This window comes from Phyllobates terribilis, unplaced genomic scaffold (assembly GCF_046119375.1).
Source record: "Phyllobates terribilis strain yellow unplaced genomic scaffold, ASM4611937v1 Scaffold_5__5_contigs__length_657084704, whole genome shotgun sequence".
NCBI lineage: Eukaryota > Metazoa > Chordata > Amphibia > Anura > Dendrobatidae > Phyllobates > Phyllobates terribilis.
The window spans coordinates 523,738,466-523,882,644 of NW_027362765.1; the positions used below are offsets into that span (position 1 = coordinate 523,738,466).

The following is a 144,179-nucleotide window of genomic DNA, read 5'->3' on the forward strand; positions in this document are numbered from 1 at the left end:
CCAAATCTTGAACAGAAACCATACTGATCCCCGGATTTCTTTTCTTAAAGTTTTAGTTTTCGCTGGACTTACTGTTATGGTCTGCAACATAGGCTAAGGAAAGATGGGGAGAGCTGTCCCTACAGTAAGACTAAGCTGAGCCCCTACGTTGTAGCAGGCTACCTGTTCCTTCTGAATCGACCCGCCTTCGTCCTCGGCTAGTCTGAACGGAGACCTATAGAGAAAGGGAGGGGTCCCTAAAAGAACTAAGGACTGGGACAAAAATGGGACACCTCCTAACAGAAGTTGTTTCAGAGCAAAAGATAAACTGACAAAAGTACTAGAGGTCCCAGAGGACCAAGCAAACTAGAGATAGATAGGCACAAAAGCACCTGGCTAGAGAGACAGTCAAAACAACACTGAAGTCCAGCAAAGCCAGAAGGGTGGAGCTGGAATATATAGGAAGATGGTCACGTGACCGCAAAACACAAGATAGAAACAAAAACAAACAGGAGGGTTCTAACAATACCAGACTTGTTAAAATAGATATATTTGTGTCTGAACAGTCAGTGACACACTCAAGCTGTTTTTTTTTATGGAAAAAAGGCAAGCAGGTTGATAACACCCAGATTTGAACCGTGGAAGAGGAAAACCACAGTTCTATTTCTCTGGCCTACACCAGAATCTTTTAAACAGATATATTGGTGTCTGAACAGTCAGCGAGACACTCAATTTTTTTTTTTTGGGGGGGGGAATACCAAAAGGTTAATAAGACAGGTATTTGTACAGTCTGACTGAGGAAAAAACAAAACAGTATTTAGATTAAAAAAAGGATTTTTCCTGGCTCCTGAGACCTGGGGATAAATCTAGCAATTTGACCAGCAGGAGCACACAGGACTGTAATGCAGTGTTTGTTAGTATAACCACTGCGTCTCCTATACAGCCTGCCTGCCTGCCTGATACCTGGGATGGATATTAGTCCTGAGAAGGACTGTTTGTTTGATTTTGCAGGCTTTACAGACCCTACACTAACTATTTCGCAGTATAAATCTCTCCCTAGCTCTGCAGCACTGACCCTACACTGTCTGATCCGGAGCGACTGTGTCCAAGATGGCGGCGCCCGGTTTTAAATACTCGAGGTGACGCTGTGCGGCCAGCCAATCACTGTAATGCCCACAACCACATGGCTGCGGCATTACAGTGACTGGCTGGCAATCCCTGCATGTTCATTGGCTCTGTAAAGAGCGCCAAACATGCAGGGCGGAGACCTGAGCTCTCGCCCGAGTACCCCGGAAATGCTCGGTGCTCGCCGAACATCCCGAGTAGTGAGATGCTCGGGCGAGTACCGAGCAGTGTCGAGCATGCTCGCTCAACACTAATGTTAACGCATTGTATTCCACCATAGATGATGATTTAAGGATAAATGCGGTAGATTATCTCACAGAGATTGGGCTTGCAACTAAACAAAATAATTTTCTGTTGAACGGTTTGGTATTTATTTTAAGACATAAGACATTTAAGACATTTTGGATTTTAGAAGTGGCCATTACAAAAAATGGAAAGAAAACATTCTGTACAGTCAGTTTTTTCGCATCAGGAAAAACTGTACTGAAGAGAAAGACTATGAAACCCAGGCTGACATCTTAAAGAAAAGATTTGAGGAAAAGAAATATCCTAAAAAATTGGTTCATGCCACATATGAAAAAAAAATAGGGCAAGAAAGCAGGAGGATTGTTTGAGTAAAAAAGAAGTGGAAGAAAATGAGGTGATTTTTAAAGAAACAAAGGATAGAGAAGTAGGCAGGTGGAAATTTAATTTTATCATGACTTTTAATAGGGGAAAGAAAATGATACGCATGATTCTGAAATATTACTGGTATATTTTAAAACGGGATTCGATTTTGGGGAAATGTCTGCCTGAGGAACCAGGTATAACTTTTAGGAGGGGGAAAAAGATAAAAAGTCCAATAGCCTCAAGTAGGTTAAGCGATAAAAAAAAAATCTGCAAAAAATGGAAAAAGTAAAGATAATGAGATTGGAGTTTTTAGATGCAGTTCCAGGAAATGTCATACTTGTGGAATCCTGAACCATGGTGCGAAACTGATTGCAAGCAAAAGTACAGGTGAATTGATTAGAATAAAACAGAATCTGACTTGCGATAGCGATTATATTGTTTACGTTATTAACTGTAGCTGTGGGCTACAGTACGTGGGGCGCACAACGCAGACTTTACGTGCTCGTATGAACGGGCACAGAAATAGAGCAAAAAATGAGTTTTTAAAACATAGCTTGTGGAGACATTTATTACTTAAACATGATAAGAATTTTAATATAATGGTGACACCTCTAGAACAAATACCTGTGGAAACTATTAATAGAAATTCTCTGCTTAATCGCAAAGAGACATATTGGATTTATCGCCTTCATACATTGCATCCCAATGGCCTCAATGATATAGTGGAAAGAATTTTATATATATATATATATATATATATATATATATATATATATATATATATATCCCTTTAAAAAAAATAAAAAAAAACCTTTAAAAAAAACATTAAAAAAATTTTAAGAAAAAAATATTTATTTATATATAAAAAACTTTTTTCACTTTTTTTGTAAATCAAGTGAATTTTTCGTGGGTAGTAATATTATTGATACATGTCTTTAGTGGTTTTTAGTTTAGTGATTTACTGTATAGGGATGTTTGTTTTCACCATTTAATGAAGCTGATAGTGAGACTGATTAGACAGGTGTGATGATTTCCACACCCTGATTTGAATACCTAATAAGGTGTAATTATCTTTTTCCTATAAAGCAAAGAGTCATATGTATTTTTATTCAGATACCTGAGGAAGGCGATTGTTTCCCCCGAAACGCGTTGTATGCTTGAGCAATAAATTTTATATGTGGACAAGAAGTTTTTAAAATCATTACCACTGGGAGTGCGGCCACTATAGAATTGGATTATTTTCCATTGAACCTTTATGCCTGTGGGAATCTGTGGCAGGATACAACGCAAAATCAATTCGAGGTGAGCAGCAGACCTGGACTAAACCCGAAGCGTGAGGAGGAACCATATGCTTGAACTTTTTGTGGCAAGAGGTGAGTGCATAAAACTTCATCAAGAGGGCACCAGAGAGTTACATTGGTAACTCTCTGAGATTGGCGCTGCATGATTGTTTTTCATACATACCCTACAGGGAATCACCTTACTTCAACCGTTAGCCCATGACACTATCCCTCCTGAAAAACTTTTTGTTTCCCTACCCCAGTTTAGTCTGTCTCTTCTCCAGGAATTCCATGATTCTGTACATTAAGGTCACCCTGAGATTGACAATTCTATCTGACTGGTAACCACAAATTTTTGGTGGTAAACCATTGTTCGGGATTGAAAGAAAAATGTTATGACATTTGATATCTGCTCCCAAGCCCAAACTCCCTAAATCTGTCCTGCTAGACTTCTAGATACCATAGCTACTCCTAAAGGTCCTTGAACCCATCCCTCGATGGACCTCACTACTGACCTGCCATTTTTCGAAATAAGGACTTTTATTTGAATAATGGTGGACAGATTTAGTAAACAGTGTCATTTTGTGCCTTTGTCTGAGTTGCCTAACTCCCAAATCTTAAGTTGTTAATTAATAACATTGTGCGTCTACATGGGATTCCGGAAACTATTATTTTTGAATTAGGGGCTCAGTTTGTTTCCAAATTCTGGAGGACATTCTGTCTTTTTCATCTGTTTACTATCCAGACACCAATGGTCAGACTGAACATGCAAGCCACGCTCGAGCAATATCTTCAATATTATCTATCTATCTATCTATCTATCTATCTATCTATCTATCTATCTATCTATCTATCTATCTATCTATCTATCTATCTATCCCAGTCAGCTCTTCAGTTTGACTGGGTGGAATATCTGCCTTTAGCTGAAATTGCCAAAAATAATCAGTATCCCAAGTCTATTAAGACCACTATTCTTCTGTAATGTTAGGTAACTTCTTTGTTTTTTTTTTTCTTTTTCGGCCTCCGAATTGGATACTTTAGAGCAGGGGTCTCAAACTCAGCTGGGCATATGGGCCGCACACAGAAAAACATTTAATTTGGGGGGCCGCATTATTTGTATGACAAAGTGACATTTTTAGTGATACCATTTTATTTTCTATACACCTTTTGAACTGGTCCTCCTCTTGCAGACATGGTCTCCCCTCCAGGTCCCCCATACTGCAGACATGGTCTCCCATCCAGGTCCCCCGTACTGCAGACATGGTCTCCCATCCAGGTCCCCCATACTGCAGACAAGGTCTCCCATCCAGTTCCCCCATACTGCAGACATGGTCTCCCATCCAGGTCCCCCATACTGCAGACATGGTCTCCCATCCAGGTCCCCCATACTGCAGACATGGTCTCCCATCCAGGTCCCCCATATTGCAGACATGGTCTCCCATCCAGGAGCCCCATACTGCAGACATGGTCTCCCATCCAGTTCCCCCATACTGCAGACATGTTCTCCCATTCAGGTCCCCCATACTGTAGACATGGTCTCCCATTCAGGTCCCCCATACTGTAGACATGGTCTCCCATTCAGGTCCCCCATACTGTAGACATGGTCTCCCATCCAGGTCCCCCATACTGCAGACATGGTCTCCCATCCAGTTCCCCCATACTGCAGACATGGTCTCCCATTCAGGTCCCCCGTACTGTAGACATGGTCTCCCATCCAGGTCCCCCATCCTGCAGACATGGTCTCCCATCCTGCAGACATGGTCCCCCATATTGCAGACATGGTCTCCCATCCAGGTCCCCCATACTGCAGACATGGTCTCCCATCCAGGTCCCCCATACTGCAGACATGGTCTCCCATCCAGTTCCCCCATATTGCAGACATGGTCTCCCATCCAGTTCCCCCATACTGCAGACATGGTCTCCCATTCAGGTCCCCCATACTGTAGACATGGTCTCCCATCCAGTTCCCCCATACTGCAGACATGGTCTCCCATTCAGGTCCCCCATACTGTAGACATGGTCTCCCATTCAGGTCCCCCATACTGTAGACATGGTCTCCCATCCAGGTCCCCCATACTGCAGACATGGTCTCCCATCCTGCAGACATGGTCCTCCATACTGCAGACATGGTCTCCCCTCCAGGTCCCCCATATTGCAGACATGGTCTCCCATCCAGTTCCCCCATATTGCAGACATGGTCTCCCATCCAGGTCCCCCATATTGCAGACATGGTCTCCCATCCAGGTCCCCCATATTGCAGACATGGTCTCCCATCCAGGTCCCCCATATTGCAGACATGGTCTCCCATCCATGTCCCCCATATTGCAGACATGGTCTCCCATCCAGGTTCCCCATAATGCAGACATGGTCTCCCATCCAGGTCCCCCATATTGCAGACATGGTCTCCCATCCAGGTCCCCCATATTGCAGACATGGTCTCCCATCCTGGTCCCCCATATTGCAGACATGGTCTCCCATCCAGGTCCCCCATATTGCAGACATGGTCTCCCATCATCCCGGTTCCCCATAATGCAGACATGGTCTCCCATCCAGGTTCCCCATAATGCAGACATGGTCCCCCATCCAGGTCCCCCATATTGCAGACATGGTCCCCCATCCAGGTCCCCCATATTGCAGACATGGTCCCCCATCCAGGTCCCCCATATTACAAACATGGTCCCCCATACTGTAGACATGGTCCCCCATCCAGGTCCCCCATATTGCAAACATGGTCCCCCATATTGCAGACATGGTCCCCCATATTGCAGACATGGTCCCCCATCTAGGTCCCCCATATTGCAGACATGGTCCCCCATCCAGGTCCCCCATATTGCAGACATGGTCCCCCATCCAGGTCCCCCATATTGCAGACATGGTCCCCCATATTGCAGACATGGTCCCCCATCCAGGTCCCCCATATTGCAGACATGGTCTCCCATCCAGGTTCCCCATAATGCAGACATGGTCCCCCATCCAGGTCCCCCATATTGCAGACATGGTCCCCCCTCCAGGACCCTAATATTGCAGACATGGTCCCCCATCCAGGTCCCCCATATTACAAACATGGTCCCCCATACTGTAGACATGGTCCCCCATCCAGGTCCCCCATATTGCAAACATGGTCCCCCATATTGCAGACATGGTCCCCCATATTGCAGACATGGTCCCCCATCCAGGTCCCCCATATTGCAGACATGGTCCCCCATCCAGGTCCCCCATATTGCAGACATGGTCCCCCATATTGCAGACATGGTCCACCATCCAGGTCCCCCATATTACAGACATGGTCCTCCATCCAAGTCCCCCATATTACAGACATGGTCCCCCATCCAGGTCCCCCATATTACAGACACGGTCCCCCATCCAGGTTCCCCCATACTGCGGTCAGGGTCCCCGTCCCCCCATACTGCGGTCAGTGCCCCCCTGTGCTGTATTTCACATGACAGAGGGAAAAAAAAAAGAAGAGATTCTCACCTGTCCTCCGTTCCCTCGGCGTCCTTTCTGCACCTGTGGCCCGCAGGCACAGACCCCGTAACGATCGCGGCTCTCTCCAGCAGCCGCCGACATCAGCGCTGTAGTCCAGTGTATTGCCGCGCAGAGACCGGCTCTCTGCACAGCAATACCAGTGTCAGCCGCCGGCCTATCAGAGGCCAGCAGCTGACATCTGCGCATGGCAGTGACGTCATACGCCGCTGCGCTGGGACGCAGACGTCAGCTGCTGGCCTCTGATAGGCCGGCGGCTGACACTGGTATTGCTGTGCAGAGAGCCGGTCTCTGCGCGGCTATACACTGGACTACAGCGCTGATGTCGGCGGCGGCTGGAGAGAGCCGCGATCGTTACGGGGTCTGTGCCTGTGGGCTGCAAGAAGCATCCGGAGGGGCCGCATGCGGCCCGCGGGTCGCGTGTTTGAGGCCCCTGCTTTAGAGGCTGGTAAATCTGCACACAAGTTGAAGCTTATTTGGTCCAAAGTGTCAGAAAATCTGAGAAGGGCAAAGGGCAGACAGACTTTTTCTGCCAATAAGGGATGCAAAGATGGGTCAAGCTTAAGGTAATTAGTTCAGTAGCCTTTCATCTGAATCCTGCTCCCCTTCCTTCCAAATACCCAATGTGTTCTATAAATCCCTGCTTACAATATACAACCCCTGGCAAAAATTATGGAATCACCGGGCTCGGAGGATGTTCATTCAGTTGTATAATGTTGCTGAAAAAAAGCAGATCACAGACATGGCAAAAAACTAAAGTCATTTCAAAAGGCAACTTTAGGGCTTTAAGAAACACTAAAAGAAATCAAGATAAAAAATGTGGTACTCAGTAAGGGTAATTTTTTTCAGACCAAGCAGAGGGAAAAATTATGGAATCATGAAAAACTAACATACAAAAGAACACTCTAATACATCACTAGTATTTTGTTGCACCACCTCTGGCTTTAATAACAGCTTGCAGTCTCTGAGGCATGGACTTAATGAGTGACAAACAGTACTCTTCATCAACAGGTCAGCTTTGCAGGTTGGAGCCTTGTCATGGACCATTTTCTTCAACTTTCACCAAAGATTTTCAATTTGGATTGAGATCCGGACTATTTGCAGGCCATGACATTGAACTTATGTGTCTTCTTTCAAGGAATGTTTCACAGTTTTTGCTCTATGGCAGGATGTATTATCATCTTGAAAAATGATGTCATCATCCCCAAACATCCTTTCAATTGATAGGATAATTGAAAAATATCAATGTAAACTTGGGCATTTATTGAAGATGTAATGACAGCCATCTCCCCAGTGCCTTTACCTGACATGCAGCGCCATATCATCAATGACTATGGAAATTTGCATGTTCTCTTCATGCAGTAACCTTTATAAATCTCATTGGAACGGCACCAAACAAAAGTTCCAGCATCATCACCTTGCCCAATGCAGATTCGCGATTCATCACTGAATATGACTTTCATCCAGTCATCCATAGTCCACGATTGCTTTTCCTTAGCTCATTGTAACCTTGTTTTTTTCTGTTTAGGTGTTAATGATGGCTTATGTTTAGCTTTTCTGTATGTAAATCCCATTTCCTTTAGGCGGTTTCTTACAGTTCGGTCACAGACATTGACTCCAGTTTCCTCCCATTCGTTCCTCATTTGTTTTGTTGTGCATTTCCTGTTTTGGATACATATTTGTAGTGTCGGCGTCCCTGCCTCCTGCTAGGCAGGGATGCTGTTCCCCTCACCTCTCCGCTCCGTGCCCGGCGTCCTCCCTCCGCTCTGCTGGCAGCGCGCGCTGCTTCCCGGCCACTGTGCTTAGGGCGCACGAGCGCTCCCCCTCTCTTAAAGGGGCCGCGCGCGCCGTCCTAAGGAGTCCCCGGCCAATGGCCGGAGGACCTCACCATATATAAGGCACCTCCTCCAAAATGGAGATGCCCGAGCAATGTTGTTGCAAAGCCTTCACTCTGCTTCAGCCCTCAGGTCCCGTTACCAGTTACCTGCCAGTCACCTGCCAGATTCCTGCTTGTTACCTGCCAGTCACCTGCCAGATTCCTGCCTGTTACCTGCCAGTCACCTGCCAGATTCCTGCTTGATACCTGCCTGATATCCGCTTACCTGCTTGCAAGCCTGCGGTCCGACGGTCTGCCTTCCGACACCTGTCAGTCTGTCTATGGACCAGCTTGCCCGCTCACCTGGGAGCGCTCACCTGCTACCTGCCTGCTAGCCTACCTGGAGGCTCTGCCGTCACTTGCCGTGACCACCTGCCAGTCCAGAGACTCTTGCCCGCTCACCTGGGAGCGCTCACCTGCTATCTGCCTGCTAGCCTACCTGGAGGCTCTGCCGTCACTTGCCGTGACCACCTGCCTGTCCAGAGACTCTTGCCCGCTCACCTGGGAGCGCTCACCTGCTACCTGCCTGCTAGCCTACCTGGAGGCTCTGCCGTCACTTGCTGTGACCACCTGCCCGTCCAGAGACTCTTGCTCGCTCACCTGGGAGCGTCCACCTGCTACCTGTCTGCTAGTCTACCCAGAGACTGTCCCTGTCACTTGCCGTGACTACCTGCCCTTCTACCCAGAGACTGTCCCTGTCACTTGCCGTGACTACCTGCCCGTCTTCCCTGGGAGCCACCCGCTTCCTTACAAGGACCGCCCCCTTGTATAGTTGCTCAGAGGTTCCGCCTCCCAGACCCGTTACAATATTGCTTTACGTTTCCGGTCTTGATGCTTTGATGTCTTCCTTGGTCTACCAGTATGTTTGCCTTTAACAACCTTCTCATGTTGTTTGTATTTGGTCCTGATTTTAGACACAGCTGACTGTGAACAACTAACATCTTTTGCAACATTGCGTGATGATTTACCTTCTTTTAAGAGTTTGATAATCCTCTCCTTTGTTTCAATTGATATCTCTCGTGTTGGAGCCATGATTCATGTCAGTCCACTTGGTGCAACAGCTCTCCAAGGTGTGATCACTCCTTTTTAGATGCAGACTAACGAGCAGATCGAATTTAATGCAGGTGTTAGTTTTGGAAATGATATTTTTTTCCTCAGAATTGAGTGATTCCCTAATTTTTTCCCTCTGCTTGGTCTGAAAAAAATTACCCTTCCTGAGTACCACATTTTTTATCTTGATTTCTTTTAGTGTTTCTTAATGCCCTAAAGTTGCCATTTGAAGTGACTTCAGTTTTGTGCCATGTCTGTGATCTGCTTTTTTTCAACAACAATAAACAACTGAATGAACATCCTCCGAGCCCGGTGATTCCATACTTTTTGCCAGGGGTTGTACTATTCGTCAGGGCACATTGTGTAATTCTCTTTCTCCTGTGTTGGTTAAAGGCAGTTTGGAGTATGAAGCGCAAAAGATCCATGATTTTCGAGTGGTGAGAAAATCCTTACAATATCTGGTACACTGGAAAAGTGCCAGCAATGGCCGGATGTGCTTAGTTGCAGAGTGGAACACTACAGCTCCGTCAACTGTATAGTTGCCGCAGTGGGGTACTGCAGATCCACCCCTATTTCTTTGATTAGGTGCAGATGTGCAGTAACTGGGTAAGGCCACTAGGCAGTTGATGCAGCTCTGCTGGGAAGCTCCACAACTAAGCACATATGGCTATCGGGAATAGCTGTTCGGTAGAGGGTGCAAGGTGTTGCACCCCCACCGAACAGGTATTGATGACGTATCCTAAGAATAGGCCATCAATATTAAAGAACCGAACAACCTGTTGATTTCGCCCGCACACAGTCTGTGCGGGCGCTATCGCTGCTGGGTGTCAGCTGATTGTCACAGATGACACCCGGGGCTATGTGCTGGGAGCGGTCCCGCACCGCTCCTGGCACATTAACTCCCACAATGCTGCAATCGAAGTCGAACACAGCATTGCGGGGGCAAGGGGAGGTGATCGCAATACTTACCTCTCCTGCCGGCGTCCAACGCTATCTCCGCGGCTTCCCAGATGTTGCCATGACAACCCGATGTCGTCATGACAACATCCAGGTCACCAGACAGCAGGAAGATACTTTGGTCATGTGCAGTGCATGACCAAATTATCTTCTGCATCTGAAGCGCTGACAGCCTGTATAGCACAGGGATGGTGCTCCAGCCCTGTGCTATACAGGCGATCAGAGTAAAAAACGTGAAAGTCCCAGAGTGGGACAAGTATTAAAGTAAAAATAGTGCTACAAAATGAAAAAAAAAGAAATTGTAAAAATCTAAAAAAAAAAAAAAAAAATCCATCAAAAATAAAAATATAATGTACCCATCAATAAATATTATTATGAAAAAAAAACAATGAAAGTACACATATTTGGTATCACCATGTCCAGAACGACCTGATCTATGAAACTGTTTTACTAGTTAACCCCTTTAGTGAACACGGTAAAAAAAGAAATAAAAAATGAAGCACAAAAACAATGCTTTATCATCATACCGTCAAACAAAAAACACGCTATCAAAAAGACGAATATAAATAAAAATGATACTGCTGAAAACGTCAGCCGAGAAATAAAAAGTTATAGCTCTCAGAATAAAGCGATGCAAAAAAAAATTTTTTTTATATAAAATAGCTTTTATTGTGTAAGAGCGCCAAAACATAGACAAACAATATAAATGTGGTACTGACCCAAAGAATAAAGCTACCTTATCAATTTTACCACATGCGGAACAGCATAAATTGAAAAAAAAAAAAAAACAATTCCTGAATTGTTGTTTTTTGTTTATTCTGCCTCCCAAAAATCGAAATAGAAAGCGATCAAAAATGTCACGTGCCTGAAAATGGTACCAATAAAAACGTCAACTCATCCCGCAAAAAATAAGCCCTCACATGGATCTGTTGGCCAAAAAATGGAAAAATTATAGCTCTCAAAATATGGCGATGCAAAAACTAAATTTTGCAAAAAACTGCGTCTTTTAGTGTGTGACAGCTGTCAATCATAAAAACCCGATATGATTCTGGTATTGCTGTAATCGCACCGACCTGAAGAATAAAGTCGTCTAATCACTTATACCGCACGAGGAACGGCGTAAAAAATAAACTTTAGGGTTAGGGTTGGGCTAGGGTTAGGGTTGGGCTAGGGTTAGGGTTGTGCTAGAGTTAGAGTTGTGCTAGGGTTAGGGTTGGGTTGGGCTAGGGTTAGGGTTGGACTAGGTTTAGGGTTGGACTAGGGTTAGGGTTAGCATTGGGCTAGGGTTAGGGTTGGGGTTGGGCTAGGGTTGGGCTTGGAGTTAGGGTTGGGCAAAAGTAAAAAAAAAGATGACGATATGGCAACTAGTGTTGAGCGCAAGTGCTCGCTTCTTGAATTTGCATCGGGTGCTCGGGTATGCACTGAGTATCGCGGGTGCTCGAGTCTCTGCTACATATGCTTTGCGGCCAAAAAAAACTCACGGGGATTGCCTGCCATGCACGAGCGATCCCCGCATGTTTTTTTTTTATAAAATCCTTGAGGGGTGTAGTTTCCAAAATGGGGTCACTTGTGGGGGGTTTCCACTCTTTAGGCACATCAGGGGCTCTCCAAATGCGACATGGCGTTCGCTCTCGATTCCAGCCAATTTTGCGTTCAAAAAGTCACACAGTGCTCCTTCCCTTCTGAATTCTGCCGCACGCCCAAACACTGTATTTTCCCCATATATGGGGTATTGGCGTACTCAGGAGAAATTGCACAAAAGTTTTTGGGGTCCATTTTCTCCTCTTACCCATGTGAAAATGAAAAAATGGGGCTAAAACATTATTTTTGTGTAAAAAGTTAGATTTTTTTATTTTCACGGCTCAATGTTATAAACTTCTGTAAAGCACTTGGGGGTTCAAGGTGCTCACCACACATCTAGATAAGTTCCCTGAGGGGTCTAGTTTCCAAAATGGTGTCACATGTGGGGGGTTTCCACTGTTTAGGCACATCAGGGGCTCCCCAAACGCAACATGGTGTCCGCTAATTATTCAAGAAAATTTTACAATCAAAAAGTCAAATGGCGCTCCTTCCCTTCCGAACCCTGCCGTGCGCCCAAACAGTGGTTTTCCCCCACATATGGGGTATCGGCTTACTCAGGAGAATTTGCACAACAAACTGCATGGTGCAATTTCTCCTGTTACCCTTATTAAAATGCAAAAGTGGGGGCTGAAAAACATTTTTGTGGGAAAAATGTGAAAATTTTATTTTTACGGCTCAATGTTATAAGCTTCTGTGAAGCACCTGGGGGTTCAAGGTGCTCACCACACATCTAGATAAGTTCCCTGAGGGGGTCTAGTTTCCAAAATGGTGTCACTTGTTCGGGGTTTCCACTGTTTAGGCACATCAGTGGCTCCCCAAACACAACATGGCGTCCGCTAATTATTCAAGAAATTTTACATTCAAAAAGTCAAATGGCGCTCGTTCCCTTCCGAACCCTGCCGTGCGCCCAAACAGTGGTTTTTCCCCACATATGGGGTATCTGTGTGCTCATGGGAAATTGCACAACAAATTTTGGGGTCCGCTTTTTCCTGTTACCCCTGCGAAAATAAAAATAATTGGGTCTAAAGTAACATTTTTGTGAAAAAGTTAAATGTTAATTTTTTCTTCCACATTCCAAAAATTCCTGTGAAGCATCTGAAGGGTTAATAAAGTTCTTGAATGTGTTTTTGACCACCTTGAGGAGTGCCGTTTTTAGAATGGTGTCACTTTTGGATATTTTCTGTCATAAAGACCACTCAAAGTGACTTCAAATGTGATGTGGACCCTAAAAAAAATGGTTTTGTAAAAATGAGAAATAGCTGGTCAACTTTTAACCCTTATAGCTCCCTAATAAATAAAAAAAAATCCAAAATTGTGCTGATGTAAAGTAGAAATGTGGGAAATGTTATTTATTAACTATTTTGTGTGACATATCTCTCTGATTTAAGGGCATAAAAATTTAAATTTTGAAAAGTGAAAAATTTTCACAATTTTTGCCAAATTTCCATTTTTTTCACAAATAAACACAAGTGATATAGAAGAAATGCTATCACAATCATAAAGTACAATATGTCACGAAAAAACATTCTCAGAATCATGGGGATCCGTTGAAGCGCTCCAGAATAATTACCTCATAAAGTGACAGTGGTCAGAATAGTAAAAATTGGCCTGGTCATTAACGTGCAAACCACCTTGGGGGGTAAAGGGGTTAAGTCAAATGGAACCGAAATGGAAAGGAAAAAAAAGTTTATAAGGCTAAAAATATATATTAACAGTTGAATTTTCATTTAAAAATATAGAAAATTGCAAAATAAAAAAATATATATTTGATGACACTATTTCTGTAATGCACAATAAAAATGCCAGAATTGCCATTTTTTTCGGTTGCACTTTTTTTTGTCACCACTCAGAAAAACTAAACATGTATCACTGTTGGAGAATCATGCTGCCAGGTCATTTTTACAGCACAATGAACAACATAAAAACAAAACTCAAGAAACAATGGTGGAATTCCATATACTTTTTTTACCATTTCTTTCCACTTTGCATTGCATAGAAAAATAAATGATGTAATTAAAAACTACAACTCGGTGCATAAATCACAAGCCTTGTTACGCTTACATCTATGGAAGAATAAAAAAGGTTATTCCAAAAAAAAATACAACAATATTCACTGTAGTCGGTAGAGGTTAAAAAAGTAATAGATACAGGAAATGCACAAAAAATTTACAAATATGTGCCAGCAATTCCTCCTTTAATCTTCTTCTCTTTGATCCTAGTTTGTTTCATATTAAAAATATAACTGAGAATATGAATAAATCTTTTCTGTGTGTCTCAGGATCTTAGCTATGTCCCCCCCTCTCCTTCTCACTGACCTACAGCATGTGTGGCTGCAAGACTGTTGTTAAATCCCTACCTGGACATGCTGCAGTTTACTTCTGTCATTGAGCGCCACTATATTCACTCAGTGGCTGATGCTGGTGATGGAGGAGATGCTGTGGCCAATACTACTAGATGGGGCAGGCACTGTCCATATAGGGATACTGGTGTGGCTGAGACTTGTTGTGCCACCCAGACAGACAGAATGGGTGTGTGTGCTGTCCAGCAGTTCAGGAGAAATAATCAGATCCCTCTTGTAGCTAATGGTGCACTACCAGACCCTACTTAAAATTGCCAGGTATTGTATTTAGTTTACTTCCTGTATTCTGGTGCCATTGTTCTGTTTTCATTCTGTCCTTGGCTCCATCCCTTCTGTTACTGACCCACTTAATTTTATTATCTGGGCTCAGGTTCACCCCCCCCCCCCAGCAAGCAGCTACTCCATGGACACAACCCAAGAGCACCCCATTGTAAGTCCATATTCCTGTGAAGACTGGGATTACTTTGGCACCTGCTAGAAAAACCTAAAGAGATGAACTGGGATATAAGTTGGTATGCATTCAGCGTGTAGGCGCATGTTCACACTGGCCACTAAGCAGACAAAACCTAAGGTAAAAACAAAGTGAGCTAATACCCTGCAGTAAATAAATAAATTAACATAACTTTGATCATAAAATGCAAAAGCCATCCCACCACGCCATGGTGACCTTAATCAGGACAATCTTAACCTTTAATACTAAAACCTTACTATTTGTCAAGTGACACGCATGTGGATAAGGGCTGAGAAGGACTGAACCCGGCTAGTAGACACACAGACATGGGGAACCACATGAATATAGTGTCCAGCTAAAAGAAAAGACAGGTCACACCTTTATATGCACTGAGTGCAAGCAAACTGAAAAAAAAACGAAATAGATGAACTCGGATATAAGTAGCAAGTGCCAAGTCTTCCCTCGGTAGCCTTTTTTGAGCGGACAGCCTCAGATTTTACAACTACTGTCTGCAGCAGAAGCCTCCCCGCTGTGCCTTACTTGCAGTAGAACAAAACATTCACTAAGCTCCAACCCATGTTTAACAGCGGTGATGCTTCAGTCTGCCACCAGAAGATGAAACTAATCAGCAGAAGATTAAAGGGAATCTGTCAGCAGGGTTTCACTCTCTATTTATTTATTAATTATTTATTTTATTTTACTCACAGCGCTTTACAGACATCATCATCACAGTCCCCATTGGGGCTCACAATATAGATTCCCTATCAGTATGTCTTTGGAGTGTGGGAGGAAACCGGAGAACCCGGAAGAAACCCACGCAAAACACAAGGAGAACATCCAAACTCCTTGCAGATGTTATCCTTGGTAATTGGTGGGATTTGAACCCAGGACCCCAGCTCTGATAGTCTGCAGTGCTAACCACTGAGCCACCGTGCTGCCCAGGCTGAGCCACTGTGCTGCCCAATGCACATAAATTTTGAGGTGTGAAATAATCTTGACAGTTTCCCTTTACAGTGTTTTTTTCTTTAGTTTAAAATTTTATTAGCCGAAAATTTTGATCTCTTGGAAAAAAAGAAAATCATCATTACTTACTCTGTGTTGCTACAACTCACTGCCACACACTGTAATGCTGCAGTCAGGTTGATTGAGGCATTACAGTGATTGGCTAGTTGCATAGCGTCATCGGGTCTATATCAGACCCGGTGACCCTATGCTCGTCACAGTCTATCCTTCAGACAGGCAGAGTAGGGAGAGGTGCAGCTCAGCTAGGGAGAGAATTGACGGTTTATTAGTGAGGTATTAGGTATTCACAGCTATATATACATCTGAACTAACAGTCCTTCTAAGGATTAATCCAGCTGCATATATTATTACTGGTGAATCTGGTGATAGCAGAAGTTAGGCAGGCAGAGGTTGTGGACAGTGTATAGAGCAGAATAGGGTCCATTGCACGTTCTGTCTGCTGCTGTTACAGATATCCATAGCCCTACATATCAGGGCTAATTTTTTTTTGCTCACAATTAGTGATGAGCGAGCACCGTAATATTCATAATCGCTATACTCGTAACAAGTACTTTGTAATAATTACGTGTTCTTTCCAAATAGCGAGTACAATGTAAGTCAATGGGAAATGCGAGTAATTTTGTGCTGGACCCTACAAAAGGGTCTGGGGGCCTGAGGAAAAGGCTGAAATGGATGGGAAAGTGAAACAGAATGGGAAGAGCCTGGAGAATGTGCCTGCATGCATTTCTGACTCACATATCGTTTCTGGGAATAAGTTTGTCACAGTATTACACCACTTTTACAGACACAAAAGAACAACTACCAAACCTAACCTAAATTGCATTTAACAGGCCAAAAAGGTTAAGAAACAGTTTCTCCTGCATAATCACTTGTATATAAGGCTAAATAAACCAGAGAAACCAAAAAAATACCCCTTTTAGCCTTTGTTCACACATACTGTTGTGGCTTTTTTACAATCGCCTTTTACAGTTGGGAGGGCCCTGACTTATACATTTTGTAGGTCCCTCTGTCATACATCATTTTTAGTTCGCTATCCCCCAGCACTTTACAAGCACAGCTAGAACGCACCAGTAGGTATGTTGATCTTTGATCTGAGAGGCCTCAGGTGGCTCTGTACCATGCTTTTTGGTGGGACAGCTGTTACTTAGACAATTGGCGGTCCATCCATCATTGACACTCAGATAGTGGAATACATATTCCATAGCAGTTTACAATGTGCCCATTGTATCGTTGAGCAGAGGGCCTGCAGTAGGCAGGAAAGTTGAGTTTTATGAGAGAGAAAATTACTCCTGGGGCTGGGGGCTGTGTCATAGGTGCAGGAAGATTCCATGACAAGGACCTTCCTTGACAAACATTATCTACGATAGAGTACTGTAGTAGTTGTGGCCCTCAATTTAAGTTTTCAGAGGGCCATCAGTCGATCATCAACAGTCAGTGTAAATTTCTATTGAATATGTATCCCCAATCTCAGTCACAATGTGTCACAACCTGTGACAAGGGCCTCCAATGACAAATATTAGTTTGGTATGACTACTGTACATTCCAGATTTGTCCACTGCACAATGTGCATAGGGTTTGTGAAAATTAGCCCTATGGGCTGAGTCATGGTTTACGCAGGAAGCCACCATCCCAAGGGCCTCCAATCATAAATAGTAGTTAGGCTGGAGTAGGAATACTGTCCTGGTTTGTCCACTGCACAATGTGCATAGGATTTGTAAAAATTAGCCCTATGGGCTGTGTCATGGTTGACTCACTATTTTGGCTGTGCCTGTGACAGCTAGCTTGGCTTGTGCCATCAACATCTGAAAATCTGTCAACAAAACCAAAAATGCCCAAAAAAACTGTTGTTAAGGGACGTGGACGTGGTGTTGTCAGTGGTGCGCGAGAAGGCACTCAGTCTTTGTCAGGTCAGAAGAAGCTTGATGCATCCACTATGTTCCTGGAAAAAGTTCCCGGTCTGGAACGTAAACGTGTGTAGAAGCCAGAAGAGTGAGAGCAGATTCTGTCTTGGATAGCAGACAAGGCCTCTACGCATTTGTCAATGAGCAATCTTCCACGACCACACAGTTTACTGTGGATACACAGAAGGCTGGCGCTTCCAATCTTGAAGATGGTTCTTCTTCCTCCCGCCATTATCAGTCACAGTAGACATATGACCCCAAGCTTGGCCACTCCGAGGATCTGTTTGGTAAGTATCCTTTGGTTGGCTCTGGCCTATCACCGTGCAGCATTGAAGAGGGACCAGAGGAGGTAGTGTGCGTTGATGCTCAAGTATTTGAGGAACTATGGCCAGAAGAAAGCCACTTGGAGGAACGTCATTTACTGTCTCCAAAGGTGGAGGCTGATGATGATGAGACACAGTTGACATCAGGTCAGCCTACAATGTCAACTGAGAAGGAGGATGAGATAGAAGACGAGGTGGTCGATGATGAGTCCACTGATCTGACCTGGACCGTGGCACGCATAGCCATGACAGCAACACAGAGAAAGATGGATATGTAGCACGAACACAGGCACCAAGGGGTCGAGGTTTGCCCAGAGTGAGAACTGGGTCAACTGTTCCCAAGAGCACCCATGCTGTGCACCAAGTCAAGGCTAGGGGGCGTTCAGCTGCTGTGTGGAATTTTTTTTTCTGAAAGTCCTTCAGAGAAAAACATTGTTGTCTGTAGCATCTTTCATACCAAGTTGAGCAGAGGCCAGGGCAAAGGCAACCTGAGCACCACCAATATGAGAAACCACATGGCAGCCAAGCACTCCAGTAGGTGGGCGGAACACCAGGGTACCAAATCTGCGTCTGCAGGTCAAACTAATAATAATAATAATAATAATAATAATAATACTCTTTATTTATATGGCGCCAACCTATTCCGCAGCGCTTTATAACTCAGAGGTTCATATTCAACAGTCATAAGTAACATAGCTAAAGATAATACAATAATTAAAGCAAAAACAACAACGACCCTGCTCCTAAGAGCTTATGATCTACAATGAGGTGGGGGTGACACAAAGGACAGGGGCTTATTTACAATGATGGTCCAGCCATCTTGAGGGGATGAGGGATAGATAAAGGCTGCATGAGCTCATCACCAGCCAGTATCTGTAGTGCTTTTGAGTTTGGTGGAGACTTATGCCATGTCGCCTGGGCTATGTCCTTTAGAATCTGTTGTTCAAGAAGCAGGCGCTCATACTGATGCGCCCATGGGATGGGAATGACTCGGCGCCCGGGCCTTGTTGTTGGTTTTGGGGATGCCACGGTGGCCGGCTCCCGGGCCCGTACCCTGGGGTCACTCTTAAAAAGGAAGGGGGAAATTATATACGTTAGGGAAAGTTCGTGACGCCACCTGTGGTGTCTGGTGAGGATCACCAGCGCTGCGACAGTCCAATGAGGCCGGTGTTCAGGCAGCTTAGTTGGTGCGGCTCCCCACAGGTGGAGCGGGGCCTCAGGGCAGCGTAAGTGAAGGGATGCAGGACAGAGGAGACCCAGCCGGGTCAGAGGAAGGGTAGAAGAATAGGCACAAACACCGGAGTTCACTTCAGTACCTTTACTGGTGGTGTTTCAGGCACGATCCAGGGCACTGTAGGGTGAAGGGTGCATATCAGGACTCTCCCCAGTGAGCGGGTGTGGAGCCTCTTGTTTCTTGCCTTTTCCTGATAAGTTTATGACCTGCCTGGAGCTAGGCCTAACTTGGTCTCTGTCTTGCACCTGCTGACCTGGTGGTAGGGCCTTCTGTTGGAGATCACACTCCCCGGTCTCTTGGACCTCCGTGACTCCTGACCCTGGTATAACAGTCAGCTTTTGGTGTTCCTGGGACATATAGTTAGCCAGGGGTTCCGGTTGTTTCTGCTGGGCGTAGAGATCAATGCAGACGCGGACCCGGTGTCCGGTAAATGGTCTTGGGGTGATTTGGCTAAGCTCCTCCTCCCCCTATGTAGCTTAATTACTCCACTTGCCTTCGGCCACGCTTGGGGCCCTCGCTAGGCTTCACACGGGCAGTAGGCCTCCCTACTCTCACCGCTCTTTCGGCGTCGGCACGCCTTAGGCTCACTAACTGAGCTCACGGAGTCTGTACTGACCTGACAACCTCTCTGGTTGCAGCAGACTGACTGACTGTCTAGCTCCACCTTCCCTTTTTATATCCCTAACGGGCTCCCTCTGGTGGTCTGAGGTGGAAGGTGGAGGTGTGTGAATGCTACGAGGGCCTCTTGTGGAGGAATCCGTCCATGCACCCCTCTGGGATCTGTGACACCAATGCGCAGCAGGGCGCCACATTCCCCCCTAGCAAAGCTCAGTACTCCCGGACTGAATTAATTTTTATAACAACAATAACTCTTCCCTTTATGGGAAGCACTTTGCTTGAACGTTACATATTAAACATTATAAATAATAAATAGATATGTACAATTAAATAAGCAACCCCAGAATTCAAGTCTCTTCCTGTGAGGTTCCCCGGCAGGATGTCCATCTCACAGGTTAGAGTACTTGGTAGCTTGAGGGACCTGTTCAAAGCAAACCCTCCACGTAGGCCCTGGGGTGGCTGCAGGGCATGGTGATCCTGAGTTGGACCTCCACTTGTGCCACACCAGACAGGTTTTTGTTCTGAGATCACCTAAAGGAGCACTCCAGGGAGTGCAATTATTTACAGCAAATAGTTTTTGGGCTGCACATTGTCCTCAGCCACAAAGTTCTTTATGTACCCTTACGGGTAACTAGAGATAACAAGGGAAGTGTCCATATCACTTAGATTGTCCATGGCAAGCATAACACAAAGTAATAAATACATACACAGGAAAATACACAATATAATACCCCAGGGGCAACTATTTACACTGTCAGAGTTTCCTTCTTTACTCTCTGTATCGGACAGGGGTCTGACCTCGTGTGCTACGTGTCGACCTACTTGGTACTGGGATGCGTGAGGCACTAGCATTTCCACTACCTCCCATTGTGTCAATTCTAAGTGTTGCGGAACTGCAGGGTTGCCTTAACCTCTCTACAGGACTGGCAAGTATACCATTGGCTGGGCCTTCTTGCTCTGCTCCAACCGGGGATCCTTCTTCCGGGGATTCTTCTTGAGCAGGCTCTTCTGAAGCTCTTACAGGTTCTACTTGCTGTGGAGGATCTTCTGGCTGTTGAAAGAGGTGGATCACAGGTATTATTACTGCTCCTCCTAGTTGAGGCCAATCTGCCGGGAAATCTCCTAAGTCAGTATGGAATACTGCTTCTTTAGGCTCCTCCGGTACGGTGAGAGGCACATCTTCTTGGGGCTTTAGCAGGTCTGGACACAACTTCAGATGGTCTCTAGATACCGTTGCAGTCGTTCTTCCTCCGTCTTTGCTAATCAAACAGGTCTTCTTGTTATCAAATCTTGAATTTAACACAGTGTAGGGTTCTCTCTCCCACTGGTCATCAAGTTTCTCCTTTTCCTCTTTAACACCACTTCTCCTGGTGTGAAGGGTTCTGCGGGCGCATTTTTATTGTAGTGGGCTTCCTGCTTGTCCCTTACCCGAGTGAGACTGTCTTCGACACAGGCCTGTACTCTTCTGTACTGCTCCTGTCTGGTCGTGTCCCAGTCCTCAGTGGACATATCTGCTTCTGGTTCTACTACACCAAGCTCCAGGTCCATAATCAACTTCCCGGGTCTAGCTCGCATGAGATATGCTGGAGTACAATTGGTGGAACTCACAGGTATGTGGTTGTACAGATCTACCAGGTCAGGTAGTAGGTCTGGCCACTGATTTCTCTCCTCTAGTGGTAAGGTCTTCAGCAGGTCGATGACGATGTTATTCATCTTTTCACAGAGACCGTTGGTTTGGGGGTGGTATGGTGTAGTCCTGATCTTTTTACACCCATACAGATGGCAGAACTCCTTGAACAATTTGGCTTCAAAGGCTGGGCCTTGATCCGTCAACACCTGCTCCAGGTATCCATGGGGCCTGCAGAAGTACGCCTGAAACGTCTTCGCCGCAGTTTCTGCCGTCAGATCCTTGACGGGGAATATCCTGACCTGCTGGGTGACAGCTTGACATGATCCAGGGCCACGATCTCCAAGAGACGAGTCGTCTTGATGGGTTGCAGGGGTGCCTTCTGGCTGCTGTAGTCTTTTCTTCTGAGGCTACAGGGTCCACAATTCCGGCACCACCTCTCAATGGAACTGCGCATTCCTACCCAATAAAACCGACACTTCAGCAGGGTTTCTAGCTTCTTCCAGCCAAAGTGCCCCGCCTGATCGTGGTAGGCTTCCAACACCATTTGGATGTCTGTCTTGGGCACCACTATCTCCCATACCATCTCATGGGTTTTGGGGTTGACGTACCTCCGGCACAGTTTCGCTCTATAGATGAACAGCCGGCTCTTCTCACTCCACAGCTGCTTGGCTTGTAGAGACGCTTCCTTCTCCAGGGAGGAACCTTCCTGGGTTATCAGCTCTTTGATAGTGCTGACAACCGGGTCGCTGTCCTGGGTCTCCTTCCAGCTGTGGTGAGGCACAGGGTTTAACGTTTTACCGTGATGCCTCCGGAAGGCTCGTTGCTCGTGGACCACTCCATTACGGTGGAAGGCAGGTAGCTCAATCTCCTCCAAGTCATCCACTTCTTCTTCATTGTCCGACTGGTGAGGCATCCTGGACAGGGCATCGGCGTTGGCGTTCTTGCCCGGTACTTAATAGTGAATTGGTAGTTTGACAGCCGAGCCATCCATCGTTGTTCCATGGCTCCTAGCTTGGCTGTTTCCAGATGAGTCAAGGGGTTATTATCAGTGAAGGCAGTGAACTTACTGGAGGCTAGGTAGTGCTTGAACCGCTTGTTGATGGCCCAGACCAGGGCCAGGAACTCCAACTTGAAGCTGCTATAGTTCTCTGGGTTCCTCTCGGTCGGGCGGAGCTTCCTGCTTGTGTGACGCTCACAGCCCACCCTGAGAGATGGGGGTACTCGGAGCCGGGTCAGATGTTTGGGGGGGTTGCAGTCGTGGCCTGGACCCGTTCCATGCCCAGGGCCGTCACATGAAAGATTTAATGGGCTATCAGGGTTTGGTGTTAATCGAGTGGATTTGATGATTACGCCACCTGTGGTGCCTGGTGATTCACCACCAGCGCTGCGGCAGTCCTCTGAGGTGGGATGTAGTGGCAGCAGAAGATAGTACTACTCCCCACAAGCGGAGCAGGGCCTCAGGGCAGAGAAGACGGATCAGGGGAGTAGTAGTAGGAGATGTGGTGCGGTGTAGTGCGGTGCCGCGTTGCAATAAGGAACCAGAGGCAATAGATGCAGTCTTCCAAGCTTTACTCACGTTGTTAGGTGTCAGCTGCAAGGCTTCTCCTTGCTCCTCACGGCACGCTGCGGCCACCAGGAAGGGGTTCAGCACACTCCGGGTAGTTCAGGTGCATCAATCAGGACCCCCTGCACCAGAGTGTTCCTAGACTTTCCCACTAGGTCCTCTCCTGTCTGTAAGTGGTGCGTGTTACAAGGCTGGGTCTCCCTCTGGACTATGCACAGAACAAGGGTACGAGTGGCGACTCCGCTCCGTCCGTTACCCGGTGGGATCCACTGAGCCTCCGGGCTTCTCTGACTAGGACATGAAGTGATATAGTCAGATATCGGGGGCTGGTACCCCTTTTGCAGCAGGAATCCCTCTGACTAGGCCAGAATAGTGAGGACAGGTGGCGTATACCGCTCCGTCTGCATCCTCCTGGGATCCTTTTGCCCATGGAGCTTGTCTCCTCTGCTCCCCTCCAGGCCTTCTTAGGTAGGGACCTTGACCAGGTAGAGACAACCGTTAACTCTAGCCCACCCCTTGCCTCAAGGCCAGAGCACGAGGACCGTGTATCCTCAATCAGCTGCAGGTTCACACAGAAAGCCAGGTTCAGTGATGAAGATCGCAATCAAAGACCATAAGCCCAAGATGGCTGTTTATTAAATATGAATTTTGTGGTGTAACCTAAAGTGCGTCCTCTACCCTCACCCACTACATGGTTCCCCCTAACTTTTTGTTCCCCCCATCTTCTCTTATCCCGAGTGGGGCAGCACTATGGTGCCTGAAAAGCCCCCCTCAGGTGGGAGAGGTGTAGTGTTGAATGGATGGCTGAGTCCTGAGAAGTGCTCCTTCCTTACCTTGGAGAGGAGATACCACACCTCGGTCCGAGGTGCAGTACCCCTGTGGCGACTGAACCCTCAGGGGCGCCACACTTGCATAGGCGATCACCTTCTCTCAGCCATCCTGCTTCTGACTCAGTACAGCTCCTAATCCTTCGTTGCTGGCATCAGTGTACAGCAGGAACAGTTGGCTGTAGTCAGGGTAGGCTAGGATCTCTTCACTGGTCAGGATCCCCTTCATCTCCTTGAAGGATTCAGCTTGCTCCTTACCCCACTGGAACGGGGGGTTTCTGCCTCTCCCGGACTGTCCTACCAGGGGATCTTGCAAAGGCGCCGCTTTCTTGGTATAGTCCTTCACAAACCTCCGGTAATACCCGACTAGTCCCAGGAACTGACGTACCTCCTTGAGGCTCTTGGGCTCCGGCCATTTCTGGATGGCAGTGACCTTCTCCGGGTCTGGTGCTACTCCCTCTGGACTAACGATGTGCCCCAGGTACTGTACCTTTCGCTTGAGCAGGTGGCACTTTGAGGGCTTCAGCTTCATCCCATACCGGGACAGCGACTCAAATACCTCCGCCAGGTGCTTCAAGTGGTCCTCATACGTTTTGGAGTACACTATCATGTCGTCCAGGTATAGTAGTACAGTCTCGAAGTTATGGTGTCCCAGGCAGCACTCCATCAATCTCTGGAACGTTCCGGGGGCGTTGCAGAATCCAAACGGCATACTATTGAACTCGCAGAGTCCCATCGGGGTGGTGAAGGCCGTCTTCTCCCGATCCTCCTCAGCAACAGCTACTTGCCAGTACCCACTAGTGAGGTTGTAATGCACACGCCCGGACTGACTGGCGTGTGCGTGTTTATGTAGTGATTCCACTGTGCAATGAACCGGAGAGTGCCTGGAGGGGCGTAACTAAGTATCTGCCCGATCCGACCAAGGTCGCACGACGGCATACGACGCCAGTGCACCAGGGAGGAACCGAGCAGAGGAACCAGGGTCTACTCCAAGTCAGACTCCGGACACGGCTGTTGACCCACACCGGGGAATACAGGAACAGGCAGACTAGAGCGCAGGCTGGGTAGGGTCCAGTACAGACTGGGAGACAAAATTCGAAACCGCAGACGCGGCGGACAGGGCAGAGCAAAGCGAAAACCGCAGACGCGGCGGACAGAGCTGAGCAAAGCGAAAACCGCAGACGCGGCGGACAGAGCTGAGCAAAGCGAAAACCGCAGACGCGGCGGACAGAGCTGAGCAAAGCGAAAACCGCAGACGCGGCGGACAGAGCTGAGCAAAGCGAAAACCGCAGACGCGGCGGACAGAGCTGAGCAAAGCGAAAACCGCAGACGCGGCGGACAGAGCTGAGCAAAGCAAAAACCGCAGACGCGGCGGACAGAGCTGAGCAAAGCGAAAACCGCAGACGCGGCGGACAGGGCTGAGCAAAGCGAAAACTGCAGATGCGGCGGACAGAGCTGAGCAAAGCGAAAACCGCAGACGCGGCGGACAGAGCTGAGCAAAGCGAAAACCGCAGACGCGGTGGACAGAGCTGAGCAAAGCGAAAACCACAGACGCGGTGGACAGAGCTGAGCAAAGCGAAAACCGCAGACGCGGTGGGGACAGGGCTCTGTACACACGGAACAGACTAGAAGGGAAAGGCAGAACCAGATACCCACAGGGTACTTGCAGAGAAGTAGCGAGTGGACCACAAACTCACAAACGGAAGTACAGTGACAACGAGCAGGAGTTAGGTACGAGTTCAGACTCTGCAGAAAAAGGGAAAGTACGGACATAGAGAAAAACAAAACAGGCTAGGAGAGTATTCAGACAAGAACAGACACAGCAGCAAGATACTGGAGTGGGTTAACACAGGCCTGGAAATACAGCCTCCAGGATAGGCAGAAGACAACAGGCTAGAAGATAATACAGACAGGACACAGTTCAGACACGGGAACTGATACCGAAGGCAGGAAACATAAACGGGACCTGGCATATCAGTGACCAAAGGCCAACTGACAGAACACAATGCTCAGGCAGGGATTCATTGGAGCAGCTGGGTTAAATACCAGATGGCAGACAGCAATAGGCTGAGGACGCACAAGGGGTGTGCCTGCAGCAGGTACAAAAAGCAGGAAGTGATCGGGCGCCGCCCTTAAGCAGCAGACACAGAGGCAAACAGACAGCATGGAGGGAAGCCAGGCTAGCAAACTGGACTGGAGATCAAGTGCGCGCTCTTGCACAGTGGGAGATGGACCACTATGCAAGGACGCCGCCAGGTATGTTACAGAGGTCAAGGGTGGAGAAGTAATTTGCAGACTTTAAGGCAGCCAGGGATTCCTCTATACGTGGTAAAGGGTATGCATCTTTATGTGTAATGCGATTTACTTGTCTGTAATCTACACACATTCTCATGCTTCCGTCCTTTTTCCTGACTAGAACTAGGGGAACTGCCCAGGGACTACAACTATCCCTTACTACCCCTGCCTTCTTCATGTCGTGCAACATCTCCTTCTCCTTCTGGTAGTGTGCTGGTGGTATAGGCCTGTAACGTTCTTTGATGGGTGGATGGTCACCTGTGGGGATATGGTGTTGAACCCCCTTAATCCTCCCAAAGTCAAGTGGGTGCTTACTGAATACCTGCGCGTATTCCTGAACCACCCGGTGTACACCCTGCTTCTGTTGGGCTGGAGTGGTGTCTGTCCCAACATGGAGCTGTTGACACCAATCCTCCACCTGGGTTGCCGGGTCATTATCCTCCACTTCGTCTGGTGAGGTTAAGGACTCAGCCGTGTGTATGGAGTTGTTATTTACTGTGTACAGTTTGGCAACAGTGGCGTAGCGTGGTAATCTAACCTCGTCCTCCCCATAGTTTAGGAGGCGTACGAGCACCCTCCCATTGCGTACATCCACTACCCCTCTGGCAGTCAAGAGTATAGGTATATGTTCCGAGCTAAGGGGCTCTACTACAGCCTGGTAGCTCCGTCCTTTGAGACCTATTGCTGCTCTACACCAAATCAGCATTTCACTCATCTGGGGAATCACAATGGGTACCGGGTCTGTCACCCGTACATTACCAATTTCACTGCCTGTTAGCTTTACCTGTTGCTGGTACATAAGGGCTCGGATCTCTTTTTGGAGCGCCCTTCTCTGCCCTGGTCTGGCAGTGTCAGCTATCTGTTGGAGCAAGAACAACACTTCTCCCAAACAGTTACTAACAATATTAGTGCCAAGTACCATATACTAGTCTGTATCATCAGGATTAGTCTCTACTACAATTAGTCCCTGGTCCTTCAGTTCCACTCTTCCCACCTTTACTGCCACATCCTTAACCCCGACTAGGTTAAGGGGGAGGCCGTTTGAAGCATACACGGAAAGATTTGGATCTGGTGGGTGAAGTTCGTCTATGGACCAGAACCTTTTGTAGAGGACATCAGGCATGATGGTTACCTGAGATCCTGCAGAGCGGGTGTCGCGATGCCGTCCAGCACGATGGACAGGAAAGGTTTTCCTCCCATGAACCTGCGGTACCAGTTTGATGGGCCTGAGGGGTCTACTCCTTGGTGTCAGCCCTCGGCCCCAGGGTTTGCTTGTTTAAAGGACAGCTCCGGACGGCGTGGCCTGTCTTGTGGCAGCGGTGGCAGACAGGGTCCTTTGGCGGACGGCGTTGGTCGCTGGTCCTCCCAGGGGGTGGCGTTGTCCTCCTCCTCCTTCTCATCCAGGGGACATCCTCAGGGCTGTCGGCTAGCAGGATCCTTCCTTCCTCCTCGGGCTCCGTCCACAGCTGCAGGGCACTCAGTACAGTGGTCAGGGTTTTGCTCAACTGACGCACTTCAGAGCGCAGGCTATCCAGCTCACTAGGGGACGTTGCTGGAACCTTGGCTTCAGCAGCCACCGGGGAAAAGGTGGACGCTGCAGGCACTGGGGTGGCCCCACCCTGGTAACATCAGATAGCAGTTGTTTCCAGGGGCTGCAGTCCTTTTATAGCCATGTCCTTAAGGGTATCAAAGGTGGCATCTGGATGATCCAGGGACCACCAACGCACAGCCCTGCTCTCCTCTTGAGACCTCAGTCATTGGATAAACTGTTCCTTCAGCATTTTATTTTCATTATCGATGCTTGTTGGACTAACCTGTTTCAGAGCTCGCAGGGCCCCTTGTAAACGCCAGGTATAGTCCCGAACACTGTCCTCCGGTTGCTGAGAGCAGTTGTAGAACCTCATCCGGAGGTCTGTCTCAGTACGATTCTCAACGACAGTCTGTAACTTTTTAAAGATTGCCGACACTGACTCCTGGTCTGCGGCCGACCAGGTTTCTACTTCTCGCTCCGCAGCACCAGTCAATTGTCCCAATACAACAGCGGCTCTTTGCTTGCCTGTCATAGAGTACATGTCCAGTATACCGCATATTTTCCTTTTGAATCCAGACAGGGTATCTGGTTTGCCGCTGTACTGGGGGAGCCACTTTTCTCCAGGGATGTATGGTAGGGCCATGGGTATGACAGGGGTTACAAGCCCTGCTGGTGGAGTGGCTGCTTCGGCCTGCTCGGCGCCGAGCGCGGGTTGAACATCAGGGCGGTTAACCGGTACTCCGGCGTTGTGCTGTTCTTCGGACATTCTGGCGCCCCCCTAGCGAACCGTGGCCTACCTTCTTTTCTTTTCTTCCGGTAAGCCGCAGCTCCGCAGGTGACGGTCTTCTTCATGACCTTGCGTCGCTTGCTTCCTATGTCAGAGCGCTCACCGGGGCTCCTTCCAGGACCTGACGCTTCCTGGTTTGACGTCGAGGTGTGGGGCATGTCCGGGGCTTCGCACGCTTCAGCAGGTACGCCTCTCAGTTTCCCGCCCTTCTTCCCGCTCGGCGGCACAACAATGGCGGCGATCTTCGCCACAGTTAAATACACAGTTCTGATAAAAGGCACACAGTACCCGGTGGCAACGGGCACAACACTCCGTTGTTGCAGCGGGCACTGGATCCTGTTCATGACGCCAGGAAGAGATGACGCGCTCAGGGGATGGGGACGACTCGGTGCCCGGGCCTTGTTGTTGGTTTTGGGGATGCCGCGGTGGCTGGCTCCCGGGCCCGTACCCTGGGGTTACTCTTAAAAAGGAAGGGGGAAATTATATAGGATAGGGAAAGTTCGTGACGCCACCTGTGGTGTCTGGTGAGGATCACCAGCGCTGCGACAGTCCTCTGAGGCCGGTGTTCAGGCAGCTTAGTTGGTGTGGCTCCCCACAGGTGGAGCGGGGCCTCAGGGCAGCGTAAGTGAAGGGATGCAGGACAGAGGGGACCCAGCCGGGTCAGAGGAAGGGTAGAAGAATAGGCACGCACACCGGAGTTCACTTCAGTACCTTTACTGGTGGTGTTTCAGGCACGATCCAGGGCACTGTAGGGTGAAGGGTGCATATCAAGACTCTCCCCAGTGAGCGGGTGTGGGGCCTCCTGTTTCTTGCCTTTTCCTGATAAGTTTATGACCTGCCTGGAGCTAGGCCTAACTTGGTCTCTGTCTTGCACCTGCTGACCTGGTGGTAGGGCCTTCTGTTGGAGATCACACTCCCCGGTTTCTTGGGCCTCCATGACTCCTGACCCTGGTATAGCAGTCAGCTTTTGGTGTTCCTGGGATATATAGTTCGCCAGGGGTTCCGGTTGTTTCTGCTGGGCGTAGAGAACCCTGTGTCCGGTAAATGGTCTTGGGGTGAGCTGGCTAAGCTCCTCCTCCCCCTATGTAGCTTGCTTACTCCACTTGCCTTCGGCCACGCTTGGGGCCCTCGCTAGGCTTCACATGGGCAGTAGGCCTCGCTACTCTTCACCGCTCTTTCGGCGTCGGCACGCCCTAGGCTCACTAACTGAGCTCACTGAGTCTTTACTGACCTGACAACCTCTCTGGCTGCAGCAGACTGACTGACTGCCTAGCTCCACCTTCCCTTTTTATATCCCTAACGGGCTCCCTCTGTTGGTCTGAGGTGGAAGGTGGAGGTGTGTGAATGCTACGAGGGCCTCTTGTGGAGGAATCCGTCCATGCACCCCTCTGGGATCTGTGGCACCAATGCGCAGCAGGGCGCCACAATACCTCCTGTCCACAAGCTGCGGTTGCTCACACACAACAAACATCAACCACATCCACTTCCTTGTGCCAGCAAAGTATCCAATTGTCCGTGTCTGAGAGCTTAGAAAGATAGCGTAAATACCCAGCCACGCAACCACAGGCACAAATACTAAACTCGCACATTGTTGTCTGTCACTCAGGCTGAAGGGTGCCAGCCTTCCCCTTTGCATCAGACTGAGGGGAGAGATTGTTGCCACCCCTTGCAGAGGGCTGTGTGATCCCATCCATCCATCCAGCTGTTGCAGCCCTGTGCTGTGTGATCCATCCACCCATCTGACGATCCCAGCTGCTGCAGCCCTGTGAATGCAACACAAGTGTGAGAAGCTGTGCAGCCAGAGTGCAGCTGTACAGTGTCCGGCTGTGCAAGGAGCGACAACATAAGCATCCGGAGCGATGAGTCCTACCCTGGCAAGGGTGAAAAAGGGGGGAAAGAAAGATGCCCAACTTAGGCGAAGCTCCAACAGCGGGTGCTGCCGCAGCCCCCATAATGCCACTGTCTATGCCATACATCCCAGGAGCGGCCTGGTCACCACAATACTCAGGGGAGTCGCATACCCATAGCGATTTCAAAGAGAGACTGCGTAGCCTGTTTGACGTTTACCCCTTGGCCGAAGGGCAGAAGGTCAGCATTCTAATCGGTCAGCTAACTGGTGCCGCGCAGAGGGAAGTCAAGTCCTGGCCGGACACTGATAAACGGACAGTGAAGCACATCTTAACAAAGCTACAAGACATTTTTGATACTCACACCGTGGCAGAAATAAAAATGCGGTTCTTTGGCTGCAAACAAAGGGTGCAGGACAGTGTGAGAGACTATGCCCTCAACCTCCAGGAAGCGCTGCGACCCATTAAGCAGATTGATCCTGACAGCGTGCAGGAGGAGGGCAGGCTATTAACAGAGCAATTTATAGAAGGACTGCTGTCTACCATGCATAAGACGCGTATAACGTCCTTACAAAACCCTGACATGAAATTTGCTCAATTTAAGGACAGGGCAATCCGTGTGCTATGAGAGACGACCCCTAGTGATACCGCGCCCACTAAAAGCCCAGCAATACTCTACCACCAGGAGGCAGTGTCTTTGCCCCAGGAACCTGTTGAAGCTGATGCCCTGACACTGAGTAACGAACCCTCTGCAGACTTACGCCTACAGGTACAAGAACTAACCAGAAATGTGGGTGTGTTGGCAAAAGCAGTGCAGTCTCTGCAAGTGTCTTCCCCTACAGAGAAGATCCAGCTGGCCTCAAGTTCGGATGACCTGCCGTGGCGACGACAGAAGAGGATCCCATCCACCCGCACCAAAGGAAGAGGCACTGACTACTACGACCAGACTGGGTGGCCCATCTGCCGATGCTGCGACAAGGTGGGTCACATCGCAAGGTGGTGTCCGTTAAACGAACGACCCCTGGGGGTATAAAGAGGTGATCATTAAGGTGGGGAGAGTGGAACTTGAATTGCAGGGTTTGATAATTGTGGATATTGATAAACGTAAATGCCATCCCATGATCACCCTAGGTACAAATATTATTGAAAACTGTCTTGATTAGATAATTGTGTTGTTACAGCAGGTAGCTGAAACCACCAACTCCGGTCAACAACGAATCCTGCACAAAGAGATTAGAGCACTCATGCAAAGACAACAGGTAGAGTTGTCTGGTGGAGAGATTGGCAGCGTAAGGGTGAGTGACCCGTACCCCATTGTGCTACCCTCCCAAGAGTGAAGTGATGATATGGTGTAGGGCAGCCATGGGCATCAGAGGCCAAGATTACCAGGCCTTGGTAGAGCCCGTTTACTCTGACAGCAGATCCACTATCCTGACAGCCGAGAGGTGGTGGATGTCAGAAAGAGGAGGGTACCTATACAAGTATTAAATAGTGGGGAAAAAGAGGCCAACTTACCCAGGTACGCTACAGTAGCCAAGCTCTTTACTGTTAGTAATAACACAATCCAGACAGAAGAACTCTTGGACCCGTCTGAAACAACGGAGGACAATGGCTCCTCGGGACGGTTGGAGGACTGGTGTCAGAAACTGCACATTGGTACTGATTCTACCCCTTCACATGAGAAAAATGGGGTCTACTGGATAGTCCAGGAATATAAAAGGGTATTCAGTAAGAACCCCCTAGATTTTGGGCAAGTAAAAGGTATCCAACACTATATTCCTACGGGAGACCACCCCCATATTAAAGCGAGATACCGTCCTGTCCCTCCGGCTCACTACCAGTGTGCCAAAAAGCACGTTGCGAGAAATGAAAGCGGCAGGAGTAATAAGGGATAGTTGTAGTCCCTGGGCAGCCCCCTTGGTACTAGTCAAAAAGAAGGATGGTACCATGCGTATGTGCGTCGACTATAGGCAGATCAATCGCATCACCCATAAAGATGCCTATCCCTTGCCGCGTATCGAGGAGTCGCTAGCTGCCCTGAAATCAGCCTAGATCTCACCAGTGGGTACTAGCAGGTTCCTGTTGCAGAGGCAGACAAGAAGAAGACCACATTCACTACACCAATGGGCTTATGTGAGTTCAACTGTATGCCATTTGGGCTGTGCAATGCCCCTGGAATGTTCCAGAGGTTAATGGAGTGTTGCCTTGGGCATAAGAACTTCGAAAAGGTACTGTTATACCTGGTGGATGTCATTGTCTATTCCAGAACCTATGAAGACCATTTGAAACACCTGGCTGAGGTATTCAAAGCCCTATCCAACTTTGGTCTCAAGGTAAAGCCATCCAAATGTCATCTCCTGAAACCCAAGGTACAATACCTAGGCCATGTTGTGAGCGCAGAAGGCATGGAACGAGACCTGGATAAGGTCACCGTCATCAAGGACTGGCAGAAGCCAACTACCATTTGTGAGGTACGGCAATTTCTAGGGTTGGTTGGCTATTACAGACGATTCATCAAGGGCTTTACCAAGATAGCTGCTCCCCTTCAGGACCTTTTGGTGGGCCACTCCAAAAAGGCGAAGATCAAGAGCTCTCCGATTGAGTGGGATGACAAGGTGGAAGAATCCTTCAACCGCTTGAAGCTAGCTCTCATGGGAGATGAAATCCTGTCTTACCCCGACTACGGTCAGCCGTTTATGCTGTACACAGATGGCAGCAACGTTGGGTTGGGAGCCATGTTGTCCCAAATTCAGAAAGGCAAAAAGTGGGTCATCGCCTATGCCACTAGGAAGCTTCGCCCTACCGAATGAACCCCACCAATTACAGTTCCTTCAAGCTGGAGTTCCTAGCCATAGTCTGGGCAGTGACTGAGAGGTTCAAACACTACCTCGCCTCCTCCAGATTTACATTGTTCACGGATAACAATCCGCTGACGCACCTGGAGACTGCGAAGCTTGGTGCCCTAGAACAACGATGGATGTCTCGGCTGTCGATGCTTCGTCCCTCATGCCGAGCTTACCAGACTCGGGAGAAGGTTTGGAAGACCTCAAAGAAATTTAGATGCCGGCCTTCCACCGCCAGGGTGCTTCCCAATGCTCACATTGTGTGAAAAACAAGCAGTCGGCCGTTCAAGAAGTCTCTTTCAACCCATTGCCCCACCATGGATGGGCAGAAGCGCAGGACAGTGACCCAGCCATCCGCATTGTGAAAGAACTGCTGAGCCAAGCCAATTCGTCCCCAGGCCCGGATGCACCACCAGTAGCCTTGCAGCTGTGGAAGGAGAGAGTCAAGTTGTTCTTTTATTAAGGTAAATTGTGCAGAAGAACCATCAAATCCCACACACAGGAGCTGGTATGGTAGATAGTGGTTCCAAAGAAGGATGCGCCAATGGTCCTGGAAACTTACCACGACGTGGCAGAACACTTCATTTGAAAGAAGTTGGAGGTCCTGATCCGTGAGCGTTTCTTCTGAATGGGCATGAGAAGGTCCATCGAAAGGTGGTGTCGAGAGTATGGCCCATGTAATCTAAGACGAAGAGATCGTGGTAGCCAGAGAGCCAGCCCCCTTACAACCCATCATCACAAGACAACCGCTTGAAATCGTGGCCCTGGACCATGTGAAGCTGTCTCCGAGTCGGTCGGGATACACCTACGCCTTAACGATTGTGGACCACTACTCCTGTTTCCTAGTGGTCGTACCAGTCAAGGACCAGATGGCGAGGGCCGCTGCTAAAGCCTTTCAAGAGCACTTCTGTCGACCTCATGGCTATCCTGATCAAGTCCTAACAGACCAAGGACCAGCTTTTGAAGCGGAGATATTTCAATAATTCTGCAACCTGTACGGCTGTAAAAAAATTTGGACAACACCTTATCACCGGCAAGCCAACGGTCTGTGCAAAAAGATGAACCAGGTGGTGATTGACTTTTTGAAAACCATACCTCTGGAAGAGCGCAACCAGTGGCCCGAGAAGTTACCAGACTTGGGGGACCTGTACAATCACATTCTGGTGAATTCAACCAACTGTACCCCAGCCTACCTGATGCGGGCAAAACCGGGTAAACTTCCCATCGACCTGGACATGGGTGTCCTAACACCAGCAGCAGTACAGCCAGACACTGACTGGGACACTGAAAGACAGCTACAGTACCGTAAAGTCCAACAGTGCATGGAAGAGAGTCTATTGCGAACCAGACAGAAACAAGAGAAAGATTACAATCAGCAAGCCATTGCTGCTCCCTTGTCACCAGGAGAACAGGTGCTGAAAAGAATGCAGAGAACTCATAAGCTGGATGACCAGTGGGAGGCTGAGCCGTATACCATCTTGCCCTCTCACTTTGACAAAAGTAAGGTTTGCCTCATTACTAAATATGGAGGAAGAACTTCTGTGACTGTATCTAGAGACCACCTGAAGGTGTGCCCAGATCAACTGCGTGAAAGAGGTAGAGGTCAAGACACTCCTCAACAGATAGAAGAGGTTGAAGGGAAGGTCCGCACCGTATTAGGAGAATTTCTTCAGTCTTGGACTCAGGTAAACCAGGCAGTGATGGTACCAGTCTTGACATTTCCACCGATGACTACACGAGAAACAGCAGAGACTTTGGGTCCTCGGGAAGACCATTCGGCCCCAGAAACAGATGCCTCATCATCAGTGGATCAGGAGAATCTACCCGCTGCTAGCGGTGAATCTGTCGTGCCAATGGTGAGTCAAAGAGGTCGTAGAAGACTACTAAGCCTACTTGTGCTACGTCAGACTAACCGTATTGTAGTCCACAGTGAGCCTACCACACCTGCAGTAAACACCTCAGATCAAGAAAGGTCAACAGAACCACCAGTGTTACATAGATTGCAGCGTAGTACACTAGGTCAGACCCCAGTTCGTTACAAGCATGGTTTATAGAGTATTATAAGAGTTATCAAATGTACATATGACCAGGTTAAAATGTTGAAAAAGCTTGTGCCCACCCAGACTAAGTTATGTGAGACCCAGTAATCACTACGCGTAAACTACCTACAGAGACTACTGTGTAAACTTCTAAGCTAAATTGAATAAGTGTACATACTAACCTTTTAATGGACAATTGGGCCATAGGACTAGGTGTGGCCAGGACAATGAAAAAAAAAGGGGGTTCGCATCCAACCCTGACCTCAAAAAAACGTTCTTTGGCCGGAGAGCCAGGTCAAACCATGGTCTTTGTGCCCTGTAGCCACGCTCAGGAACGAAGTTTGAGGTGGTTTGGGGCGTTTCCACTGAGCTCCACTACAAACCTGTGAGGTGATGCCCTGGATAGGCGTTATCACAGACACCTTGTTGAATGGTTTATATTTTGCATTTTTCTGATTTTTTTTTTGTACTTTTTGCATTTTTGATAATAATGCATTGTTTAAGAAATGCGCCTCCCCAAAAGGGAAGAAATTGTTCATTGTTAACTTGTACCCTTATGTCTTTACAGTTTGGGACGTACTGTGCTTCACTAGGTGGGAATGTGGTGCCCCATGGGCCGGTTGCCACAGTAGTGTTGCCTCCTTCACTGGAGGTGATATTACGTTTGGAAGCAGGAGGAGCTCCCCATGTCAGGTAAACCCCACATGCACACACAGGTTCTGATCCCTGACCTGAAGGGGGAGCTCTACACCCTATTTTGGGGAGCTGCCTTTTCCGGCTGGGGGGAGGAGTTAGTCAGTGAGTGTGAGAGGGAAGGGAGAAGGGGAGAAAGCAGCAGAGGGAGAAGGAGAAAGTTATGGGGAGCAGAGCAAGTGAAGAGCTCACCCCTGGCAGCGGAGCAGAGGACGCCAGAGTCCTGGGTTGTACGGGCATTGCACGTCCCGGCAACCGAATCTTGGGGACAGGAGATTGCAAGTTTCCTGGCCACAAGCAGAGGCCCGGCAGCACAGTGGTATAACTAGAGCCCGGAGCTGCACCCAAGACACCAGTACCCATTATAGGTTCGCACCACCTGCTAGCACGGAGCTTAGGGCAGGAGTGAAGAAAAGGGACCGCATGATAGCTCACAGGCAGTGGGGTCCGCACCGGAGAAGCACAGCAGGCAGGCCTCCAAACCCACGTGATGGGGTGGACTCCGATTGCTTCCAGGCTGACCGATCCCTCTTGGACCTAGTGACCAGTGCACCGAAATCAACAGCTTTCTCTGCAGTAAAGGTAACCGGACTGCATTCCTCGCATCTGTCTTCTTCTTCTGCGCCTCCCCACAGCTGTGCCACCACTGTGACTATCATCACTGCTGCCGTCCTGCTGTCTGCACCCTGTTTTCCTCACAGCCATCCTTCATATAAGCTTTCTCAATCCCTGGGGGCCCGCTTCACCCTTGGGAAGTGTTTCATCCCAGCTGCTATACCATCTATCCCCCAGGGTCCACACAGCAGCGCTGGTTATCCCTGACCAGGCACCACAGGTAGCGTCACATAAAGACTACGAATCCCCTGTAAATGCTCCCTTCATCTACTCGGCCAGGGCCACGGGGCTGGGCCACTGCCACCGTGACCTCCCTGGAAGACTGCCGGCCCGGCTACCGAGTACCCTAGGCCCTTACAGCTGCTGCAGGAGCTCAGTCTTCCGTGATCTCTTGGCTGTGGCTGCCCCACGATACAGTGTTCCCAGCCGCCACTATTTTGCCTGGTGTGCCGTCCCTGTGTTACACAAGCACGTGTTAAACAATCTGAACCGTGCTCTCACCAACGCCATAACCCAGAAGGTCCACCTAACAACAGACGCCTGGACAAATTGTTGTGTACAGGGACAATACATTTCTGTCATGGAACACTGGGGGAACCTGGTGGGGGGTGGGACAAAGGCGCAAACTGGATCATCACACATCCCACCCACGCTAAGAATAGCGGGCCCAACTTCTGTCAGGTTTCCACCTCTTCATATTCCACTTCCTCTCTCCCCTTCTTCTCATCCTCTGCTTAATTACCCTCCCCATCACTGCCAAGCTGGGACCTGTGCAGCAGCGGATCGGTAAAGTGGCAAGACGCTCTGCTGAAGCTGATCTGTTTAGGTCAGAAAGCCCAAACAACAACAGAGCTGTGGCAAGCTTTAAAACAACAGACCAATCAGTGGCTCTCCCCGCTGCACCTCCAACCCGGACTGGTCGTCTGTGATAATGGGTGTAACCTGGTGGCGACTTTAAATATTGGCAAGCTAGTATACGTGCCATGCATGGCTCTAATGCTGAACCTAGTTGGTTAGAAATTTCTGAAAACTTTCTGTGACTTGCCTTACCTACTTGAGAAGGTGCGCCGTATTAGCGCCCATTTCCACCATTCATCGACTGCTTTTACAGCGCTGCAAAAGCGTTTGAATTTGCCAAGTTACCGACTCATTTGCGACCTGCCTATGCGGTGGAACTCTACCTATCATATGTTGGCGAGGATTAGTGAACAGCAGAGGTCAGTAGCTGAATACCAGCTTCAGCATGCCGGTCTGACTGAGAGTCAGCCACCACATATAACAACTGTCGAGTGGATGTGGATCGCTGACGTTTGCGAGGTTCTTGAGAACTTTGAGTATTGCACCAACCTTGTGAGCGGTGATCAGGCTATTATCAGCGAAACCATCTCGCTGCTGTGTCTCTTGAAACAATCACTGCATAATCTCAAAGAGGAAGCTTTGAGTGCCTAGAATGCCCAGATTTCTCAATGGTGATACTACCCAGCCTAGCCAATATTCTGAGGCAACATTGGGTGATGAGGAGGAAGATGAGGAGGGAGAGAACTTGTTTTTCTGTGCTACCGAGGGGACTCGTAATGCTACAGAGGGGACACCCAACCCAAACTTCATGTCTGTCCAGCCTGGATGGGTTGGAGAGGAGGAGGCGGAGGAGGAAGAGGAGGCGAGTCAGCATGAGGAGAGGATGGGTACTGTTTCTACTGTTGGGGACACAGAACATTTGCCTTTTTGCAGCTTGGTCCACATGGCACCGTTCATGTTTAAGTGTCTGTGGCAAGACCCTCACATGATACACATTTTATCCAACAGTAATAATAATAATAATTTTTATTTATATAGTGCCAACATATTCCGCAGCACTTTACAATTAAGCGGAGACATGTACATACAATAAATTCAGTTTAAACAGTTACATTAGGAGTGAGGTCCCTGCTTGCAAGCTTACATTCAACAAGGCAATGGGTGGACACAATAGGTGAAAAGTGCTTTTTATTTCAGGTCAGGCAATTATAATAAGTAGGGATTTTCATATAAGACTGCATGATCCGGTCATCAGCCAGTAAGTTTAAGTGCAATAATCAAGTATCGAGTGTAGCAATTGTGTGCATGGAGGGTGTGGAGACAGATGAATAGTAGGGTGCAGGTTCAGAATAATATTTAGAAGGAGGGAACAGGGGAAAGTTAGTTTACTGAGTAGTTGAGGTGGTAGGCTTGTTTAAAGAGATGGGTTTTTAAAGTTTTTGAAGATGTGGTGGCTAGGCATCAGTCGGATCGTCTGGGGTAGAGCATTGCAGAGAACTGGTGCAGCACAAGAGAAGTCTTGGAGACGGAGGTGCGAGGTTCGGATTATGGGGGATGTTAGTCTTAGGTCATTTGTAGAACGGAGGGCACATGTGGGGCTATAGACAGAGATGAGAGAGGAGATATAAGGCGGTGCAGAACTGTGGAGAGCTTTGTGGGTGAGAGTGATGAGTTTATATTGGACCCTGTAGTAAATGGGCAACCAGTGTAATGACTGGCCCTGATGGAGGCATAGGTGAAGTTACTGGACAGAAATACAACCCTGGCTGCCGCATTCAGGACGGATTGAAGTGAAGAAAGTTTGGTAAGAGGGAGACCGATCAGAAGAGGGTTGCAATAGTCCAGACGAGAGTGAATAAGACCGACAGTAAGAGGTTTAGCAGTTTCAAAGGTGAGTAAAGGTTGAATTCTGGGGATGTTTTTAAGGTGCAGGTGACAACCTATACTGGTTGGCCACCTTTCTCGATCTACGGTACAAAGAGAAATTTCCTTCTCTCCTTTTGAAGTCAACAAAGAGTTTTACAATTGAATTGTTCAAGAGGGCCGTTGTAGATCAGTTGCTGAAAACATCACCCTCAGACAATGCTGGTGGCAGAGGTACCAGCTCTTTTCAACACCAAGGGATAATGGGGAGAGACAAGAACACCAGCTCCAACAGAGGTGGGGGGAAAATGTACACAAATTGGGCAATTTTCAATAGACCAGCTCAACAGTAAAGGCTATCTGTGCCTGTACCAATGCCAAGGAGGGATAAGTTGCAGAACATGGTCAAGGGGTACTTAAGCTACCATACGTGCGTCCTTCCAGACGTTTCAGTTCCCTTTAATTATTGGGTGTCTAAGCTGAACACTTGGCCTGACCTCTCCTTATATGCCTTGGAGGTGCTGGCCTGACAGGCTGCTAGTGTGGTGTGTGAGCGTGTTTTCAGTTCCGCTGGGGCAATCATCACTGATAGGCGCACATGCCTCTCCACGGAAAATGCAGACAGACTTACTCTGATTAAATTCAACAAGGACTGGATATCTCCACAGTTTGTAATCCCTCCAGACGAGAGCAAGCCAACCTAAATTCACCAAAAATGCAGATTCATTTTACTGCTGTTAACGTCACCCCCTTCCCATAAGAACCCGTTTCCTTCCTGCGTCAACCATGACTCAGCCCATAGGGCTAATTTTTAGAAACCCTATGTGACGCGCCCCCTGGGCCATGTTCAAGGGGATACCCGGAGCCGGATCTGACAGGGGTAGTAGTCCTTGTGGCGGTGACCCGGTCCGTGCCCGGGGTGTCAAACTAAGTGGCAGTCTATGGCAGTAGATGTTGTTAAGTGTCGACTACGCCACCCGTTGAGTGCGGCTTTGAAGCCGCCGCTGCAGAGCAGTCCGCTGAGGCCGGTGGTATATGTGCAGCAGTGATGGTATAACCCCCAACGGGAGGGGTATGGCCTCAGGGCAGCAGGTGTGGATGATGGGGGTTGTGATGGTGCAGTAAGAAGACTCAGAGTCGGGAGATGCAGTTCAGGGTTTTTACTTACTGGTGTCCTTTTAGTCACTCTGGCCTTGAGTGACCACCCGAGCCGTGCTGCGTCCACCAGGTCCTGGACTCGGCCAACCCCCAGGCAATTCCGGAGCGTGGTCCTGAGCTCCTTTCTGACTCTCCCTTCTTCTGGCCGTTCCCACCAGGGATCCACTTTTGGCCGGCTCCCTCGGGTCTCTTGGTGGTCAAGCCTCCTCTGGGCTCCCTGACCCTATACTTGGTATGCCTTTCTAGTGGATTTGGTGAGGGTCGTGGCAGATCCTGACCACGACCTCCGGTTCCTGGCTAAGGTTTGTTTTGGCCTCTGCCAGCTTGGGATCCGGTACCCTTGTCCGCCAACCCTTCACCCTTCTGTCCTTATTCTGGGATCTTGGGGTTCTCTTCTTGTTTCCTCTCTGGGTCCTTCTTACTCATCTCTCTCTCTCTCTCAGCAGGCTCTGTTCTGGAGCTGGGCCCAGCCGGAGCCACAGCTCCCTGTCAGCCCTCCTGGCTGAGCTCCTCTGCTCTGCTTCTCAGGCTCTCTGACTCCCTCACCTAAGATGGTGCCCACCTTATATACTCCCTCTATGTGTGAGCCCAGGTGACCAGCACCCAATGAGCTCCTAGCTTTACCCAGACTGCTCCCCCTATCTGCCCCTACACTACTGGGATGTTCCACCCCCCTCCCACTCCAGCCAGGGACAGACGCTGTCGTACCTGCACATATACTGGTGGGAGTACCGTAGTTCTGTCCCCCGGAAATGGGATGTATGTAGTGCATGCAGCCTTCTGAGCTCAGTCCCACACTCCATCCTTACCCGGGAGTGGAATACCACACCTCTGGGTTGAGGTGCAATACCCCTGTAGCAGCCGAATCCTCAGGGTGCTACATTCCCCCCTGGTAAATCACAGCACGTCCTCGGGCTGTAAAAGAATAAAAACATCCACAAACATACAAATTTTCTTTCAAAAACATCATAAACATATAAAACACTATATATATCATCAGCATAAAACTTTTCATATAAAACTTTTCATAGTAAACATTCTTGTTCCTCCGGCCACGGTGCAAATTGTGACCAGGTAAGTGCCACAGTCTCTGGTAGAAAAAAACAACAGTTTCCTATAAAACCAGTAGGGGGCGCCTTAAAAAGCGCAACTATATACAAGGGGAGGTATGGCCGCTCTCAGTCCTCGACCAGTGGGATTAAGGAAAGAATGACCGCTCTCAGTCCTCGGTCAGTGGGAAGAAGGAACATACGGGTAACTATGCACAGTTCTTTTTACCGTACTCTAGTAGCGGCGTCCTATACTTCCTCCGTGTACCCTTCAGACCCGTCCGGGTCCTCTTGCTCCTCCTGACACCTCAGCTCTTTCTCTGTCAGGCGATGTACATGAAGGGCATAGGGTCCTTTGGCACATTGGTGCCGGGTAAAGGTGACCTCATCACCCAGGTAAAGGTCACGACCTCTGTGTCCCTCCGGTAGGTGGGACTCGACATCTCTTCTGGTCACGAAGACGTCGCCGGGGGTGTGATGGTCTCTGATGAAGCCCCAACCGTGCTGCAACTGGAATTTAATTACAGTCCCGGTGGCACGGGGACCGTGGGCTGCACGGGGGTTCCTTCGGGTCCGGCTCTTTTGATCTTCACTTTTTATTTGCAGCCGCTGCTCGCGTACCCGCCTCTCTCTTCGTTCTCGGTCAAAGACGTCCAACTGCTGGCGGCAGCACTCCGCACGCTCAGCTGCGGCCGCCCGGGTCTCCTGAGTGAACCCGATGAGGTCTCCTCCTGCGGGGTCCCACTCGAACTGCGCCTCCTCCAACGAGAGTGGGGTGATCTTGGCGGGCGCCGGAGCCGGGATCAGGGGTTCGCACAGGGGTATTTCTTTCCGGAGTCGGGGATGGTGGTACTCCGGTGGCCACACAAAGGGCTGCCCATCCGGGCAAGTGTGCTGGGCAAATAGGTCTTCACCCAGGTGTGGCGCTGTGGACGTTGAGGGCGCGGTGGTGGTAGCGGCGCCCAGGTTTACCAGGCCTTGCGACCAGGCTTGGGGTACCCTGAACGTGAAGGGCACCGTGAAGACGGCGGCGCCCGGGTGTTCCTGACTTTGCGACCAGGCCGGTGGCTCGGCAGAGGTAGAGGGCGCTGTTGGTACTGCGGCGCCCGGGGGCACTCGGCCTTGCGACCAGGCCGGTGGCGTCTCCTGCTTGGCCGCGCTCAGGATTGAGGCGCGTGACGTCACAAGAGGCGTGGCCGCGGCTCCTGCTTGAGGCCTAGTCTGGAGCGGTAGCGGAGCGGCAACGGGCACGATCGGTGGGATTTCGGGCTCTGCGACGGGGAGCGGGGGTAGGCTTACGGTGGCCGGGCTTGGGGTAGTGACGTCCCCTTTACTTGCCTCCGTTACTTCAGCTCCCTCCACGGCGCCGTCTCCGGCCTTCGTCCCTCCTGCTCTTCCTTCAGGGGCAGGCGTGCTCCTCGCTGCTGGCGGTGTCTTTTGCTGGCGGTTTCCAGCCTGCTGGGCCATCTCCTTGCTCCACGCGGCCAGTACGTCTCGCTGCACCCGGGCCGTCCTCTGAGCCAAGCCCTCCAGTGCGGTCCGTGCATGCTCCCGATCTCGGGGGAGCTGTGCCAGGATCTCCACCAGTTCTTGTGGAGTGGCAGCTTGCAACAGGCTCCTGACCACTGGGTCGGTGCTGCCTGCCTCTCCCTCCATCTCCGGGTACGGCTTCTCCAGACTCCTCCAAGCTGCACCCATCTTCTCTCTTTTGTTCTTGGTCCGCCCACACTGAGGGTGGTCCCGGGGCAACTTGGTGATTGTCAGTCCCAGGGGCAGTCCCCTCACGCTGATGGACATCTCAAGCATCACTGTCTCTGCTGGTGGGGGCGGTCTTCGTTTTTGGCGCCATTCTTGGTCCTGGCCCACGATGGGAGGTGGCCTCTTGCCACCCTCTGGCACGCCCATAATGGCGTCCGCTCTGCCAGGGCGGGAAATCTTTTCTGATGGCGGGAATCGTCTCCCAATGGCGGGAAACTCTGCAGATGGCGGGAAAAGGCTGCAGATGACGGGCAAATGGCGGGAACCGATCTGAGATGGCGTCCGATGGCGGGGACCCTCCGGAATCGGCGGGAGACTTCTTTTTGAGGTAAATGCGAACTTTTCTTCAGGCACGCAGTACCCGGTGGTTGCGGGCACGTGATCCTGCCGACTACGCCAAAAGTTGACGCGCCCCCTGGGCCATGTTCAAGGGGATACCCGGAGCCGGATCTGACAGGGGTAGTAGTCCTTGTGGCGGTGACCCGGTCCGTGCCCAGGGTGTCAAACTAAGTGGCAGTCTATGGCAGTAGATGTTGTTAAGTGTCGACTACGCCACCCGTTGAGTGCGGCTTTGAAGCCGCCGCTGCAGAGCAGTCCGCTGAGGCCGGTGGTATATGTGCAGCAGTGATGGTATAACCCCCAACGGGAGGGGTATGGCCTCAGGGCAGCAGGTGTGGATGATGGGGGTTGTGATGGTGCAGTAAGAAGACTCAGAGTCGGGAGATGCAGTTCAGGGTTTTTACTTACTGGTGTCCTTTTAGTCACTCTGGCCTTGAGTGACCACCCGAGCCGTGCTGCGTCCACCAGGTCCTGGACTCGGCCAACCCCCAGGCAATTCCGGAGCGTGGTCCTGAGCTCCTTTCTGACTCTCCCTTCTTCTGGCCGTTCCCACCAGGGATCCACTTTTGGCCGGCTCCCTCGGGTCTCTTGGTGGTCAAGCCTCCTCTGTGCTCCCTGACCCTATACTTGGTATGCCTTTCTAGTGGATTTGGTGAGGGTCGTGGCAGATCCTGACCACGACCTCCGGTTCCTGGCTAAGGTTTGTTTTGGCCTCTGCCAGCTTGGGATCCGGTACCCTTGTCCGCCAACCCTTCACCCTTCTGTCCTTATTCTGGGATCTTGGGGTTCTCTTCTTGTTTCCTCTCTGGGTCCTTCTTACTCCTCTCTCTCTCTCTCTCTCTCAGCAGGCTCTGTTCTGGAGCTGGGCCCAGCCGGAGTCACAGCTCCCTGTCAGCCCTCCTGGCTGAGCTCCTCTGCTCTGCTTCTCAGGCTCTCTGACTCCCTCACCTAAGATGGTGCCCACCTTATATACTCCCTCTATGTGTGAGCCCAGGTGACCAGAACCCAATGAGCTCCTAGCTTTACCCAGACTGCTCCCCCTATCTGCCCCTACACTACTGGGATGTTCCACCCCCCTCCCACTCCAGCCAGGGACAGACGCTGTCGTACCTGCACATATACTGGTGGGAGTACCGTAGTTCTGTCCCCCGGAAATGGGATGTATGTAGTGCATGCAGCCTTCTGAGCTCAGTCCCACACTCCATCCTTACCCGGGAGTGGAATACCACACCTCTGGGTTGAGGTGCAATACCCCTGTAGCAGCCGAATCCTCAGGGTGCTACATTATGCACATTGTGCAGTGGACAAACCAGGACAGTATTCACTCCAGCCTAACTACTATTTGTGATTGGAGGCCCCTTGGATGGTAGCTTCCTGCGTCAACCATGACTCAGCCCATAGGGCTCATTTTTACAAACCCTACGCAGATTGTGCAGTGGACAAACCAGGACAGTATTCCTACTCCAGTCTAACTACTATTTGTGATTGGTGGCCCTTGGGATGGTGGCTTCCAAAATAGTGGTTAAAATGGCCTGGTGGTTGCTTTGTAGCTGGCAGTAGGAAATGTTTGGACTACTTCTTTGTGCAGGGCAATCAAAGATTTTTTACGTAGACTAATAAGGACAGAAGGCAGGCTGACACCCCAAAATAGTGGTTAAAATGGCCTGGTGCTTGTTTGTACCAGGCAGTAGGAAATGTTAGGACTACTGCTTTGTGCAGGGCAATCAAAGATTTTTTACGTAGACTAATACGGACAGAAGGCAGGCTGACACCCCAAAATAGTGGTTAAAATGGCCTGGTGCTTGTTTGTAGCAGGCAGTAGGAAATGTTTGGACTACTACAATGCAATCAAAGATTTTTTACTTACACTAATATGGACAGAAGGCAGGCTCTGACCCCTAAAACAGCAGGGAAAATAGACCGGTGCTTAAAAAAAAAAAAAAAACAGCACACAATGCTAATTCTGTGTGTGCAGGAAAAATATTGCTTTGCCTCTGACAAGAGCTGTTCTAAGATGGACACTGGAAGAATACTTGAATACTTTATCCTCTCCCTAGCTAATACACAAGCTCTCCCCTGTACTCTGACTTTGTTGTGTGTCTTCAGTAGAGATGAGCGTTGTTCTACTCGAACTGTTCGCCAATCTCAAATTCGAGCTGTTTTGGGCGGTGTTCGAGCCGTTCGGCGAACACGAACGATTTGAGAAAAATTCGGCTGTTTGAGGTTATGTTCGATAACTGTTCGTGCACCAAAATCATAACTGGATTTTTTCTCAGTAATGATGAAAATTAATGTTAATACGCAGTTTGAGTGTACAGCGGGGTGGGGGGAGGGGCAGGGGATGGATCTCTGCAGGAATAATGAAGAACTCCATTTTTTTTTCTCTTTCCCGCATTTACAGTGGGGAGGTGCAATCTGTCAGCCTATCAGCAGCGCACACACGGAGCGAAGTGCTTTTTTTCACACAAGCAAGGGCATGTGTCATTGGCAGTGTATGTCACATGTCCTTGCCCTATAAGACCCAGCCATTTTCCCTGTCGCCACCATTTTCTCACTGCTGCAGCTGCGTGTTAGACGGCACCGCTGTTGCTGTGTGTGACGCGCCCCTGGGCCTGCGGTGTCGCGCAGCGTCTCGCGCACGGGGGCTTACCCGGAACCGGATCAGATGAGGGTTGTAGTCTCTGAGTGGCGGGGACCCGGTCCGTGCCCAGGGAGTCAGACTCAGTGTGTGGCAGTCTTGATAGATGTTATTTGAGTGTCGACTACGCCACCCGTTGATTTGCAGCTATGGAGCTGCCGGTGCAGGGCAGACCGCTGAGGCCGGTGTAGAATTGTGCAGCGTGATAGTATAACCCCCAACGGGAGGGGTATGGCCTCAGGGCAGCTGACGTGGAAGATGGGGGTAGCAGGAACCACTCAGAGACGGTGCGGTGTAATTCAGGGTCTTTACTGGTAACAACGATAGACCCTCCCGGAGTACTTGCTAGCGAACGGGGCCTGGTCAGTCCTTGAGCAGATGGGATCTCCCCTGGCCAGGCGGAGTTGTAGGCCTCCCAAACTGACTGTACTCTTCTGGCTACCTTGCTAGAAGCGGATATAAGTAGCCCACGTCCCTGAGTGTACCGTGTGGTGCTCACCCGTATGGCCGGTGACTCGGGGCCTTCTATTGGCTTCCGCTCCACGATGGCGGTGCTGGTCCCACACGTGACCGTGCCTTCGGGTTTCTGGGCCTGAGGACCTGAAATCCCCTGCCGGTCGGCTTCTGCTGCTGGGTAAGAGTTAGTCCCCACAGCCTCGGACGCCGGGTCCGGTAAGAAAGCTTCTCAGTCAGGGCGAGCTCTGCAGCTGCCAGCCCCTGACTCGTAGTAGTATTGCTCCCACTGAGCTCCTGCTGTTGCTTCCTATGACTGTTTCTTGTCTCTACTCTCCTTGACTCCTTACCCTGCTTCAGCCCCGGGTTTATATAGGGGAAGTTCTTCCCCTCCCAAGACTGGGCAGGAGGTGTGGCATGCACAGGATCCCTGACCAAAGGACCTCCCACCTGCTCTCAGACGTAATATCTCTATCACTGTGGCAACCAGACCCCTGGGGTGTCACATTCCCCCCTAGTGAAATTTAGTACTCCGGGACTAAACATATTTTTAGAAAAACATAACAAGGTATAACAATAACAATACAATAAGAAAAACACATAAGATGGTTACGGCGTGTCCGCAACCGGGTGCAGTCTTTGAAGAAAAGCAAGGTGTCCATTTCACCAAAACAGGGAGACGTAACCAGGTAGGGGGTCTGTCCTACCCCGAGTCCTTAACAGTCTTTAGTCCGTCCTGGGTTACGCTCCAACTATGTACACAGGATTCCCGGTAAATCCACCAAGGACTCCTACAAATAACTAGAAACACAAAATTATACACAAGCAACAATACACAGGTAAACATAAATAAAACAATTTATACACTTCAAATCCTCCACCGTGCGGGTAACTGGCCTCTAGTGGCCCTAGTGGACCTACGGAGCTGACTGCCTAGCCCTGAACTACAGGGTGTAGGAGCTGTCAAGGTAAACTGGGCAGCTGTCTACCGGCTCTTTGGCTCACTAGGGATATGGCAGGCTCACTGCAAGCAGAGGGTTGATCCTCCTGGTCTGCGGGTGTGGGGTCTTCTGCCTCCTGGACCGGCTGTTCTTCCAGCTCTACCTGTTGCTCCGTAGGTGCTTGGGATGCTGGTTGGAGGAAGGTGAGTACGGGTACCACAACTGCACCATTGACTTGAGTCCAAGACCGAGGGAAGTCCCCGAGCACAGTACTAACCATATCTTCATTTTCCTCTACGGGTCGATGGTCTTCTTGTTCCTCTTTAGGGTTCCTCAGTTGTTCGGGACACTTCTTCAGGTGGTCCCGGGATACAATAGCTGTGGTTTCCCCTCCGTCTTTACTGATGGTAACAAACCTTCGGGTTCTCGTGGCTTGAGGGCAGTATGGTGTACGGGTCCTTTTCCCACTGGTCGTCTAACTTGTGGAGCCGTCTCTTCCTCTTCAAGACCTGCTCTCCGGGTACCAGGGGAACAGCGGGAGCATACTGGTTGTAAGTTTTCTCTTGTCTTTCCCTAGCCTGACAGAGACATCGCTCCACGCTCTCCTGTATTCTCCGGTACTGCTGCTGCCTCTCTGTGTCCCAGTCTGTTTCTGGTGAAGTGTCCTCGGGTGTCAGGACTCCCATTTCCAGGTCAACAGGTAACTTACCAGGTCTTGCCCTCATTAGGTAAGCCGGGGTACAGTTGGTGGAACCTACCGGGATGTCGTTGTATAGGTCCACCAGATCGGGCAACTTCTCAGGCCACAGACTGCGTTCTTCCAGGGGCAACGTTTTTAAAAGATCCATTACCACCTGGTTCATTTTCTCACAAAGTCCATTAGTTTGCGGATGGTAGGGTGTCGTCCTTATCTTCCGGCAGCCATACAGATTGCAGAATTCCTGGAAGACCTCCGCTTCAAAGGCAGGTCCCTGGTCCGTCAGCACTTGGTCCGGGTACCCGTGTGGACGGCAAAAGTGCTGCTGGAAGGCTCTAGCTGCTGTTTGAGCCGTTAAGTCCTTACGGGGATGACAACCAAGAACCGGGAGTAATGATCCACGATGGTTAACGCGTAGACGTAGCCACTTCTGCTTGGGGTCAGTTTTACATGATCCAAGGCTACCAGTTCCAACGGTTGCCGGGTGACGATGGACTGCAGGGGAGTCTTCTGGCTGGCACGGTCCTTCCTTCTCAGGTTGCACGGGCCACAGTCTCTGCACCACTTCTCAATGGTTCCCCTCATGCCTACCCAGTGGAATCGCTCGCGCAGCAGGAACTCCAGCTTCTTCCACCCGAAGTGTCCAGCTCCGTCGTGGTATGCCTCCATCACCATGGCTGCGTCTCTTCGTGGCACCACTACTTGCCAGAGTAGTTCATGCGTCCGGGAGTTAACCATTCTGCGGCACAACTTCCCCTTGTAAAGGAACAGTCGACTCTTCTCTGCCCATAGTTGTTTGGCTTCCTCCGGAGCGTCTGGTTCAAGGCAAGCCTCCGGGCGAGTCAGCATCTCCTTCACCAGTCGGACGGCAGGGTCGCTGTCTTGCGTTTCCGCCCAGTTGTAGTGAGGTAAGGGGTTCAACGTAGCAGCCTGCTTACTCCTTACCCGGTGGGAATACTGGATAGTCCCATGACGGTGGAACGCAGGGAGTTCAACTTCTTCCAGTCCCTCCGGATCTTCTCCTTCGTCCGGCAGGTTGGGCATCCTGGACAGGGCATCCGCATTGGTATTGGAGCGTCCGGCCCGGTATTTGATTGTGAACTCGTAGTTGGACAGACGGGCCATCCACCTCTACTCCAGGGCACCGAGTCTTGCCGTGTTCAGGTGTGTCAACGGGTTGTTATCCGTGTACACGGTGAACCGGGAAGAAGCGAGGTAATGCTTAAAGCGCTCGGTGACTGCCCATACTACGGCCAGGAACTCTAGCTTAAATGAGCTGTAATTCTCGGGGTTCCTTTCGGTGGGTCGCAGTTTTCGGCTGGCGTAGGCGATTACTCGTTCCTTCCCCTGCTGGATCTGGGACAGTACGGCTCCTAGTCCGATGTTACTGGCGTCGGTGTAGAGGATAAAGGGCTGGCTATAATCCGGGTACGCCAGGATTTCGTCCCCCGTGAGGGCCATCTTCAGCTGGCGGAAGGACTCTTCTTCAAGCTCCTCCCATTTGAAGGGCGGCTTCTGGTTCTTGGCCTTCCGGGACTGGCCTATCAGGAGGTCCTGCATAGGTGCTGCCTTTTTGGTGAAACCGGGAATAAACCTTCGGTAGTAGCCTACCAACCCGAGGAACTGCCGCACTTCTTTTACGCTGGAGGGGCTTGGCCATTCCTTAATTGCGGTGATCTTATCAGGGTCGGGAGCCACTCCGTCAGCGCTCACCACGTGTCCCAGGTACTGCACCTTTGGTTTCAGGAGGTGACACTTGGAGGGTTTCACCTTTAGGCCGTAACTCGCCAGAGCTTCGAACACTTCCGCCAGGTGTTTCAGGTGGTCCTCATACGTCTTGGAATATACGATGACATCGTCCAGGTACAACAAGACCGTCTCGAAGTTTCTGTGGCCCAGACAACACTCCATTAGTCGTTGGAAGGTTCCTGGTGCGTTGCAGAGTCCGAACGGCATGCAGGTGAACTCGCTAAGTCCCATCGGGGTGGTGAATGCGGTCTTCTCCCGGTCCGCCTCTGCTACAGGAACCTGCCAGTACCCGTTAATGAGATCCAAGGTAGAGAAGAAGTTAGCAGATCTTAAAGCAGCCAATGACTCCTCTATCCTTGGTAAGGGGTACGCATCCTTGTGTGTGATACGGTTGATTTTCCGGTAATCTACACACATCCTCATGGTGTTGTCTTTTTTTCTGACTAAGACTAGTGGAGCTGCCCAGGGGCTACAGCTATCCCTGATCACCCCAGCCTCCTTCATGTCTCTAAGCATCCCCTTGGCGTGTTGGTAGTGGGCAGGGGGTACGGGTCGATACCTCTCTTTTATAGGAGGATGGTCTCCCGTGGGGATGTGGTGTTCTACCCCCTTGACTCGTCCGAAGTCTAACGGGTGTTTACTGAACACTCTCTCGTACTCCTGAACCACCCGATAGACTCCTTGTTTCTGGTGTGAGGGAGTGGAGTCAGTACCCAGATGTAGTTGCTGACACCAGTCCTCCATGTTTTTCTTAGAGCCGTTACCTTCCTCCGGGTGAGATGGAGGCAAGGGTTCCACAGATTGTATAGAATTTTGGTTAATGGTATATAATTTGGCTAGCGTGGCATACCGGGGCAGGTACACTTCCCTCTCCCCGATATTTATTATGCGAACGGGCACCCTCCCATGGCGTACATCAACCACCCCCCGTGCTGTCAAAATGGTGGGCCTACTGTCTGAGTAAACTGGTTCTACCATTGCCTGGTAATCCCTACCTCTCAGACCAATAGCTGCCCGGCACCAAATCATCATTTCACTTTTTGGGGGCATGGCAATAGGAAAAGGGTCACACATTCTTACGCTACCAATCTCACCGCCGGAGAGTTCCACCTGTTGCCGTCGCATCAGTGCCCGGATCTCTTTCTGGAGCACCCGCTGCTCGCCGGAGCTGGCGTTCTTGGCAACCTGCTGTAAAAGGAAAATCACCTCTGCAAGACAATTTTCAATTACATTAGTTCCTAGAGTTATTTTTGGGTGACTCTCATGTTTGTCAATATCTACAATGATCAGTCCCTGTGCTGCCAGTTCGACTCTACCGATTTTGATGGTCACCTCTTTAAATCCGATCTGTGGCACGGGCTGGCCATTGCTGGCGATGATACTCAAGTCGTCGTCAGGGTAGCGGGTAATATCCGAGTCATTCCAGTACTGCTTGAAGAGCACGTACGGGATGGTGGTGACCTGCGACCCGGTGTCCAGTAGGGCACTCATGGGAATGCCATCCAGTACCACCGGCAAGACTGGACGTCCTCCCACATATCTGTCGCGCCAGTTCGATGGGCCTGGTGATCTTTTTCCTGGGGGTTGGCCCTCTACCCCAGGTTGTGCCCGTTTAAAGAACAGTACCTTGCCATATGTCCGGGTTGATTGCAGCGGCGGCAGATGGGTCGTCCGTCCTCGCTGTATCGGTCACTGGGTCTTCCTCTGGCCGGTGGGGTCCTCCTTGGTCGACGCCACGGGATGTCCTCCGGTCCGGATGCCAGCTGGATCTTCCCTGGGGTGGAAACCTGTAAAGACTGCACAGTTCGGGTTAGCGCAGCAACGCTCTTAGCTAGCTCTTGGACCTGATGGTGTAGGTCTGGAGCCGGGTCATTGTCCAAAGCCTGCGCATCAGCTCCCACAGGCCCTGCCGACAAGGGCGCCGCCTCCTGGTGGTAAGTAATAGCTGGGCGCCTGTGGGTCATAACGCCACCCGGTGCCGGTTCTCGGAGCACCCGGATGGCTCTGTCCTTGAACTGTGCAAAGCCCAGATGGGGATCCTGTAAGGCCATCGCCCGCAACTGGGTTCGGTGGGCATTACAATACAGTCCCTCTATAAATTGTTCAGTCAACAGCCTGTCCTCGTTTCCCACTCCATCAGGGTCGGTCTGCTTAATGGCCCTCAGGGCCTCTTGTAGGTTTAGTGCATAGTCCCTTATACTCTCATGCGCTCGCTGCTTGCACCCGTAGAATCTAAGCTTAATCTCGGCTGAGGTGCGGGTATCAAAGGTATCCTTCAGCCGGGTTAGTATTCCTGCGACAGTCTTCCTCCCAGGTGGCCAGGATTTCACTTCCCTTTTAGCTGCCCCGGTTAGTTGGGCCACCAGGATGCTCACTTTTTGCTCTTCTGTGAGGGGGTACACCTGGAAGAGGCTATCCAGCTTTTCTCTAAAGTCATGCAGGGTATGTGACTCCCCTGAGTACTGGGGTAGCCAAGCTGCTCCCGGGATATAGGGCATGGTGAAGGGCATAACTGCAGCAGCGGTGGCGCTGGCGGGGGTTGAGGCAGTGAAGCTCTCCTCCGTATCCGACATCTTCCTCCCCCCTAGTGGACCGTGGCCTACCTTGCGATGATCCTGTTCCGTAGGCCGCGGCTCCACAGTAGATCGTCAGGGTTGAGGACCTTCCGTCGCACTCCGGTGACGTCGGCGTCTGCTGGGCTCCTTCCAGGACCTTAAGCAACGTCCGGACGTGAGGCGGGGCTTCAGTTCTCGCACGCTTTCGAAGTTCACGCCCCTCTTCTTCCCGCGCGGCGTCCTCAAGATGGCGTCCAATGGCGGGAAAACTCCACGGATGGCGGGAAGAAGGCCGAAGATGGCGCCGGATGGCGGGAAAACTTCGCGGATGGCGGGAAGAAGGCAGAAGATGGCGCCGGATGGCGGGAAACCTCACCACTGGTAAGTTTGAACAGTCTTTGCTTTTCAGGCACGCAGTACCCGGTGGTTGCGGGCACGAAATCCTGCCGACTACGCCAAAGTTGACGCGCCCCTGGGCCTGCGGTGTCGCGCAGCGTCTCGCGCACGGGGGCTTACCCGGAACCGGATCAGATGAGGGTTGTAGTCTCCGAGTGGCGGGGACCCGGTCCATGCCCAGGGAGTCAGACTCAGTGTGTGGCAGTCTTGATAGATGTTATTTGAGTGTCGACTACGCCACCCGTTGATTTGCAGCTATGGAGCTGCCGCTGCAGGGCAGACCGCTGAGGCCGGTGTAGAATTGTGCAGCGTGATAGTATAACCCCCAACGGGAGGGGTATGGCCTCAGGGCAGCCGACGTGGAAGATGGGGGTAGCAGGAACCACTCAGAGACGGTGCGGTGTAATTCAGGGTCTTTACTGGTAACAACGATAGACCCTCCCGGAGTACTTGCTAGCGAACGGGGCCTGGTCAGTCCTTGAGCAGATGGGATCTCCCCTGGCCAGGCGGAGTTGTAGGCCTCCCAAACTGACTGTACTCTTCTGGCTACCTTGCTAGAAGCGGATATAAGTAGCCCACGTCCCTGAGTGTACCGTGTGGTGCTCACCCGTATGGCCGGTGACTCGGGGCCTTCTATTGGCTTCCGCTCCACGATGGCGGTGCTGGTCCCACACGTGTGACCGTGCCTTCGGGTTTCTGGGCCTGAGGACCTGAAATCCCCTGCCGGTCGGCTTCTGCTGCTGGGTAAGAGTTAGTCCCCACAGCCTCGGACGCCGGGTCCGGTAAGAAAGCTTCTCAGTCAGGGCGAGCTCTGCAGCTGCCAGCCCCTGACTCGTAGTAGTATTGCTCCCACTGAGCTCCTGCTGTTGCTTCCTATGACTGTTTCTTGTCTCTACTCTCCTTGACTCCTTACCCTGCTTCAGCCCCGGGTTTATATAGGGGAAGTTCTTCCCCTCCCAAGACTGGGCAGGAGGTGTGGCATGCACAGGATCCCTGACCAAAGGACCTCCCACCTGCTCTCAGACGTAATATCTCTATCACTGTGGCAACCAGACCCCTGGGGTGTCACATGTGCGCTATACCTTGTTAATTTCAAGCCAATTTTCGCACAAATCTACAGATAGCTTGGGAGTAGGGAATAGTTGTGATTGCAGTCCTTTTAAGGACTAGGTTACAGCATTTCCTATGACTTTTATCAGGCAGGTCTGTGCTCTTAAATAGATAGATTGTGGGAGTAAAGACTAATTGTAATTGCAGTCCTTTTCAGGACTAGGTTACATCAGTTCCTATCAGTTTTTGCCAGGCAGGTCTGTGCCAGTGCTGTGCAAGTTTTTTTCACAGCATTTGGCTGAATCTAGCAAAGCTAATCCTTTTTGGCCTATTGCAGAGTGTGTTAGTCAGTGGAGTAGCCTATCTGTGTTGCAAGACATACCACCTGTGTATAGAATACCAATTTTTTTACTGCACCTAGTGAAGTAAAATCTTTTGGGCATAGCATCATTCTATTAGTCCATCTATACTGACCTCCATCAGGTTGCAAATTGAATATAATTTTTTTCTGCATCTAGCTCTGAAAAAATATTTGGGCTTCTAGCAGTGTGTGGGACTTGTTCTATTAGTCCATCTATACTGACCTCCATCAGGTTGCAAACTGAATATAATTTTTTTCTGCATCTAGCTCTGAAAAAATATTTGGCCTTCTAGCAGTGTGTGGGACTTGTTCTATTAGTCCATATATACTGACCTCCATCACGTTGCAAATTCAAAATAATTTTTTGTCTGCATCTAGCTCTGAAAAAATATTTGGCCTTCTAGCAGTGTGTGGGACTTTCTCTATTAGTCCATCTATACTGACCTCCATCAGGCTGCAAATTAAAAATAATTTTTATCTGCATCTACCTCTGAAAAAATATTTGGCTTTCTAGCTGTGTGTGGGACTTGTTCTATTAGTCCATCTATACTGACCTCCATCAGGTTGCAAACTGAATATAATTTTTTTCTGCATCTAGCTCTGAAAAAAATATTTGGCCTTCTAGCAGTGTGTGGGACTTTCTCTATTAGTCCATCTATACTGACCTCCATCAGGTTGCAAATTAAAAATAATTTATATCTGCATCTAGCTCTGAAAAAATATTTGGCCTTCTAGCAGTGTGTGGGACTTTCTCTATTAGTCCATCTATACTGACCTCCATCAGGCTGCAAATTAAAAATAATTTTTATCTGCATCTACCTCTGAAAAAATATTTGGCCTTCTAGCAGTGTGCGGGACTTGTTCTATTAGTCCATCTATACTGACCTCCATCAGGTTGCAAATTGAATATCATTTTTTTCTACATCTACTTCTGAAAAAATGTTTGGGCTTCTAGCAGTGTGTGGGACTTGGTCTATTAGTCCATCTATACTGATCTCCATCAGGTTGCAAATTAAAAATAATTTTTATCTGCATCTAGCTCTGAAAAAATATTTGGGCTTCTAGCTGTGTGTGGGACTTGTTCTATTAGTCCATCTATACTGACCTCCATCAGGTTGCAAACTGAATATAATTTTTTTCTGCATCTAGCTCTGAAAAAATATTTGGCCTTCTAGCAGTGTGTGGGACTTTCTCTATTAGTCCATCTATACTGACCTCCATCAGATTGCAAATTAAAAATAATTTATATCTGCATCTAGCTCTGAAAAAATATTTGGCCTTCTAGCAGTGTGTGGGACTTTCTCTATTAGTCCATCTATACTGACCTCCATCAGATTGCAAATTAAAAATAATTTATATCTGCATCTAGCTCTGAAAAAATATTTGGCCTTCTAGCAGTGTGTGGGACTTTCTCTATTAGTCCATCTATACTGACCTCCATCAGGTTGCAAATTAAAAATAATTTTTTGTCTGCATCTAGCTCTGAAAAAGTATTTGGGCTTCTAGCAGTGTGTGGGACTTGGTCTATTAGTCCATCTATACTGACCTCCATCAGGTTGCAAATTGAATATCATTTTTTTCTGCATCTAGCTCTGAAAAAATATTTGGGCTTCTAGCAGTGAGTGGGACTTGTTCTATTAGTCCATCTATACTGACCTCCATCAGGCTGCAAATTGAATATAATTTTTTTCTGCATCTAGCTCTGAAAAAATATTTGGGCTTCTAGCAGTGTGTGGGACTGGGTCTATTAGTTCATCTATACTGACCTCCATCAGGTTGCAAATTAAAAATAATTTTTATCTGCATCTAGCTCTGAAAAAATATTTGGGCTTCTAGCAGTGTGTGGGACTCATTGTATTAGGCCATCTATACCAAGCTCCACCAGCTTTGAAATTAATAATAATTTTTAGCTGCATCTAGCCCTGAAAATAATTTTTCCCAATAGTTGTAGCAATAGAAATATGGGGCGCGCGCCTGGCTAACAAAAATATACGCTTCATAACACAAAACACCAGCCTAGCGCACTGCATTAATAAGATGGCATCATCGTCTCTCCCAGTGCTAGGCCTACTACGCAGGCTAGCATTCCTGTGCCTAAAACACAATGTATGGGTCCGCGCTAGCCACTATGCTGAGGGGTATAAAGCTGCTGCTAATGCTTTATAACAATTCAATTGGCAGATTTTCACAGAGCTCTTCCACAACGCCCACCCATCGGGCAACAGTTGCCCACCCTCCCTATGGGATCTAGTGGCGAATAGTTGATGCCATTAATCAGAGCGTCAGTTGCCCCGTCAACGTGGCAAGCATACGGTAAGGCATGGGAAGAGTGGACACGACTAGTAGCAGGCAGACGGGTTGACCAATGTGAACAAGCCAGATCACAAGTCACCATAGAATTTCTCCACCAGCTAATGATGAGGGGCATATCAGGAGCGTCAGCGCAGCGGTGTCTGACCGGAGTAGCATTTCACTTCCAACTACTGAATTGGGGAGATGTGACAAAGATTCATCATCAGACAATCCATAAAAGGGTGGAAAAGGGGTCAGCCAAGTCAGGAATGTAGACGTCCCGTCCCGTGTCACTAAAACTGATTTCTCACATCATATCCCTAACACCATTAACATGACACTCACAATTTGAAGCAACACTAATGTCTACTGCATTTGTGATCGCCTTCTTCGGGGCGCTATGTATAAGCGAATTAGTCCCTCAATCCAAAATTACCACCAGTGGAGGCTTATTACACCAGAACGTAGTCATAGCCAATAATGCAATACGTCTACGCATACACCAATCGAAAACGATTCCAGCGGGCAGGGGTACTTGGGTACTTCTACAACCCACAAACGGTACACTGAGTCGGGTAACAATAGTAAAAACATATCTAACCATCAGATCACAAAGTAATTTCTTCCTATCACACATTGATGGAACGCCATTATCAAGATACCTGTTCCAAGCTATATTTAATAAATGCATAACATCGGCAGGGAACCACCCCAAAGATTACGGGACACATTCATTCCGCATAGGTGCGGCCATGGAAGCAGCAAGAGCAGGACTGTCAGAAACGGAAGTTCAGAGGATAGGGAGATGGCGATCCACGTGTTTGGCGAGATACATAAGACCGGACTTGTTATCCTAACGTGGTTTGTTTCTTTTACAGGTGACGCTAAGCCAACAGTGTGAGTGATAAGCCACTCGTATATATATTGGGCACAAAAAAGGGCGAAAGTCCGCCCAGGCGGGAGGAAATTAGAGTTTCATAACACATATTTCAACTGGAGAGGTATTAGAGGCCTGCTATGGCCACAGGTACTAATGGAGGTAATCAAGGTAGGGAGAGAGGCAAGAGGTCCGGTCATCTTAGTTATACAGGCCGGGGGAAACAACCTAGGTCATCACAAGAGCGCATAACTAATGGCAATAATGAAACTAGACACTGAGCGCTTCAGAGAATTTTTCACAAAATTAGCTATAGTATGGTCAGAGATTGTGCCGATAGCGGTATGGCAAGGTGCGCGAGACATCACGGCCATCGAATGGACAAGGCGGGTAATAAATATTCGGATGGCAAAATTTAGAAGAGACAGAGGCGGTGTAGTGATACGACACCGACAACTGGAAGGAGATAAAGCAGGCCTCATACGGCCCGACGGTGTTCACTTAATAGATATTGGACTGGACATATTCCTGTCAGGACTCCAGGACGGAGTGGAACAAGCGTTAAGAGTGATGGGTGGGGGTCAGAGTCCTGCATACGAGTACGCTGGATCCTCCGTGGCCTGGAAATAGAAAGGACATGTTGGAGAGTTACACTTGTTGGCCAACTTGCCGGAGTGGGGACCCAGGGCATGCTGCAACAAGCTGAATTATTTTAGAAATAAAATGCCTTTCTAATGGAATGAGTATAAAGAGTTAATAAAGCTGTGACCGATCCTCACCCATCCAGTTGTAAGAGTTACATTATTGTATTGTCCATGAAAGGGGGGCGGTAGTGGGGCTGAGCGTCTGGGTTTGGCTGGGGGTCCCCACAGTCTGCCTAGGCTAGATTCATTTAAAAATTCTTATTAGATACACAGGCGGTGCAGCTTGCTTCGCAGCTGGGCTACTACGCCCAAAGTATTGCCTAGGCTAGATGCAGTTAAAAATTCTACGCTGACTAGCAGACACTGAAGATTTGGAGCAGACCTCTGAGTAAACAGCTCTTCAGACTCAACCATCTGTGTTACCCCAAGCCATAGTGTATGTAGTTTCTTACAGTTAAAGGGGGGGGGGGTGCGACCCAACCCACCTGGAATTGACGATGCCAACCTCACGTAAGACACAGCAAGGGGACTCCCAAAATTGTGGCACAGACACCACTTAACCCTAGAACGCATACCTGTGGCCTTGCAGGCCCGCCCAGTTAATTGTTTTCTATTTTCTGCAAGATTACTTTAGTTAGAATTTTGAAACTCTAGGTATTCTTCATGTATATAGTTGTTTGTCATTTGAGTTTGAGTTATTCCATGTTATTTGCACACGGGCCGAAAGGGCCCCAGGTATGTGAAAGTGTAGATTTTTATGGTCATGCGTTCTAGGGTTAAGTGGCATCAATTGCCCCACTGTTGCTTAAAACGGTTGGTGAGGTGATTTTACCAAATCCCCAAGCTTTTAGTCTCCCAAGGATGACACAGGGGTAGAAATGTCCTTGCGAATCCATGATTTGTTCATCTTTATGAACGTGAGTCTGTCTACATTCTCAGTGGACAGCCGCGTGCGCTTATCTGTCAGCACACCACCAGCAGCGCTGAACACACGTTCAGAGAGAACGCTGGCTGCATGGCATGACAAGATCTCCAAGGCGTGAGTGGCGAGCTCCGGCGATTATTCCAGATTGGAATACCAAAATGAGCAAGGGTCCAGTGACACAGTCATGGCTTCGATGTTCACTTGGAGATTCTCCTGTACCATCCTCTCTAGGCATTGACTATGTGTCAGACTTCTTGTCTCCTGTGGCCTTGCAAAGGATGGTCTAAAAAAGTGGTGAAACGATTCCACAAAATTGCTGTTACCAGCAGATACTGTGTTACTGTTACTGTTTGAGTGATGAAGACTCGACAGTCCCACCGTTGGCAAGTTAGAACTGTGAGATTCACTACGTGCACCACTGGTGTTTTGTGGAAAAGCACATGTAAGATTCTGCAACAGCGTCTGCAGATACTCCTGCATTCGTCAATACCTTTTTATGGCAGGAATTATTTCGGCAAATATACTTTTGTACCGGGGATCTAAGAGTGTGGCAACCCAGTAGTCGGGATTACTTCGAATTCTGACAATCCGGGGGTCATGTTGCAGGTAGTGCAGCAAGAAGGCACTCATGTGTCTTGCGCATCCAGAAGTACCAAGTCCTTGTTGTGTTGGTAGCGAGGTAAGAATCATGCTTCCTTCCTCTGCCCTCTCCCTCCAACCTCGCACAACAGAAATGTGATCAAGGTCTCCCTCATCTGATGAGTCTTCCATGCCCATCGCCAGTTCGTCCTCCACTTCTTCCTCGGCTCCTGCACCTTCCTCAACAGTTTGGCTGCTACCATGCGCCCTGGTTAATCCCTCTCCCCCACCCTCCCATGCCTGCCGCCTTGGTGCTGCCAACCGTCTGGACCTTGGAGATGTTATCCCTTCCGCATACGACTCCTCCTCTACTTCCTCCACCTCCTCTTGTCCCACCACCTGACTCTGAATTCTGTTTAATGTGTGCTCCAGCATGTAAATCACCGGAATAGTCATGCTGATAATGGCATCGTCGTCAGCACTAAACATCTTCGTCGCCATTTCAAAACTGTGCAGAAGGGTGTGTGGCGCCCCTGAGGGTTCAGTCGCCACAGAGTTACTGCATCTCACCCAGAGGTGTGGTATCTCACCCTCAGGTAAGGAAGGCGTATGGCTCGGGACCCTGACTCCTGCATCCAACACATACCCGCAGTGGGGGTAGGGCGAGATTGCTCCTAAGGGAGAGCACAGTCCCAGGTCCCTAGCTGGTTTGAGGGTCCTATGTAGTGGGTGCTTAGGGGAGCAGCTTAGGGGAGCACATGACAAGGAGAGTATAAATAGGAAGCCCTCTTAGAAAGAGCAAGCCAGACAGAGGAGGAAAAGTGACAGGAGCAGAGACTAGGCATGAGCTCTGCTCCGGAGGCGGGCCTAGCCTGGGAGGCCCAGGACTGAAGGAGAGAAGAGAGGAGTGGGAGCTGGAAGGCTCCAGGAACCGAAGGGACCCTACGGCTACGGGCCGTGCAGAAGGCCACCCGTACTCCCGCTGCTACCAGGAGGTAGAGGGGTCAGGCCAGATAAGGGGAACCGGTCCCTCAACTAGCGGAGAAACAGCAAGGCTCAACTAGAAACCGGAGGCTGCTGCATTTCATGTACTGCAGGCCAAAGTCCACACCAGTCTCACTAAGAAGGTAGCCACATAGGACCCAGGGGACGGAACACACGTCACCCGCCAAGGCCCGAGGATACCGGATAGAAGTGTCACTGGGTGTGAGGTGCAGGGAGAAGGCCAGAGAAAGGACACACAGAAGGGGGTCCTGCTAAGTACTCCGGAGCTATCTGGGGGTGGACTGAGCCCCTCACTGAGTATGCACAGCACGACGGGGGAGATTGCTCTGGTACCTGTAATCTGGACTACAACAACTGTGAGTAATATCTTGAGACGGCATCACACGGACTCTGTGTTCATTACTGACTCCCTGCACTACAACCACCATCATCCACCCACACTGCCCTGAAGCTACACTCTTCCTGTGGTGAGTAATAATACCGTTGCTGCAAAACCACCAGCTTCAGAGGACTGTTCCGCAGCGACGGCCCCTTTGGCCGCACTCCACAGGTGGCGTAGTCAGACATTATAAAATCCATATATACAAATTACCCTTGGATTTACCGCCCTGGGTCACGGACTGGGTCACCGCCACAGTGACTACAACCCCCAGCGTCTACCGGCCCGGCTCAGGGTACCCCATGGCCCAGGGGGCGCGTCAACTTCATAGGTCCCTGATCTGAGACCACTCCTGCAGCGTGATTTGCCCCACCTCTGGATCTCGTTGGCCCAGGCTATACGTCAGAACGTATTGCACCAGGGCTTGTCGGTGCTGCCACAGTCGCTGCAACATGTGCAGAGTTGAATTCCACCGTGTCGGCACATCGCATTTCAGCCGGTGAACTGGCAGGCCCAACGACTTCTGTAGAGATGTAAGTCGTTGAACTGCGGGATGCGAACGGCGGAAGTGAGCACACAGCGACCGTGCCCTCTGCAGAAGGCCATCTAGTCCGGGATAGTGGGCTAAAAATTGCTGGACAACCAGGTTCAACACGTGAGCCATACAAGGCACGTGTGTGACATTGCCCCGGCGAAGTGCCGCACCCAGGTTTGCAGCATTGTCGCACATGGCCTTCCCTGGTTGCAGGTCCAGTGGAGACAACCTTTCATGAAACTGGGTCTCCAGAGCTGACCACAACTCCTCAGCTGTGTGACTCACATTTCCCAGACATTTCAAAGTAAACACTGATGCCGTTGAGCTCTGCTGCCAGCATAGTAAGGAGGTGTGCAGGATTCCTTCTGCGCAGTTAGAAAGCAGGTGGCATTACCAGACAGGCTTTGGGTGCAGGTGGAGGACCGAGAGGAGGTTGAGGAGGCAGAAGCAGTGGAGGAACTTCGAGATAAAGAGGATTGACGCACAACTCGTGGGGACGGTAAGACTTGGACAGCAGCCCCTTGTCCTGCTGTCACCATAGTTACCCAGTGCACAGTCAGCGACATGTAACGCCCCTGTCCATGCCTTCTAGTCCAAGTGTCTGTGGTGAAGTGCACCCTGTCACACACAGAGTTTCTCAAAGAAGCGGTGATGTTGTGTGCGACATGCTAGTGGAGCGCAGGCACACCTTTCTTTGAGAAGTAGTGCCAACTGGGCATCTGGTAACTGGGGCACTGTGACGGACATAAGGTCTTGAAAATCCTCTGTGTCCTCCAGGTGGAAAGGCAGCATTTCTGTAGCCAACGGCTTGCAGATGGTGAAATTCAACCTCTTAGCTTTCTCATGGCTAGGAGGAAATGGTCTTTTACTTTTCCACATCTGAGGGACCGAGGGCTGGCTGTTGTGCTTAGACGGTGTTGAGTAGGGTGTCCCCGGCAAACTGCCGGTCTGTGAGGAAGATGCAGGCGGACATGTTAGGTTGCCTTGATCCAAAGGTGGTGCTCTCGATGTCGGAGAGCGCTCAACACTAGCAGGTGTTTCCACTTCCCAATAAACTGACGACCTGCCAATCACACTGGCTGTTGCGGGTAAAGAGGTGGCAGGTCTGCGTCCAAAAACATGTGTGACTGCTGTCCCCCCAGTCACAGAGGATGAAGAGGCTGCGGATGCACAAGATGGGGCAGACGGTGGTTGGCCCAGCCGGCTAGGCCGCATTGTAGCACAGTGAGCTTCCCACTGCAACTTATGCTTCATATCCATGTGACGGTACATGCATGAAGTACTCAAACTATGGATTTTTTGGCCTCTACTTAGCTTTTGCTGACAAATATTACAGATAACACGAGTTGGGTCATCCTTATCGATCTGAATAAATGCCCAGGCTATGCAAGGCTTAGAGCCCATGTGACCTGAAGAGCCACTACGACTTGTGGTCAGAGGCAGAGTTGTGGTTGAGGATGCAGTTGTTGACGTGCTTCCAGTACTCCGTCTCTGTTCAGGAAGGCGCAACCTAACCTCGTCATCAATAGCATCTGTGATGCCCCGCTGCGCTTGGTATCACAGATCCTAGAAGAGTGCATTGATGGAATCCTCCACAAGAGGCCCCCATAAACATTCACACATCTCCACCTTCCACCTCAGACCAGCAGAGGGAGCCCGTTAGGGATATAAATAGGGAAGGTGGAGCTAGGCAGTTCAGTTCCTCTGAAGAGTTCCTGCAGTAGAGAAGCCTAAGAGAGGTCAGTCTGCAGTGGAGCTCAGTCTAGTCTAGAGAACGCAGTTAATAGTTCAGCAGTGGAGCACGAGGCTCCTGCTTGCTAGATTCAGGGAGCCCAGATAGAGCTTAAGGTGTGCCGGTGCCGTAAGATCAGTGAAGCGCGGCAAGCTGCCGTTAGTGTGTATAGCCTAGTGAGGGCCCGAGTAGGCCGAAGGCGAGTGGCGAGTTAGTACATAAGGGGCAGAGGAGCTTAACCAGCTCACCCCGAAGCATTTACCGGACACAGGATCCGAGCTTACCGGTATCTCTATGACCCAGTAAGGCATAACCGGAATCCCTGGAGAACTACAAGTCCCAGGATCGCTAAGGTGCTGATATGTAACAGAGCCAGGAGACGCTTAGGCCCCGCATACTGGGAGCGTGAACTCCAAGAGAAGGCCCTACCACAAGGTCAGCCAGCGCAGGACAGAGACAAAGTTAGGCCTAGCTCCAGGCAGGTCAGAAACTTACTACGCAGAGGCAAGAAACAGGAGGCCCTATAACCGCTCATTGGGGAGGATCCTGATATGCACCCTTCACCCTACAGTGCTCCGGGATGTGCCTGAATTTCCACCAGTAAAAGGTACTGAAGTGACTACCGTGTCCGTTCCCGTTCTTGCTCTGACCCAGCTGGGTCTCGCCTGTCCTGCATTCCCCCTGCATACGCTGCCCTGAGACCTAGGTCCACCTGTGGGGAGCTATACCATCGAGCTGCCTTATCACCGGCCTCAGTGGACTGCTGCAGCGCTGGTGCTTGTCACCAGATACCACAGGTGGCGTCATGAACTCTTATAAAATTAACAATTATCCACCCTTTTAAAGAGAGACCCCAGGGTACGGGCCAGGGAGTCGACCACCGCGACATCCCCAAGGCCAGGCTAAATGCCCGGGTACCGAGTCATCCCCATCCCCAGGGCTAGTCACATCCTCCTCCACCTCCTCTGCTGACCTCATCGACTGGCTGACTGTGGGTTGACAGTAAGTGGGATCTCCAACCTCGTCATCATCACCCTGTGTGTTATCACACCCGTCGTCCTCAGAGCCAACCTCTTCCTGCCCTGACCGAAAAGTCAAGTTGTCGCTCCAATCAGGTATTTGAGTCTCATCATCGTCTTCATCATTGTCTCCACCAACAGGAGTTACAGTTTGGGAACAAGGGTCTACATTATGCTCAGAACCTTCTTCATCTGGTCCTGGATCCGACTTATAAAGATTCTGGGCATCAGATCAGATCATTTCCTCATCTGGATTAACAGAAGCTCTGGAGCAGACCTCCGTTTCCCAGGCTATAGTATGAGTAAACAGCTGTGCAGACTCAACCATCTGTGCTACCCCATACTCAGACGGGCAGCTGGAGACTTGGGAGCTGTGAGGAAGCAAGTGCGATTGGGGTGACACCTCTGAGGACTGGAGTATTTGTGATGTTGAAATTGAGGTGATGGAGAGCCCACTTGAAGGAGCACTTGATATCCGTTGAAGCACCTGCTGTTTTTGTGCCTCATTTAGAATTTGTAGCGATGGGCGTGTCCGTAAGAATGGGATCGTATCACATTGTCCACGAAAAGAAGTCGACATCTTAGTTTGGCTGGAAGATGGTCTTTCTTCTGCAGATGTTACTCCCCCCCCACCGTGGGGGGCCTCGACCCACCGGCGGACAGGCACCAGTATTGGGATAGGGGGGCTGGCCGTCAGGGTCCACCGCGGCTCTGGCACAAACCCGGCGACACAGAGGTGGCACGGGCAGGAACGGACTGGCCGTGTCGGCTTCTCACTTTTTGGATTTTAGAAGGGCATGACATGCTTATATCTGTGTCTCCCCCTCCTTTTACTCCTCCACCTCTTTTCTTTTCACATGACTATATGTACTTGTCACTTTTCCATGTGTTAGTTGTGTCTTCTGAGCAGTTTGTCAGCTTTTGGACACCTTTGAAGGTGTTTTCTATGTGTTTCTATGTGTTTTTGTTTGCCTGCCATTGGTTTTAACGGTGTTCGAAGGTGTTCGACGAACAGTTCGGCGAACACACGGGTGTTCGACGAACCGAACCGAACTCGAACACTACGGGGGTGGCTCAACACTAGTCTTCAGCTCTGAAAAGGGCTATTTTTTGGTGGTATTATGGAGCTAGTGAGTGGCTCCTTTAACCCCTTTACAGCCCATACCGTATTAGTACGCACATTTGCGTACCCCCTGTTCAGTGAGGGCTGCTGCGCTGAGCCCTCACTGAACCGAACACATGTCAGCTGATTCTTACACCTGACATGTGCCCGCAACAGCCGCGGGTGGAATCGCGATCCACCCGCGGCTGTTAACATGTTAAATGCCGCTGTCAATCTCCGACAGCGGCATTTAACGTGCGCTTCCGGGTTGCGCGTCATAAGCCCCGCCCATCGGCGACCCTGTCACGTGATCGCGGGTCACCGATGGGTGGGCATGACAACCCAGGGTCTGCAGCAGACGCCTGTGGTTGTCATGATCTGGTCGCTATCAGCGCCACCTAGTGGTCGGCGCTCATAGCATAGGACCATTTCTGCAGCATGCAGGGGATCTGCTGGTCCCCTGTATGTAGCAGAGCCGATCAGACAACTGCTGCTTCTAGTCTCCTATGGAGAAAATTGAAGCATGCAGTAAGTGAAAAAAAAAAGTTTTTAAAAATATAAAAAAAATAAAAAAATATAAAAGTTTAAATCACCCCCCTTTCGCCCCATTCAAAATAAAATATATATATAAAAAAAAACCCTACATAGACATATTTGGTATCGCCGCGTTCAGAATCGCACCATCTATCAATATAAAAAAATAATTAATCCGATCGGTAAACGATGTAACAAGAAAAAAATTCTAAACACCAGAATTACGTTTTTTGGTCGCCGCAAAATTGCAATAAAATACAATAACGGGCGATCAAAACATCAGATCTACCCCAAAATGTTATCAATAAAAATGTCAGCCCGGTGCGCAAAAAATAAGCCCTCAACCAGCCCTAGATCACGAAAAATAGAGACGCTACAGGTCTCGGAAAATGGCGCTATTTTTTATTTTTTATTTTTTACCAAATTTTGGAATTTTTTTTCACCACTTAAATATAAAATAACCTATACATGTTTGGTGTCTACGAACTCGTAATGACCTGGAGAATAAGAATGGCAGGTCAGTTTTAGCATTCAGTGAACGTGGTAAAAAAAAAAATAAAAAACATCTGTGGTATTGCACTTTTTTTTGCAATTTTACCGCACTTGCAATTTTTTTCCCGTACACGATATGGTAAAACTAGTAATGGCGTTGAAAAGCACAACTTGTCCCGCAAAAAATAAGCCCTCACACGGCCATATTGTCCAAAAAATAAAAACGCTATGGCTCTGGGAACAAGGGGAGCAAAAAACGAAAAAGCAAAAACGACAAAACCCAAGGTTGCGAAAGGGTTAAACACAGAACTAGTACACACTGCAGGTAGCCCTTACAAGGGATTTTGTTTGATCAAGAGGCTTAAACACTCTCCCTAGCAGCTCAGCGATCTCTCCCTATGCTTATAGAACGAAGGCTCCAGACGCAATGTGCACAAAATGGTGGCGGCAGGGCTTGAATAGATGCTATGACGCTGGGCGGCCAGCCAATCACAGTAATGCCACAATCAAGATGTCTGTGGCATTACTGTGATTGGTTAAGAAGCCCAGCTTGTTTAGTGGCTGCAAAGGAGGCGCCAAAGCTTCAGGGCCTGACATTCGAATATAGCGAGGCGAGTACACAAATACTCGCCGAATAACGATTAACCCGAATACCGTACTATTCGTGTGAATAGCGAATAGTAACAAATACACTCGCTCATCACTAGTCACAATCCTAATTATTTGCAGATTTGCATGATTTTATTCGCATTGCTGTATTGATCTGATATTACTGCCGTATTAATCGTGACATTTTTTGGAAAAAAAAAAAGCACCCGACTATTTGGGCTGTATACCAGGATCCAGAAACAGCGTCTGCGGGTGACATCACTGCCGGTTCCGCTGTTGTGCGTGCACACCAATCCCCTGTCCATGGCACAGGCGAAGATGCCTTCCTCCCTGCACCTGTCATTGCACACTTGAAACCACCACCATTAGCAACCACGTCCACGTCCTTGTCCCAGCACAGCATTCCGTTGTCCCTACCCCAGTCCTTTGAATGCAAGCGCAAATACGCAGCCAATGCCCCACAGGCCACAATATTAACCCCTTTACAACCCAAGGTGGTTTGCACGTTAATGACCAGGCCAATTTTTACAATTCTGACCACTGTCACTTTATGAAGTAATTACTCTGGAACGCTTCAACGGATCCCCCTGATTCTGAGACTGTTTTTTCGTGACATATTGTATTTCATGATAGTGGTAAAATTTCTTCGACATCACTTGCGTTTACTTGTGAAAAAAACTGAAAATATGTCTTATATTCTAGGTTCTTCAAAGTAGCCACCTTTTGCTTTGATGACTGCTTTGCACACTCTTGGCATTCTCTTGATGAGCTTCAAGAGGTAGTCACCGGAAATGGTCTTCCAACAATCTTGAAGGAGTTCCCAGAGATGCTTAGCACTTGTTGGCCCTTTTGCCTTCACTCTGCGGTCCAGCTCACCCCAAACCATCTCGATTGGGTTCAGGTCTGGTGACTGTGGAGGCCAGGTCATCTGGCGTAGCACCCCATCACTCTCCTTCTTGGTCAAATAGCCCTTACACAGCCTGGAAGTGTGTTTGGGGTCATTGTCCTGTTGAAAAATAAATGATGGTCCACCTAAACGCAAACCGGATGGAATAGCATGCCGCTGCAAGATGCTGTGGTAGCCATGCTGGTTCAGTATGCCTTCAATTTTGAATGAATCCCCAACAATGTCACCAGAAAAGCACCCCCACACCATCACACCTCCTCCTCCATGCTTCACGGTGGGAACCAGGTATGTAGAGTCCTTCTGTTCACCTTTTTTGCGTCGCACAAAGACACGGTGGTTGGAACCAAAGATTTCAAATTTGGACTCATCAGACCAAAGCACAGATTTCCACTGGTCTAATGTCCATTCCTTGTGTTCTTTAGCCCAAACAAGTCTCTTCTACTTGTTGCCTGTCCTTAGCAGTGGTTTGCTAGCAGCTATTTTACCATTAAGGCCTGCTGTACAAAGTCTCCTCTTAACAGTTGTTGAAGAGATGTGTCTGCTGCTAGAACTCTGTGTGGCATTGACCTGGTCTCTAATCTGAGCTTCTGTTAACCTGTGATTTCTGAGGCTGGTGACTCAGATAAACTTATCCTCAGAAGCAGAGGTGACTCTTGGTCTTCCTTTCCTGGGGCGGTCCTCATGTGAGCCAGTTTCTTTGTAGCGCTTGATGGTTTTTGCAACTGCACTTGGGGACACTTTCAATGTTTGCCCAATTTTTCGGACTGACTAACCTTCATTTCTTAAAGTAATGATGGCCACTCATTTTTCTTTACTTAGCTGCTTTTTTCTTGCCATAATACAAATTCTAACAGTCTATTCAGTAGGACTATTCGCTATGTATCCACCTGACTTCTGCACAACACAACTGATGGTCCCAACCCCATTTATAAGGCAAGAAATCCCACTTATTAAACCTGACAGGGCATACCTGTGAAGTGAAAAACATTTCCCGTGACTACCTCTTGAAGCTCATCAAGAGAATGCCAAGAGTGTGCAAAGCAGTCACCAAAGCAAAAGGTGGCTACTTTGAAGAACCTAGAATATAAGACATATTTTCAGTTGTTTCACACTTTCTTGTTAAGTATATGATTCCACATGTGTTAATTCATAGTTTTGATGCCTTCAGTGTGAATGTACAATTTTCATAGTCATGAAAATACAGAAAAATAAATGAGAAGGTGTGTCCAAACTTTTGGTGTGTACTGTATGTCACACAAAATAGTTAATAAATAACAATTTCCACATGTCTACTTCACGTCAGCACAATTTTGGAACCAAATTTTTTTTTTTTTATTGAGGAGCTATAAGGGTTAAAAGTTGACCAGCGATTTCTCATTTTTCCAACAAAATTTACAAAACCATTTTTTTAGGGACCACATCATATTTAAAGTCACTTTGAGGGGTCTTTATGACAGAAAATATCCAAAAGTGACACCATTCTAAAAACTGCACCCCTCAAGGTGCTCAAAACCACATTCAAGAACTTTATTAACCCTTCAGGTGCTTCACAGGAACTTTGGGAATGTGGAAGGAAAAAATTAACATTTAACTTTTTTCACAAAAATGTTACTTTAGACCCAATTTTTTTTATTTTCGCAGGGGTAATACGAAAAAATGGACCACAAAATTTGTTTTGCAGTTTCTCCTGAGTAAGCAGATACCCCATATGTGGGGGAAAACCACTGTTTGGGCGCACGGCAGGGTTCGGAAGGGAAGGAGCGCCATTTGACTTTTTGAATGTAAAATTTGCTTGAATAATTAGCGGACGCCATGTTGCATTTGGGGAGCCCCTGATGTGCCTAAACAGTGGAAACCCCCCATAAGTGACACCATTTTGGAAACTAGACCCCTCAGGGAACTTATCTAGATGTGTGGTGAGCACCTTGAACCCCCAGGTGCTTCACAGAAGTTTATAACATTGAGCCGTAAAAATAAAATTTTCACATTTTTCCCACAAAAATGTTTTTCAGCCCCCACTTTTCCATTTTCATAAGGGTAACAGGAGAAATTGCACCATGCAGTTTGTTGTGCAATTTCTCCTGAGTAAGCAGATACCCCATATGTGGGGGAAAACCACTGTTTGGGCACACGGCAGGGTTCGGAAGGGAAGGAGGGCCATTTGACTTTTTGAATGTAAAATTTGCTTGAATAATTAGCAGATGCCATGTTGCATTTGGGGAGCCCCTGATGTGCCTAAACAGTGGAAACCCCCCACAAGTGACACGATTTTGGAAACTAGACCCCTCTGGGAACTTATCTAGATGTGTCATGAGTAGTGTTGAGCCACCCCCGTAGTGTTCGAGTTCGGTTCGGTTCGTCGAACACCCGTGTGTTCGCCGAACTGTTCGTCGAACTGTTCGTCGAACACCTTCGAACACCGTTAAAACCAATGGCAGGCAAACAAAAACACATAGAAACACATAGAAAACACCTTCAAAGGTGTCCAAAAGCTGACAAACTGCTCAGAAGACACAACTAACACATGGAAAAGTGACAAGTACATATAGTCATGCGAAAAGAAAAGAGGTGGAGGAGTAAAAGGAGGGGGAGACACAGATATAGGCATGTCATGCCCTTCTAAAATCCAAAAAGTGAGAAGCCGAGACGGCCAGTCCGCTCCTGCCCGTGCCACCTCCGTGTCGCCGGGTTTGTGCCAGAGCCGCGGTGAACCCTGACGGCCAGCCCCCCTCTCCCAATACTGGTGCCTGTCCGCTGGTGGGTCGAGAGAGCCCCCCTGTGGTGGAGGCAGCTCTAAGCTTTTTAATTTAAATTGTCCCTCTAATTTGAATGAATACACTTTAAATCCATTTACAAGGATCTATTGGAGGGCAAGTCTCATGCCAGCAGCCGCGTAATTCCAGCTCCAGTAGCGTCCACTAAAGCTGCTGCAGTTAAAAAGCTTTTATAAGGATCGAGCTCGGCTGTCCACCGCAAGGCATCCTAGTGCCAGTCCCAGCCCCTATGCCTTGGGGTGCCTCCTGATGCTCTTCACTAAGTATCCCGTGGTCCCGAAGCATTTCCTTTGAAAAAATTAAGTGTCCAAACTACAGGTGGTGTAGCTTGCTTAACAGCCGGGATAATCCGCTGACTAGCAGACACTGCTACTAGGCACAAAGTATTTCCTGGGCTAGATGCAGTTAAAAATTTGTAAGTAGATACTCTCGTTGGATGCTGAGAAAGAATTCCATAGAGTCTCCTGGCACGCCATATATGATTCTCTTAAAAAGCTTGGGGTAGGGGTCTAGGGGACCCTTTTATAGCCAAAATCACGGCCCTGTATCACAATACGTCACCTAGGCTGAAGATAAATGGAACTGTAGCACCGAGGGCTCGGTTGCTACAGACGTATTGCACCTCACCCAGAGGTGTGATATCTCACTCTCAGATAAGGATGGAGTGTGGATCAGGACCCGACACCTGCATGCATTACACCACATTGCCGTGGGGCAGGGCGACCAATATGCCCCTGAGATGGGCACGACAGTCCCTGTCCCTGGCTGGAGTGGGGGGAGGGAACACTGAGGAAGGGGAACCCTGCAGTGCAGGAGCAGGGAGGAAGCAGTTCCTGGGTGCATTGAGAAGGGAGTATAAAAGGTGGGCACCATCTTAGTTCAGTGCAGAGAAGTCTGAGCAGAAGTGGCAGGGAGCAGGGGCTCTGCATGAGCTCTGCTCCGGAGGCGGGCCTAGTAACAGAGGCCCAGGCCTGCAAGAGGGAGAAGGAAGGAAGAGGAGCAGAGAAGGCTCCAGGAACGAGGAATGAAGGGATCCCAGGGGTGCGGACGGGCGAGTCGCCACCGCACGCCCGAATCCACCTGCGTGGAGGGGTCAGGCCAAAGGGGGAGACCGGTCCCCGAACTAGTGGAGGCAGGAAACGACCCTCAGCTAGAAACCGGAGGCTCTGACATTTTATGTGGCGCAGCCCCTTGCTCCACCCGCTAGGAAGGCACCACATAGGGTCAGGGAAACTGGCGCCAAGTTTACCAAGAGGAGGCCCGAGGCAGCCGGACAGAAGTGTTGGTAAGAAAGGCCAGACAAAGGACACACAAAGGGGGTCCTGTGAAGCGCTCCAAAGTTATCTGGGAGTTGTCTGAGCCCCTCACCTGGTGAGCACAGTACGACGTGGGCAGCCGTTACCTGCAGACGTGGTCTGGATAATAAGAACTGTGAGTAAAGGCCCTGAACTGCATCACTGACTCCGTGTCGTTACTGCTGCTGCCCTGCACCATCACCCCCATCCTCCGCATACACTGCCCTGAGGCTATACTCCTCCCGTGGGGAGTTATGCTACGCTCTGCTGCACCCACAACACCAGCCTTAGCGGTCTGCCCTGTAGCGGCGGTTCACTCTGACCGCAATCCACGGGTGGCGTAGTCGGACATTTAAACATCAAAACCACATAAATAGTTCCGCCACTGGTTTGACCGCCCTGAGCCACGGAACCGGATCGCCGCCACGAAGACTACAACCACCAGCATCCACCAAAAAGGGTCCGGCTCCGGGTGTCCCAAGGCCCAGGGGGTGCGTCAGAACATTTTCATCACCTTTCACAATCACCAATGGGACAAGGCAGGGATGTCCTCTGTCCCCTCTCTTATACATCCTAGTGACGGAGCACCTGCTCTCATCAATTCGCCATAACCCCAATATTAGGTGGATTGAGGTGGGAGGCACCGAGTACAAGTGCTCTCTATTTGCTGATGATGTCCTAGTATATATCACTCAATCACATATATCCATCCCTGCTGTTATGGCTGAAATAGATCACTTTGTTACATGGTAAAATTTTAAAATCAATGCAGCGAAGTCTGAGGCCCTCGATGTCTCCCTCCCTAAATCCATATAGGATTCCATCCAGTCCAACTTTCCCTTTGCCTGGCCCTCACAGGGTATCAAATACTTAGGAATTCCTATTCATAGAGACCTCTCCCATCTATGTTATCTTAATTTTGGGCCCTTTATTGAACAATTCCATACAGACCACGGTTGGCAAGTTGGAACTGTGAGATTCACTACGTGCACCACTGGTATTTTGTGGAAAAGCACATGTAAGATTCTGCAACAGTCTCTGCTGATACTCCTGCATGCGTGCATCCCTTTCTATGGCAGGAATAATTTCTGCAAATTTACTTTTGTACCGGGGATCTAACAGTGTGGCAACCCAGTAGTCAGGATTATTTCTAATTCTCACAATTCGAGGGTCATGTTGCAGGTAGTGCAGCAAGAAGGCACTCATGTGTGTTGCGCATCCAGGAGCACCAAGTCCCTGTTGTGTTGGTGGCGAGGTAACAATCATGCTTCCTTCCTCTGTCCTCTCCCACCAACCTTGCACAACAGAAATGTGATCAAGGTCTCCCTCATCTGATGAGTCTTCCATCAGTTCGTCCTCCACTTCTTCCTGGGCTCCTGCACCTTCCTCACTAGTTTGGCTGCTACCATGCGCCCTGGTAAAATCATCTCCCCCACCCTCACATGCCTGCCGCCCTGGTGCTGCCGACCGTCTGGACCTTGCAGATGTTAGCCCTTCCGCATACAACTCCTCCTCCTCTACTTCCTCCACCTCCTCTTGTGCCACCACCTGACTCCGAATTCTGTTTAACATGTGCTCCAGCATGTAAATCACCGGAATAGTCATGCTGATAATGGCATCGTCAGCACTAAACATCTTCGTCGCCATTTCAAAACTGTGCAGAAGGGTGCATAGGTCCCTGATCTGAGACCACTCCTCCAGCGTGATTTGCCCCACCTCTGAATCTCGTTGGCCCAGGCTATACGTCAGAACGTATTGCACCAGGGCTTGTCGGTGCTGCCACAGTCGCTGCAACATGTGCAGAGTTGAATTCCACCGGGTAGGCACATCGCATTTTAGCCGGTGAAGTGGCAGGCCCAACGACTTCTGTAGAGATGTAAGTCGCTGAGCTGCGGGATGCGAACGGCGGAAGTGAGCACACAGCGACCGTGCCCTCTGCAGAAGGCCATCTAGTCTGGGATAGTGGGCTAAAAATTGCTGGACAACCAGGTTCAACACGTGAGCCATACAAGGCACGTGTGTGACATTGCCCCGGCGAAGGGCCGCACCCAGGTTTGCAGCATTGTCGCACACGGCCTTCCCTGGTTTCAGGTCCAGTGGAGACAACCATTCATGAAATTGGTTCTCCAGAGCTGACCACAACTCCTCAGCTGTGTGACTCACATTTCCCAGACATTTCAATGTAAAAACCGCCTGATGACGTTGAGCCCTACTGCCAGCATAGTAAGGAGTTGTGCAGGATCCCTTCTGCGCAGTTAGAAAGCTTGTGGCATGACCAGACAGGCTTTGGGTGCAGGTGGAAGACCGAGAGGAGGTTGAGGAGGCAGAAGCAGTGGAGGAAAAATGACATAAAGAGGATTGACGCACAACTCGTGGGGACGGCAAGACTTGGACAGCAGCCCCTTGTCCTGCTGTCACCATAGTTACCCAGTGCCCAGTCAGCGACATGTAACGCCCCTGTCCATGCCTACTCGTCCAAGTGTCTGTGGTGAAATGCACCCTGTCACACACAGAGTTTCTCAAAGAAGCGGTGATGTTGTGTGCGACATGCTGGTGGAGCGCAGGCACACCTTTCTTTGAGAAGTAGTGCCGACTGGGCATCTGGTACTGGGGCACTGCGACGGACATAAGGTCTCGAAAATCCTCTGTGTCCACCAGGCGGAAAGGCAGCATTTCTGTAGCCAAGAGCTTGCAGATGGTGAAATTCAACCTCTTAGCTTTCTCATGGCTAGGAGGAAATGGTCTTTTACTTGTCCACATCTGAGGGACCGAGGGCTGGCTATTGTGCTTAGACGGGGTTGATAAGGGTGTCCCCGGCAAACTGCCGGTCTGTGAGGAAGATGCAGGCGGACATGTTAGGTTGCCTTGATCCAAAGGTGGTGCTATCTATGTCGGACAGCGCTCAAGACCAGCTGGTGTTACCACCTCCAAAGAAAATGATGACCTGCCAATCACGCTGGCTGTTGCGGGTAAAGAGGTGGCAGGTCTGCGCCCCAAAACAGGTGTGACTGCTGTCCCCCCAGTCACAGAGGATGAAGAGGCCGCGGATGCACAAGATATGGCAGACGGTGGTTGGCCCGGCCTGCTAGACCGCATTGTAGCACACTGAGCTTCCCACTGCAACTTATGCTTCATGTCCATGTGCCGGTTCATGCATGAAGTACTCAAACTATGTATTTTTTGGCCTCTACTTAGCTTTTGCTGACAAATGTTACAGATAACACGAGTTGGGTCATCTTTATCGATCTGAAAAAATGCCCAGGCTATGCAAGGCTTAGCACCCATGCGACCTGAAGAGCCACCACGACTTGTGGTGAGAGGCAGAGTTGTGTTTGAGGATGCAGTTGTTGACGTGCTTCCAGTACTACGTCTCTGTCCAGGAAGGCGCAACCTGACCTCGTCGTCACTAGCATCTTCCTCCACCTCCTCTGCTGACCTCATCTCTTGGCTGACTGTGGGTTGACAGTAAGTGGGATCTCCGACCTCATCATCATCACCCTGTGCGTTATCACACCCGTCGTCCTCAGAGCCAACCTGTTCCTGCCCTGACAAAAAACTAAAGTTGTCGCTCCAATCAGGTATTTGAGTCTTATCATCGTCTTCCTCATTGTCTCCACCAACAGGAGTTACAGTTTGGGAATGAGGGTCTACATTATGGTCAGAACCTTCTGCGTCTTGTCCTGGATCCGACTCATAAAGATTCTGGGCATCAGTGCAGATCATTTCCTCGTCTGGATTCACAGAAGCGCTGGAGTCGACCTCTGATTCCCAGGCTATAGTATGAGTAAACAGCTCTGCAGACTCAACCATCTGTTCTACCTCATACTCAGACGGGCAGCTGGAGATTTGGGAGCTGTGAGGAAGCAAGTGCGATTTGGGTGACACCTTTGAGGACTGGAGTATTTGTGATGTTGAAGTTGATGTGGAGGAGAGCCCACTTAAAGGAGCACTTGATATCCGTTGAAGCACCTGCTGTTTTTGTGCCTCATCTGGAATTTGTAGCGATTGGCGTGGCCGTAAGAAAGGGATCTTATCACATTGTCCGCTAAAAGAAGTAGACATTTTAGTTTGGCTGGAAGATGGTCTTTCTTCTGCACCTACCCCACGGACACAACCTTTTTTCCCCTTCCCAACACGCCTATTCCCCTTTCCACCAGCAGCAGGCCTTTTTCCACTCATTTTGGTGGTTAACTAATTCACAACTCTGGAGTTGTTTGCACAAAAAAACAATGGATGGTAACCAAGCAGAGCTGAGTGGCCAAACTGTGGTATTAGGCCAAAACTATTGGCTGGGTTAGATGCAGAAAAAAATTATTTTTAATTTGCAACCTGATGGAGGTCAGTATAGATGGACTAATAGACCAAGTCCCACACACCGCTAGAAGCCCAAATATTTTTTCAGAGCTAGATGCAGAAAATTTTTTTATTCAATTTGCAACCTGATGGAGGTCAGTATAGATGGACTAATAGACCAAGTCCCACACACTGCTAGAAGCCCAAATATTTTTTCAGAGCTAGATGCAGAAAAAAATTATTTTTAATTTGCAACCTGATGGAGGTCAGTATAGATGGACTAATAGACCAAGTCCCACACACTGCTAGAAGCCCAAATATTTTTTCAGAGCTAGATGCAGAAAAAAATTATTTTTAATTTGCAACCTGATGGAGGTCAGTATAGATGGACTAATAGAACAAGTCCCACACGCTGCTAGAAGCCCAAATATTTTTTCAGAGATAAATGAAGAAAAAAATTATTTTTAATTTGCAACCTGATGGAGGTCAGTATAGATGGACTAATAGACCAAGTCCCACACACTGCTAGAAGCCCAAATATTTTTTCAGAGCTAGATGCAGAAAAAAATTATTTTTAATTTGCAACCTGATGGAGGTCAGTATAGATGGACTAATAGACCAAGTCCCACACACCGCTAGAAGCCCAAATATTTTTTCAGAGCTAGATGCAGAAAAAAATTATATTCAATTTGCAACCTGCTGGAGGTCAGTATAGAAGGACTAATAGAACAAGTCCCACACACTGCTAGAAGCCCAAATATTTTTTCAGAGCTAAATGAAGAAAAGAATTATTTTTAATTTGCAACCTGATGGAGGTCGGTATAGATGGACTAATAGACCAAGTCCCACACACTGCTAGAAGCCCAAATATTTTTTCAGAGCTAGATGCAGAAAAAAATTATATTCAGTTTGCAACCTGATGGAGGTCAGTATAGATGGACTAATAGAATGATGCTATGCCCAAAAGATTTTACTTCACTAGGTGCAGTAAAAAAATTGGTATTCTATACACAGGTGGTATATCTTGCAACACAGATAGGCTACTCCACTGACTAACACACTCTGCAATAGGCCAAAAAGGATTAGCTTTGCTAGATTCAGCCAAATGCTGTGAAAAAAACTTGCACAGCACTGGCACAGACCTGCCTGGCAAAAACTGATAGGAACTGATGTAACCTAGTCCTGAAAAGGACTCCAATTACAATTAGTCTTTACTCCCACAATCTATCTATTTAAGAGCACAGACCTGCCTGATAAAAGTCGTAGGAAATGCTGTAACCTAGTCCTTAAAAGGACTGCAATCACAACTATTCCCTACTCCCAAGCTATCTGTATATTTGTGCGAAAATTGGCTTGAAATTAACAAGGTATAGCGCACACAGCAACAGCGGTGCCGTCTAACACGCAGCTGCAGCAGTGAGAAAATGGTGGCGACGGGGAAAATGGCTTGGTCTTATAGGGCAAGGACATGTGACATACACTGCCAATCACACATGCCCTTGCTTGTGTGAAAAAAAGCACTTCGCTCCGTGTGTGCGCTGCTGATAGGCTGACAGATTGCACCTCCCCACTGCAAATGCGGGAAAGAGAAAAAAAAATGGAGATCTTCATTGTTCCTGCAGAGATCCATCCCCTGCCCCTCCCCCCGCCCCGCTGTACACTCAAACTGCGTATTAACATTAATTTTCATCATTACTGAGAAAAAATCCAGTTATGATTTTGGTGCACGAACAGTTATCGAACATAACCTCGAACAGCCGAATTTTTCTCAAATTGTTCGTGTTCGCCGACCGGCTCGAACACCGCCCAAAACAGCTCGAATTTGAGATTGGCGAACAGTTCGAGTAGAACAACGCTCATCTCTAGTCATGAGCACCTTGAACCCCCAGCTGCTTCACAGAAGTTTACAACATTGAGCCGTAAAAATAAAATTTTCACATTTTTCCCACAAAAATGTTTTTCAGGCCCCACTTTTGTATTTTCATAAGGGTAACAGAAGAAATTGCACCATTCAGTTTGTTGTGCAATTTCTCCTGAGTTAGCTGATACCCCATATGTGGGGGAAAACCACTGTTTGGGGGCGCAGCATGGTTCGGAAGGGAAGGAGAGCCATTTGACTTTTTGATTGTAAAATTAGCTTGAACAATTAGCGGATGTGCCCCTGATGTGCCTAAACAGTGGAAACCCTCCACAAGTGACACCATTTTGGAAACTAGACCCCTCAGGGAACTTATCTAGATGTGTGGTGAGCACCCTGAACCCCCAAGTCCTTTACAGAAGTTTATGACATGGAGCCGTGAAAATAAAAAAATCTAACTTTTTCCACAAAAAATATGTTTCAGCCCCAATTTTTTTATTTTCACAAGGGTAAGAGGAGAAAGTGGACCCCAAAAACGTTTGTGCAATTTCTCCTGAGTACGCCAATATCCCATATGTTGGGAAAATACAGTGTTTGGGCGCACGGCAGAGTTCAGAAGGGAAGGAGAACTGTGTGACTTTTCGAACGCAAAATCGGCTGGAATCAAGAACGGATGCCATGTCGCGTTTGGAGAGCCCCTGATGTGCCTAAATAGTTGAAACCCCCCACAAGTGACCCCATTTTGGAAACTACACCCCTCAAGGATTTTATCAAGGGGTATAGTGAACATTTTGAACCCAGAGGTACGACACAGAATTTGATGACATTAGGTCATCATATTGAATAAGTTGTCATTAGTCTTGAGCGCAAGTGCTCGCTACTTGATTTTGCATCGGGTACTCAGGTATGCACCATGTATCACGGGTGCTCAAGAGAAATGCTCGAATCCCCGCCCGCATGTTCCACGATTATTAGACACCCCAAAAAAAACATGCGGGATCGCTCGTGCATGGCAGGCAATCCCCGCAAGCTTTTTTTGGCCGCAAAGCATATGGGGCGGAGACTCGAGCACCCGCGATACTCAATGCATACCCGAGCACCCGATGCAAACTCAAGTAGCGAGCACTTGCGTTCAACACTAGTTGCCATATCGTCATCTTTTTTTTTTTTACTTTTGAAAAAAAAAGCAACCCTAACCCCAACCCTAACATTAGCACAACCCTAACCCCAACCCTAACATTAGCACAACCCTAACCCCAACCCCAGCCCTAGCGTTTATTTTTTACCCCGTTCCTAGTGCGGTATAAGTGATTAGACGACCTTATTCTTCGGGTCGGTGCGACTACAGAGATATCAGAATGATATCGGGTTTTTATGATTGACAGCTGTCACACACTAAAAGACACATATTTTGTAAAATCTAGTTTTTGCATCGCCATATTTTGAGAGCTATAATTTTTCCATATTTTGACCGACAGAGTCATGTGATGGCTTTTTTTTTTGCAGGATGAGTTGACGTTTTTATTGGTGCCATTTTCAGGCACGTGACATTTTTTGATCACTTTCTATTCCAGCTTTTGGGAGGCAGAATAAACAAAAACCAACAATTCAGGAATTGGTTTCTTTTTTTTATTTTTTTATTCTACTCTGCGTGTGGTAAAATTGATAAGGTAGCTTTATTCTTCGGGTCAGTACGTTTACAGCGGTACCACATTTATATCTTTTTTCTATGTTTTGGCGCTTTTACACAATAAAAGCTATTTTATAGAAAAAATTTTTTTTTTGCATCGCTTTATTCTGAGAGCTATAACTTTTTGATTTTTCGGATGATGGAGCTGTGTGGTGGCTTGTTTTTTGCGGGACAAGATGACGTTTTCAGCGGTACCATTTTTATTTATATTCATCTTTTTGATCGCGTGTTATTCCATTTTTTGTTTGGCAGTATGATGTTAAAGCATTGTTTTTTTTTTTTTTTTTTTTTACCGTGTTCACCGAAGGGGTTAACTAGCGGGACAGTTTTATAGGTCAGGTCGTTACGGATGCGGCGATAGCAAATATGTGTACTTTTATTGTTTGTTGTTTTTTTTTTTCATAATAATATTTATTGATTATTATTATTATTTTTTTTTTATATTTTTACAATTTTTTTTAATTTTTTTTTTCACTTTCTGAAAGTTTTTTTTACTTTTTTACTTTGTCCCACTATGGGACTTTCACTTTTTTTTATTCTGATCGCCTGCATAGCATAGAGATGGAGCACCATCCCTGTGCCATGCAGGCAGTCAGCGCTGCACAGTGAGAAGATTGTTTGGTCATGCATTGCACAATCTTCCTGCTGTCTGGTGACCCGGATGTTGTCATGACGACATCGGGTCACCATGGCAACACCCGGGAAGCCGCTGCAGACAGCGCTGGAGGCAGGAAGAGGAGGTGAGTATTGCGATCACCTCCCCTTAGCCACCGCAATGCTGCATTCGACTTTGATTGCAGCATTGCGGGGGTTAATGTGCCGGGAGCGGAGCGGGAACGCTCCCTGCACATAGTACCGGGTGTCAGCTGTGACAATCAGCAGACACCCGGCGGCGATCGCGCCCGCACAGCTTGTGTGCGCGCGCGATCGCGATGACGTACTAATACAGGTCAGGCTCTTAAGTCCCAGGGCACAGATGCGTATTAGTATGTCACCTTTAAAGGGGTTAAACTCCAACATTTCTTGAATGCTTGCACTTGAAATGTTGTCTTTTAGGCTCGTGTAGGCAGAATCTTTCCGCAACCTGATGGTGATGACCATCCCTGGTTACTCGGTCTCCAGCCGCCACTATTTCTCCCGGTGTGCCATCCCTGCCTTGCACAAGCACATAGTTTGTAAAGCCGAATAAAGACTTGCGTCCATCAAGTTCGACCTGTTAGTTCTGTAATTGCTAAAGTTGATCCAGAGGAGGGCAAAAACCCCAAATGATTTAGCCAATCTTCACCTGAGGAAAAATTCCCTCCCGACTCTGAGACCAGCAGTCAGAATAAATCCCTGTATCAACCTACTATTTTATTTTATCTTTAAGTATACGCTGAAATCTGCCTGGTATCTAGAAATGCATCCAGTCCCCGCTTGAACTGGTGTAGTGAATCTGACATTACCGTCTCCTCACTCAGTGAATTCCATATTCTCACTGCTCTTACCGTAAAGAACCCCTTCCTATGCTGGTGCTGAAACCTTTTCTCTTCCAGTCTTAGTGAATGCCCTCTTGTTACCATAATATCCCTCCTTTTGAACAAATCCCGGGCAAGATCTCTATACTGTCCCCTAACATATTTGTACACATTTATTATGTCCCCCCTCAACCTTCTCTTTTCCAGGCTGAATAGTCCTAGTTTTGCCAACCTCTCTGGGTATTGCAGTCCCTCCATTCCCTTTATTATTTTTGCTGCCCTCCTTTGTACCTTTTCAAGCTCGTTTATATCCTTTCTATATATTGGGGCCCATAACTGAGCACAGTATTCCAAGTGTGGTCTGACCAGTGCTTTGTACAGTGGAAGAACAATGTTCTCATCCTTTGCAGCTATACCTCTTCTGATACATCCCATTACCCTGTTTGCCCTTACAGAAGCGGCCTGACTTTGGGCACTCCAATTTAGTTTGCTATCAATCAAGATGCCTAAGTCCTTCTCCATCTCTGAATTCCCCAATGATTTCCCATTCAGTGAGTACTGGTGACTTCCATTTTTCCTTCCCATATGTATGACCTTACATTTCTCCTCGTTAAACCTCATTTTCATGTTCCAGAAAATTACCTGTGCCCTCAACAACACAGTTAATGGGAAGGTCCACCTAACCACGGGGACACATGGACAAGTGCTTGTGGCCAGGGACAGTACATCTCGCTGATGGCACGCTGGGTTAATATAGTGGAAGCCGGGACCCAGTCAGACCTTGGGACGGAACACGTCCTCCCAACACCAAGGATTGTGGGCCCTGGGTCTTTCAGGGTTGCCCCCACATTCTACAGCTCCTGCACCTCCTCCTCCTCCTCAGACTCCATCTCCAAAATGACCACATCAGTCGGAAGTTGGAAGCACTGCAGCACTGCCTCGGCCAAGCGGCAACAGGCTGTGCTGAAGCTAATATGTTTAGGTGACAAACCGCACACTGCTGCAGAGTTGTTGACCGCTGTAAAAAAGCAGGCAGATCTGTGGTTGTCACCGCTGAACCTAGAGCCAGGCGTGTTCGTGTGACAGTGTCTGGAACCTGGTAGTGGCTCTGAAGCTAGGCAAGCTCGCACAAGTACCATGCCTGGCCCATGTGCTTAGCCTAGTGGTTCAGTGGTTTCTCAAAACCTACCCGGATCTGCTTGTCAAAGTGCGCCACATGTGTGCCCATTTTTAAAAGTCAATTACAGCTTCCGCCGCCCTCTCCGTGCTTCATCAGTGTTTTCAGCTTCCAGCTCACTGACTGGTATGCGAAGTCACCATGCATTGGAACTCAATGTTGCAGATGTTGGGAAGGATTTGTGAGCAGCAGAAGGCAGTTGTTGAGTACCAGCTTCAACACGCCCGTCTTTATTCAGGTTAGCCTCTGCACATAAGAGCTGATGAGTGAGAATGGATGTCAGACATCTGTACCGTCCTCCAAAAGTTTGAGGACTCCACAAAGATGATGAGCGGCGATGACGCCATAATTAGAGTCACCATCCCGCTTCTCTGTCCATTGAAATGCTCACTGCTCACAATTAAAGAGGAGGCATTGCAGGCAGAACACGATGAGATGGAGCAAGGAACCATACAGGGTGATGCCACACAGCCCGGCCTCATCTCATTCCAATGTGAATTGGGTGATAATGAGGAGGAGGAGAAACAGGAGCTGGTTTCCTGCGCTACAGATGGTACTACCTACACAACTGTCATACATTCTGTTCAGTATGGATGGCCTGAGGAGAGGGAGAACGAGGAGGAGGAGGATGAGGAGAATAGCATGAAAAATCCTCCTCTTGGTCAGGACAGCGAAGTCTTGCCTGTTGGCAGTCTGGCACACATGGTTGAGTTTGTGTTCCGCTGCTTTTCCCGTGACCCTCGCGTTGAACACATTTTGGGTGACAGTAATTACTGGTTGGTCACACTTCTAGACCCACACTACAAGGAGAACTTTCTATCTCTCCTTCCCGTGGCGGAGAGGTCTAGTAAAATGTTGCAGTACCAGAAGGCCCTTGTTGTGGAATTATTAAAAAAATTCCCATCTGAAAACGCTGGCGGCAGAGGTGACCGTTTGTTGGACAACCAAGGAATACAGGCGAGGATGCAGGAATATGATGCAGCAGAGGCAGGAGAACACTGTCAAAGGTCTGGGACAGTTTTCTCAGCCCTTCCCAATGCCCGGGCCCTGATGTGCAGGGTACTCTCACAAGGAGGGAAAAGTTTTGAAAGATGCTGAAGGAGTACCTTGCCTACCGTACCAACATACTCCGTGATTCATCTGTGCCTCATAATAATCGGGTATCCAAGCTGGACACGTGGAAAGAACTGGCTCTCTACACCTTAGAGGTCCTGGTCTGCCATGCCGCTAGCGTTTTTTCAAAGCGGGCTTTTAGTGCCTCCAGGGGCATTATAAATGATAGACGCATCTGCCTGTCAACATAAAATGCTGACAGACTGACTTTTATGAAAATGAACAAGGGCTAGATGGGGCCCGACTTCTCTTATTGGGTAGGCTTGGACCCGCAGAAGCGCTTAGATAGGTGCTAAATGGCTGTTGTCCTGATCTATTTCCCCGCTCCCCATGCTTTTTTCAATAGGATTCTCCCGCCACATGGAATAAGGGTATGTGCACACGATGCAGAAATGCTCAGGATTTTTTCCTGAGCGTTTCTGCATCTCTCTGGCAGGAAAAAACGCATGCGGATTGTACATGCGGTTTCCTGCCAGGGACATGCGGAAATGAAGCGGTCTTCACTTTCATTTCCGCATGCGGGTTGACAAGCGCTTCCCAAGCGATTTTAGCATTACTTGGAAAGTGCTTGTCAACTTTACACTATATAAATCCATGCAACCGGCATGGATTTATATAGTGTGTGTATGTCAAAAAATAAAAAATAAATCTATACTTTACCCTCCGATGGCCCCCGGTGTCCTGCTTCATCGGTCCCGGCTGCCGGCAGTGAAGACTTTAGGACCTTCCGACGTCAGCGTCACGTGACCCGTCACATGACTCTGACGTCAGCGAAGGTCCTTCATTCAACCGTGAAGTGCCCGGGAAGCCAGCAGGACGCAGCGCGGGCCGTCAGAAGGTGAGAATATATATATTTTTTATTTTATTCTTTTTTTTTTAATGGTACCTGGGTCTGGATGAGAGTCCTCTCATCCACACCCGGGTACCATCCGCACATTAGACCGCATGAAAAGCGCATCATCATATACAGTGATGCGTAATCCATGCGGTCTAATGCAAGTCAATGGCGGCAAAAGAGCAGCGTTTCCGCAAAATTAATTGACATGCTGCGGATTTTTGACCGCAGCGTTTACGCTGCGGAAAAATCCGCATCATGGGCACAGCACATGCGGATTTCCATTGGGGAACATTGCTGCCCTTCTACCATGCGTTTTTCATGCGTTTCCGCGGCGTTTACGCAACTGCAAAAACGCCGCGGAAACGCATGAAAAACGCATCGTGTGAACTCAGCCTAAAAGTCATTACTTTTTTAACAAATGGTGAGTGCTGTTTTCTCTATTTCTTCTACTGCAACCTTAAAGCTATGAATTTTTACACCACCATGTTTGAAATTGCGAAGGTATGCTCTTAAACAACAGGTGATTTCTATATCTAATGAAGGGTTGGTGCTGTTTTCTCTTATACTGTAAATTGCAACTCTGACAACATTGTTCACAGCAGTGACCTGGGAGTCAGAGATAATTCCAGGGGTCTTCCCCATGCTGTTCCCATGTCATTTCAGCACTGTTCCCATCGATTTTTAGGCCCCCTGCAGACCTCAGGAGGGTGGAGGGGGGCACCGGAAAAAGGCTTGTTTTTCCCATTGACTTAAATTGGGCTCATTGCTCATGTCGAGCACTCGAGCATTACAATTTGCTTGACCCGAGCAACGAGTAACAGAGCATTTTACTGCTCGCTCATCACTAGTGGTCATGCCACACTTGGTAGATGGCATAAGGCTAATGATTGGCTGCAGTTTCTACAAAGATGACTTTATTTTGATCTCTTTAATATATTTATTTATAAATTCCGGTAAGTATTCTTTTTAGAAAAATAAAAAAATATGGATATGCATATGGATTTTTTATTGGAGTAGTTGTGTGCTGTGACTCAAAGACAAGACACATCAGGGCAAACATAAAATCAATACTGGAGGGAAAAAAACACAGACTACCAGATGGTTAATTATTTTAATCTTCTACAATAAGGAAAATCTCAGATGGCAATTACCAATAGATGGCACTGTAGGACTTTTCTAGAGACTAATACAAGCATCCTTCCTGACAGATATACTAAAATAATAATAATGAATCTGTTGATTGTAAATATGTAAAATACTCGTAAAAAACATTACTACATAATAAAGTATATTCAGCAGAGCTTCAGGTATTAAATCAAAATGTACAGGTAAATTAGAGATACAGAAAATAATGTTAGATTTCTGTATGAGGCTTTTATTGTTCACCCTACTTGTAAGCTTCTGATTTATCTCATTCTCGGGCATGAAAAATGAGAGATACAGTAGATATAAAATGCCAGGATTTTGTTACGTAAAGGAATCATACCAAGGAGAATGATTTAAGAACTTTATCCACCCATATTATTACCCATAATCTGTACAAATTAATCGAACAACAAAATGAAATCTTATTAGGTAGAAAAATAAAAATAAAGAGCTAAAATAATATGGATGTATGGGGATTTTATTGTGCATATGTGCATCTTTCTCTCTACAAGTCTATGAGACTTATGAAAACAGCTGCGCTAGGCAAGAGTCAAGGGACCTCTACTGTCATACTTGATAACACCTGAATCTAACAGCAGCTGTTGAATTTAGCTACGATCACGTCTATTTAACTCCATACATGCCACTCTCAAGAAGCAGAAGCGAGGTTTTTGAGGATACACACTGGGGGGTTCCTTCCGGGGGGCTCCACTATGTTAGGGTATGTGCACATGATGCCTGTAATCTGCCTGAAAAAGCAATGCAAAAAATGACCGTAAGTCACAGCAATGTAAAATTGACATTGCTGTGCATATGTTCAGTCTCCTATTGCTTTTTTTTAAACCACTGTAGGGTTTGGAAACCGTGAAGCGGTTGAAAGAAGTAACATGTTCATTTTTCGGCTGCTTTGTTTGTAAATTGCCCACTCTTTATAGTTGAAAGACCAGGGAAAAGATGCTGGCAAAAAAGGCTAGTGAAGCCGCTACAGGAAAAAGACCGCTGAGTTGATCCTGAAGTGGCTTTGCCTAAGAAAAATTTGGTGGCTCTGTCGTCGGAATTAAGACGTTTCCTTGTGATGGAAAAAAAACATACTTTAAGGGTAAGCTTACAGGATAAGTTTGTGTAGCGCCCCGAGGGTTCGGCCGCTACAGGGGTATTGCACCTCAGACCAGAGGTGTGATATTCCACTCCCAGGTAAGGATGGAGTGTGGACCAGGGCTCAGTTAGCTGCATACAGCACACATACCCCATTTCCGAGGGACAGCTCAACGGTGCTCCCACTAGACAGAAGTGCAGGCACGACCGACTATGTCCCTGCCTGGAGTGGGGAGGGGGGGTGGAACACCCAGTGCTGTAGGGGCAGATAGGGGTTGGGTCCTGAGCGTAGGTAGGAGCCCATTGGTTGCTGGTCACCTGGGCTCATGGTCAGAGGGAGGTATAAAAGGTGGGCACCATCTTAGCTCTAGGAGAGAAAGAGAAGTCCGTTCTGTCCAGTGAGGAGAAGACAGGGAGTAGAGGCTCTGTAGGAGCTCTACTCCAGGAGGGCCTAGTGAGAGGCCGAGGAGGAGGTGAAAGGGAGCTGAGATTGTGGCTCATCCCAGCTCCAAGAGAACGGAACAGGAAGGAACAGAAAGGGAGAAGAAGAGACAGAGAAACAGAAGGGCTCAGGAACAAGAAGGTGGAAGGGACCCTAAGAACCCACGAGAATCCAGGGTGAAGGGTCAGGCAGATTAAGGGTACCGGATCCCAAGTTGGTGGAGGAGAAACTACCCTCAGCCAAAGACCGGTCGTCGTGATCATCTATTGGTGCGACACCTAATCAAACCTGCTAGGAAGGCACCATATAGGACAGCGGAGGACGGGGCCCACGTTTAACCGCACAAGTCCGCGGCAGCTGGACAAAAGTGGGTCACTGGTGAGGCAGGCCAGAGAAAGGATTAAAGGGGGTCCTGTGCCATGCTCCTGAACTGCCTGGGAGTTGACCGAGCCCCACACCTGGTGGACGCAGCACGGCTCGGGCGGTCACTGCTGACAGAAGTGACCCGGAACAAATGAACTGTGAGTAAAGACCCTGGACTGTAACTTGTTGTCTGTGTGCTCCTTCGCGCCTCCAGCACTACTGGTACTGGGACTCTCACCACCATCACTCCCACCATTCACTACACTGCCCTGGGGCCGCACTCTTCCCGTGGGGAGTCACACCATCCCAGCTGCATTCATCATCAGCCCCAGCGGACTGCCTTGCAGCGGCGGTTCCTAATAACCGCAATCCACGGGTGGCGTAGTCAGACATTATCTGAAGCACGTAGCAGACTACCATTGGTCTGACCACCCTGAGCCGTGGGTCCGGGTTGCCACTACTACTCCCAGCATCTCCCTATCGCCCGGATCCGCGTGCCCCACGGCCCAGGGGGCGAGTCAGCTTTGGCGTAGTCGGCAGGATTTCGTGCCCGCTAAGAACGGGTACTGCGCGCCTGAGAAGAGACTGTTTCGTTGTAATAAAGATGGCGCCCGCCCTAGAAGAACGAGCGCCATAATGTGCGCGCCAAAAGACCACAGGAGGCCGCCTCCCATCGTGGGCCGGGTCCCAGAATGGCGCCAAAGAGGAAGCCCGCCCCCAACAACCATGAGCACGGCTGTGGAAATGTCCGTCAACGTGGGGGGGCTGCCCTTGAGATTGATTGTCAGCAGAATGCCCCAGGACCACCCCCCATGGGGGCGGAAAGAGAAGAAAACTGCGGGGCAGGGGGTGGTCTGGATCAGTCCAGACAGACCGCACCCGGGAATGGACGCCCTCAGCAGCACCAGCCTCCTGGCCCGAAGCTTGCTGCAGGCCGAACCGCTCTGCAGCCTAGCAGAAGTCCTAGCGCAGCTCCCCAGAGACCCGGAGCGTGCGCAAGCAGCACTGGAGGACCTGGAGTGGAGGATGATCCGGGCGCAGCGGGGTGCACTCACTGAGTGGAGAGAGGAACTGGCCCGGCAGGCCGAGACCCACCAGCGACAGGCCTCAACCGCACCCCGGGGTTTGCCTGCCTCTGAGGACGGCGCAGGAGGAGAGAGGACCGGAGGCGACGCCGCGGAGGGAGCCACGAGGACTGAGGCAAGTGAAGGGGACGTCACCACCCCAAGTCCAGCACCCGCAAGCCTGCCCCAGCCTCCCGTCGCAGCACCCGAAGCCCCACTCACCGCACCTGTTGCCGCGCCGCCACTGCTCCCAGCTAGGCCTCAAGCGGCGAGCGCCGCGGCCACGCCCCGCCCGGCGCCACGCCCCTTGACCCCGGGCGCTGTAAAGCAAGAAGCATCATCGGCACGGTCGCAAGGCCTGGATGACCCGGGCGCCATCGCTAAGCCTGCGCCCCTGTCCCGGATGGGACTGCCACCTAGTGCAGCCAAAAGACACCCGGCCTGGTCGCAAGGCCGAGTGCCCCCGGGCGCTGCTCCCAGATCAGGTCCCCCCACTATACCATCGCTGGGCGTGGACCTATTGGCACATCATACCGGTCCGGATGGACTGCCACTGGAGGGGCCGGCGGAAGTGACCGTCAGTCAGCCATGGAAGGCCCAGCCCCCGCGCGAGCCTCTGATACCGGCTCCAGAACCCGTAGAGGTCACCCTACCCCCACTGGAGGACGTCCAATTTGCGTGGGACCCCACCAGCGAGAACTTGATGGGGTTCTCTCAAGAGACCCGGGCAGACGCGGTCCGTCGTCTGGAGGCCTGTCATCAGCAACTGGCGACCTTTGAGCGGGAGCGACGAGAGAGGCGCGTCAGAGAGGAACGGCTCCAGGCCCAGAGTGCTGAACAAAAACGCAAGGCCCGCCAAGACCCCCGAGCAGCCCGTGGTCCCCGAATCACCAGGACCATAGTCAAATTCGACATGGAGAACGGCTGGGGGTTCATCAGGGGCCCAGAAACCGCAGGCGACGTCTTTGTGACCCGCAGGGACGTTGAGAGTCATCTACCTGAGGGACACCGTGGCCGTGGCTTGTACCCTGGTGATGTGGTCGCCTTTACCCGCCACGTAGGTGCAAAAGGACCGTACGCCCTACATGTTCATCGGCTCACTGAGGAGGAGCTACAACACCGCGGCTATGAGGAGAGCCAAGAGGACTCGGACGGGTCTGAAGAACCATATGAGGAGGAAGAAGGAGCATATGGAGGACACTGCTACTAGTAAGTAGCAAAGTACCTGTGTACATAGTTACCCGTCAGGGTACAGAGAACTGATTATTGTTAAGAGACTGTTACCTGTGTGCCCCTCATCCCCTACCAGGCTGAGGACTGTGAGCAGCCATTCCCTTCCCAAAACTGGCCGAGGACTGAGAGGGGCCAATCCCTTGTATATAGTTGCGCTTCCTAAAGCGCCCCCTACTGGTCTTATAAAAGGACTACCACGTCTACCTCGGGACAGCAAGTCCCTCGTGTTTACAAGTTTGCCAAAGTTCCTGCACTTACAAGAAGAGTGCACACCTGGTCGCAAGTTGCACCGCCGCCAGGATCCAAGAATGTGTTGTAAAAATGTTTTCCTGCAAATGTTTTAGATGAAAAGTTTTTATATGCTGCTAGATAGTAATGTGAATGTTTTCTAATAGTGTTTATATGTCAAAAGAGTTCCAGAAGTATTAGTAAGCGTTTTATAATAGTGTGACAAGAAAAGAAAAGCGTTTCCCATAAAGGGAATTGAACCATGTTGCCTGTTTTCTGATGTGAAAAGTTTTAAAAAGTTTTGCATGTCCTGTAATTAACTGTTTTTGCTCTTTTCCAGCCCGAGGACGTGCTGTGCTTTACCAGGGGGGAATGTAGCGCCCCGAGGGTTCGGCCGCTACAGGGGTATTGCACCTCAGACCAGAGGTGTGATATTCCACTCCCAGGTAAGGATGGAGTGTGGACCAGGGCTCAGTTAGCTGCATACAGCACACAGACCCCATTTCCGAGGGACAGCTCAACGGTGCTCCCACTAGACAGAAGTGCAGGCACGACCGACTATGTCCCTGCCTGGAGTAGGGAGGGGGGTGGAACACCCAGTGCTGTAGGGGCAGATAGGGGTTGGGTCCTGAGCGTAGGTAGGAGCCCATTGGTTGCTGGTCACCTGGGCTCATGGTCAGAGGGAGGTATAAAAGGTGGGCACCATCTTAGCTCTAGGAGAGAAAGAGAAGTCTGTTCTGTCCAGTGAGGAGAAGACAGGGAGTAGAGGCTCTGTAGGAGCTCTACTCCAGAAGGGCCTAGTGAGAGGCCGAGGAGGAGGTGAAAGGGAGCTGAGATTGTGGCTCATCCCAGCTCCAAGAGAATGGAACAGAAAGGAGCAGGAAGGAACGGAAAGGGAGAAGAAGAGACAGAGAAACAGAAGGGCTCAGGAACAAGAAGGTGGAAGGGACCCTAAGAACCCACGAGAATCCAGGGTGAAGGGTCAGGCAGATTAAGGGTACCGGATCCCAAGTTGGTGGAGGAGAAACTACCCTCAGCCAAAGACCGGTCGTCGTGATCATCTATTGGTGCGACACCTCATCAAACCTGCTAGGAAGGCACCATATAGGACAGCGGAGGACGGGGCCCACGTTTAACCGCACAAGTCCGCAGCAGCTGGACAAAAGTGGGTCACTGGTGAGGCAGGCCAGAGAAAGGATTAAAAGGGGTCCTGTGCCATGCTCCTGAACTGCCTGGGAGTTGACCGAGCCCCACACCTGGTGGACGCAGCACGGCTCGGGCGGTCACTGCTGACAGAAGTGACCCGGAACAAATGAACTGTGAGTAAAGACCCTGGACTGTAACTTGTTGTCTGTGTGCTCCTTCGTGCCTCCAGCACTACTGGTACTGGGACTCTCACCACCATCACTCCCACCATTCACTACACTGCCCTGGGGCCGCACTCTTCCCGTGGGGAGTCACACCATCCCAGCTGCATTCATCATCAGCCCCAGCGGACTGCCTTGCAGCAGCGGTTCCTAATAACCGCAATCCACGGGTGGCGTAGTCGGACATTATCTGAAGCACGTAGCAGACTACCATTGGTCTGACCACCCTGAGCCGCGGGACCGGGCCGCCACTACTACTCCCAGCATCTCCCTATCGCCCGGATCCGCGTGCCCCACGGCCCAGGGGGCGAGTCATTTGTATTTGATGCAGATTTTTCCACTGCATATCTGCAGCTTATATACAGTAAAATCTGCAGCAACATCTGCAAGATATAGAATATATGTGAATTTTACCAAGAATCTGACAAAGATTTCATCATTTCCATTGCCAATCTGTGTGAAAAATCTGCACCAAATACGTAACATAATAGTATTAACCTACCCTAGAAGTTGTATTAACACATGCAATTTTTGGTGAAGTTTTTGAGTCAGTCACAGGAGTAGATACATAATAGAGAAGTATATGTTCTTCATGTATATTTATCCTTCTGAATACCCCCTGAGCATCAAGGAAAAATTATTACCAAAAACTGCACATGTGATTCCAGGCTAAGAAATGGTCCAGGTAATCCCCAAAGATCATGACATTATCACTTTTATAACAGTGTTTACTAATAGAAACTTAGTTTTCTTCACTTGGCCTGAAGCCATTACATTTCCATCTATTAAAATTGATGGAATATGACACAAGCAGCACAAAGAAAGTTCCTATATCCCACTTGAAAATAGTTAGATCTTAATAAGGTTAATACCAGGTCTGGCGAGTAGAGGTAGAACGAGGGGGTAAATGGCAGTACAGTGGGAAAAACCTAGACTTTTATGGGTGTTCCAAAGAATGTGGGTGTCAGCAGCTGCGAATTGACATAAACCACAAAGTATCTACCCAGTGGTCGTCAGGTTGGCCTGTCTTGACCTGTTGTGTCCCATGGCCACAGCGTCTACCATAATTAACCAGGTCCTTTAAAGAGGAGCTGCTCCTGAATTTCCTTGACTGTCCTGGGTACTCAGGTCCACATCCCTCGGGATTAATGGTCAAGAATGGAAGGATACCTTAGACTCTGCAATTGAGATCAGCCCGATAATAACCTCTTCGCTTGTTTTCAAGCTTTTCCTGCACTAGAGCATACCTTTAGCTCTGTGCAGCTTCTACCAGCTACATCACAAGTCTGATCTGGTGAAGTTTCTTTACTGTATTATTTATTTATTAGTGGCCTTCGGCTTGATAAATGAATACTCTGTACCAGAACTGTAGAAAAAGACATGGACCGCACATCCAAAAATCATATGTTGATCTTATGCCGCCAGGCAAAAATTTACAAAACTGATCATGAGGTTCTTAGCTTAACATTCTGATCAGACTGTATGAAGCCCACTGCCATGTCACGGTGAACCCTTCCGTGGGTCCCTAACCTAAAAGATGTGTCTCTGTGTGCAAACCACCATCACAGCGACAATGCACCAGTAAGGCGGGCGACCTTGTGCCTCACAGCTCCCATGCTGCAAGACTGAGTCCCCATTCAGGCCACACCGCCTCACAACCCACAACACAACAGCAACAATGGCCATCACCCAGCACCATCATCAGATGAATAGATGTAAATAACTTACTTTCGACAAGATCTCAAACTGTGGACTGAAAGCAAAAATAGGCGGAACCCCTCTTGCAGTCTTCTGCTAATTTAAAAACACCTGGGTCAAATAGGAGGAGTGCTGGTCCAAGTAGGCTATAAAAAGTTAGAGACCCACTGAGAGGCTTGCCGTGATGTGGCAGTGGGCTTCATGAATTCTGATCAGAATGTTAAACTAAGAACCTCATGTTCAGTTTTATAAATTTTTCCCTAGCAGCATTATATCATTGTATGATTTTTGGATATGCGGTCCATGTCTTTTTCTACAGTTCAGCATAAATATTCAGTATGAAGATCGATCTTGTGCAAGCCCAGATAGGTCCACCAGGGTCTTCTCCACCATTATCTTGATAGCATTAAGCTGGACTTCCTCTTCACCTTATTCCTTCTATTGTTCCAAGCATAATGTCCTTCTTTAGTGATTGCTGATTTTTTGCTATACTACTCTGTATTACCATTATGAAGTTACTAGTGTCAGTACCAACAGTCATTTAACCAGAGACTGGCATCTACATACACTTTTGGAAAAAAGTCTAGGGCCTCATGCCATCCAGACCAGGGGTGTAATAATCACGGTCGCAGAGGGAGTGACCGGGCCCATGCGAGAGGATTGCCACTGACGCCAGCACTAATTTCACCTGAATGTGCGTCCTCAGATGCTCAGATGAAATGTATTCAGCTAAAATGTATTGCAGTGTAGAGACCCGCCGGCTCCCTGCACTGCAATACATACTACCATCAGATGCCAGCAGCAACATCAGCTTGCCTGTGACAAGCAGCTTCTTGTGCCGGCACACCAAAGTCAGCTGCCAGCTTTTCTTCGGGTTATAGAGGAGGATGTGATACATCATGGAAGCGGGGGAAGGTAAGAATAATCATTTATTTTTAAAATGTGCTGGAGAAGAACGGAAGTGGCCCAGAATGGGGAACATTATATCAGGAAGGGACCCAGAATGGGAATATTGTTATAGGATGAGGCCCAGGATGTGAAGACATAATTACTAGAAGGGGCCAGGATAGGACAGTTTTATAGGAAGGGACCCATGATGGGAGACATTATTAAATAAAGGGCCCAGGATGGGGGAAAATATTCCTGAAAGGGGCCCAGGATGGGGACATTATTACAGGAAGGGGCCAGGAAGAGGGAGATTATTACAGGAAGAAGCCAGGATTAGGAACATTATTAAGTGAGAGGTGAACATGCATGTCTTTATAGGATCTAGAACTCTACGAGAGCCCATACATCTGACTAAAATGTAGGTGGTGACCCAAGCCCAAATTTTGCACTGGGGCCCATCAGCCTCTAGTTACAGCTACTGATTCAGACATCCGTTTTTCACATATACATAGTTACATACGTGTTCTGTCCATAATTTTCACGGATAGAACACGTAACCATTATAGTATATAGTATATGGGGCTGTTCACATTTTGCTCTTCCAAAAATATGGAAATATTTTTATCGCACGTATATACACATACATAATTGAATAAGAACTCCCACTAACTTTTATATTCATTAAATGTGCATGTAATGTAGTGAAAGTGTATTAATATACTCATCTACCACTGCTTACTCCGGTGTTCAACGTCATTCTTCTCTGCTTCTCTGAGATCACTTCGGATCATGCTGCACTCTGCATGACCCGGAAGCATCTTTTACAATGTAAGTGTGGCACCCCAGGGGTCTGGTTGCCACAGTAATAGAAATACTACGTTTGAGAGCAAGTGGGAAGTTTCTCTGGTCAGGAGCCCTTAATCATGCAACACTTCCTGCCCAGACCTGGGAGGGGAGGAATCTGCCCTTATAAACTGGGTCTGGGGCGGGATGAGTTGAGTCAGAGCCTGGAGACAGTTCCAGACACAGGGAGAGAAACAGCAGGAGCTCTGTAGGAGCTAGGAGCAGAAGACCAGGGGCTGGAAGCTAAGCAGAGATATAGCTCGCCCTGGCAGAAGAATCTAGGAACCGGACACAGGAGTCCGAGGCTGTGGGGACTGATATTCACCCAGAAGCAGAAACCAGCTGGCAGGGGATTCCAGGTCCTCTGGCCATAGAAGCCCGGAGGCTAAGCCACAAGGAAGGGACCCGCACCGCCATCCAGGAGTGGAGGCTAACAAAAGGCCCCAAGTCACCAGCCATATGGGTGAGCACCACACGGTATACTCAGGGATGTGGGCTACTTCTACCCGCTTACAGCAAGGTAGCCAGAAAGAGTGCAGATAGACGGGGAGGCCTACAACTCCACCTGGCCAGGGGAACTCCTGTTTGCTCGCAGACTGACCAGGCCCCTTATGCTAGCCAGTACTCCCGGGAGGGTCTGCCTTAATATCACCAGTAAAGACCCTGAACTGCACTGAAAAGACACTGAGTCGTTCCTGCTCATCGCCGCACCAGCACTACTAGTGCTGGGACGCCCGCGCACCATCACTCCCATCATCCACATTCCCTGCCATGAGCCCATACTTCTCCCGTGGGGAGTTATCCCATCTTTTGCTGTGCACACCACACCAGCCTCAGCGGACTGCCTCGCAGCGACGGTACACCCTGACCGCAATCCACGGGTGGCGTAGTCGGACAATTAACCTAAAACCCATAAAAGACTGCCACTGGTTTGACCACCCTGAGCCACGGGACCGGGTCGCCGCCACGGAGACTACAACCCCCAGAGACCCGGCTCTGGGTATCCCACACACGTCCACACTAGGCCCAGGGGGCGCGTCATAAGCCTATGGAGAGTCAGAACGAGACCCCATAGGCTTTCATTGTAAAATTGACTACCGGCTCTTGTATAATGCATAGAACAAGTCAGCTAGTCAGAACTGCCGTGATTTCACAGACAAGCAGAGAAGAACGACGCTAGAAAGTAGCAGTAAGTAATCAGGGCCGTAACTACAACTGGGGCACTGCCCCGGGGCCCCAACCACCCAAGGGGCCCCAAACTGATGGTAAAAAATTGTATTTTAATACTTTAATTTCTCATAAAATACCCAGCTCCTATATTCCTGTCAGACAATGTCACCCGGAGGACAGGAGAGACTATCATTTCAATAATTTCCAGGAGCTCTGCCGGCTGTCAATGAATGGAAACCTGCACTGGTCTGGAGAGTCTCATAGCACAAGATTTGTAACAATATGTTAGTCTGGAGATCACAGAGAGTTGGCAAGGTCGGCACAGTGCACACTGACTGTAACAAACTCTCAGCATCATTGAGAGGAGACAGTCTCAGCAGACACAAAGATCTCTGTGACAAACTGTGAAAAGTCCTGCTATTTAATAAACATATACAGTTATTTGAAAATTGTGCAATATTTGGAATTATTCACCTTATTAATTTTCCAAACATATTCACCGAATATTTAACTTATAAAACTTGCATCATAAACAACAAAATCTATTAAAGGTCTTGCGGAACGTGGTGAAGCCTGTGTGTTGTATACAACAATGCGTAGCAGGCTTCACCACGTTCCGCACAACCTCTAGTGAATGAAATGTTAAGGGGCCCCACTATGAAGTTTTGCCCCAGGGCCTCGAAGTTTATAGTTACGGCACTGTAAGTAATGGCAGTATTAATACACTCACACTACATTACATGCATGTACCCACATTTAATGAATAAAAAAGTTAGCGGGAGTGCGTCTCTAACTATAGGGAAGTTTGCACCACACAATAAAGTTGTTGGGCTTTTATGGCAATTTATTTATTTATTTTACTCACTTATATAGCGCCATTAATTCCACAGCACTTTCCAGACATTATCTTCACTGTCTCCATTGGGGCTCACAATCTAGACAATTAATTGATATGAATAGAAATCCAATTATTGTTATCACCTTGTTCAGCAGATGATTACCCTTGTAATAACCACATATTAAAATGACCGTCAATATCTAAAAAACATCTTTCGAGCCAGGAATATTGTAGTTTAAATGAAACACAAACCAACGCTTTACTGTATTATAATGAACTCATGAAATCATAATTTTGTTAGATAACAACTAATGATTACATTGTGAAGCGCTCTTTACTTCCACCATGTCAAGTTGTTCAGCTTCTGTATTTAATGTGAATGCTAATGAGTTCAGTACAGGTGTCAAAAGGTAAAATTAGCAACAATGTGATATAATCACGGCATTGTTGCTAGTCTATTAATTAGATTATACAAAAGAGCAGACAGAAACATCACAATTTCACAATGCAACAGACAAGGCTGCAACGGGCGTTGCTGGAGTGGAAGCCCGGACATGACAGAGGTTTCGAAGAAGAAGGCCAAGAAAGAGTTAATAGGTAGTTTGATTAGGAAAGGGTTAATAGCTGATTTTGAACGTATACAAAAAAAAAAGTTCATAGTTGTGTGGTTAGAGTCCAGGTCACATGACTTGGAAATCTACTTAGGATTGGGTATGAAGTTCTGGGAAGGAATGTGGAAAAGATGAGGGTACCTTAAAAAGAAGAGGAAGAGCCATTGTATCATCGTCTTCTTTGCGGATCCAGGACCAGTGAACGACCCACTTGCCCTTATATTATTTTCTTCATTTTGCTAACATAAAATTCTGCCTCATATCAGATGCCTTGTTACTGATAAATCATGTTTTATCACTTTATGTAATTGATCTCTTCCAGGCTCTGGGGAGGATGTTGCCCGGAAGCAGGGCCGGTTTTAGACAAAGTGGAGCCCTGAGCAAAAGTTTCAAGTGGGGCCCAAATGCTCACATACTGCACCATCACAAAGAAACATTTCAGTTGTAGTTACAGGAGCAGAGTGTAGGAAAGAGAAAGTGCGACACGAAGGGATGAGGGGAAGGGAGCCCAGAAAAAAGGGACAGGGGGAAGTGGAGACCTCCTAGGATGATCTGCAATCAACCTGTCTCCCCCTACCGTCCTTATATTGGTTCCTCACTAGTGATGAGCAAGCACTAAAATGTTCGGGTACTCGTTGTTCGAGTCGAGCAAATTGGAATACTTGAGTGCTCGGTCTGAGTAACAAGCCCAATGTAAGTCTATGGGAAACTCAAGCATTTTTCCAACGGCTCACCCTGGCGGTCTGCAGAGGGCCTACAAATTGCCCAAATCTATGGGAACAGTGGTCAAATGACAAGGGAACAGCATGGGGAAGACCCTTGGAAGCATTTCTGACTCCCAGGTCAACAATGTCCCGCTGTCAACAATGTTGTCAGAGGTATTACATCACTTTTACGGACTCACAATAAAACAAACAAAAACAAAAACAAAATGGATTTTCCTGGGAAATATGTTAAGGAACATCCTTTCCAGGGTAATGACTTGTATATAAGGCAAAATAAATATACAAAAACTAAAATGCTCCTCCACACCTTGGGCTATGTTCATATGTAGCGTTTTTGATGCGTTTTTGTACTTTTGCATTGCTTTCAACCAAAACAAATGCATTCACCAGGAAATATCATTTTAACATTTTACAACCTTATCTGGCCATGTGGTGTGTGACACATCATCAGACACATCCTGTTTCATTTATGATGGAGGGACTCTAAAAGTCACAAAACCTATTTTTATAGGGCCATCAGGCGGCCCTTACTATTCTTAAAGGGCCAGCAGTCGGCCCTCGCTATTGTTAGAGAGCCATCAGCCGGCTATGGTTTGTTGTTTCAATTATTAACGAGTTGGTCTCCTATATTGTTATTGCGTATGCAGTGACTGCAAGGGCTGCCAAAAATTTGGAAGCAACCCAATACCCCTTTGAAGAGACATAGAGGAGGGTCTCGGTAAAAAAAATGTTCCCATTATAAAAGGGCAGGTCTACTATAGTGGTAATGCCCATGCTGTGACTGCAACGCCTGCCAAAATTTAGGATAAATCCCACTAACAATTTAAAGACACATAGAGCTGGGCCACAGTAACAACATGTTTCCATTAGAAAGGGTCTGCTATACAGTTATAGGGTATGCAGTGAGTCCAACGGCTGCCAAAATTTAGGAAAAACCCCACTAACAATTTAAAGATACATAGAGCTATACCACAGTAACGACATGTTCCCATAAGAAAGGAAAGGGTCTGCTATACAGTTATAGGGTATGCAGTGAGTCCAACGGCTGCCAAAATTTAGAAAAACCCCACTAACAATTTAAAGACGCATAGAGCTGGGCCACAGTAATGACATGTTCCCATTAGAAAGGAGAGGGTCTGCTATACAGTTATAGGGTATGCAGTGAATGCAACGGCTGCCAAAATTTAGGACAAACCTCACTAACAATTTAAAGACACATAGAGATGGGCCACAGTAACGACATGTTTCCATTAGAAAGGACAGGGTCTCCCACACTGATGCCTATGCAGTGAAGCAACAGCTGCCAAAAATTTAGAGGAACTCCAATGCCCCTTGCAAGAGACGTAAAGGTCAGAGGGCCTCCTGCAAACAATATTCCCATTATTAGGAAGTGGGTCCAACGGCTGTCAAAATTTAGGAAAAACCCCACTAACTATTTAAAGACACATAGATGTGGGCCACAGTAACGAGTATGACATGTTCCCATTAGAAAGGAGAGGGTCTGCTATACAATTATAGGGTATGCAGTGAGTCCAACAGCTCCCAAAATTTATGAAAAACCCCACTAACAATTTAAAGACACATAGAGCTGGGCCTCAGTAACGAGATATTCCCATTAGAAAGGAGAAGGTCTCCCATACTGATGCCTATGCAGTGAAGCAACAGCTGCCAAAAATTTGGAGGAACTCCAATGCCCCTTGCAAGAGACGTAAAGGTCGGAGGGCCTCCTGAAAACAATGTTCCCATTATTAGGAAGTGGGTCTCCCATACTGTTTGCTTATGCAGTGACTGCAATGGCTGTCAAAAATTTGGAGGAACTCCAATGCCCCTTGCAAGAGATGTAGAGGTCAGAGGGCCTCCTGAAAACAATCTTCCCATTATTAGGAAGTGGGTCTCCCATTCTGTTTTCCTATACAGGGAAGCAACGGCTGGCAAAAATTTAGAGGAACTCCAATGCCCCTTGCAAGAGACGTTGAGGTCGCAGGGCCTCCTGAAAACAAAGTTTCCATTATTAGGAAGTGGGTCTCCCATACTGTTTGGCTATGCAGTGAAGCAACGGCTGACAAAAATTTGGAGGAACTCCAATGTCCCTTGCAAGAGATGTAGATATGTTGATATGGTACATATGGTGGTGATATGGTGGTGGAAGATGAGGATGCAGAGAAGGAGGAAGACAAGAGCAAATAGACAAAATCAGGAAGCGAATACCCATGTCTGGGTGTTAAGACAGAGGTGCATGGGTATAGAGTTAGACCTCCCAAAAAAATACACTGTATTTGAGTTTATGTTACTCTAGTATCATTCGGTGGTGTTGAAAAGTTTGGCCCAATCCAGCCCTTGTTCATTTTTATAAGAGTCAGCCTGTCAGCATTTTCAGTTGACAGGCGGATGTACCTATCGGATATAATTCCACCAGCGGCACTAAAAACCCGCTCTGACAAAACACTAGCAGAAGGGCAGACAGGACCTCCAAGGCATAGAGAGCCAGTTCATGCCACATGTCCAGCTTGCATACCCAATAATTATAAGGCACAGAGGAATCACAGAGGACGTTGGTACGGTCGGCAAGGTACTCCCTTAGCATCTTCCGAAACTTTTCCCTCCTTGGGAGAGTACCCTACGCATCAGGGCTTGTGCGATGGGAGGGTCTGAGAAAACTGTCCCAGACCTTTGACAGTGTTCCTCTGCCTCTGCTGGATTGCATTTGTGTCTCTCTCGCCTGTACTCCTTGGTTGTCCAAAGAACTGTGACCTCTGCCACCAGTGTTTTCAGATAGGAATTTTTTTAATAATTCCGCAACAAGGTGTTAGAACCCTCCTGTTTGTTTTTTCCATCTTGTGTTTTGCGGTCACATGACCATCCACCATTATATTCCAGCTCCGCCCTTTTGGCTGTGCTGGACTTCAGTGTTTGACTGTTTCTCTAGACTGGTGCTTCGGTGCCTTTCTCTGTCAGTTCACTTGGTCCTTCTGGGACCTCTAGTACCTTTTGTCAGTTTGTCTTTTTGTGTTCTGCAACAACTTCTCTGTTTAGGAGGTGTCACATTTTTGTCCCAGTCCTTAGTTCTTTAAGAGACCCCTCCCTTAATGCTATAGGTCTTCCTTCAGACTAGCCAAGGACTAAGGCGGGTCTGTTCGCTAGGAACAGGCAGCCCGCTACATCGTAGGGATTCAGCTTAGTCTTACTGTAGGGACAGCCTTCCCCTATCTTTCCTTAGTTCATGTTGCAGATCATAACAGTAAATCCAGCCCAAAAAAACTAAAAGGAAAGAAATTCGGGGATCAGTATGGTTTCCATCCAGGATTTGGCTCAACGCCTGCAGGGATTGTCTCTGAAGGTGGCCGAGCTTCAGCAACACGTGAGTAGCTGTTCTGGAGCGCATTTTGTTAAACCCAAGGTATGACTGCCTGATGTTTTTTATGGTAAACAGCAAGATTTTTTTTCCTTTAAAAATGCTTGTTTGTTATATTTTCGTTTGAGACCAAGGTCCTCTGGGAATGAATCACAGCGCATTGGTTTTATGATGTCACTTTTGCGCAATGAACCACATGGGTGGGCCTTTTCTCTCCAACCTAATGATCCGTGTTTATGGTCTGTAGAAATTTTTTTTCTGCTATGGGTCTATTATATGATGATCCTGACCGAGTCTCATCTGCTGGGGCAGAACTCAGGCGTTTGAATCATTGAATCAGGGGTCAGGTGATGTTGAAAATTATTGCACACACTTCAGGAGATGGGCCTCAGAAGTCAAATGGAATGATCCTGCGTTGAAATGTTTATTTCTTGCTGGTCTGAGTGAATGGGTTAAGGATTTGCTAATTGCATTCCCCGCACCTGAGACGCTGCAGGATGCCATGCAGTTAGCTGTTCATGTGGACAGGAGACTGAGGTCCAGGATGTTGAACAGTTTTTGCATTGTTTTGTGGTGGACAATCAAGAGGTGTGGCCTGAGTTTCTGCCTCTCGCAGAATTTGCTCTTAACAATCATACATCCTCCTCTGCTGGGTGTTCTCCTTTTTTTTGTTGCACTGGGAGACATCCGTCTTTTGGTTCGTTCTCCAAATTGGGGTTGGTGGTGCCGGAGGAGGAGAATTTTTCCAGTGATTTGGAGAGAGTTTGGACTAATGTACGTTGCAACCTTCAAGAGGCTAACAAGAAGTCCAAGAAGTATTTTGACAGGAAACGTAAGGAGGTTTTGTTTACTGTGGGTGACATGGTTTGGTTGTCCTCAAAGAACCTGCGGTTAAGGATTCCCTCTAAAAAACTGGGTCCTAAGTTTGTGGGTCCATTTAAAGTGCTTCAGGTTGTTAACGCGTCTGCTGTTAGGTTGGATGTCCCTACTTCCTGGAAGATTAATTCTGTGTTTCATGTTTACTTGTTGAAAAAGGCTATTGTATCTGATTGGGACGCCACTGTCACAGTTCCTCCTGTGGTGGAAGACGGCGAATATAAAATTTCTCGTATCTTGAATTCTAGATGGCATAGAGGGAAATTACAGTATCTTGGTATCTTGTCTCCTGGAAGGGTTTCGGTCCCGAAGACAACTCCTGGGTAAGGATGGATGATGTCTCTGCTCCTAGGCTTGTTAAAGATTTCCACAAGAGGTTTCCGGGTAGGCCTGGGCCTGGAGGATCCGGAGGATCCTCATAAAAGAGGGGGTACTGTTAGAACCCTCCTGTTTGTTTTTTCCATCTTGTGTTTTGCGGTCACGTGACCATCTGCCTTTATATTCCAGCTCCGCCCTTTTGGCTGTGCTGGACTTCAGTGTTTGACTGTTTCTCTAGCCTGGTGCTTTGGTGCCTTTCTCTGTCAGTTCGCTTGGTCCTTCTGGGACCTCTAGTAACCTTTGTCAGTTTGTCTTTTTGTGTTCGGCAACAACTTCTCTGTTTAGGAGGTGTCCCATTTTTGTCCCAGTCCTTAGTTCTTTTAGAGACCCCTCCCTTAATGCTATAGGTCTTCGTTCAGACTAGCCGAGGACTAAGGCGGGTCTGTTCGCTAGGAACAGGCAGCCCACTACATCGTAGGGATTCAGCTTAGTCTTACTGTAGGGACAGCCTTCCCCTATCTTTCCTTAGTTCTTGTTGCAGATCATAACACAAGGGCCTTCTCGTACTGCCCCATTTTATTATGCCTGTCCTGTGCAGGAATAAGAGACAGAAAGTTCTCCTTGTAGTGTGGATCTAGAAGTGTCACCAACCAATAATGACTGTCACCCAAAATTTGGACAATGCGAGGGTCACAGGAAAGGCAGCGTAACATAAACTGAGCCATGTGTGCCAGACTGCAAAGAGGCAAGACTTCTGTGTCCTCACCAAGAGGACGACTGCCCATGCTCTCCTCCTCATCCTCCTCCTCCCTGTCCTCAGGCCATCCACGCTGAACAGACGGTATGGCAGTTGTGCAGGTGGTACCGTCTATAGCGCAGGAAACTAGCTCCTGTTCTTCTTCCTCCTCCTCTTCCTCATTGTCACCCAATCCAAGTTGGGATGAGATGAGGCTGGGCTGTATGGAATCACCCTGTATGGTTCCTTGCTCCATCTCATCGTGCTCTGCCTGCAATGCATCCTCTTTAATTGTGAGCAGAGAGCGTTTCAGAAGACAGAGAAATGGGATGGTGATGCTAATTATGGCATCATCGCCACTCACCATCTTTGTGGAGTCCTCAAAGTTTTGGAGGATGGTACATATGCCTGACATCCCTGTCCCCTCCTGATGTCTTATGTGTAGAGTCTGAACTAAATACTGACAGCCTTGTTGATGCTGGTAGTCAACAACTGCCCTCTTCTGCTCACAAATCCTTCCCAACATCTGCAATGTAGAGTTCCAACTCGTGGGGACATCGCAGATCAGTCGGTGAGCTGGAAGCTGCAAACACTGCTGAAGTACGGGTGTCAGAAGCTGTAGCTGACTTTCTAAAATGGGCACACAGGCAGCATACTTTGACAAGCAGACCTGGCAGATCCGGGTAGGTTTTGAGAAACCGCTGAACCACGAGATTAAGCACATGGGCCAGGCATGGTACATGTGTAAGCTCACCTCGTCTCAGAGCCGCCACCAGGTTCCGACCATTGTCACACACAACCATGCCTGGCTGTAGGGTCTGCGGCATCAGCCACAGATCTGCCTGCTCTTTCAGAGCTGTCCACAACTTGTCAGCGTTGTGCTTTTTGTCACCTAAGCATATTAGCTTCAGCACAGCCTGTAGCTGCTTGGCCGAGGCAGTGCTTCAGTGCTTCCAGCTTGCGACTGATGTGGTCATTTCAGAGATGGAGGCTGAAGAGGAGGAGGAGGAGGTGCAGGAGCTGTAGAATGTGGGGGCAACCCTGGTTGACCCAGGGCCCGCAATCCTCAGCGTCAGGAAAACGTGTTCCGTCCCAAGGTCTGACTGGGTCCCGGATTCCACTATATTAACCCAGTGTGCCGTCAGCCAGATGTACCGTCCCTGCCCATAAGCACTTGTCCACGTATCCATGGTTAGGTGGACTTTCCCAGTAACTGCGTAGTTGAGGGCACATCTTATGTTGTGGGACACTTGCTCGTGTAATGCAGGGACGGCACCCCGGGAGAAATAGTGGCGGCTTGGGAATGAGTACCAAGGGATGGCCACCGCCATCAGGTTGCGGAAAGCTTCCGTCTCCATGAGCCTAAAAGGCAACAATTCAAGTGCAAGCATTCGTGAAATGTGTGGCCAGTAGGGAGTTGGCTGTATATTTGCACTTGCGTTCCAAGGACTGGGGTATGGACAACTGAGCACTGCGCTGGGACAAGGACGTGGACGTGCTTGCTGATGGTGCTAGTTGAGAGTGTTCAATGACAGGTGCAGGGCGGGAGGCATCTTGGCATGCACCATGGACAGGGGATTGGCATGCACGCACAACAGCGGAACAAGCAGTGGTGTCGCCCGCAGACACTGTTGATGGACCCTGGGGTTCGGCCCACTTAGTCGGGTGCTTTGCTGCCATGTGCCTGATCATGCTGGTGGTGGTCAGGCTGCTAGTTTTGCTACCCCTGCTGATGCTGGCCTGGCAGATGGTGCAAATGGACTTTTTGGGGTTATCTGCAGAGTCTTTAAAAAATAACCAGACTTGGGAAGACCTAACAGTTGTACTCGCAACTTCCGTCATATGGGCTTTATGAGGAACGCTTTCCCACCTTGTGTCTGCGGCCACCACACTGCTTCTTTCTGTCTGTTGTGGTGCTATGCCTCCCTTCCCCTGTGTGTTCCTGTCCTCGCTCTGTATGTCCCCCTGCCAGGTTGGGTCAGTTACTGCAACAGAATGGAAATGGAATAAATGTCTGATTTTGGAACAGTCTTATAGGTGATACGTCTGACAGAGAACTACGATTTTAAATAGCAGGCCTGTAATTCACTAATATTATGCTACACAGAGACCTAGTGTGAATAGCTTGACTGACACACTGCAACAGAATGGAAATGGAAGAAATGTCTGATAGGTGATACGTCTGACAGAGAACCACGGTTTTAAATAGCAGGTCTGTAATTTACTAATACTATTCTTCACAGACAACTAGTGTGAATAGCTTGACCGACACACTGCAATAGAATGAAAAAGGAGGCCATTATTTTCCACATTCAGTTTAAATTTCTGGATTTTTATCGCTAAAATATGGAACAGATCTGGCTTTATTCTGCAGTGAGAACAAGCAAATGGAGCAGAAAAAATGGTGTACTCTGGATTGCTTTTTAAGCAAATAATCTGGATTAAGATAAAAAAAAAACATTTGCCTTGGTCCCTGATATTTTGGGCTATGTGTACAATTATCTGTAATTATTACAGCAGCAGCAGACATGACGTTCAATGGACTCTCTTGTGCTGTATCATACACTGCAGTCTGCCACATACACTGCCTGCCTAGTACTGATTATATGCAGTTGGATTAGTCCTCAAAAGGACTGTTAGTTCAGATGGATATATATACAGTATGTTGTGGAATACCTATACTAACAGGATGTTCAATGGACCCTCTTGTGCTGTGTAATGCACTGCAGTTTGCCACATACCCTGCCAGCCTGCCTAACTCCTGCTATCACCACTGAATATATGCCATTGGATTAGTCCTCAAAAGGACTGTTAGTTCAGTTAGATATATATGTTGTGGAATACCTATACTAACTATAAAGAAGCAAATCTCTTCCTGGCGCAGCAACACCTCTCCCTACTCTGCCTGATTCCAGGGTAGACTGTGACGAGCATAGGGGCGCCAGGTTTTATATAGGCCTGATGACGCTGTGCGGCCAGCCAATCACTGTGATGCCCACAACCAACATGGCTAAAGCATTACAGTGCATGGCAGACAATCACTGCATGCTCATTGGCTCTCTAAAGAGTGCAAACATGCAGCTAGCTGACCCGAGTTCCCACCCAAGCAACCCAGAAATACTCGCCGAACACCGAGCTTGTCGAGCACAGTAATGCTCTGGTGAGTACCGAGCAGTGGCGAGCACGTTCGCTCATCACTATTCCTCACCAATCGCGCACAGGAACCTATCCCTGTATTTCACTAGCGCTTGGCCCTGGATAGGGAAGAGGGGGTGAGCGCTAGTCGATCCCCACTGACTAAATACAGCAAGGGGAGATAGACAAGGGGGAAGTAGCTTAGTTTGAGTCGACTTCAGATAGATGGCACACACGTCCTCTTAGCATCTGAGAGGGAGTAAGAACTACACTTGCTCCAAGCCTTCACAAGGGGTCATGGGAATATCACCGGCACCTCTATGTAGCAACTAGGAAGTATTTAAACACTAAGGCCTGATTGTCAATTAGAGCAGGAGGAAGGTAGCCTCTGGGTCCTAGAGTGAGACAGCTAAGAAGGTGTCTGTAATGCCAAACAAAGGGATCTCCTGCAACCAACTGCAGGACGACTGTCTGTCACATCTGACACACCCGTGAAACAGAGTTCAGGCCATTAAATGAGCACAATCGACAATATTGAAGTCATTTGATGCTTGTTTCCCGGCCTCTATTTACAGGATGACGTGACGAAGAATGATGGGCAAAAAAACGTTCACTAGTAAATCAATCCCCAGTATCATGTTATAAGCAGCATATCTGCAGTTTGCAGCATGCAATGTACTGCCAAGCACAATGATTTTTAGTCCGCTACAAACACTCCAATCACCCAATGAATGAGCAGCATTTTGCTCATTCGTTGGATGATTGCTGACATGTTTACACCAATGAACTCTCATTGGTCACATGATCGTGATGTCCTAAAGGTCCTGAAGTTCCACAGAGTACAAGACCTGTGGTCACATCACGATTACATGATCAGTCACATGATCATGATATCACCAAAGGTCCTGAAGCAGTCTCCACAACGGAAGCTTTACTGCTAATGCTATTATATGTGAAGTTCCTGCTGTAGATGCTGGAGGATCCCAAGGTAATGGGACCACTTGTCAATTGCCCAGTCTGCCTTCCCCCTAACTCTGGCCCTGCCCGAAAGATAACTCTGACTTTTCACTTCATTATCCTATGCATCCCCTCCCAATGCTTATCAGGGAATCTAGCACCTGTGCAGTCCACCTCAGTGTTCTGCCCTTCTATGGACCTAATTCTCACGTTCCTTCTGTGTAGGTGCCAGCGAGTCACAGATCTTTAGAAACAGACAACAGATATTAGCTGAATCATTTAAAGAATCTTGGTACCTGTCCTAGAAATAAGCTCTCTAGAACAATGTTAACTGTGTTCATATAATTTTAAACTGCGCTATACCAGATATCTGGGAAGGCAGGGGCACGCAAAATGCAAATTTTAGGACATTATCAGCAGGGTCCTGAAAGGAGTGGGGGATCAATTAGTGACAGCATGAAGGGACCAGTGGAGCCTCAACTCACAGAAAAGCTGCAGAAACAGTCAGCGTAGGACAGTGTTATAGGGCAGGAATCATTTCGAAATCACCAAGTGCTAACACATTTTTTTTCCAACCGGTCTTAAAATGTCACCAGATGCAGAGGATGGTTGCTTCAAGGAACTTCAAGTTACATCTGGCTACAAGATTGCAGCATAGAAGACTTTGCAACTGTAAACTGGTGCGTGGATGCAACGGTACAGAAGATGAAGACGCAGTGGTAACTTGAACCAAGGTTATTTATTTACTTAACGCAGAAAAGGTTGGGTAATGTTATTTACAATATGAATAGATCAATTTTGAATGAAGAGATTCTGCTAACAATTCTTACAACTTAGCTGTGCTATGCAAATAAATGTACAATAAGTATTAATGTCTTGATCTAACACCCTGGTCGATAATGCATCAGAGGTCTACAATAATATGCACAGCACAGGCCCTATCGGAAGACAACAATGCTGCTCAGCTAGTCTCTTGCTCTCGAGTCACTTCAGCAATGCGTTGCGCTGGTCGCGGCTCCATCCCCAGAAGCAAGGCTCCGGTCCCCTCTGTACCATATTGTACGCCTCAGGTCACAGCTCACTCGGATTGTCCTAATACCTCTATCTGGTCTCATGATCATCTGGGCCCCGTCTGTCCACTCACGGGATTCTAGCTCTGTTGATACGGCTCTGGCTTTGCTCACTCGGATCTGGCTCTGCTATATTACTCGTTCTCACTCCAGACTGAGGCATCACTTCATTGGTTTCTCTCACCCTGATGCTTGTGGCTATGTCAGCTCAGATGCTTCATACGTCTATCCTGGTACAGGTCGACTGTTGACTCCTCCCCCTCGCTGTCCTCCCGGGCCTTTTATAATTCTTAACTGTGACACAGTTTTGACATGACCTGGTGTGTCTTCTTATCTCTTCCCTCTAGTTAACTGAAGATTCGCTTTGTAGTTCCTGCTTGTTTTCTTTTTGATCCTGTTCTTACAATTTCTGGCCACTAGGTGGCGGTGTTTACTTATTTAAGCATCAGAGATTCTCGATTTCCTTACACAACAAAGGGACTTTTTTAAATCTGCTAATAAGGGCTCATGCACACAACCTGTGAGTCTATATTTTTGCCCTTATTCATTGTTTCATAAACGTTCTGGAAGTTAAGCATGAAGAACCACTAATGTAAACTTCATACTTCTAGTAACAACCATTTACTGTTAACGTTTTTTTTCTTCCAAGTTGACTAGTGTAGCGTTGAGGCCAAGTGGCAGCTGTAGATGTCATTGCTGCAGCACAGTATGACATTCCCGAACACACATACGGTATTTATCAGGTGAGTAATGCAGCTTTTATTATTTATTTTATGTCATTTTCCCACCTTTGCAATTTTTTTTCCTGAGATTAGAAAACCCATTTAGGTATTTAAGACTCTGAGATTAAAAGATCACCTCATGCTCATAACATAAATTAAACAATTAGCAATTTATTAGCCAATCAACCACTTAACAGCTAGTAACCGAGAACCCATACAGCTAGTAACAACTGTGGCTGAACATTTATTGCCCATTTCAATACCTGTATTCAAAATATAGAGCAATATAGAGAATATTATTTTAGGCTTGCATTAAGGCATACATGTACTTTGGCACAGATCTAGATTCAGGCTATTCTGAGAGATTGGGAATAGAGTCAGAATAATATCTGACACCAGCATCATTCACTACAAACAATTGAATTGCACACTGAGGCATAGGCAGTGTTTATTGTCTGATATTTTCCTATCTTGCCTATAAAAGTACATTTCCAGATAATTTTTGTCTGCAGGATGCTCTGGGGGCATAAGCAATTCAATGGAAAAGAAGTTTGAATTATTTTAGTATGCAGCTCAGATAATGCAGAAACCAAAATTATTCCATTTTGTGTTTAGCGACTTTCACCTTCTTTTAAAAATAGTTGTACACTAATTATGCGTGAGTATGAGTGTATAAAGTTCCAGGGCCAAACTAGATTAAAATTCAGCCCTGGCATTTGAAAGCACTTAAAGGGGTTGTCTGGGACATCCTTAGGATAGATCATCAATGTGTGACTGTTGGGGGTGCAACATCCAGCACCCTCGCCATTCAGCTGTTCCCGATGTCGGCGGCTTCTGGAACTGCTCAGTTACGGAGTTGCATATCATAGCTCCATCCACGGAATAGTGGCTGTGGCCGGGTACTGCACATCAACCCTCTATTGATTTGAATAGGGGGTGAAAGTGCAGCACCCGGCCGTGGCCTCTATACAGTTGACGGAGCTGTGCAGCTCCTTAACAGCAGTTCCGGGCATGCTCGGTGTCGTACCCCCACCGGTCAGACGTTGATGACCTATACTAAGGATAAAGTCCTGGACAAACTCTTTAATCCCATATTATTACCCCTTCCACTACCCCTTTTTTCCAGATTAGGGTCTCTATTAAAAATATTACTCGGCCTGATATTGTAGGAAATAATTTACTGCAAGATCAATGTTACTAATAATTATTTTATATAAGATTAATTATTATTTTTACGCTATCACTACATAATACCATCACATAGTGCCAGAATATGCATCATACTGATCATTATTATTATTTTTTTTATTTACAGCAAGGTTTATGTTTATTTTGTTTTTTTCTGATTCATGGCCATTGTGAAGCATGCATTTATGTGCTGCATGTATACCAAGTTAAACCAAGCTCAAATTTTGTGTTTTTTCTTTGTATTTTTGCATTCTGTGCACACCAAGGTGTGACCTCCCTTCCTAGAAATGGATAATACATTTAAAAAGCTTCCCTTGGCTGGTGTCCACAGTTTGGGACCCGGTCCTTTGTCTGCCCTTATTCACACAGAGGTCAACTTTGACACATAGTAAGGCTTTTAATATTAGACCGAGTAGGACTATCCCAAACCGGTTCACCTTGTCGTGGTGGGATAGCTCTTATGATATTTTTGATCAAAAACAGTGTTACTAAGGACCTTATTTTATTTTAATGCACTTTTGCTTTTTATTTATTTACAGCAGGGTTTTTGTTTATTTTGCTTCTTGTATATTTTTTTGCAAAAAACGTGTTGAGAAAAAAAATCGAACATTAACTGCCACAGATTTGAGAGGAATCAGAAGTGAAGCAACCAGGGAGCCCATTATCCTCCAGTGCTGTTATATTCCAGATCTGCAACCTCCCTGGAGTGCCAAAAGTACAAGGTGTTCAATGCTCAAAGACACGGCCATGGTAAGAGAGGCTGAAACCCAGCCAACACTGACCAAGACACAGAAGATGAAACATCAAGACTGGGCCAAGAAATATCTGAAGAAGGATTTTTCATTGGTGTTATGGACTGATGAGATGAGAGTGACTGCTGATGGACCAGATGGATGGGCTTGTGGCTGAAACAGTTTAAGGCACAGACCTCCATTTCGACTCAGACACCAGCAAGGTGGAGGTGAGGAACTGCTATGAGCTGGTATTATTAACCCTCCGTCAGGGGCAACTGATCTGACAGGCGCAGCTCACTTAGTTTCATTTCTCTATTTTCAGTGGTTTGTCTGGAAACACCCTCCTCCCAGTACCTTCCTAACTTTAAAGGCTGTGTGAAACCTGAGAAGCCATTTATTACATTCCTATTAAGGTAACTGATCACTTTTAGAGCATTGAAATTTAAAAAAAAGGAAAATATAGCCAATTTTCTAGCCTGTGCCTGACAGGCGCAATGCCCCTAAACTCGTTATGAAACATATTGCCCCTGACGGAGGGTTAAAGATGCTAGTTGGATCTTTTCAAGTTGAAGATGGACTCACAATCAACTCCCAAAACTACTATAAGTTTTTAGAAAACACTTTTCTTCAAGCAATGGTACAGGAAAAAGTCTGCATCTTTTAAGAAAGCCATGATTTTTATGCAGGACAATGTCCACCACAAGTGTCGAAGTCTCCCCTGTTTGGCTAGCCAGTAGCCAGTATACACCTGTTTTTGAAAAGAAGGACGGCTATATTGGTCATTGATATATTTTTTTAAATTTCAGAAATGTGTATTTGTACATTGAGGTGGGGTGAGAAAGGCTCATGCCGAAACACGCATCGGGGGACGTGCGCAGCACGATGGTCCTGGTCACTGCTCCATGAGGTATGCATGGGTGTTGATTGATTTATTTTTTGGGGCTATATACATTCAGGGCCCTCTATGTATACTTATCTTTGATTCCTTCTCTGTAGATATGTGCCTCACTTATATAGGTATGTGTGCTATTGGCTTACACCTACCTTTGATATTAATACTTTAGGAGCATAGTACATACATATATATATATATGTGTTATATCTGTGATCTTGATCGGGGGGTCCCAATGCAATGCATACGCATTTGTTTTTAAGATATCTGAATTGTCCAGCACATCTGTCTTCATTAATTCTGTATAGTGTACTAATAAAGTGGTTTCTATTTTGATAATATGACCGTGGTTGTCGTCTCTTTTGGCCCTTGGGCCATTCCCCCTTCTCTATACACAGAGCGTTGACTGAACCCTCGCTGGTGCCGCCCCCGTGACTGAAACCCGAACAATGCTGGGGGAACTAAAGATCTTTTCCTTCAGGCAGTGAGACTCTAAGTGCAGGCACCGGGCAGGATCAGAATGCTATTAACCTGCAGATTAACCCCATATCGGCAGGTTAATAGCATTTTTTTCACGTGACAGATTCCCTTTAAATGTAATTTTCTATTTGGCCATGAGAACGTGTCTCTGAAAGCAAGGCCATATATAAAACACCCATGAAGTTAGGGATGCTGTTGGCTCCTTTTTCAGTTCTTATTAAAAGAATGAGTGCAACATGCAGCATAAAGCGGACATCCGGATCAATTCTTCAAAGATCTCCAATAAGTTTTTTTTTCTGGAAAACATAGTAGAGCAGAAACTTAACCAATAAGTTACAGTGAACTTAGTAGTTAATAAATATTAAAGTGTTTTTTTTGTAACTCAGCCTTACATGGCTGAGAAGGGAATAACTCCATCCAGGCGCCAACCATTGGAGATGGGGCTACAGAAACAGCCGAGCATGCCAGAACTTCTCGTTTTTTGTAACTCCTATAGAAATTAATTTGAACTACATTACCAGTGTAGTTCTTACCACTGGAGATCAGCCTCCATGTTCTCTGCAGGATTTATACCAGACTGATTCATGATCATGCAGAAAATATAGCAAACATACTGCATAGACTCTGAGGACCATTATAATTCTCATATAATTTAATCCTTCATTTCCAGGTTTAATGCTCCATTAATTTATATAAAAGCAACTAAGAGGTAGCAGGATTTCTTTTTTACTTTTTAATAATTAAATTGATTCATTCTGAATTAATCTATTAATCAATCTTAATCGTGGTCAACAAAACCTACTTTTCGTTCCCAGAGAATTTTGAAAATCATTTTTTCAAAAGATGATAATTTCATTCTAGTTATCTATATTCTTTGTTCTTCACTTTGTCTTATAAACGTCATCACAAATACCAAAGTTCAGTGGCATTAAAGATTTTTTACAGCTTTCTGGTATGAAAAGTGAGATAAAATACAATAGTCTGCAAAATTCCTATTTTTATAGATTCATCATAATGTCTAAAGACCTTTTCAAGGTGTTTCATATTCGTGCTAACAAGTGCCTTTGAGTGTTGTATTTCTTAAACATCAAACTTCTATTGTTAACCCCTTCACGCTGTGGCCAATTTCCATTTTTTCATTTTTGTTTTTTCCTCCTCTTCTTCCAAGAACCATAACTTTTTTATTTTTCCATCCATATAGCCATATGAGGGCTTGTTTTTTGTAGGAAGAATTGTAAATTTGATTGGCACTATTCATTTTATCATGTAATGCAGTGGTAAGCAGGAAAACATTCAAATTGCATTGAAATTGCAAAAAAGTACAATTCTACAATTTTTTTTTGGCTTTTTATTTACCATGTTCACTACATGGTAAAACTGACCTGCCAATATGATTCTCCAGGTCAGTTTGATTACCCAGATACTAAACATGTATAGTTCTTTTTACTTAAGTGATAAAAAAAATTAAAATCTGTAAAAAAAAAATAAAAAATTGTTTGTGTTGCCTTTTTTTGAGACTTGTGTTTTGTTTCAATTTTCAGGATATGGGGCTGTGTGAGGGCTTATTTTTTGCACCCCGAGCTGATGTATTCACAGATATCATTTTGGGGTAGATATGATGTTTTGATTGCATCCTATCTCATTTTATTGTAATGTTGTGGCGACCAAATTCTGGTGTTTCGATTTTTCTCTTGTTACACCGTTTACCGATCAGATCAATTTATTTCATATTTTGATAGATCATACTTTTACAAAAGCAGCTGTACCAAATATGTGTATTTTCTTTTCAATTTATTTTTAATCTGGCAAAAGGGGGGTGATTGGACGGTTTATATTTTTTTCCCATATTTTTAAAAACTTTTGTTCCCACTTTTGTTTACTGTTTTTAATAGTCCCCTTAAGGGACTTGAACCTGCGATCATCCAATCGCTTGTTCTATACAAAGCAGTGCTACAGCATTGCTATGTATAGCAAAAATCACGGTCTCCTGTGAAAGCCAGCTGGTTGTTGCCGTTCATAGGAGTACTGTAGTCTTCGGCAGACCCCCGACTGTATATGGTGTGGTAGGTTGACTCGCTCGGCTGCTTCCGGAAGTAGACTCAGGAGCCAGGTTTTCTCTGCAGGCTTTATTGTATGACATAAAGCCCTGCAACTCCAGTAAAAATAAACAAGGCCTTACTGGCAAAGCAACAAAATAAAAGATAAAAGATAGCACAGTCCATTTGTGTGTGTGCGGTTTGCCCACACAGGTTATGTCCTGCCTTCAGTTCCTCTCTATGACTCTCAGCTCTCCTCTCAGATATGGCTGTCCAGTCTGGAGACCTTGCCTCTCCAAACACAACACAGAGAAAAAAAAACAGGACTGAACATTTAAAGCTTGCTCAGCCACACCCTGAGGTGGAGGTATGAGGAATGACTTCCCTCCCATCTCTCCATCATTCCCATAAAACCACACCCTTTAAAAGAGGTAACCCCCAGCATATAACATGCTGGCAGAAATTCAGTAGGTATCAGTTCACACAGGAGAGCATCCTGAGTGACACATACCTCCCCTCGCATACAATACCAGTGACTCTGTCACATATTCCCCCCTTCTGCCCAAAGCCGGGGTTTGGGCACCTTCAGACACCAAGCAAGGAATTCTGGAGAGGGCATCAGCATTAGCGTGTAACTACCCGGGTCTATGCTCCACGTGAAAATTAAAGTCTTGGAGACCTAAGAACCACCTAGTTACTCGGGCATTATTACCCTTCTCTTCCCTCAACCATCTAAAAGGGGCATGGTCTGACACAAATTTAAACTTTCGGCCAAGTAGGTAATATCTTAGCGTGTCCATGGCCCATTTTATGGCTAAGCATTCTTTCTCCACAATGGCATAATTTTTCTCACAGGATTAGAGCTACCGGCTCACATACAGGATGGGATGCTCTTCCCCATTTATCTCCTGCGACAGCACGGCTCCTAGGCCAACTTCTGAGGCATCTGTCTGGAGCACAAACTCTTTAGTAAAGTCTGGTGCGACCAGGACTGGCTGCTTACAGGGTGCCAGCTTCAGCTGTTGGAACGCCATCTCGGTTTCAAACGTCCATTTCGCCATCGTTAATTTTGTGCCTTTCAGAAGGTCTGTCAGTGGTGCGGCAATCATGGCAAAATTTGGGATAAATCGCCAGTAATGTCCTACGACTCCAAGAAATGCTCTCACCTGCTTCTTGGAGAGCGGTTGCGGCCAGTTCTGAATTGCCTCGATCTTATTGACCTGTGGCTTAATTTCGCCTCTCTCGATGATGCAGAATAAGTACTTGACCTCCTCCTTCCCAATGGCACATTTTCTAAGATTTATCGTAAATCCTGCCTTCATTAGAGCATCCAGAATCGCTTGTACCTTTGGCAGATGACTAGCCCAGTCTGGGCTAAAGACGACTATGTCATCAAGGTAGGCTGTGGCATACTACTTATGTGGGCTGAGGATCCGATCCATGGCCATCTGGAAGGTAGCTGGTGTGCTCTGCAGTCCAAAAGGCATTCGGGTGTACTGGAAGCACCCATCAGGTGTTGAGAAAGCTGTTTTCTCCTTGGTCCTCTGGGACATGGGGGTATGCCAGTAGCCCTTCGTCAAGGCGAGGGTGGTAATATATCTCGCAGGTCCAAGCCTCTCGATGAGTTAATCGACGCGGGGCATCGGGTATGCGTCACACTTGGAAACCTCATTCAGGCTACGGTAGTCATTACAAAATCTCCACTCCCCGTCGGGCTTTGGCATGAGAACGATGGGACCATCCGCTCTTCGATTCCTCTATAACGCAGAGATCAAGCATCCTCTTCACCTCGGCTGAGATTACCTCATGGCGGGCTTCAGGAATCCTATAGTGTTTGAGGTTTACCCTAACATGCGCTTCCGTCAGCACATCATGCTTGACCACCTCCATACGCCCTGGCAACTCCGAGAACAGGTCACGGTTCCGTTGTAGCAGCTCTCTACATTGTTGTTTCTATGCCGGCGATAGATTCTCTGCTATCGTGACGTCCTCAACTTTGGCTTTCGGACTAACTACCAAACAAGAAATCCCCAGCGTTTCCCGGTCTCGCCACTTTTTGAGCAAGTTCACATTGTACACTTGGTGCGGCTTTCTTCGGCCAGGCTGGTGAACTTTGTAGTTCACTTCGCTGAGTTTCTCCACCACCTCATACGGGCCTTGCCACTTGGCCACGAACTTGGTCTCGATGGTGGGAATAAGAACCAGTACGCGATCCCCAGGCTGGAACTGTCTCAGCCTCGCTGACCGGTTATAGACCCTTGCCTAGGCCTCTTGTGCTTGGAGGAGATGAGCCTTCATGATAGGCATCACTTTCGCCATCCTCGCCTGCATCTTGGCCGGATTTGAGGACTCTGGCTGCAACCACTTCTGAACGAGATGCAGTAAGTCAAACATCTGCGAGCGAGGGGGTTTGTCGCTGGCATACACCCAATGGTGAACTTATTGGGCTCTCACTGCCATATTCACTCCCAGGCATGCTAAGATCTCTGTCTTTAGCTTGGCGCATTCCTTGGCATCCTGCAGTACCAAGTCGTAACATAGTTTTAAGGTTGAAGGAAGACTAAGTCCATCTAATTCAACCCATAGCCTAACATGTTGATCCAGAGGAAGGCAAAAAAAACCCATGTGGCAAACACCAAGCTCCACATTGGGGAAAAAAATTCCTTCCTGACTCCATACGACAATCAGACTAGTTCCCTAGATCAACGCCCTATCAAGGAATCTAGTATATATAACCTGCAATATTATACTTTTCAAGAAAGGCATACATGCCCTTCTTAAATTTTAGTAGTGAATCACTCAATACAACATCATGCGGCAGAGAGTTCCATAGTCTCACTGCTCTCACAGTAAAGAATCTGCGTCTGTGATTATGATTAAACCTTCTTTCCTCCAGACATAGAAGATGCCCCCTTGTCCCCGTCTCAGGCCTCAGAATAAAAAGATCAGTAGAAAGGTCTTTGTACTGTCCCCTCATATGCTTGTACATAGTAATAAGATCACCCCTAAGCCTTCGTTTTTCCAAAGTAAATAACCCCAAGTGTAATAACCTGTCTTGGTATTGCAGACACCCTAGTCCTCTAATAACCTTGATCGCTCTTCTCTGCACCCTCTCTAGTTCAGCTATGTCTTTCTTATACACCGGAGACCAGAACTGTACAATTTATTCTAAGTGTGGTCGCACTAGTGACTTGTATAGAGGTAAAATTATGTTCTCCTCATGAGCATCTATGCCTCTTTTAATGCATCCCATTATTTTATTTCCCTTTGCAGCAGCTGCCTGACACTGGCCACCAAACGTGAGCTTGTCGTCCACCAATACACCCAGGTCTTTTTCAGTGACAGTTTTGCCCAGTGTTTTACAATTAAGCATATAATTATACATTTTATTTCCTCTACCCGAGTGCATTACCTTACATTTATCCCCATTAAAGCTCATTTGCCATTTATTAGCCCAAGCTTCTAGTTTATATAGATCCTCCTGTAATATAAAATTGTCCTCCTCTGTATTGATTACCCTGCAGAGTTTAGTGTCATCTGCAAATATTGAAATACTACTCTGTATGCCCCCTACAAGGTCATTAATAAATATGTTAAAAAGAAGCGGGTCCAATACTGACCCCTGTGGTACCCCAAGGTTAACTGAGACCCAGTCTGAGTGTGTTCCATTAATAACCACCCTTTGTTTCCTATCACTGAGCCATTTCTTAACCCACATACATATATTTTCCCCTATCCCCATTGTTCTCATTTTATGTATCAACCTTTTGTGTGGAACCGTATCAAAAGCTTTTGAAAAGTCCATATACAGAACATCCACTGCATTTCCTTGGTCCAGTCCGGAACTTGCCTCCTCATAAAAGCTAATCAGATTAGTTTGACAGGAACGGTCCCTCGAAAACCCATGTTGATATTGGGTCATGAGTAGTGTTGAGCGAGCACTAAAATGCTCCGGTGCTCAAAGCTCGGACCGAGCTCACCGTGATACTCGGGTGCTCGACCCGAGCAACGAGCCCAATGTTAGTCTTTGGGAGACGTGAGCATTTTTGCGGCGGTACCCCCGGCAGTCTGTAGAAAGCCTAAAAAGTGCCCAAAACAATAGTGGCAGTCCTCAAAAGACATGGAGACAGCATGGGCATCACCCCAGGAAGCATTTCTGACCCCCAGGTCACTGCTGTCAACAACGTGGTCAGAGGTATTAAGCCACTTTAACGGGCTCACAATAAAACGTTCAAAAACGAAACTGAAACGGTTTTCCTGTGAAATATGTTAAGGAACTTCCTTTCCAGGGTAAAGACTTGTCTATAAGGTAAAATAAATAACCAAAAATACTCCTCCACACCTTGGGCTATGTTCACAATTAGCATTTTTTATGCATTTTTGCACTTTTGTATTGCTTTCAACTGTGACAAATGCATTCACCGGGAAATGTCATTTTAACATTTTACAACCTTATCTGGCCATGTGCTGTGTGACACATGCATAAAGTGCTGAAAAGACATGGGAACAGCATGGGGAAGACCCCTGGAAGCATCTCTGACACCCAGGTCACTGCCTAAAAGTGTGCCCATCAGAAATGATCCATTCTGCATCAGAAGATGCAGACTTGCAACTATCCCCGTGCAAGTCCTTGTCCCAGGGCAGTGCTCAATTGTACCTCCCCCATTCCTTGTAATGCAAGTGCAAGTATGCAGCCTGCCACCCACCCACCCCCCCCCCCAGGCTGCAATATCATACTGCTAGCATGCTTGCACTTGAAATCGGACCTTTTAGTTTGGAGGAGGCTGAAGCTGGCCACTACCTCATGGCTGCTTGGGCAGTGAGGTATCCATACTCACTCCCCAGCCGCCCAGCGGCCGGGTGTCCACGCTTGGTCCCCAGCCGCCAGGGGGCGGCCGGGTGTTCATACTCAGTCCCCAGCCGCCTCGCGGCCAGGTGTCCACACATGGTCCCCAGCTGCCTGGGGGCGGCTGGGTGTCCATAAACGGTCCCCAGCCGCCCCTATTTCTCCTTGAAACTTCCCCCACACTTTTCTTAGCCTGGCCTGCTTTAGGGCAGCATTGGACGAGCCCACCAGAGAACCAGACTCCTCCGGTGGGCCCTGGCTTCTCCATCAGGGGAGTTGAGAGTGCCAAGATGAGGAGCATGATGATGATGATAGAAGTTAGCGTCTGCTTTGTTTTCTTGGAATGCAAGCGCATGTATGTAGTAGCGGCTAGGCCTGAGGTGGTCACCGTTTTGGTGCATATCCTACCTCCTCCGAGGATTGCTGGATGTTTTCCTGCTACTATCCCAGTTCTATGACTCTCGTTAAAACAAAGCTTCAGGTGATGAATGAAGGATGAGGTGGTGGCAAAGGAGAAAGAGCAGGAGGAACAGGGACCATTCGCATCAATATCAGGCCTGTCAACCACACATATCTTGTAGGATATGTTTCTGTACCAAAAGGAGCTGTTTGGCTACACAGTTAAAGGGCATGCAATGAGTGCAATGCCTACCAAAAATTTCGAGGCACTCCAATGTCCCTTGGAAGTGACATGGAGGTCAGAGGGCCTTAACTAAACCGTTTTTTCCATTTATAGCAACTGGGTCTCCTGTGCACTGTTGGCCTAAGCAGTGAATGGAAGGCTTTCCAAAAATTATGAGGAACTGCAATGCCCCTTGAAACAGACTTGGATTTAGCATACTAAAAACCTTCCACCCATTACTGGGGAGGGGGTCTCCCTTAGTGTTCGCCTATGCATTGAAAAGTAAAAGCTGACTAAAATTAGGAGGAACTGCAATGCCCGTTGGAAGAATGGTGGAGGTCGCAGTGGAATAAAAATACAATATCAATGCCCCTTGGAGATACAGTGGAGGTAGCAGTAGCTTAACAAGACGGTTTTAATGCCCCTTGGAAGTATGGTGGAGGTCGCAGTAGCTTAACAAGATGGTTTTAATGCCCCAGGGGAAAGTGGTGGAGGTCGCAGTAGCTTAACAAGACAGTTTTAATGCCCCTTGGAAGAGACGTGGAGGTTGCAGGAGCTTAACAAGACGGTGTTAATGCCCCTTGGAAGAGACGTGGAGGTCGCAGTGGAATAAAAAGACAATATCAATGCCCCTGGGAAAAGTGGTGGCGGTCGCAGTAGCTTAACAAGACGGTTTTAATGCCCTTGGAAGAATGGTGGAGGTCACAGTGGAATAAAAAGACAATATCAATGCCCCTGGGAAAAGTGGTGGAGGTCGCAGTAGCTTAACAAGATGGTTGTAATGCCCTTGGAAAAATGGTGGAGGACGCAGTGGAATAAAAAGACAATATCAATGCCCCTGGGAAAAGTGGTGAAGGTCGCAGTAGCTTAACAAGACCGTTTTAATGCCCCTTGGAAGAATGGTGGAGGTCGCAGTGGAATAAAAAGACAATATCAATGCCCCTGGGAAAAGTGTTGGAGATCGCAGTAGCTTAACAAGACGGTTTTAATTCCCCTTGGAAGAGACGTGGAGGTCGCAGTAGCTTAACAAGACAGTTTTAATGCCCCTTGGAAGAGACGTGGAGGTCGCAGTAGCTTAACAAGACGGTTTTAATGCCCCTTGGAAGGGACGTGGAGGTTGCAGTAGCTTAAAAAGATGGTTTTAATGCCCCTTGGAAGAGACGTGGTGGTTGCAGTAGCTTAACAAGACGTTTTTAATGCAACTAGGAAGAATGGTGGAAATCGCAGCAGCTTAACAAGACTGTTTTAATGCCTCTGTGGAAAGTGATGGAGGTCGCAGTAGCTTAACAAGATGGTTTTAATGCCCCTTGGAAGAATGGTGTAGATTGCAGTGGAATAAAAAGACAATATCAATGCCCCTGGGAAAACTGGTGGAGATCGCAGTAGCTTAACAAGATGGTTTTAATGCCCCTTGGAAGAGACGTGGAGGCTGCAGTAGCTTAATAAGACGGTTTTAATGCCCCTTGGAAGAGACGTGGAGTTTGCAGTAGCTTAACAAGACGGTTTTAATTCCCCTTGGAAGAGACGTGGAGGTCGCAGTGGAATAAAAAGACAATATCAATGCCCCTGGGAAAAGTGGTGGCGATCGCAGTAGCTTAACAAGACGGTTTTAATGCCCCTTGGAAGAATGGTGTAGATTGCAGTGGAATAAAAAGACAATATCAATGCCCCTGGGAAAACTGGTGGAGATCGCAGTAGCTTAACAAGATGGTTTTAATGCCCCTTGGAAGAGACGTGGAGGTTGCAGTAGCTTAATAAGACGGTTTTAATGCCCCTTGGAAGAGACGTGGAGTTTGCAGTAGCTTAACAAGACGGTTTTAATTCCCCTTGGAAGAGACGTGGAGGTCGCAGTGGAATAAAAAGACAATATCAATGCCCCTGGGAAAAGTGGTGGCGATCGCAGTAGCTTAACAAGACGGTTTAATGCCCTTGGAAGAATGGTGGAGGTTGCAGTAGCTTAGCAAGACTGTTTTAATGCCCCTTGGAAGAGACGTGGAGTTTGCAGTAGCTTAACAAGACTGTTTTAATGCCCCTTGGAAGAGACATGGAGGTTGCAGTGGAATAAAAAGACAATATCAATGCCCCTGGGAAAAGTGGTGGCGGTCGCAGTAGCTTAACAAGACGGTTTTAATGCCCCTTGGAAGAATGGTGGAGGTCGCAGTGGAATAAAAAGACAATATCAATGCCCCTGGGAAAAGTGGTGGACGCCGCAGTAGCTTAACAAGACAGTTTTAATGCCCCTTGGAAGAGACGTGGAGGTCGCAGTAGCTTAACAAGAAGATTTTATTGCCCCTTGGAAGAGACGTGGAGGTCGCAGTAGCTTAACAAGACAGTTTTAATGCCCCTTGGAAGAGACGTGGAGGTTGCAGTAGCTTAACAAGACGGTTTTAATACCCCTTGGAAGAGACGTGGAGGTTGCAGTAGCTTAACAAGACGGTTTTAATGCCCCTTGGAAGAATGGTGGAGGTCGCAGTAGCTTAACAAGACGGTTTTAATGTCCCTGGGGAAAGTGGTGGAGGTCGCAGTAGCATAACAAGACTGTTTTAATGCCCCTTGGAAGAGACGTGGAGGTTGCAGTAGCTTAACAAGAAAGTTTTAATGCCCCTTGGAAGAATGGTGGAGGTCGCAGTGGAATAAAAAGACAATATCAATGCCCCTGGGAAAAGTGGTGGAGGTCGCAGTAGCTTAACAAGACGGTTTTAATGCCCCATGGAAAAGACGTGTAGGTCGCAGTAGCTTAATAAGACGGTTTTAATGCCCCTTGGAAGAGACGTGGAGGTTGCATTAGCTTAACAAGATGGTTTTAATGCCCCTTGGAAGAGACGTGGTGTTTGCAGTAGCTTAACAAGACGGTTTTAATGCCCCTTGGAAGAGACGTGGAGGTTGCAGTAGCTTAACAAGACGGTTTTAATGCTACTTGCAAGAATGGTGGAAATCGCAGTAGCTTAACAAGACGGTTTTAATGCCTCTGTGGAAAGTGGTGGAGGTCGCAGTAGCTTAATAAGATGGTTTTAATGCCCCTTGGAAGAGACGTGGAGGTTGCAGTAGTTTAACAAGACGGTTTTAATGCCCCTTGGAAGAATGGTGGAGGTCGCAGTGGAATAAAAAGACAATATCAATGCCCCTGGGAAAAGTTGTGGAGATCTTAGTAGCTTAACAAGACGGTTTTAATTCCCCTTGGAAGAAACGTGGATGTTGCAGTAGCTTAACAAGACAGTTTTAATGCCCCTTGGAAGAGACGTGGAGGTCGCAGTAGCTTAACAAGACGGTTTTAATGCCCCTTGGAAGAGACGTGGAGGTTGCAGTAGCTTAACAAGATGGTTTTAATGCCCCTTGGAAGAGACATGGAGGTTGCAGTAGCTTAACAAGACGGTTTTAATGCAACTTGGAAGAATGGTGGAAATCGCAGTAGCTTAACAAGATGGTTTTAATGCCTCTGTGGAAAGTGGTGGAGGTCGCAGTAGCTTAACAAGATGGTTTTAATGCCCCTTGGAAGAGACGTGGATGTTGCAGTAGCTTAACAAGACGGTTTTAATGCCCCTTGGAAGAATGGTGTAGGTCGCAGTGGAATAAAAAGACAATATCAATGCCGCTGGGAAAAGTGGTGGAGGTCGCAGTAGCTTAACAAGACGGTTTTAATGCCCCTTGGAAGAGACGTGGAGGTTGCAGTAGCTTAACAAGACGGTTTTAATGCCCCTTGGAAGAGACGTTGAGTTTGCAGTAGCTTAACAAGACGGTTTTAATGCCCCTTGGAAGAGACGTGGAGGTCGCAGTGGAATAAAAAGACAATATCAATGCCCCTGGGAAAAGTGGTGGAGGTCGCAGTAGCTGAACAAGACGGTTTTAATGCCCCTTGGAAGAATGGTGGAGGTCGCAGTTGAATAAAAAGACAATATCAATGCCCCTGGGAAAAGTGGTGGAGGTCGCAGTAACTTAACAAGACGGTTTTAATGCCCCTTGGAAGAGACGTGGAGGTCGCAGTAGCTTAACAAGAAGATTTTATTGCCCCTTGGAAGAGACATGGAGGTCGCAGTAGCTTAACAAGACAGTTTTAATGCCCCTTGTAAGAGATGTGGAGGTTGCAGTAGCCTAACAAGACGGTTTTAATGCCCCTTGGAAGAATGGTGGAGGTCGCAGTGGAATAAAAGACAATATCAATGCCCCTAGTAAAAGTTGTGGAGGTCGCAGTAGCTTAACAAGACGGTTATAATGCTCCTTGGAAGAGACGTGGAGGTTGCAGTAGCTTAACAAGATGGTTTAAATGCCCCTTGGAAGAGCCATGCAGTACAGAATCTTAAAAACATTATTCCCATTATTGGGGAGTGGGTCTCCCATAGTCTTTGCCTATGCTTTCCAAGCAAAAGCTGCCAAAAATTAGGACGGAGGAACTTGCAATGATGGCAAACAAGAGCCATGCAGTACAGCATCTTAAAAACATTATTCACATTATTGGGGAACTTGCAATGCTGGCAACATGGACCAAGGTCACCCTGGTGGTATAGTGGTGCTGGAGGCTGAGGATAAGGAGAAGAGCAAAATACAGCCGAAATGAGGAAGCATATACCCATGTGTGGGTGTGAAGCAGTGCTTGGGAATACACCTCCCGAAATAACACAGTGGATTTGACTTCATGTTACTCTGCTGTCATTTGGTGGTGATGAGAAGTCTGCCCAATCGAGCCCTTGTTCATTTTGATAATGGTCAGCTTGTCAGCATTGTCAGTTGACAGGCGAGTGTGCTTATCTGTTCTAATTCCCCCAGCGGCACTAAAAACACGCTCCGATAACACGCTAGCGGCAGGGAAGGCCAGGATCTTCAAGGCGTACAGAGCGAGTTCATTCCAAGTGTCCAGCTTGGATACCCAATAATTAAAAGGCACAGAGGAATCACGGAGGATGCTAGTATGGTCGGCAAGGTACTCCCTCACTATCTTTTGAAACTTTCCACTCCTTGTGAGAGTACACCGCGCCTCAGGGCCTGTAAAGCTGGGCGGGTCTCAGAAAACGGTCCCGTAAAGTTGACAGTGTTCCCCTGCCTCTGCTGGATTGGAGTTGCGTCTCTCTCGCCTGTACGCTTTGGTTGGGCAATGAACTGTGACCTCTGCCTCTAGCGTGTTCAGATGGGAATTTTTTTTAACAGTTCAGCAGCAAGGGCCTTCTGGTACTGCCCCATTTTTGTAGACCTCTCCACCTCAGGAATAAGAGAGTGAAAGTTCTCCTTGTAGCAGGGTCTAAAAGTGTCACCAACCAGTAATGATTGTCACCCAACATTTTGACAACGCGAGGGTCACGGTTAAGGCAGCGTAACATAAAGTCAGCCATGCGTGCCAGACTGGTAACGGGCAAGACTTCCTTGTCCTCACCAAAATGACGACTGACCATGCTCTCCTCCTCCTCCTCCTCCTCCCCTGTCCTCAGGCCACCCACGCTGAACCAACGGTATGACAGTTGTACAGGTACTACCGTCTACAGCGCATGATACCAGCTCCTGTTCTTCCTCCTCTTCCTCCTCCTCTCCCTCATTGTCCCCCAATGCACGTTGGGATGAGATGAGGCTGGCCTGTGTGTAATCGCCCGCTACGGCTTCTTGGTCCATCTCATCATACTCTGGCTGCAATGCCTCCTCTTTAATTCTCTGCAGAGAGCATTGCAAAAGACAGACAAGTGGGATGCTGATGCTAATGATGGCGTCATCGCCACTCACCATCTTGGTGGACTCCTCAAAGTTTGTCAGGATGGTACATATGTCAGACATCCAGGTCCACTCCTGAGGTCTTATGTGTGGTGTCTGACCTGAATATCGACGGCCTTGTTGCAGCTGGTACTCCACAACTGCTCTCTTCTCCTCACAAATCCTTTGCAACATGTGGAGGGTAGAGTTCCAACGTGTGGGGACATCACACACCAGTCGGTGTGACGGAAGCTGCAAACGCTGCTGCATCACAGCAAGGGCTGCGGAAGCTGTGGCCGACTTGCGAAAATGAGCTGACAGGCGGCGTACTTTGACGAGTAGATCTGGCAACTCGGGGTACGATTTAAGAAACCGCTGAACCACGAGGTTAAGCACATGAGCCAGGCATGGTACGTGTGTGATCTCGCCTCGCCTCAGAGCCGCGACCAGGTTACGGCCATTGTCACACACGACCATGCCTGGATGTAGGTTCAGCGGTCTCAGCCACAGATCTGCCTGCTCTTTCACAGCTGTCCACAACTCACAAGCAGTGTGAGGTTTATCACCTATGCTTATGAGTTTCAGCACTGCCTGTTGCCGCTTGGCTGAGGCAGTACTGCAGTGCTTCCAGCTTGTAACTGATGTGGTGATATCTGAGATGGAGGCTGAACATGAGGAGGAGGAGGAGCATGATGCGCAGGAGCTGTACACTGTGGGGGCAACTCTGACTGACATAGGGCCCGCAAACCTCGGTGTGGGGAGGATGTGTTCCGTCCCAAGGTCCGACTGGGTCCCGGCTTCCACTATGTTTACCCAGTGTGCCGTCAGGGAGATGTACCGTCCCTGGCCACAAGCACTTGTCCACGTGTCCGTTGTCAGGTGGACTCTCCCAGTAACTGCGTTGTTGAGGGCACGGCAGATGTTTTGGGACACGTGCTTGTGTAGTGTGGGGATGGCACACCGGGCAAAATAGTGTCGGCTGGGGACCGAGTACCGAGGGACGGCCACCAGCCATAAAGTTGCGGAAGGATTCCGTCTGCACCAGCCTAAAAGGCAGCCTAAAAGGCAGCATTTCCAACGCAAGCAGTCGTGAAATGTGCGAATTTAGGACTGTGGCCTGTGGGGCGTTGGCTGCGAATTTGCGCTTTCATTCAGAGCTCTGGGATATGGACAATTGAACGCAGCGGTGGGATGTGGACGTGGACGTTGATGCTGTTTCTTGAGAAACTGCCATAACAAGTGAAGACTGAGAGGAGGGGGCATCTTTGCATGCAGTATGGACAGGGGATTGCCTAGCACGCTCAACAGGGGGTTCAATCACACGCACAACAGCGGAAGAAGCAGTGGTGACACCCTCTGACACTGGTCGTGTTCCCTGGGGTTCGCCCCACAAAGTCGGGTGCTTTGCTGCCATGTGCCTGATCATGCTGGTGGTGGTCAGGCTGGTAGTTTTGTCACCCCTGCTGATGCTGGCTTGGCAGGTGGTACAAATGGCCTTTTTGGGGTGATCAGCAGAGTCTTTAAAAAAATTCCAGACTCTGGAAGACCTACCGGTTGTACTGGCAACGTCCCTCGTGTTGGTGTTACGGGGAACTGTTGCCAGCCTTCTGTGTGCGGCCACCACACTGCTTCTTCCTACCTGTTGGGGTACTCTGCCCCCCTCCCCCTGTGTGCTGCTGGCCTCGCTCTGCGTATCCTCCTGCCACGTTGGGTCAGTTACTAGATCATCCACCACCTCCTCCTCTTCCACTTGCGTACCACAATCCTCCTCCTCACTTCGTGGCAATTGTGTCTCGTCATCGTCCACCTCTTGTGACAAATTGCCAGCGTCAACTTCCTGTGGCCGTGCCTGTTCAAATATTTGGGCATCGCTACATGGGATCTCCTCTTCCACCACTTCAAGCGGAGCAGGCGAGGGGCACAAATCTGGAAATAGACCAGTGAACAGCTCTTCAGAGTGTCCAAGTGTCAGATCAGTTGCTGTCTGACGACACTCGGCATGGTGGGAGGAAGGAGCATCAGGGTGAGGAGGAGTATGCGATCGAGACTCACGGCTACTAAAACTTGACCGTGTGGAAGACAGACCGGAGGTGGTGGTGCCCAGGTAACTGGAAGTATTATCTGCTATCCACTTAATAACCTGTTGACACTGATCAGTTCGCAATACTGGTGTTGTTGTGTGCTTCCCTAGTGGCTGTTGTTGTGGCACATTTTCACCTTCGCCACGGCCCCGTCCTCTACACGCACCATCACCAGAAAGTCCAGTTCCACGTCCCTTGCCACGCGCCTTGCCCATTGTAAATGAAGTAAAATAGCTTACACTCGCACTATCAATGGCAAAAGGGTAATAAAAAGGAGATTAGAACCGTGGAAGAGGAAAACCACAGTTCTATTTGTCTGGCCTACACCAGAATCTTTTAAACAGATATATTTGTGACTGAACAGAGAGGGAGACAGTATTACTGTTTTTTTTTTTACATAAAACAGGCCAAAAGCTGGATAATACAGAGATTTGAACTGTGGAACTGCAATACCACAGTCCTATTTACTGGAGTATACCAGACTTTTTTAAATAGATATATTTGGGGCTGAACAGTCAGCGACACACTCAAACTGTTTTTTTTATGTAAATAAGACCCAAAAGTGGATAATACAGAGATTTGACCCGTGGAACTGCAAAACCACAGTTATAGTTATGTGTCGTACACCAGACTCTTTTAAACAGATATATTGGTGTCTGACCAGTCAGGGAGACACTATTACGTTTTTTTTTTTACGGCAAAAAATGCCAAAAGCAGGATAATACAGAGATTTGACCCGTGGAACTGCAAAACCACAGTTCTATTTTTCTGGCCTACACCAGACTCTTTTAAACAGATATATTGGTGTCTGAACAGTCACAGACACACTCAATTTTTTTTTTGGGGGGGGGCGATACCAAAAGGTCTATAAGACACGCATTTGGACAGTCTGACTGAGGAAAAAAAAAATAGCAATTTGACCAACAGAAGCACACAGGACTGTAATGCAGCGTTTGCTGGTATAACCACTGCGTCTCCTATACAGACTGCCTGCCTGCCTGATATCTCGGATGGATATTAGTCCTGAGAAGGACTGTTTGTTTGATTTGGCAGGCTTTAGAGACCCTACACTACCTATTTCGCACTGTATATCTCTCCCTAACTCAGCAGCACTGACCCTACACTGGATGATCCGGAGCGACTGTGTCCAAGATGGCGGCGCCCGGTTTTAAATACTCGAGGTGATGCTGTGCAGCCAGCCAATCACTGTAATGCCCACAAACAACATGGCTGCGGCATTACAGTGACTGGCTGGCAATCCCTGCATGTTCATTGGCTCTGTAAAGAGCGCCAAACGTGCAGGACGGACACCCGAGCTCCCGTCCGAGTAACCCGGAAATGCTCGGTGCTCGCCGAACATCCCGAGTAGCGTGATGCTCGGGCGAGTAATGAGCAGTGTCGAGCATGCTCGCTCAACACCAGTCATGAGGTTATTCTTCTTCAGATACTCTAGTATAGCATCTCTTAGGAAACCCTCCTGGATTTTACCCACAGTAGATGTTAAGCTTACTGGCCTATAATTCCCAAGTTTGGTTTTTGTCCCCTTTTTGAATATTGGCACCACGTTTGCTATACACCAGTCCTGTGGTACAGATCCTGTTATTATGGAATCTTTAAAGATTAAAAACAATGGTCTATCTATGACGTTACTTAATTCCTGCAGTACTCGCGGGTGTACCCCATCCGGGCCAGGGGATTTGTCAACTTTAGTGATTTTTAGACGCCGCCGTACTTCCTGCTGGGTGAAGCAAGTGACATTTAATGGAGAATTTTTGTCATCACTAATCATGTTTTCTGTCATGCCATTTTACCCAGACTATTTTTAAGGGGGCGAACACTATCATTTTTTAGTTTTTTACTATTTATGTAGTTAAAGAATATTTTGGGATTTTTTTTTACTTTCTCTGGCAATGAGTCTCTCTGTCTCAATCTTTGCTGCCTTGATTTGTTTTTTACAGAATTTATTTAATTTTCTGTATTTATTTAATGCCTCATCACTAACTACTTGCTTTAGTTCTCTAAATGCTTTTTTTTGTCACTTATTGCGCCCCTTAAAGCTCTATTTAGCCATAGTGGTTTCCTCCTATTTCTAGCATGTTTATTCCCATAGGGTATATATTGTGCACAGGTCCTATTCAGGATACTAATAAATGTCTCCCATTTACTTTGTGTAGTTTTATGTCTCAGGATATCGTCCCAGTTTATTGCACTAAGATCATCTCTCAACCGTTGGAAATTTGCCTTCCTGAAGTTTAGTGTCCTTGTAGCCCCTCTACTACACATTTTATTAAAGGATAAATGAAAACTTATTTTGTGATCACTATTACCCAAGTGACCCCCAACTCGTATATTTGATATGCGGTCTGGCCTGTTGGTTAATATTAGGTCTAGCAGTTGGGTCCTGAACCAGTTGTGAAAGGTAATTGTCTCTCAAAGTTGTCAAAAACCTATTACCTTTGCTTGAACTACAGGTTTCTGTTCCCCAATGTATTTCAGAGTAGTTGAAGTCCCCCATAATAATGACTGCTCCTTGAGTCGCTGCTTCATCTATTTGCTTTTTGAGGATATTCTCCGCTGCTTCCATTATTTTTGGAGACTTATAACAAACCCTTATCAGTAATTTAATATTTTTCCCCCCTCCCCTTATCTCCACCCACAGGGACTCTACATTTTCATTAGATTCACATATATTCTCACGCAAGATGGGTTTTAAGGATGATTTTACATATAAACACCCCCCCCTCGCTTGTTTGTACGGTCATTTCTGAACAGACTATAGCCCTGTAAATTAACTGCCAAGTCATGGCTCTAGTCCAGCCATGTCTCAGATATCCCCACCATGTCATAATTATTTTCCAACAAAATTAATTCTAATTCCTCCATTTTGTTGGTGAGGCTTCTGGCATTAGTGTACATGCATTTTATGTATCTCTCTGTACCTCTATTCCTTCTTACTATATTGACTCTTTTAACCCCACCCCCAATTTCTTTATTTGTGCCCAGGTCACTATCTGCACTATCTTCCCCACCTATAAATTGAATACCCTCCCCCCCAATCCCCAGTTTAAACACTCCTCCAACCTTCTAGCCATTTTCTCCCCAGCACAGCTGCACCCTCCCCATTGAAGTGCAGCCCGTTCCTAGCGTAGAATCTGTAGCCAACTGAGAAGTCGGCCCAGTTCTCCAGGAACCCAAACCCCTCCTTCCTACACCAGTTCCTGAGCCACCTATTTATCTCCCTAATCTCCCGTTGCCTCTCTGGCGTGGCACGTGGTACAGGTAGTATTTGAGAGAATACCACCTTGGTAATATGCCTTTTGGGGTTCCCCCAACAAATATGGTGCCAGAACCTCTGCACAATGTTCTGGTAGAAGTCTCTCCAGATCAGTCACCCGCTCAAAGACAGTCAGAAATGCTTCTACATCATCCCCGGGGGTCATCTTCTGCATGGTCCATCTTACCGCCTTCCTGACGTGGGAGTCATCAGTCGGCCCTGGGGGTGGGGCGGTTGCCCTGCCCTGGATGGCGTCCGCCAGAAACTGTATCTGCTGCTGCTGTACCTGCTGCTGCGCCTTTTGCTGCAACTGGATCTGTTGCAACAACAGTTTGGTCATCTCCTGGTGCTGCTGCTGGCTCTACAAGTGCTGTTGGTGCATCTGTTTTTGGCTCTGCACCAGGTGCTTAATGAGCTCCTCCATGCAGCCGGACTTCTCTGGCAGGCTGCCGGCCTTCACCGAGGACATCCACCGGTCTTTGTGGCAGGTACACGTGTTCCTGGAATCTTGCACGCACTCTCACACCAACTGTGGTACGTCGACTTTCTCGGCTGCTTCCGGAAGTAGACTCAGTAACCGGGTTTTCTCTGCAGGCTTTATTGTATAGCATAAAGCCCTGCATCTCCAGCAAATATAAACACGGCCTTACTGGCAAAACAACAAAATAAAAGATAAACTATAGCACAGTCCATATTTGTGCGGTTCGCCCACACAAGTTATGTCCAGCCTTCAGCTCCTCTCTGAGCTATGGCTGTCCAGTCTGGAGACCTTGCCTCTCCAAACACAACACAGAGAAAAAAAAACAGGACTGAACATTTAAAGCTTGCTCAGCCATACCCTGAGGTGGAGGTATGGGGAATAACTTCCCTCCCATCTCTACGTCATTCCCATAAAACCACACCCTTTAAAAAGGTAACCCCCAGCATATAACATGCTGGCACAAATTCAGTAGGTCTCAGTTCACACAGGAGAGCATCTTGAGTGACACATACCTCCCCTCGCATATAATACCAGTGACTCTGTCACAATGGTAACACATCAACGCCTCGTGATCACATCACGGCTGCACCGATGGGCGCATAGAATGATTTGCTCAATATATGCCCATGACAGATATTCACAGCAGCATTTAACAGGTTAACAGCTATGGGCAGAGCTCTGCCTGCGGCTGTAAGAGGCAGGTGATGGTTGCCTGCATCAAAGTCAAGGACCCAACAAATGTCATAACTGTATGCTCTATATGTCAGGAAGGGGTAGAGAACTTGTCATCTAATTTCTGCTACCAGAACCAAAAGTTGCTGTGAAGACACGGGGGTCTCCCGTGGGCATAATACTACTCTGACAACACAGGGTGAGGGTAAAACAGTGTGGCAATAGTTTATTGAACCAAAGAGACAAAAAAATATAGAACAGTCCCTGCAAATATCCAAGATGGTGCAAATTACAGAGTCTCACCCTTCCTCTGGCTCGCCGGGATTTGAGCAGCTGCGCTTTCAATGCTTCCAGGACCAACTACCACAACCAGTGGCCCCCGCTTTTGGTGTACCCCCACAGAGAGGAGGTAGCGGCAAGCTTAGGAAGCTGACAGTCCATTGAGGTACGTGGCCAGGAGACCCGAAGATCACAACCTGGCTTCTCTTAACATATCTATGGAACCAGGTGACCGGCAGGTCCCAACCTGGCTACCCCAAACATCTCCATGGGACCAGTTGACCTGATTGTCCCAACCTGATTTCCCCAAATGTATCCATGGGTCAATGGAGCAGATCCTTATTTCTCCAGAGAGGGCTGTAGTACCTTAGGCTGGCATCCTGTACAATCCAAATCTGTGTTCCTCTAGATGGAGCCATGTGTCCTATCTGCTGCTCTGGCAATTCACTCTGAATCTGAAGCATCTCTCTTGGCTGTGATTTTGTAAAGGTCTTTCTCATCATTCACAGGGCAGGGGGGGGGAGGTGTCAGGGGCTCATGTCTCATTGTTTGAGCTTTTAATCAATTTACATAGTCTTCTATTGCTTTGCAGATTAACAAACTAGTTGGACTGGTTCAATATGTAATTAGCTTATTAGCAAACATCATTGTTTCATGACCCCGAGTCGCTGTCCTCCAGAGATAACAGACAATAAGTTGCAGTAAATATCAACTCAAGTGTTAACATTCAGGCTTATACAAATAACAGTCTGTCCTTCTTGACCAACCAAAGAAAAAAAAGTCAACATCAAGATAATAGTGTATTTCTCCTGGCCTACTGAATTTAGACATCTGGATAATTAAGACTAAATGCTGTATCATCACAGCTGTGTGAATCAGTGTCTGGCTAATGCATTTGAAACAACTGTTTTACCCTGAAGCACTGCGGTATTTAAGAGAAGAACATAGTTGATAGTTCAACTGGGTACAAGGTGACTAGTCCAGAAGGCAGTTGGTTTTCCACTGGCTTTTTTTCACCCACTTAACTAGGATGACAGGTCACTCCTTATATACACATATAGGAAGAGGATCCTGTCGGTCTAGTTCAGCAGATGGGGAGAAGCCAACAGGGATTTTCCTCTTGGACTAGTCACCTTGGCTCCTGCAACAGTTTCAACAATGTTTATCTCTGAAATGCCGCAGTGTTTCAGGGCAAAACACAGATGCATTAGCTGGACCTGAGTCCCATTGCCCATAGTACTGTGTAGGCAAGAGTTTTGCTCACTTTCTCAGATCATAGTAAAGCACAGTGTTATAAGTCACAGTTACTGTATCTTCATTGTGTCAAGTCACAGCGGTGCTCAATGTTACTATCCACAGTCATCGTCTTTGGCCACAATATGCTCACCACATGTGGTGGTAAGGTAGGTAGCTTGGCATGGTAACAGGTGTAGGTGACTTTAGGGCATACTTTATTGTTCTTGTCCATGGGCCGCAAATTTATCTGGGTGTTTTTCACTGAATTACCCATAGCCTGACATTCTTTGTTTCTTTCCGAATAGGTAGTGCTCCAGAACCATTCCGTTAAATCTCTATGGGCACTCCTTTGTTTGGTGGGCCCCACTCCTATCTAACATGTTCTCTAAATGCACTGACTCAGATAAGTGTGCAAGTATACAATGGCTGTGTTGCATCATGTCACACAATTACTGAATGGCTAACTCTTTCTAACCCTAAGGGTATGTGCACACGTTGAGTATTTGCAGAAAATGTTTCTGCACGAAAAACAAAAGTGTTGGCAGGAAATATGCTGCATAAAATATGCAAATTGTTATGTTTGTTCTTGATGCATTTTTTATACTTTTATACTTGGGTTTTTTTCCTATTCATTTAAATGGATGGAAAACGCTGCAAAAATGATGAAAAAATTGATACACTTCAGATTCTAAAAAACACTTTGATGGTTCAAATCCGCAAGATAAAAATAAGCAGCGTGTGCATGAGATTTCAGAAATCGCATTCACTTTGCTGGTACTGTAAAGTGCATTGATTTTTACTGTTGAAAAACACGTGGATGAAATGCGGCAAAAATGCAGCGGGTAAACAAGCCCTAATATGCTGTTTTATAGCAATTTTGCTGACTCACTTACTCTGTCTAGCAGCCAGATCCAGCAGTCCGTATTCAGCTTTCTATCAGCTTTTCTCAAAAGGCAGCTCACCCACCCGGCTGGGTATTGTACAGCTCTCAGTCATCTTCCTTTCAGGCTGTATCTTTAAATAGAGCTTGTGTGGTGCAACTTGCCTAGCATGCACAAATGCAACCTGCCAACTTGCCAGGCAGCTCACACAACATGCCACCCTTAACCCCTTCATCCCGAAGCCTGTTTTCACGTTACTGACCAGGCCATTTTTTTCAATTCTGACCAGTGTCACTTTATGTGGTAATAACTTTGGAACGCTTCAACAAATCCCAGTGATTCTGAGATTGTTTTTACATGATACATTGTACTTTATGTTAGTAGTGTGTGTATGTCTACTTTACATCTGCATAATTTTTGAAAGATAATTTTTATTTGTTATTAGAAGGACTAAAATTTTATCAGCAATTTTTCCAACAAAATTTACAAAACAGTTTTTTAGGGACCACATGATGTTTGAAGTGACATTGAGGGGCCTATGTGCTTCACAGGAATTAAGCAATGTGGAAAGTAAAAATTAACATTTTAATTTTTCCCCCAAAACTGATAATTTAGCCCCAAATTTTGCATTTTTACAAGGGTAACAGGAGAAAATTAACTGTAAAATTCATTGTGCAATTTCTCCTCACTATGCCGATACAAAATATGTAGAGGAAAACTACTGTTTGGGCACACGGCAGGGCTCGGAAAGGAAGGAGAGCCATTTGACTTTTGTAATGCAAAATTGGCTCTAATAGATAGGGGACACCATGTTGCATTTGCAGAGTCCCTGATGTGCCTAAACAGTGGAAACACCCAACAAATGACCGCATTTTGGAAACTACACCCCTGAAGGAATTTATCTAGAGGTGTGGTGAGCACCTTGATCCCACAGGTGCTTCACAAAATTTTATAATGTTGAGCCGTGAAAATGAAAAAATACAGTTTTCCCGCAAACATGTTCCTTTTGACTCAAATTTTTCATTTTCACAAAGGTAACAGGAGCGAATGGACTATATAATTAGTTGTACAATTTCTTCTGAGTATGCTGATACCCCATATGTGGTGGAAAACTACTGTTTGGGCACACGGCACCGCTCAGAACAGAAGGTTCATTTGACTTTTGGAGTGCAAAATTCACTGGAATAGACCTAATTTTGGAAAATACACCCCTCAGAAGGGAAGGAGTGCCAATTGAATTCTGGAGCACCATTTTGGCTGGAAAAGATTGCGGATGATATGTCACATTTGATGAGCCCTGACATACCAACACAGTAGAAGCCCCCATAAGCGACCCAAGTTTTGGAAGCTACAGCTCTTGAGGAATTCATCTGGCAGTTTAGTGAGCATTTTTAACCCTCAAGCGATTCATAGAAGTGTATAACATTGGGCTGAGTCAATGAAAAATTAAAATTTTTCACTAAAATGTTGCTTTGGCCTCAAGTTTTCAATTTTCAAAAGGGACAGAAGCAGAAATATGTTATGCAATTTCTCCTGAGTATGCCAATACCTCATATGTGGTCAAAAACTACTTTGAGGCACATTGCAAAGCTCAGAAGGGAAGGAACACCATATTGTTGTGCACATTTTACTGGAATCATTTGAGGGTGCCATGTCACATTGGCAGAACCCCTGAGGTGCCAGTACAGCAGAACATCCCCATAAGTGACCCTATTTTACAAACTACACCTCTCAATGAATTCATCTAGTGGTGCAGTGACCATATTGACACCACGGGTGTGTCACAGAACCTTATACCATTGGGCAGTGATGAAAAAATAATTACATTTTTATCACAAAAATTTTGTTTTAGCTCCAGATTTTACATTGCCTTGCGAAAAAATGGGTAAAAATGGCACCAAAATTTGTCACACAATTTATGCTGAACGTGGCAATACCCCATGTGTGGCTGTACAGTACTTCTTAGCCATACAGTGAGGCTCAGGAGGGACAGAGCACTATTTGACTCTTTGAGAACAAATCATAGAATAGTTTGCAGACTCCATATACAGAGTCCCTGAGTGCCAGAAGAGCAGAATTCCCCCTCATGTGACCCCATTGTGGAAATTAGATCTGGTAATTTATTAATTTATTTATAGATGCAGTGACGATTTTGACTCCATGGGTGTTTTCCAGAAACAAGCAGCAGTGAAATTTGCTGAGTGAAAATTGCAAATCTGCCAGTGTAGTGCCTGTATCTTGTAGTGCCCAATACATTGTAGTACCCATACAGTGTGCCCAGCTCGTGCTTCTAAACACATGCACCCATAAATTAGGCTGGCTCTCATCGCTACAGAAATGCCAAACATGGATGCTAATTGCGGTTTAGGCACACTGTGCGGCTCAGAAGGGAGGGGGCATTTGGAATTGGGAGAGCTGAATTTGCTGGATTTCTTTTGGGGCAAGGAGCAATTTCGCTTTTCCAGAGCCTTTGTGTAGCGCCCCGAGGGTTCGGTTGCTACAGGGGTATTGCACCTCAACCAGAGGTGTGATATTCCACTCCCAGGTAAGGATGGAGTGTGGACCAGGGCTCAGTTAGCTGCATACACACACACACCCCATTTCCGGGGGACAGCTCGACGGTGCTCCCAGATGCAGGCACAACTGACCATGTCCCTGGCTGGAGTGGGGAGGGGGGAAGAGAACCCAGTGGTGTAGGAGCAAAAGGGGACGGTTTCTGGAGCATAGGAAGGAGCTCATTGGGTGCAGGTCACCTGAGCTCAGACACAGAGAAGCAGATAAAAGGTGGAAGCCATCTTAGTAGGGCAGTTCAGAGGAGTGAAGTCAGTCAGTGCAGGAGGGAGAGAGAGCTGACAGGGAGCCGAGGCTCAGCCTGAGCTCAGCTCCACGAGGCAGGCCTAGAGAGAAGGCCGGGGCCAGAGAGGAAAAGAGAAGAAGGAGAAGGAAGAAAGGAGAAGAGACAGAGGAGTGGAAGGGCTCCAGAAACTAGAAGGCAGAAGGGACCCTAAGAGAGCAGAACGGACAGCAACCGCTGCATACCCCATTATATCGGGTGGAAGGGTCAGGCTGTGGAAAGGTACCGGATCCCTAAATTGGTGGAGGCTAATCTACCCTCAGCCAAGAACCTGCTAGGAAGGCACCATATAGGATAGCGGGAAGTGAAGGCCAACGCTTACCCGACATGGTCCACGGTAGCTGGACAGAAGTCAGGACACTGGTGGGGCACGAGAGGCCAGAGAAAGGACAGAAGGGGGTCCTGTGCCATACTCCTGAATTGCCTGGGGGTTGACCGAGCTCCTCACCTGGTGGACGCAGCACGGCTCGGGCCGTCCTTGCTGACAGAAGTGACTTGGATAACAACTGTGAGTAAAAGACCCTGGACTGCATCATTGGACTCTGTGTGATTTCTGCTGCGCCTGCACCATCACCCCCAGCATCCACCTACACTGCCCTGAGGCTACACTCTTCCAGTGGGGAGTTATCCTACCCCTGTGCTGCACACCAACATCAGCCTCAGCGGTCTGCCTAGCAGCGGCGGTTATCTCTGACCGCAATCCACGGGTGGCGTAGTCGGACATTCAAAACACTGATAAATAGTCTGCCACAATTTGGTCTGACCACCCTGAGCCACGGGATCGGGTTGCCATTACTACCCCCAGCATCGTACAGAAGCCCGGTTCCGGGTACCCCACGGTCCAGGGGGCGAGTCATTTGTACTACCAGTAACGTGGAAGCCCCCTATATTTCCATTGACAGATGATGGACCTGAGTGGGGACTTGCTTTTTTTGTGAATTGAGTTGAAGTTTTATTGGGAAGATTTTACATAACATTTTTGATCACATTTATCCTGCGTTCTACGCTGAGCACTTACATCGGGGTTTCCATCTAAATGTCAGAATTACATGATTCAGATGAAACCCCCAAGGGATTCATTCACTATAATGAGGCAGCAGAGTGACTCTGTACTCCATTTTGCCACTGTTTAGTGGTGTCCTTCACTTCAGAGGTGCACAAAAGTGTTGTCAACCGCACTTATGTGCATGCTTAAAAAGACGGACACCGCTGGATCATAGGCAAGACTGCATCCACAGTGCCACCATCTGCCTCATTGTAGGGAATCTTCCACTGGGGGTTGCGTCTGAATCACGTATTTCACAAATTTACACGAAAACTTCGATGTAAGTGCTCAGCATAGAGCGCAGGATAAATGTGCGCCGAGCCTTACTGCAATCTTTGTGAGGCAAAATGAAAAAATCAATAGCAGGTGAAGAATTGGTGTTATATATTATATAGAGTGCCACCTACTTCCTGTAGGTGGCACTAGAGTTCTAGTCCTCTTCCTCTCTGAAGAGACAATTTGCATATTTCCCAGAGGAGCATTGCGGCTTTAAAAGTCTCCTCACCTGACGTGCTTAACATGTCACGCTCCGCAAGGACAAATATTACCCCTAGATACCGGTCTGATGCCTCTCATCCAGCCAAACCAGAACTCACACTTTGCACTGACAAGGGGCAGTACCCCGAAACACAGTGTCTGTATCTGCAAATTGAGTTTCTGGTCTTGGTTTTTTATCCTGAGTCATGTAATAAGGCTCGTTAAAGGGTCACTATTGACTTTTAGGATTGCTGCTTCCTGTAGGTGGCATTAGAGTTCTAGTCCTCTTCCTCTCTGAGACTATTTGTATATTTTTCAGGTCATTCCTCGTGTTGATATAAGTGATTAAACAACTTTATTCTTTGGGTCGGTGCAATTATAGCGATACAAGATTTATATATATATATATATTTTTTCTGTTTGGCTGCTGTCACACACTAAAAGAAACATTTTTTTTGCAAAACAAAGTTTTTGCATTGCTATATTTTGAGAGCTATAATTTCTCTATATTTCTGCCATCAGAGTCATTTGAAGGCTTGGTTTTTTCAGGACGAGTTGACTTTTTTATTGGTACCATCTTCAGTTACATAACGTTTTTTGGGAGGCAGAATGAACAAAAACCAGCAATTCAGGAATTTTTTATGCCGTTCTCCGTGTGGTAAAAGTGATTAGACAGCTTTATTCTATGGTCAGTACAATTATAGCGATACCACATTTACCGTATTTTTCAGACTAAAAGATGCACTGGGCCATAAGACGCACCGGACCATAACATGTACCTAGGTGTTAGAGGAAAAAAATAAAATTGAAGGAAAAAATGTGATCATGACGCGGGGTTTGCTGCTGACACTGTTATAGGGATAATGTCGCCCAATTCTGTACTAATATCCCCCATCCTGGTATACATGGCCCCCCACCCCCCATCCAGGTATACATGGCACCCCATCCTCGTATACATGGCCTCCATTCCATCCCAATCCTGGTATACATGGCCTCCATCCCATCCCCATCCCGGTATACATGGCCTCCATCCCATCCCCATCCCGGTATACATGGCCTTCATCCCATCCCCATCCCGGTATACATGGCCTCCATCCCATCCCCATCCCGGTATACATGGCCTCCATCCCATCCCCATCCCGGTATACATGGCCTCCATCCCATCCCCATCCCGGTATACATGGCCTCCATCCCATCCCCATCCCGGTATACATGGCCTCCATCCCATCCCCATCCTGGTATACATGGCCTCCATCCCATCCCCATCCTGGTATACATAGCCTCCATCCCATCCCCATCCTGGTATACATGGCCTCCATCCCTCTCCAGGTATACATAGCCTCCATCCAATCCCCATTCTGGTTTACATGGCCTCCATCCCATCCTCATCCTGGTATACATGGCCTCCATCCCATCGTATCCCCATCCTGGTATACATGGTCCCCATTCTAAACATGACCCCCCATCCTGGCATCCTGGTATACATGGCCCACCCTTCCTGGCATATATGCCCCCCATCTCCATTTTGGTATACATGGCCCCCCAACATAGCCTCCATCACGCTGCACACATAAAAAAAAAAATAATACTCACATTCCTTCCACTCCCTCACAGCGCTGCGTCCTGTTCTGATGCCAGCGACTGGTTTCAGCAAGTAAGAAGCACACGCAGAGGTCAACTGCCAAATATTCACTGCTCCCCACGTCCGGGACTATGGGAGTGAGGAGCAGTGAATAGTCATTCTCTTTATTAGCAGGCACTCTGTTATCCGTGGCCACGCCCCCTGCTCGGAGATCACATGTGTCCGCTAATAGAGAGAATGAATATTCACTGCTCCGCATTCCCATAATCCCGTCCATCTCTCAGCACCGGCTTCAGTGCATAGAGGGGGGGAAACTATGGGCGTGGGGAGCAGTGAATATTTATTCTCTTTAATAGCGGACACACATGATCGCCAAGCAGCTGAAGGAGCTGGCGACTGCGTCTAACAGTGTGCCCACTATTAAAGAAAATGAATATTCACTGCTCCATTCACCCATAGTCCCGCTCACCTCTCGATGCCGGCTTCAGTTTATAGAGTTGAGCAGAACTATAGGCATAGGGAGCAGTGAAGATTAATTTTCTTTAACAGTGTCACTGTGTTAGCTGCAGCAACCGGCTCCTGCCTCCTGTGACCCGCTCATCCGCCACTGCTGCTCCCTACCCTCCCACCCACAGCCAGACTATAAGACATACCCCCCACTTCCCGCCAAAATTTTGGAGGAAAAAAGTTTGTTCGAAAAATACGGTATATAATTTTTTTATGTTTTGGTGCTTTTGCACACAAACTATTTTGTAGAAAAAATAATTGTTTTTCTGAGAGCTATAGGTTTTTTATTTTCGCATTGATGGAGCTGTATGGTGGCTCATTTTTTGTGGGACAAGATGATGTTTTCAGTTATACCATTTTTTTTCCTTTGACTTTTTGATCACGTTTTATTGCACTTGTTTAGTCGGTATGATGAAAAAACATAGTTTTTTACCACATTTATTTTTTTTATCGTGTTCACTAAAGGGGTTAACTATTTTGACAGTTTTATAAGTCATGTCCTTCCGGATGCGACAATACCAAATATGTGTAATTTATTTATTTTTGTTTCTACATAATTCTATGTATTTATCGGATTACTATTTTTCTTTTTTCTTTAGTGATTTTTTTTATACTTTTACAATTTTTTTACATTTTTTTTTTTACTTTTTATTTTGTCCCATCATTAGACATTAACTTCCCCTTCCCTGTTCGCTAATCGAATACTCTGCAATGCTTTTGCATTCCAGGTTATTAGATCAGTGCATTGCACACAGGGAGTAGGCGTGTCAGCTCCGGGGTCACTATGGAGACTATCGACACAACACAATCGCAATGACATCGGCATGAAAGGGGTTAAACACCCACGATCAGCGATAGCACCAGGGTGTCAGCTCTCATATAGCGCTGACACCTGCTTTTGATCGTGTCAGTGCTTGGAGTGAACCCGAGCGATCATCACACCGTACATGTACTGCGGTTTGCGGGATCGCATCTCCTGCAGTGCTGTACAAATGTAAGGAGACAAGACACTGTAGAACCAGAACAGCATTGAGGCACGGAAGAGTGGAGACGTTTGACCAGGCCTCTGGGGACAGCATTGTCAGGTTAATGAGCTGAGGAGGAAAACAGCGCCTGTGCCAGTTCTGGAGGTGATTCTGACGCCAAAGAGAGAGACGGGAGGAGCAACAGCAGCGTCCAGAGCTTCTGTCAGGAAGAAAGATGCTGCGTATCCCCCCAACCCAGACGTTGACTGTCAAACCCCGGAGACCCGAGTTACTCCAGTCAAGGTTCCCAGCCCAGACGTCGACGGTCAAGTCCCCAAGACCCCAGCGACACCAGTCAAGGTTCCTCACCCGGGTGACGTCAGTCGACAGAACGGGAACAGGTTGTAGTGGCACGGTTCTCAGACGTGTGCGCCAGTGACAGGACGTCGCAGAAGCTCCGGAAGTGTCAGATCGGAGATTCGCGGTCGGGCCGGCGACCAGGAAGGACGCGTGAGACGTGTGTTACCTCTGACAGGGACATATTGTACTGGGCATGGATAAAGGGAAAGACCGTACTCAGAAGTGGACCAGCAGACGCCAGAGCGACATCACGAAAGTGGAGTTACGGGGGAAAAGGGCAGTGAGTTGTGATAGGAACAGAGTATTGCCAAAGCTTTAAAAGACTGCCCCTTGCCCGATATAGTTAATGACAATCTAGTTCCCCTTCCCTCCAGTAGATCATTTTAAACTACCAGCCCCTGAATTCTAGTGTGTTCTGATAATTTATTCTGTTATGTGATTTACTGCTTATTTTACAAGAAATTGTTACTATTTAATATGTGTTTTACAATTAATATTAGATGTTAAATAAAAGAAATATACTTTTGTTCCACTTGTGTCTCCGCTGTTGCATACTGTTTATCTGCATTATACATGTATAGCGGATGTCGTAAAGCGGTTAAAAGCACAGTACTTGCATAAAGAAGAAGTGCATTTCTTATACATAGCCTGCAATAAAAAAAAGTTGAACATCACTATAAACATAACATATTACACTGCCTGGTTACTAGTACTCATAAATGCCACCTACAGTACAAGCATTTTGTTCAAGGTGTCTTGTGTTTTAAACGGCCAGCATGAAACATAACTTTTCAGCAGAGCAAGAGCAAGTAAAAAGATATATATACACAGGTGTTTCTCACTAAATTAGAATATAAAATAATAAATTTAATTTATTTCAGTTCTTCTATACAAAAAGTGAAACTCATTATATAGAGTCATTACAAACAGAGTGATCTATTTCAAGTGTTTATTTCTGTTAATGTTGATGATTATGGCTTACAGCCAATGACAACACAAAAGTCATTATCTCATCTTGCTGCTGCAAGATGCTGTGGTAGCCATGCTGGTTCAGTATGCCTTCAATTTTGAATAAATCCCCAACAGTGTCACCAGCAAAGCACCCCCACACCATCACACCTCCTCCTCCATGCTTCACGGTGGGAACCAGGCATGTAGAGTCCATCCGTTCACCTTTTCTGCGTCGCACAAAGACACGGTGGTTGGAACCAAAGAGCTCAAATTTGGACTCATCAGACCAAAGCACAGATTTCCATTTGTCTAATATCCATTTCTTGTGTTCTTTAGCCAAAACAAGTCTCTTCTGCTTGTTGCCTGTCCTTTGCAGTGTTTTCCTAGCAGCTATTTTACCATGAAGGCCTGCTGCACAAAGTCTCCTCTTAACAGTTGTTGTAGAGATGTGTCTGCTGCTAGAACTCTATGTGGCATTGACCTGGTCTCTAATCTGAGCTGCTGTTAACCTGCGATTTCTGAGGCTGGTTACTCGGATAAACTTATCCTCAGAAGCAGAGGTGACTCTTGGTCTTCCTTTCCTGGGGCGGTCCTCATGTGAGCCAGTTTCTTTGTAGCGCTTGATGGTTTTTGTAACTGCACTTGGGGACACATTCAAAGTTTTCCCAATTTTTCGCACTGACTGACCTTCATTTCTTAAAGTAATGATGGCCACTCGTTTTTCTTTACTTAGAATTT

The 144,179-nt window shown here is 47.7% G+C and overlaps 1 long non-coding RNA gene across 1 annotated transcript; it reads left to right on the forward strand.

The window, feature by feature from the left end:
• The first annotated feature begins 2,830 nt into the window (after window positions 1–2,830).
• On the forward strand, window positions 2,831–109,339 carry LOC141271316 (uncharacterized). The gene is made up of 3 exons (XR_012321891.1): window positions 2,831–3,086; window positions 108,133–108,255; window positions 109,256–109,339. It is a non-coding gene; the product is annotated as an uncharacterized lncRNA (long non-coding RNA).
• The last annotated feature ends 34,840 nt before the right edge of the window (window positions 109,340–144,179 follow it).